The 144,179-nt window shown below is 47.6% G+C and overlaps 2 long non-coding RNA genes and 1 pseudogene across 8 annotated transcripts; 1 reads left to right on the top strand and 2 right to left on the bottom strand.

The window, feature by feature from the left end:
• Positions 1 to 29,393: 29,393 nt before the first annotated feature.
• LOC139361151 (uncharacterized) lies at positions 29,394 to 132,047 on the bottom strand. 7 transcript variants are annotated; one of them, XR_011618685.1, is made up of 5 exons: positions 131,687 to 132,047; positions 44,194 to 44,272; positions 39,157 to 39,899; positions 34,403 to 35,507; positions 29,394 to 33,416 (listed from the first exon to the last, which is right to left on the bottom strand). It is a non-coding gene; the product is annotated as an uncharacterized lncRNA (long non-coding RNA). The 7 variants fall into 7 exon arrangements; XR_011618684.1 differs by lacking the exon at positions 131,687 to 132,047 and adding an exon at positions 40,947 to 43,048 and having other exon boundaries at positions 44,194 to 46,422; XR_011618687.1 differs by lacking the exon at positions 131,687 to 132,047 and having other exon boundaries at positions 34,403 to 34,641; positions 35,413 to 35,507; positions 44,194 to 46,422.
• Positions 95,652 to 105,214, bottom strand: LOC139361152 (uncharacterized). The gene is made up of 3 exons (XR_011618690.1): positions 100,778 to 105,214; positions 100,637 to 100,692; positions 95,652 to 99,950 (listed from the first exon to the last, which is right to left on the bottom strand). It is a non-coding gene; the product is annotated as an uncharacterized lncRNA (long non-coding RNA).
• LOC139361150 (small EDRK-rich factor 2-like) lies at positions 99,999 to 100,338 on the top strand (annotated as a pseudogene).
• Positions 132,048 to 144,179: the final 12,132 nt, after the last annotated feature.

Raw genomic sequence — 144,179 nt, 5'->3', positions numbered from 1 at the left:
TTATCCAGATACTTGTTAGAGACACGGATTGAACCTACGCTATTTGGTGTTTAGTTTCTGTGATTTTTGATTCCAGCATTATTCATGCCGTTGTTGCAAGCTTGTCTTCTCAAAGGACCTGAATCACCTTACATCCCACGTTGAAGTTACGTATTACTTTAAATGACACCGTGTTTTTCCTCCAATACAAGAGAAACTTAAGGTACAATATGAATAGTTGAAAGTGTACATTTTGGGGAATATTTTTACTTTTGAAGTTTAGCTTAGTCTTGGCAAGCAGTGAGACAGAAGGACGTGCTTCAGATTAGAGCTGAGGTCAAGCGTATGTCCACATTACTCCAAGCATCTCCTGAATTTCACCTTTACGTACCTTTACAAATGAAGGCAATGGAATTTATAGGACAGAACTTACAGTGCATCATTTTGGGTTTTCGTTGCTTTTTGTTTTGAGACAAGGTCTTGCTCTGTTACCAAGGTTGGAATTCAGCATCATGATGGCAGCTCTTGGCTCACTGCAGTTGTGACCACCTAGGCTCAAGCGGCCCTCCCATTTCAGCCTCAAGCAGCTGGGACCACAGGTGCTTGCCACCACCACACCCAGCTAAGTTTTAAGTTTTTGTAGAGACAGGGTGTTCCTATGTTGTCCTTGTTTTTCATTGACACATAACGTGTTCTTCTTCTAAAGAACGCAGTGCCAGCAGGCAAGGGAGTGAATGCCGTGCTAGCAAGGTTGTTGGCAAGGGAGCCCTTTCTGCCAATGTACTCCCTTGGGCTCCTCCATTTCCTTATTTTAATATTAAGCCACAGCACATAATTAAGGGCTGGGCACGATAGCTCATGCCTATAACTCCAGTAATTTGGGAAGCCAGGGCAGGTGTATAGCTTGAGCCCAAGGGTTCAAGGCCAGCCTGGACAACATGGCAAAATGTACAGAAATGCCTTTTGTACATCTCGTCTTCACCAAAAGTACAAAAAAATCAGCTGAGCCTGGTGGTGTGCACCTGTAGTCCCAGCTACTTGGGAGGCTGAGGTGGGAGAATCACTTGAGCTCGGGAGGCAGAGGTTGCTGTCAGCTGAGATGGCACCACTGCACTCCAGCCGGGGCAACAGAACAAGACCCCAATCTCAATTAGAAAAAAAATAACGATAATACATAGAGACTCTTTAAAAATGATTAGGCCAGGCATGGTGGCTCATGCCTCTAACCTCAGCAGTTTGGGAAACCAAGGCAGGCAGATTGCTTGAGTCCTGGCATTTGAGACTAGCCTGGGCAACATTCCAAAGCCCATCCCTACAAAAAATACAGAAATCTGCTGGGCGTGGTGGTGTGTGCCTGTGGTCCCAGCTGCTCGGGAGGCTGGGGTGGGAGGATCACCTGGGCCGGGGGAGGTTGAGGCTGCAGTGAGCCATGATCATGCTACTGCATTCCAGCCTGGGCAACAGAGCTAGACCCTATCTCAAAAAATAATATGCTTAATCCTGTTTCTTTGGTTTATGGTTATAATTTGTAAAAACTTATGGTAAAAAAATTGCATTTGTATGTGTTCTTTGTGTAACTAACAACATGGACGTAAAAGGATAACCCACTTGAAATATTTTAAACCAAATTTTTGGCACTAACCAGTATGTAAGGCAACAGGCATTTTTCTTGACCACTTTTTATAAGAGAAATGACTTTGAAGTGGAAGAAGCATTGCGGTTATTTGCTTATTTCTCGTATTGAATCCAACCACTGAGAAATGTTACTGGGTCATGCATGATGAATAACTTCATTGAACAGATGTCTGCAAAATATAAAAGAATACTATTTGAAATGTTACTTTTGTGAAATATTTGGATTTATTTGACTAGCATTTTTATATAAACCATAAAGCATCCTTTGTAAATTTTCATCAGGAGTCCTCTTGATATCACATGGGGCAGTTTTGTAAAATCATAAATGTCAATATCATAAAAGTTTTTTACTCCCAGCCTATTGTGTGCTTAGCCATAGTTTGCATGTTTATTACCGTAGTTACTTGATCCAAATCTTAGCTGCATTTTCTTACCTAGTTTTCTTGGTTGCTGGTAACTGGTTAGATCTTACTCAGTTTCATTGCCCTTCAGAGACTGTTCTTGAAGTTTATCTTCTATGAAATGACTGGCTGCTGACCTCGATCATAGTTTCTGGAGCAACACTCATTAGGATTGTGGCAACACTAATATTCTATGGCTGAAATTTTCCTTTAGTTTTCAAATATAAAGATATAAGAACAATTTGCCAAAACTTGTTCTAGCCATGATGAGGGAACAGGGACTGAAATCACACATCTGCCATAAACAACTGTAAAGCTGCACAAAACGAATGAGGTGGCTGTTTTTAGTCTGTGACCACAGCTGTGCCAGCCAGAACCTGAGGGCAAGGGCAGGAGAATGAATGAGACGCACCCACAGTACACTTGTCCTCTGGAGTACACCTGCAGATCGAGGCACCGAGAGCTCAGGTGTGGGCAGAGCACGGCCATCCTACCACGTCCAGAAGGCAGAGCTCGGAGAGAGCTCTGGTGTGAGCGGAGCATGGCCACTCTACCACCTCCAGGAGGCGGAGATGGGAGAGAGCTCAGGTGTGGGCAGACCATATCACTGTACCACGTCCGGGAGGGGGAGATCGGAGAGAGCTCAGGTGTGTTCGGAGCATGGCCACCCTACCACCTCCAGGAAGGGGAGATCAGAGAGATCTCAGGTGTGGGCGGAGCATGGCCATCCTACCACGTCCAGGAGGGGGAGATTGGAGTGGGTGCAGGATGGGAGCTCTCCACAGATCCACACCAGCAGCGAATCAATGCAAGCCTGCCCATGTCACGATGACCCAGCAGTGCCTGTGCTACTGTGCTACTTGCTAAAACAAGAGCTGGAAAGCTTCAGAGGAAGGTTAGGGATCCTGAGTGTGCTCAACGTGTTACCTACAATGTGTAATACTCAGCAAATAATCACTGCATACAAAGACAAACAGGAGGTAGAATCTGTGGTCAAGAAAAAGGCAGTAAAAAGTGCACACACATGCAGGGTGGTCTCTGTCACTCACCACATGAGGCGGCTGAGCACATGAAGTGCGTCCGGTCTGAAGTGGACTTGCTGCGTGAAAGACATGCCAGTTAATATAAAAAAACAGAAAATATTGTATTTGTATTTGTATTTTTTTTTTTTTGAGCGGAGTCTCGTTCTGTTGCCCAGGCTAGAGTGCAGTGGCGCGATCTCGGCTCACTGCAATCTCCGCCTCCCAGGTTCATGCCGTTCTCCTGCCTCAGCCTCCCAAGTAGCTGCCCTCTGCCACGCCTGGCTAATTTTTTGTATTTTTAGTAGAGACGGGGTTTCACCGTGTTAGCCAGGATGGTCTCGATCTCCTGATCTCGTGATCCACCCGCCTCGGCCTCCCAAAGTGCTGGGATTACAGATGTGAGCCACCTCACCTGGCCTATTTGTATTTCTTATTGAAAGTATAGTATGAGCATTTCAAGTTAAAAATATACTAGTAAAATTAATTGTACCTGTTTATATGAGGCTACAAGGAAGGTTTCAAGTTCTATAACAGGACTCTCATAATTCTGTTGGAAAGTGCCCATCTAGATGTCTGATACAACAGAAGACCGAGTTTTTAAATCTACAATTATAAAGATTTAGGGAATCAAATTACAACGTGTCAAAGAATGAAAATATTTTAATTCTTGAGCCAGAGGAAAGGAAGACACTTTTTACTATAATGGAGTTGGGGAATTTCAGGTTCCGTACTTGATAATCTTGACAATTGTCACTCCCTCCTCACAGGTAAAAAGCTGAGCAAACTGAAAAATCAGCAGTTCTTCTTAAACCTGCACGAGACCTGAGGTCACAGGCAAGCCACTGTCCCCAGATTGGCTGGACAGGTAAAGCAGATGAATCACCATACACTGGAGCACAATGCTCCAAGGAACCCACACTGGGATTGGAAAACCTGAACTGGAATTGACAAATTGCTACAGTGAGGTGCGACCACGTCTGAGAGTTAAAACCTCCAGGAGTCCTGTGCATATGGGTCTCATGCTTTTGTAAGTTGTATCATCAGAAGCTCAACCAGGTTTGCGAAGTAAACATCACAGAAAAATCCCTTCATACGTACTACAAGGGAAAGAGAATAGGAATCGTTTTTCAATATGCAGATGCACTCTTCAGTAGGTCTACCTTCCAGAGAAGCTAGTTAACTAGAGACTCACCTGGTGGGATTTTATCAGAGCCTTCTGACCTGGGGGAAAGGGAAATACCCAATTCCAACCTCTAGAACTGAAAAGCAAAAAAGAACAGAGTATCCAAGCACTATGGGACTTCCACAGAGGCAGAAAATATGCATAACGGTAATACAAGGGGGAAGAAAGAGGAACAGAAGAAATATTTGTAACAGTAATAGCTGAATTTCCTCAGATTAATGCCAGACACCAAACCATAGATCCAGGAAGCTCAAGAAACACCAAGAAGGATAAATGTAAAAACGAGGACCACAAAAACAAAACAAAAATAAACTCTACTTGGGCATAAAATATTCAAACTATGGTGAATCAAAGATTAAAAAGCAAAGAAACTAGAGTAATCTCCTTCCCTATGGAGGATCAAAGATAAGAATTATATTCAACTTCCCCTCAAAAACCATGAAAGCAAGAAGTGGAGTGAAGTATTTAAACTATTGAGAGGAAAAAAATTCCATTAACCTAGAAGTCTATACTCTGTGAAATTATCTTTCAAAAGTGAAGAAAAAGTAAAGACCTTCTCCGGCAAAAATTGCAAAATTTGTTGCCGGTAGACCTGCCTTCAAAAAATGTTCAAAGTTCTTTAGAGAAAAGTAGTAGAGGTCAGTAACTCAGCTGTACCTAAAGAAAGGAAGAGCACAGTCTGTTTACAGGGGCTCACACCTGTCATCCTAACACTCTGGGAGGCAAAGATGGGAGAACAGCTGGAGGCCGCTTAGTTTAGACCAGCCTGGGCATCGTAGTGAGACTCTGTCTCATTAAAAAAAAGCCAAACGTAGTGGCCGACACCTATAGTGCCAGCTACTTTTGAGAGGCTGAGATGGGTCACTTCTTGAACCCAGGATCCCGTTCAAGGCTGCGGTGAGTTATAATGATGCTACTCCACTCCAGTCTGGGCAACAGAGCAAGACCTTGTCTGTTTAAAAAAATAAATAGAAAAACAAAAAGCATCAAAGAAGAAATAGTGAAGGTAGTAGAAAATCTTTCATTTTTCTTAATAGATCTAACATAACAGTTCATTCATAATAGCGACAGTATATTACATGCTTATGTATATGTCATATACACACACTTAAATATAAGTGAAATGAAGGAGAGCAGTGATGCCCAAGGGATGGAGGGATGGGAGAGAGCAATTAGGAATTAGGATTATTTTGTTATTATAGTGTGCTTGCATTATCAAGAAACCAGTGTAGTGTCGTTTGAAAGTGGACTTGGGTTACTTGTAAATGTATATTGCAAATTCCAAGGCAGCCACTTTAAAAAAAAAAAAAAAAAAAAAAAAAGAGTAACTGATATGCTAAAAAAGGAAAGAAAATAAATCATAGAAAATGCCCAATTAAGACCACAAGGGGAAAAAAAAAAGAGTGAAAGACAAAAACAAAAAACAAGGGCAACAAATAGAAAATAGTAACAAATATGGTAGATGTTAATTCAAGTGTATATCATTACTTTCATTGTCAGTCCAAATGCACCGAACTATATATTGTCTATAAGAAATCCACTTTAGATATAAAGACATACATATAGATCAACAGTAAAGGGATGGAAAAAGATACAAATGTTAACGCTAATTTTTTTGTGTGCAATGGCCTGATCTCATCTCACTGCAACCTCTGCCTCCTAGGTTCAAGTGATTCTCCCTCAGCCTCCTGAGTAGCTGGGATTACAGGCATTTGTCATCATGCCTGGGTAATTGGTTTTTGTTTTGTTTTTTTTTTTTTTTTTTTTTTTTGTATTTTTGTACAGATGGGATTTCACCATGTTGGCCAGGCCGGTGTTGAACTCCTGACCTCAGGTGATCATCCCACCTTGGCCTCCTAAAGTGCTGAGATTACAGGCATGAGCCACCGCACCCGGCCAACACTCATTTTGGATAATGGAAGTGGTGATATTAATTTCAGACAGAGTCGGCTTTACATCAAGGAAAGTTACCAGAGATGACTATTATGAAATAAAGGGATCAATTCTCCAAGAAGATATAACAATCCTGAAATGTATTTTTGCTAACAAAGCATCAGAATGCCAAAACAAAAACTGATACACTTCCAGGAGAAGTAATTAACCCACTATTATAGTTGGAGACGTTAACACCCCTTTATCAGAAATGGACCAATTTGGTAGCCAGAAAATCAGTAAGGACAAAATTGAAATCGGCATCCTCAGTCAACTGTATATAACTGACGTTTATAGACTATTTCCTCCAACAACAACAGAATACACAACATTCACCAAGACAATACCATGTTGTGGTCCATAAAACACACCTTAACAAATTTAAAAGAATAGGAATCAAACAAGTATGTTCTCAAACACAGTAAAGTAGAAATCAATAATAGATGACGAGAAAATATATTAGGATATTAAAAAATACACTTATACATAATACATTGCTCAAGGAAGAAATCTGAAGATTTCTTCGAATTTTTGAAGTAAATGAAAATGAAAGCTTGTTAAAAAATTTGTGAGCTGCAATGACAGTAATGTTTATAGGGAAATTTATAGATTTTAAATGCATACGTTAAAAAAAAAACAAGATCTAAAATCAATCAGCTTCCACCTTCGAAAACTAGAAAAAGAACATCCAATTAAATTCTGAGCAGGAGACAAATAATGAAAGAGCAGAAATCAATACATTGAAAACAGAATATCAGTAGAGAAAAATCAATGAAACCAAAAGCTGGTTCTTTGAGACAAAATCTGTAAGCCTCTAACAAGAAAAAAAAATACAGCAGATAAATTACCAATATCAGAAATGAAATGAGGGACATAACTACAGATCCCATGGACATGAAAAGGATAATAAAAATTATGAACAACTCTATGGCCACAAATTTGATAACGTGGATGAAATGAACCAATTTCTTTAAAGACAGAATCTGCCAAAATTTGAACAGGAAGAAACGATCTGTATAGGCCTTTATCTGTTAAATTGAATCAGTGGTTAATAACCTTTCAAAACAGGAAGTGCCAGGCCCAGATGGGTTCACTGGTGAATTCTACCAAATATCTAAGAAGAAATTATACCAATTATCTACAATCTCTTTCAGAACATAGAAGCTGAGGAATACTTCTTAACTTATTCTATAGAGCCAGCATCATTTTAATATCAAATACCATTTTAATAACAAAATATTACAAGAAAACTACAGAACATCTCTCATGAACATAGATGCAGTAATCTTCAATAAAATATTAGCAAATTAAATCTAACAAAAATTGTGCACTAAAACCACATGGAATGTCCCATATCCAAAGCTCGTTTAACATTGAAAAGCCAATTAACGTAATTCTTCACATTAATGGGTCAAAGACTAACAGATGCCTCATCTAAGAAGATATAGAGATGGCAAATCGACGTATGAAATCATGCTTCACATCATGTGTCATAGAGAAATGCAGATGAAAGCAACAGTAAGATATCACTACGCCAGAATCCAGAACACTATCAACACGAAAGCCTGTGAAGATGTGGAGCTGTGGGAATTCTCTCTCATTCATGGCGGGTCTTAATGGAAAATAGAACAGCCTTTAGGAAGACAGATTGGTGGTTTCTTACAAAACTAAATATACTCTTACCATATGATAAAGCAATTAGATTCCTTGGCATTTGCTCAAAGCGGTTGAAAACTTTTATGTCTACACACAAAGCCTGCACGTAGATATTTAGAGCAGCCTTATTCATAGTTGCCAAAACTTGGAAGCAACCAAAATGCCCCTCAGTAGGTGAATGTATAAGTGAGCTGTGGTACATCCAGACAATGGGATATTATTTGAGGCTGAAAATAAATGAGCTAGCCATAAAAAGACACGGAGGAAACTTAAAGGGGCATATTGCTAAGTGAAAGAAGCAATCTGAAAAGGTTGTTGTATGATTCCAGCTTTACAACATCCTGGAAAAGGCAAGACTATGGAGACTGTAAGAAGATCAGTGGTTGCCAGGGGGAGGCTGGGATGAATAGGCAGAGCAGGAGAATTTTTAGTATCATGTGATCTCTGTATGATACTGTAATGGTGGATACATGTTATGCATTTGTCCAGACCCATATATTGTACAACACGAAGAATGAACCCTGATGTGAATGATGGAGTTGGAGTGGTAATGATGTTTCGCTGTAGAAGTATCAGTTGTGACAAATGTACCAGTCTGGTAGGCAATGTCGATGATAGGAGATGGTGTACATATATAGGGTATACATGAGACATCACTGTAAAGCTGGAAAATATGACACTGAGATGAAATTGCGCTGATGGGCTTAACAGGTCGGAGAAGGAAGATGAAAAGGAATTAACCAAAGTGAAGGCCAGAGAAACAAAATGAAAGAAAAGCCAACAGAACCTCAAGCTCCTGTGATACGTCAATATACTTGTAATACAAGAAGGAAAAGAGAGAGAAGAGCAGGAACCTTTGAAAAAAGGAGTCCAAATTTTCTCAGATTGATGTCAAACCACCTGTGTCCGGCCCTGAGAAGTTCAGTGAATTCCAAGCAGAACAAGTATAACAAGAATCACGTCCACGTTCATGATAGCCAAAGTACTGAAATCCCAAAATGAAGAGGAGATTCTGAAAGGACTCAGAAGAAAAAGACACGTGACACACCAGAGAAGCATTTGAACAACGCGTGACTTCTGTGAAGACACAGTGGAGACGAGAAGACCATGGAAAGACATTTTTTAAAGCACTAAAAGCAGGAGAAAGGCCTGTCAACTCATATCCAGGGAAAATCTCCTTTATAAATAGGGGTGAAACAACACATTCCCAAACATGAAAGCTGAGAGGATGTGTTATCAGCAGAACTACACTATAACCGTGCTAAAGAATGTACTTGGCTGATTGCAAAGGATATCAGATGAAAGGTTAGCTCTATAAAAAAGAACCCTAGAAATCATAACAGTGTGCTCTAAATTTTGTAGAATATAAAATCATAGAATATTTTACTCTATGATTTTATGGCTTTTGTTTTTTAATGATCTTACAATTTTATGATATAAAATCATAAATTGTACATGCTTCTCTATGCCTCCTTTACCTGTTTTGAAGTCCTTGCTGTACCATGCATCGGTAGTTTATTCCTTATTATTTATTCGTATTCTATTTGATAGATATGATACATTCTGTTTATTCATTTACCAGTTGGTTATTCATTGTTTCCAGTATTCAGCTGCCATCGACATTTAGGTACATATCTTTGTGTATGCATATAATTTCCTTTAACTTAAGTGGATGCCAAGTAGCATGATTTAGTCTTATAGTAAGTTTAGGTTTAGCTTTTTAAAAACTGCCAAATTATTTACAAAATAACTGCACCATTTCACACTTCCACCAGCAGCATATGCGCATCCCAGTTTCTCCACATCACCACCACCAATAGTTATTGTTGATGTTTTGATTTTTGCCATTCTAATTGATGTGAAATGGTATATCATTGTGTATTTACTTTGCAACAATGAATGATGCTAAGCATTTTTAATGTGCTTATTAGCTTTTAATGTGCTAATTCCTATCCATAGCCATTTGTATATATTGGTAAAATGTTCAGGTTTTTTGCTCACGTTTTAAATGGGTTGGTTGTCGTCTTATGGGTTATAGGTGCCTTATACAATCTGAATATAAGACTTTTACAGATGTAACGTTTCTCAGTGAAAGAACAAACTATTATGTAGCAGACAGAACAAAGCTTTTCCCCCAAGATACCCAGGTCCTATTCCACGGAACTTATGAACCTGTTGCCTGAAGTGGCAAAAGGGATTTTGCAGCTGATTCATTTAAGATCTTGAGATGGGACCATTATCCTGGTTTAAGTAGGTAGACCCACTGTAATCAAGAAGGTTCTTACAAGAGAGAAGAACTGGAGACTGGAGTGATGCCCTTTAAAGATGAAGAGGGGCCAGGAGTCAGGGACACAGGTGGCCTCTAGAAGTTGGGAAAGGTAAAGAAATGGATTTTCCTTTGACGCCTCCAGAAGGAACGTAGTTCTGCTGACACTTAGATTTTACACTTCTGACTTCTCCATCAGTAGGATAATAGATTCGTGTCTTGTTATAAGCCCCTAAGATCAAGGTAATTAGTTACATTAGCTATAGGGAGATAATCATCTTTTAAAACTTAATAGTTTTCTATTTTAATGAAGTCCATTTTACTAATTTTTATGGATTGTGTTATTGGAAGTTTTAGAAGTCTCATGGTCTTACTGTTCTTTCATTGAGGTCTGTGATCCATTTGGAGTTAATTTTTGTGTGTGCAGTAGGGATCTAAGTGGGATTTTTATTTGTTTTGGTTTGGTTTGGGGGATTTTTTTCCCCACGCTTTTTCTTTTTGGTGTGTGGGTACCCAGTTGCCCCTGCAACATTTGTTGAAAAAACAAACTACCTTTCTCTTACTGAATTGTCTTGAGACCTTTGTCAAAAATAAATTAACCATAAATATAAGGCTTTATTTCTGAGTTTAATTCCGTTCCTTTGATGTACGTGTCTATTTTTGTGCTAATACCACTGCCTTGATAACCATGACTTTATGTTAAGTTTTGCAATCAGATAGTGAAGTCCTCCAACTTTGTTTTCCTTTTTCAAAATGATTTTGGCTATTGTAGGTCCTTTGTATTTCCAGATAAAATTGAGAATAAGTTTTCCATTTCACACACAGCCTTCTGGGATTTTATTAGGCAGTGCCTTGAATTAATGGAACAGTTTGGGAAGAATTGTCTTGATAATGCTGAGTTTTCCAATTCACGATCATGAATCTGCCTCCATTTATTTAGTTTCCATTTATTTGGATCTTTAATTTCTCTCAGTAATGTTTTAGAGTTGTCATTGTGCACCTTTTTGTTAGAAGTTCAGCTGAGTGTTTCATGCTTTTGATGCTATTGTGAATGGAACGATTTTCTTAATTTTATTTTCAGGTTGTTTATTGCTAGTGTATGTATATCTTTATCTTCTGTGACCTCATCAAACTTTTAGTAATGCAAACATTTTTGGTGTATTTCTTGCCATTTTCTACATCTCAAGGTCTTGTCATCTATGAATAAAGACACTTTTATTCCTTTCTAATCGGAATGTCTTTACTACTAAATTTGTTAATTTATTTCTCCAGCTAGAACCTACCAGATAATGTTGAATCATAGTGGCAAGAGGGGACATCTTTGTCTTGTTCTCCATCTTAGGGAAAATGCATTCTATTGTTTACCATTGAATACAACGTTAGCTGTGGCTTTTCACGAATGTACTTTAACAGGTTGAGGAAATTGCCTTCTATTCCTGGTTTGTTGAGTTTCATTCTCTTGAATTTGTCAGTACTTTTCTATGCCTCTTAAGGCCAACTTGCAGTTCTACTCCGTAATTCTATATTGTGTATGACATTAATTCACTTTTGAATGTTAAATCAACTTGACTTCCTGTCCCCATGCTGTGTAATTCTAGTCATCACTGGTCATGCTGCTTGCATTTCATATGCTGCTTGCTTGGTTTGCTGCTATTCTGTCGAGTGTCTATATCACATTATTCTGCAGGTTTCTTGGAAAAGGTAGGTGGGAGTGAGGAATGAAAGATTGGAAAGGGTTGTGAGAAGACGTTCTGGGGAGATGGTTGTGCGCCATATGGACACCTGGTTGTGTACCTTTCTCAAAAGTCTCAAGGCTGTGTCAGTTTTACTTTTACTTTGATATAAATTGTGTAAGTTTTCTTAAAAGGCAGGGTGGGCCAGGCGCAGTGGCTCACGCCTGTAATCCCAGCGGTTTGGGAGGCTGAGGCAGGCGGGTCACGAGGTCAGGAGATTGAGACCAGCCTGGCCAACATGGTGAAACCCTGTTTCTGCTACAAATACAAAAATGAGCCAGGCATGGTGGCACGTGCCTGTAATCTCAGTTACTTGGGAGGCTGAGGCAGGAGAATCGCTTGAGCCTGGGAGTGAGAGGTTACTGTGAGCTGAGATCATGCCACTGCACTCCACCCTGGGCAACAGAGCAAGACTCTGTCTCAAAAGAAAAAAAAGCAAGGTGATAGAGAATTTTCAGGCTCCTGATATTATTGCTTGTCTAACAAGTAAACTTTAAAAAAAAATTCCCAGACAGCATAAGTCATGTGACAGTGGTAATAAGTGTGAATATTGTTTGCTATTAGTGTCTTTTAAGAAGCAAACCTGTGTTTTAAGCCTATTTGCTGTGACTCCTTCTCTCACCCAATGATCTGGAGCTGCTCACGTGAGCCAGCACCTCCCATCACTCACCTGTAAGTAGGATTCTGAGTGTCATTCTTAGGTTGAAGTTTAACAAATACACCAGCAATGTATTCCCAAAAACCTTGGTACTGCATGAAAAGTTATTAAATGAAAAATGTTCTCCTGAATTAGAGTGAAAAAATGGATGTATTTTATCATAATCCAAGATACTCAATTTGTAGATAGAAAAATCAATAATGAGAATGTATAAGAGACGAATTCTGTAAAAGTGAGTAGATGAGAGTGTAAAATGTGACATGAGGGTTTGTCGTGTGCCTCGGAGGAAAACGGGGAGGTGGAGGGGCCGCTCCATGTGAGGCACATTCTGCTTTCTCTCCTGTTACCATCATCAGCGTCTTGATCCTTAGAGAGCTGCATTCGTATCGAACACACAGACGTAGAAAATCCATCACCCTCATGGGTATCGAACACAGTGACGCAGAAATCACTTGCATGGGTATCTAACACACTGATGTAGAAATAAATCAGCTGCATGGGCATCTAACACACCGATGTGGAAATAAATCAGCTGCATGGGCATCTAACACACGGACATACAAATAAATCAGCTGTATGGGTAACTAACACACAGACGGAGAAATCGCCTGCATGAGTATGTAACACATACACCAATGTAGAAATAAATCAGAGCCCAGAAGAGCATCTCAGGACTAACAAGGGGTAAACATAGTCACACTGAGACTCCTGAGAGCCACACAGGCCCTCCGCCTCCCCTTGCCCTCTCACTTTCTGACTGACACAAGAAAACACTTGGTTTCTTCCCAAACTACTGTGTAGAGGAAATGTGTCAGTGCACCTTTGAGATGACAGTATCAATCATCTTATAGCATGTTTGTTTAAGGTGTTTTGGAAGCAAAATTCATCATGCTAAAGTTAAATGGTTCATTGTCTGAAAAGTGGTTTAAATTCTCAACAGTGTCTACAGCAAAAAGTCATTGAACAACTGTTCAGACTTGCGTGAAGTAAATCTGTGTTTGAGGGACTGAGATTGTGGTGCATGTTTCTGCTGCAATACACAGCAAATCGTTTTTCTTCTTACACAGATACCTCTCCTGGCTCAGAAGACGAACACTCAGTGCAAGGTGGACTCCCAAGGCACCCCGACCTCCAGCCAGGGTTGCATCAACATGGAGCACTGGATCAGTCAGGCCATCCATGGCTCCACCACGTCCACCACCTCCTCCACCTCCTCCACCTCCTCCACCTCCTCGTCCTCCATGCAGAGCGGGGGCAGCAGGGCTGCCCACAGGCTGGTGGAGGTCATGGCCCAGACCCACATAAGTGAGCACGCTTCACAGTGTCTTTCTGTGCCTGTTGTCTAAATGCCTTTGTGGGTGCAGGTTTTCCTCTGTTTGTATCATGGCTGTGGAATCCCTTGGTGGAAAGAGCGCAGAGCCCCTCTGGCCCCTGGGGTGCTTTGGTTGGATTGTTTCTGGAAGCTCCTTTACTGCTTCTCATGCCCAGGTCCCTCCCACAGCTGGAATTCCAGGGGCCTTTCTACTGGGGAATCCTGCAGCCATATCCACTCCCATCTTTTCTTCTCACTTACGCTCCTTTGTGAAACCTTAACAGTCCCAGTCAACAGGACAGGGTTTTAAAGTGTGCTCCTCCTGACCACGGGAGTCATTTATGGAAACGAGGGCTTTAACCACGGCTGCTTTACGCTGCTGTCTGCCACAGGTGTTCAGATTTCTTGGGCGTGGCGCACTGTTTTGTGTAGGTTCTATGACAAGGGAGATCCTCTGTGTTAGAAAAAGAACGAAGTTAGGATCACTGCCCTACAACGTTTGAAGATGCCGTGGAAAAGGAGTGAAGTGAGAATTACTAGAGGTAGAGCCCACGTGTAGGGGAGCCATGATGAGCCTCGCGTCGCTCTGCCTTTGAATGGTTCAGGAGAAAATGTTTTCCATCAAGTATGGGACTTGGGTTGAATAGGATTTGGTGTGTGTCTCTATTAAAGCAGTAACCGGAGACGACTGTGTACCAAGTCGCCGATAACAGAGCACGAGCCACAGGCTCAGACCCTCCCGGCACCAGCTACCACAGGAAAGCCTGATCTCTGCAAAACCGTCAGTGGGAAGCAGGTGGACGTCACGTGTGATCAGACAGCCGACAGACACCCCAGAACCCCAGAATGTTCACTTCTAGATCACTGACTCCTTGACACCCAGAGGCGTTTGGGATTGACTTGGGTCCCAGCCCCTTCGGTGCTCACTGACACTGAAAGTGCCAGCTGTTTTCTGTCTGGAACAGGAGTTTGCTGTCAGGAGAGCTGAGTCTGTCTCACTTTTCCCAATAACTGCTGCTGGGATCTTGAAGTCCCTTGTCCTGCTTTAGGCTTTGAGTGAGGGAAAAAAATTGAAAAAAATAATTTTTCTCTCTCAACTGTTGTGAGTATAAAGGAGAAAACAAATACTCTCTAAAAGTTTGCAAAGTAGTACTCAAATGCACAGCAGTATTAAACTTCAGTTTGACAGTTTCAGGAACATATACACTCGTTCATGTGAATTAATAACCCTACCTGAAATCACAGTAGGCTAAACATTGAACAGAAATGTGTGACTGCTACATATTTTTCCATAATAAAGTTCCATGTGTATATTGGATCGTAGGATAGTGGCTCTGCCAGACGTGAACGGGGAGGCCAGACACCACCTCTGCCTCTTGGTGGAAGCATTTGTATCCTCGGATTTCATTCAATTTTAAGAAAATACACAGAATCTTACCAAGGAAAACACATACTTTTGAATAAATGAATCACTGCACTTGGGCCTCCCTTTGTGGGTTTACCCTTTCAATACTGGGGAAGTTTTAGTACAAAGAATTAATTTATCCAAACTATGAGGGGCTCCTAACTCATGTACGTCAGGGCTCAGTGTGACCCAAATGTAACTCTCGGGTGATCGCGTTCCGGTAATTTCTAATTGGGCACGAAGATAATCCTCCTAGACTATCTGGAAATTTTCTATAAGTTTGGGAGTCTTTTGGAAAAGCCATGACAAAATAATGAAACTTGAACAGGAGAAATATTTTGTGTGGCAAAACAAGAGAATTAAGTCAGATATGCATTTGACCTTCTGAGATAATCAGAAGCCTGTGAACGAGAACTTAGCATCTGTGATCGTGTGCGCGCGTGTGTTCTAAGGAGTCCACTCACAACATAGTCACACTGGCCACCCCCTCCCCCGGACCCTACATGGTCATAGCCATTACTGTTCCCATTTGATGAAGAAACTGAGGCACGGAGAGCTTAAGGGACATCCCCAAATCCCCAGAAGGTTCCAGAGCTGGGTTTCCAATTCCAGGCCCTGGGCTCCAAAGCGCGAGTAAAGCCCTGGGCTGTGTGGACGGTGGCCGACAGGAAACGGGACCCTTCCATGAACACACACACGGTTCCCTGTGCCCGGCCATCGCCAGTCTAACGTTAGTCTAGTTAAAACACCGCTGATGTGGCTCCTCTTAGGAAATTGAGGTTTCACCGAACTCTACTCCATTTTCGGCAACATGAGTTATGCTGGGGTCCCCCTTTGTGCCGGATGTGTGTGGCAGACGTGGCTGAGATCGGCTTTGGCTTCTCACGGCACCCCCAGACCGCGCTCCGGTCTCTTCCTGAGCTATGGCTTGCTCAACCTGCAGAACAAACGCCACAACCACCAGAAACACTCATGATGTGCTTCTTTACAGATAATCATTCTGCATCTCCTGACGTAACCACGTACACCTCAGAGCACTCGACACAGATGGAGCGACCACAGGGTTCCACGGGGTCCCGGACAGCGCCCAAGTACTGCAACGCGGAGCTCATGGAGACCGGGGATGGTACGTCCCAAAGCAGAGATGCGTTTTTTTCTGGGAAACGGTTTGTGCTGATGTCCCGTTCTGCGCCCGTGACTGGGTGTGTTTCTTCCTGGGGTACAATCTGCTGCCATTTTATCTGCTGAATAACGAACAGTGGTTCAGCAACTGAGAAATTCTTGTACAGGTGTTAAGACCGTGAACAGTCACTTAGAAGAGCAAGATGAAGTTAAATGTACAACAGAATTACTGTCAGATGGGGGGATATGTTGCTTTCGACTTCAGAGGAAAGAGGGTCTTTTTATCCATGTTGGACAGAGATGTCAGCGACTTGGTAACAGGCTGTGGCCGAGGGCTGCTTCTTCCTTCCTGTGGCCTGGTCTTGGTATGTGCTGATTACAGCGGCGGTTTGTATCACCTAGCCCCTGTTCTATTTAAGTCTTAGTCCTTCCCTGGGGTCATAAAAGTCAGTGTAGAACCTAGCAGTGAATGAAATACAATGCCCCCGTGTGAAGCCTCATCAAGCAGCCTTGGAATGGTGTAATCTTGCAGTGCACGGGCCTCGCAGGCGGACAAGGAGGCCTATCCGAGCCCCAACAGGTAGACAGGACTATCGGAGCCGCGACAGGCACAGTGGACAGGCACAGTGGCCAGGGAGGACAGCGCTGTTGTGTGGATCCACAGGACACCGTGGCGTCTAAGCACATTCTCCCAGAGGAGAGGACTCTGCGGGCACTGATAGTGGGAGCTGGCTGAGAGTCCAGCGAGTGAGACTCCCTGTGACGTGCACAGCTGCCATCTGCGCAGCAGCTCCTGACGCCAAGATGGTCATGCGATAAATGCACAAAGCGCATCTCCAGCAAAAAGCCGCCGAGTGTCCACATCCAGGATATCCATCAAGGTGGCTTTTTGGTGTTAATACGATGAATGTGAGCAGCAGGTGGTCTGCGTTCTGGGTGAGTGTGTGACTGTGCCACTGCAGTTTTGTTCTCATGTCTTGATGAGCATGAACGGTTCCTGACGAGGGTAGGTAAGGATGCTGTGACCTGAGACTCTACAGTATTGTAGCTTGAGGAACCAAGGAGTTTTTCTCTCTTGCAAACCTGTCAGGGAGGATGTTCCAGGCTGGTGACTGCTCCATGAGGTATTCAGGGATCCAGGTTTCTTCCCGACCCCTGCTCTGTGTTCCCACGGACACGGCTGTCCTTGCTGTGGTTGGGACTGAGTGATTGCCACGCTGGCGGGGGTAGGATTAAGGCGAGAGTGGCCAGGATTTACCTAATCTACATAATGACAGGGAGCCTGGGAGTAAAGTGTAGCCATGGCCTGGAGGATGGATGATGGATGTTGGTGAACGACTGGCTGCACTCACCGCAGCTGGCCCAGGGATGGGAAGGACGACTGATGATGCCGTTCAATGGTACCTGGTTCTTTCAGATTTGACTTCCTTATGGATTTTCTGCTGTAAAGAGGAGAGAGCCTGTGGTTTTAGGCCAAACATTTCACTCATCTCATAGCATCTTGTATCCCTTAGCCAACATTTTTGTCAAGTTTCAGAAGTCCTATCAAACTGGCAAGCATTTCTCAGTTTGGTTTAACCATTGGATTTGATATCTGTGCCTGCATGTCTATTTTACATCTATGTGGTTATTTGACACTCTGTAGTACATTTGTAATAGGTTCTATTTGGTGGAAGTTACTTTCAACAAACCTTGCTGCTACTTGAATTTTCAAGGTTGCAAGTAGAAAGGAGAGAATAGAAACCACATCTTCTCTAATTTTAAAATGTGTTGTTCCTCAAATCACACCAGAAGTACAAATATTACAAATTATAGAAAGCAGTCAGAATCGAGGTTAAGAGATTTCTGGGTGATTGTGGCTAATCAGCAGTATTTGCTGAGGTGTGTGCAGCAGAGCAACATGCCAAGAAGCCCGGGACGGGGGAGAGTTGGGAGGCCAGACTGTGACTTCAGAGGTGCTGTTGCCTCAGGAAGAGGAGCTAGATGCAGAGAGGATAAATGGCCACAGGCGTGACTACCGCCATCCTTGCCGCGGTACGGGGGCCTTTGTATGGGGCCCTTTGTGAGCTGAGTTATGAACCAGATGAAGGCTGTGCAGGCGTGTGAGAATCCAGGCCAGACTCGATGGGTGGAGGCTTGGCAGAGGTGAGGGGCTAGACAGCCTCGCTAAATGTGCAGTGGCTCACTGCCGACAGTGCCCATCAGTCGCCAGACAGACGGGCTTGATCTTCAGCCCCCATGGCAGCTGCCTTTACCTGTCTGCCTCCACCTTCTGAGGCTTATAGGCATCACAAATGTGTGGTTTTTAAACAGATTTGGATGAGTTGTTTTCTGCACAACACACTTTTACAGACGGAGACTGGTTCTCCACAATGGCACCAGGGACTTGGCAGGCACTGGTGGGACAGAGCCTCAGAGCACAGCACCAGCTCCCTGGGAGAAGACGGTGCCTGTGGGACGGAAGAAAGAGGAGGCACACAGTGCTGAGGCGTGAACTCTAGTTTGCTCTTAGACATGACACACATGCCTTCTGGAAGTTTGCATGAAGCACTGCTAAAGCCACCAGTGCGGATAGGTCCTTAGATCAGGAGACCCAGAACATAGTTGTATTTGAAATCCTTCACATGCTGCAATCTCTTCAAAGACGACCCCAAGTCATCTCTAATAATGTTGTAAAACTAGTTTTTTATTAAGTGCCATGGCTTTTTTTTTCTTTTTTTTCGTTGGGTAGGGCCAGTGTGTGACAGTAAAACAACAGACGCAGTGACACAGCTGGTGAGTGTTGGTTCTGGGCCCCAGCTGGGCAGGTGTATGAAAAGAAACCGAAAAGTCTCTACAGTGGTATGAACCGAAACACCTGGATTATGTGTTTTCATGTATTTGACATAAATGTACACATTTGTACACTAAACACACATTTTTCTATATGTAATAAAATTCACACCTTTAAATAGTTAACATGTATTTTATTTTAGGACCGCCCCCACGATGTGAGGACTAACAGCCACCCCCTCTCCCCCCCCGGATATTAAGAGCCACATCGCAGGGCAGTGAGGCACCCCCCGCGAGATGGGGACTAATCACCACCCCCTCTCCCCCTCTGGCTATTAGGAGTCACCTTGCAGGGGGGTGAGGCACACCCCACAAGGTGGGGACTAATAGCCACCCCTTCTCCTCCCGCTGGCTATTAGGGGCCATGGTGGACTCACAGCCTCTTTATGATATTGTGAGTAATATCATCTCCCCCTCTGGAAATTATGAACTCTTTCACAGATGGGTGTATACCCTCAGTGTGTACACCGTCAGAGGGTGTACTGGGGGCGTGTACACTTTCCGTAATATTTAAAGTAATATCATCCCCTTCCCTCCAGGATCATGGGAACAATATCCCTGGGGAGTGTACGCTTTCTGCCATATATGTCATAATATCATCCCTCCCGCCTTGAAACATGAAGGACCATCTCACACGGGGTGTATAACCCTTGGTGCGATATTGAGAATGCAATTATCCTCTTCCCCCCCCGCATATTTGGAAAAATATCAGAGTGAGTGTATCCCTCCTGCCATATGAGGATTACTATCCTCTTCTTCCTTTCTGGATATTAGAAAGAATATCATACGTGGGTTTGCACTTTCTTCGATATCTGGGATATCTCTCTTGTTTTGAATGGCAAGAACAATGCCTTGGGGGGGATGTACACACCCTGCCATATTGGGAGTAATATTACACTCTCCCATCCTTGATAATTAGGAACAACATCCCATGCTCTCTGTCCCTGGATATTAGGAACAACATCACAGGTAGGTGTACACCCCCTGCGGTATTAGGAGTAATATGATTAATTATTAAACATCTATGATCGATATTAACATTATCAATGATACTATTAATAGGATACCATTATTATGGATAATTATTTTAAAATATGATTATGCATGCTTAAAATAATTGTTAATGTTAATTCTTATTACCAGCATCACTTAGTATTGATTTAAGTAACATTAATTGCTGATATCATTATTTTATTAATAGTGATATTACTATTGATTAATGCTAATGATTAACATTTTTAACTAGTATTTTACTGTCTTTACTGTGATGATTAATGTCGATGATTCTTAATTTTTCTTATATTTATTAATATTAATAATTAATACACTTGTTCCTGATATCGGGCAGGGAGAGGATGATATCACTCCCAATATTGAAGAAAGTGTACACCCCACTATGATGTTATTCCTAACAGCCAGGGGGTAGAGGATGACATTATTGAAACCATGGCAGTGGGTGTACATCCCTTCGGTCGTCTTGTTCCTTATATCCTGGGTGGGAGAGGACAATACGACTCCCAATATCACAGGGGGCATAGACCTCCCCTGTGATATTGTCCCTAACATCCAAAGGTGGAGAGAATGACATTTCTTCTGATTTCACAGGGGGTGTACACCACCCCTATGATATGGTTCCTAATATCCAGGGGGCGAGAGGATGATATTAGTCTCCATATTGCAGGAGGTGTACACTCCCTAGTGATATTGTTCCTAATATCCAGGGAGGGAGAGGACAATATCACTCCCAATATCGCAGGGGGTGTACACCTCCTTGTGATATGGTTCCCTATATCCTGGGAGGGAGACGATGATACTAGTGGCAAAATTGCAGAGGGTGTACACACCCACTGTGATATTGTTCCGAATATCCAGAGGGAGAGAAAATAATATGACTCCCAATATCACAGAGGGTGTACATCCTCCTGTGATATTGTTTCTTATATTCAGGGGGAGAGGATGATATTACTCTCAATATCGCAGGGGTTGTACACACCTCCTGCGATATTGTTCCTAATACCCCGAAGGGGAGAGCATAATACTCTCAATATGGCCGTGGGTGTACACCTCCATTGTAATATTGTTCTTAATATCCATGATGGGAGAGGATGATATGACTCCCAATATCGCAAGAAATGTACGGCCGCCGGTGATAGAGTTCCTAACATCTAGGTGGGGAGAGGATGATATTACTGCCCATATCGCACGAGTTGTAAAACTCCTTCGATATTTTGCATACAGTCCTGAGGGGAGAGGATATTATTCCCAATAGTGAAGAAGGTATACACCCCCTGTGACACTATGCTTAATATCCGCATTGGGAGACGATGACATTACGCCCAATATCACAGGGGATGTACCCCTACCCTGGGATATTGTTCCTTATATTGAGAGGGGGAGAAGATGCTATTGCTCCCAGTAACGCAGGGGCTGTGGCTGTACACCCCTCCTGTGATATTGTTCTTAATATTCTAGGGAAGAGAGGATGATACTACACCCAATATCTCATGGGCTGTACGGTGTCCGCTCAGAGATGTGTGGGGCTCTCTTACACAGGTAACTCCTTCTCTAACTTTAGCCACATGCTGGTCATCCAGGGGCCTCCTAAAATCCAGGAGTATAAAAACCAGTGGAATTTCTGAGAACCAAAGATGGCGCATGGCTCTGGTTGGGCTGCCACAGGCAGTTTTGTGAAAAGACAGAGATGTATTTCTCATAGTCCTGGAGTCTGGAGGTCCAAGGTCAAGGTGAGTTCAGGACTGGCTCCTCCTAAGGCATCTCTCCTTGACTGTCAGATGGCATCTTCTCTTGTGTCCTCGTGCGGTTGTCCCTCTATAGATGTCTGTGTCCTGATCTCTTCTTACAAGGGCATCAGTTCTAATGACTTCGTTACCTTAATCACCTCTTTAAAAGGCCTATCTCCACATATAGACACATTCTGAGGTCCTTGGTTAGGACTACAACCTGGGAATCTTGGGGTATGCAATTAAACCTGAAGCAGATGGGGTCTTATAACCTGTGTCACCCAAGCTCATGCCAGAGCCCCATGAGGGCCCCCCCCTTTGATATGGTTTAGCTGTGTCCCCACCAAAATCCTGTCTTAAATTCTCATGTGTTGTGGGAGGATGGAAGTGATAATTTGACAGCAGAGAAGACAATTGCTGCCAGGGAGGGGAGAGGGGACTCCAGACCTCTGAAGGTTGGAGGGTCCCGAGCCCTGGGCAGAGCAGGCAGCCCCACCCCTGTGACATCCCTGCAGATGGCTCAGGAGTTGGAAAAGGTGGAATCATATGTAGAGGCTGGTTGGGGAGATAGGAAGTTGTCGAATGAGTTTTTAAATATTTCCATCAAAATTCTTACTGCATCCTTGGTGTTGGTGGGGACCAGTGGCTTCTCTATGTGCCTGGCTTCTTCCTGGCTCTGACTCTGGGAGCCTGGCCTGGCCTAGGGCTGCTGGTTGGATTCATTGCTGGCAGCAGGTAGAAGGTGGAGGAGGGAGAGGAACTGTCCTCAGTCCTCTCTTACTCATGCCTGTCCACGTTAGCAGCCCCTCCCCAGGCATCCCTTGCCCATGATCTGGGGAGTGCTATTCTCACTTCCCTTGGGCCCTGCCCACCGATCTCCAAAGAATCCCGTCAGTGACTCCTTTTAATCACCTCTTTGCCTGTGACAAAGTCTTCTGGGACCTCCTGACTGATACAAGGGGAAGCCTGGCTATCTGTGCAACTTGTAAAAGTGAAGTGAGTCATTCGCACTGGCATGTATCTACAAGTCACACAGCTTTGCAACTGGAGTGACTTTAAGCTCATCTAACCAAACCTTCCATGACAGATGAGGACACCCAGAATCATAGGATAGAAGTGAGTTGCTCCCATCTGGGTCGGCCAAGCTGAGACTCAAGTGTAGAGTCTAGCAAAGCACACTTCATCCTCCCTTAGAAGGAAGATCCTACCCGCACGGCTCACCTCCACCTACCCTAGGTCTCCCCCACCCTTCCTTAGAGGGAAGCTCCTGCCAGCATGGCTCACCTCCACCTACCCTAGGTCTCCCCCACCTTCCCGTAGCGGGAAGGTCTTGCTGGCATGGCTCACCTCCACGTACCCTAGGTCTTCCCACCCTCCCTTGGAAGGTCCTGCCAGCATGGCTCACCTCCACCTATTCTGGGTTTCCCCCACCCTCCCTTACAAGGAAGGTCTTAGAAGGCAGCATGGTTCACCTTCCCCTAACCTAGGTCTCCCCCACCCTCAGAGGGGAGTCTTTGGGTCAGTCACAAGACTACTCCAGACATCTGTAAGAACAAATGGTTTCCAGCACAGTCCTTACCTGGGGTCTGCATTTTCCCTCTGGGATGCTTGGAAGTTGAAGGGGTCAGGCAATTCAAGTTCTCCCCGGTATCTCAGGGGCCACTGACACACAGGAAAATGTGCTGCTCTGCTGGCTGTTTGACTTTGATGGATGCAAATTTGTTCTAAATGAGCCTGACAATCATTAGCATGTAAACATATGTTACTGGTGGCGGCTCGCAGGGCCACATGCTGATGGATCTTGTGGGCTGTCCCCACCGGACATCACCAGGCTGCCTGGGTCTGTGCTGCTTCTGGCTAAGGCTCCAGATGTTTTCGTGCACTGTGAAGTAGACATTTTAGCTACAGGGTTATGGTTTTTTCCACAAAAGAAACACAGACAAATATGTGAAAAGAACTTGAGTTTCTGTGCCGATCTACTGGAAGGAGACTCTTAGAATGTCAGCTGCTCAGTGTCTGCTTTGACTCCCGGGCAGTTCACTCTGTCCTGTGGCTCAGAGACTCTGTGGGGCTGAATTATACATTTGATTCCAGTTCTGCTCAATATTTCCCCACAAGTAGTGCTGTGGATGCGACTGATGCCTTTAGAGATATGTGCAGCCGGAACAGTGCAGAGAATACAACACGCCATGCTAAAATATTTTGAGCTGAAGGCAATTAAGAAGCACTCTGGCCTTCCCTCTATTTTCTGAAAAGCATACAACATAATCATATTATACAAAGACAAAGGTGCCCTTTCTCCCCTCTCTGCCAGAAAGGACGCAGGTCAATCTCTGTACATAACTTCAGACTCTTATCATTCAGGAAACAGCACCAGAGGAGTTTACACAAAAATCTATCATTTATTGGCCTTCCCACAATTTGTTGCCCCCAATGACCCAAAGTCCTTTTACTTTGTCTTGGCACTTCTATAAGCATTTATTATCCTTGTTGAAGATGTTATATAAAAGAAAGGTCTGAGCTGTCTCTTTGAGATTCCCTCATTCCCTGTGTATCTCCCATGTATATATGAAATATACATGCTAATAAACCTCCGTTTGCTTTTTTGGGGGTTCATCTGTCTTTTATTATAGGAACCCCAGCCAATGAAGCTAAGATGGGTGGAAGAAAAGATTACATTTTTCTCCCCTGTAGTAGCATTATTCTAGCAATAGCATTCTTTTTTTTTTTTTTTTTTGTAGATTTCTGTTGAACACACACACACACACACACACAAACACACACACACACAGAGCAATGTAAAAAGAAAGAAGTGTGGGGAGTCCTGATGAAATTTTAGGTCCCAGAGATACCTAAATATGTTGAGAAGTTGTCTTTCAACATTGATTTTTTTTCCCACATTTATTCTCATATTTTTGATATTTTTTTCTTCTGAGATATCATTTCTAGATTGTTTTCTCTACATTTTCTTGCAAGTCCGAGAGAGTACGCTGGTTAGTAGTGTGTCCAATGCACCACCTCTGTCCTTGTCAGTAAAGAAATGTAGAAATTGAGAGGGATGTGACAGTCACGCTACACAGAGATGGAAACACAGATAGGAGGTAAATAGAAACACGTGAAAACCCAGCATTTCTGGAACTCTCACCTACTCCTGTGCCGATATTCATCCTTCAGCTCTGCCTCCATTCTTCCCTTCTTCCCTTCTTTTCTCATGCTATGGGGTCTGCTTTGGAGATGTTATCTACTTTCATTCTTCCAAAGTCAAGCTTCTAGCTTTGGTTGGAGCTGCAGACCCATTTACTCATTCAGCAAATACTTTCTAAGCACATGGATAGTCACTGAGAATACCGTGGTTCACCAACATGACCGTGGCCCCTGCTCTCACGAACCTGTGGCCTGATGGGGAGAATGGGCAGTAATATGACAATCACTCCAATGGGTTTCTGATGAAGAATTGAGAAAAGCGCACCAAAGAAAGGGAAGCGGGATTCTCTAAATTTATGCTGTAAAAGAATCTGGCGTATCTTGGGATGAGAGGTAGAACACCGATGCATTCTGGAAAGTATGATCCCCTTGCAGTCTGGAGAGAAGTAGAGGTTGATTGTTGAGGGGGGTGGAGTGTAGGGACAGCACGGTCTAAACAGAGATGGGGGTGCGTGCAGAATGCCTCTTGCAGCAGGAAACAGGCACGTTCAAGGAAATAAACACCGGAGAAAGTGGCACAAGACAAGAATGAAGGCAGGCAGGCAGGGGCTGGGAGATGATGGTAGATGCTTTATTCTCTTAATAACAGCAATAGGATGCTGTTGAAAGCACTTGAGGGAGGTGGGGAAGTGGGTATGACATGTTTTATGTTTGTAAAATTATCACATTGTCTTACCAAACTATACTCCCTATTTTTTATTTTTAAATTTTACTTTAAGTTCTTGGATACATGTGCAGGTCTGTTACATAGGTATACATGTGCCATGGGGGTTTGCTGTACCTGTCAACCCATCATCTAGGTTTTAAGCCCTGCATGCATGAAGTATTTGTCCTAATGCTCTCCCTCCTCTTGTCCCCACCCCCCAACAGGCCCCCGTGTGTGTCGTTCCCCTCCCCGTGTCCATGTGATCTCATTGTTCAACTGCCACTTATGAGTGAGAGCATGTGGTGTTTGGTTTTCTGTTCCTCTTTTAGTTTGCTGAGAATGATGGCTTCCAGCTTCATCCATGTCCCTGTAAAGGACAGGAACCCATTCTTTTTTATGGTTGCATAGTATTCCGTGGTATATACATGCCACATTTTGTGTATCCAGTGTATCATTGATGGGCACGAGATATCCTCTTAGTATGTGATATAGCAATTGCACTCTTCGGTATTTATCCAAAGGAGTTGAAAACTTGGGTTCACAGAAAAACCTGCACATGGACATTTATAGAAGCTTTAATCATAATTGCTCATTTTATTCCAGCTTTATTCATAATTGCTCAAACTTGGAGGCAACGAAGAAACCAAAATGTTCTTCACTAGGTGAGTGGATAAATAACCTGTGATATATCCAAACAATGTAATATTCTTTAGCACTGAAAGGAAGTGAGCTGTCAAGCCATGAAAAGACACGTAGGAACTTTAAACATGCACGGCTACACAAAAGAGGCCCATCGGAAAAGACTAAATACTGTAAGCTTCCAACTAAAGGACATTCTGAAATACTGTAAGCTTCCAACTAAAGGACATTCCGAAAAAGGCCAGACTAGGAGTGAAAATATCCGTGGTTCCCAGGTGTTGGGAAGAGGGAGAGATGATGAGGTGAAACACGGAGATTTTTAGGATTTTAGTGCAACTGCTCTGTACGATGCTATCACGGTGGATACATGCCATGACATATTTGTTCAAACCCATAGAATCAGCACCAAGACGGAGCCCTCATGTAACCTGTGGACTCTGGGTGACAATATGTCAATGTAGGTCCTTCCATTATTACAAATACTCCTTCTGGGCAGGAGTGTTGTTAGTGGGGGAGGCTGTGCACGTGGGGGAAGGGAAGGCATATAGAAGGACTCTGCACCTTTCCCTCAATTTTTCTGTGAACCTGAAACTGCCTAAAAGATAAAGTGTATTTTTAAAAAATAAAGTAAAAAAAGGAAACAAAAAGTCCTCACAAAAATCAAATGAGAAAATGCTCACACTGGGTGCTTCAGGTCAAAATGGAAGAACAAGGGCTGTATTTACCATCCCACCTGATGACTTTTTTCTCACTGCTTTTCAGCATTTTTTTGGAGTCTAGTCAGTGCAATAAGGCAAGTTGCAATATATAAAATGCACCCTTATTAGAAAATAAGATTTAAAACTATCTGTATCTGCAGGTGACGTGATCACCTGTGTGGAAAAATCTCCTGAAATCACAAAAAGCCACTAAAACTAATAATAATAAATTACTAATAAGTGAGTTTGGAAAGTTTGCAAGATACAAGCTAAACACATAAGCAATATTTATTTCTTCATACACTGGCAAAGAAATAATTGGCAATGGAAATTTACAAAGCAATCTTATTTATAGCACATCAAAACATGAAATTCTTCAGACTAAATCTGACAAGCGATGTATAAGATCTATACACTGAAAAGCAGGCAGTGATGCTGAGATAAATTAAAGAACTAAATAAATGAAGTGATACACTGTGTTCATGGATCAGCAGGCTCAATATTGTTGTCAGTTCTGCCCTTGTGGATCAGAGGTTTAATGCAATTCCAATCAAAATCCCAGCATGATTTTTATTTTTTTTTTTTTTCAGTAGAAATGAACTAGCGGATTCCAAAATGTGTCCGGAAATTTAAAGAACCCAAAAGAGCTAAGACAACTTGGAAAAAAACGGTGGAGGACTTACCTGAACTATCAAGATAGTGTGGTATTGCCATAATAAGAGAAAACCGGGTTAATGAAACCTCCCAGAGGGTCTAGTAATAATCTCACAAACATGTTACACATACATAGTGGATTTTTGAATAAAGGTTCAGAGACATTAAATTAGAGAAAGGACGATAATGATGATAGAAGGATTAAATACCATAGGCCAAAAAGAGAAAAAAGAGCTCCTGCTAAATATCTTCACATCGTTGGTGTCACTCATGCAATTCAATTCACATTTTGTATATCTAAAAGTTGAGCAGACTTCTTCATTCTCTTTCCCCAATTCACTCCACCGAGATGCTGATGTCTTTCAGTGGAACTTGGAAGTTTGCTATTCTTTTTAAAATGACTCTCTTAGATCCTGTTTATGCAAGAAGTTGTGGGACTGTAACTTACAAATACTGTTCTAAACCTTGGAATCACACGTTCCCCTTTTTCTCTACTTATCGTTTCTAATCAGTTTCCCATTTCCTCTTCTTCATATTTACACTGCATTCCTTTTAGTTCAGGCTCTTGTTACCCCACTCGATCTCTTGATGTGGTCACCTGAATGTCCTTCGTGTTCCAGCCTCCTGGAATCCTTCCTTCATGACCCTGCAGAACTGCCCTCCAGACCCGCAGGTGTGACCCGGAATCAAGGATCTCAAAGCCGAGTGGGATCCGAGAGGCTATCTAGACCGATCCTCCATTACAGACGTAAACCTTTTGATGACTTCACTTCAGAGCCCAAAATATTTGCACTGCAGGCAGAATCACCTAAATCACTTAATGTGATGTTCAGTCTTCCCGTGGTATTTTCCTCTCTGCATCTCCCTACTTTCGGTCAGCCATTTCTCACTCATGACACCGAACCCTTCATTCACATCACATTATTGTTCTTCTCCACACACACTTATTTGTTTTCTGCCTGAGTTTTTTGTTACATTATTCCCTCTACTGGAAATATCATTTTCCAAGATCTGACTACAGAATTTTAACGTATTCCTCAGAATGACTCACATATCACATATTCGACCAAATGGCTGCAGATTCTGTCACCTCCTCTCTTATCCTACGGCAACCTGGAGAACGTTCTTCTCTTAGCCAATAGGATTTATCATGGTTCTTCTTTATCTCAACAATAGTTTAGCAGGACTGAGAACTGGGAGGTAGATTTTTCTCCCAGGGGTGAGAACTGTCTTAGTTTATCAGCTCTCCATTCTGGTTGTAGAAAAGCAGCCCATAGGGCACGGTGGGGAGGAGAAGAAGGGGAACTAAGCTGTGTTGCATGAAGATGGACAGTTGTGACCCTTACTCCGGGGTTGGGAGTTGAGGCCCCTAGGAAGGAGAAGCTGTAAGGATGAAGACGAGGCATAAAAAGTGATGCAGGCCGGGTGCGGTGACTCACGCCTGTAATCCTAGCACTTTGGGAAGCCAACGTGGATGGATCACGAGGTCAAGAGTTCAAGACCAGTCTGACCAATATTGTGAAACCCTGTCTCTACCAAAAATACAAAAATTAGCTGGGTGTGGTGGCACATACTTGTAGTTCAGCTACTCGGGAGGCTGAGGCAGGAGAATCACTTGAACCTGGGAGATGGAGGTTGCAGTGAGCCAAGATCATGACACTGCACTCCAGCCTGAGTGACAGAGCGAGACTTCATCTCCAAAAAAAAAAAAAAAAAAAAAAAGTGATGCATAGTAACAAGACTGCCTGAAGAGAAGAGACAATCAGCAACCTTCTCCAGGGTGGGATGGCTGAAGACCCTTTAAGAACAAAGGTGTCTACTTTCCTTCTTTAGGATGCTCTATCGTGATTTAATGAACCCTCCCAATCTACTGTATTCAGTATTTGGCATGAGTCAATCTAGGGGAATTCTAGAAAACATAGCTGGTTGTTACCATTAGGTTAATGTAGATTGGGAGGTAGGGAAAAACCCCAGGAGACACGTAGGAAGGACAACACGTGAAAACAGAAGAAACTTGGAGTCAGTTCCCCCTTCAAACAAAATCCAGTTTCCAGAAGACATTGTGAGGGCTGCTGGGTCTTCCTCACCTGAAGATGGGGGATTCCAGATAATTATTATACTTGAATCTCACAGGATGGGGGCGATCACCACCAGCTCTCAAATGGAATGAGTTACAATATCTTCTATCGGGAGGTGGTAAATAAGAGGTTAGGTACATGTCTGTAGTCATCACAATTTTGTCAAGATTGCTCTTTTTACTTCCATGTCATAGATGGAGTGCCTGATGCTTGTGGAAGTGATTGGCTCAGGGTCTCACCATCAAAAGTGGCAGAGGAAAGATTCCAACATGTTTTAAAAGCTGCAAACTGAGCTGACTCCCATCCGTGCTGTCATACCGACTTTGAGATTTCAATCCTCCTGAAGGCAGGAAACTTATTCCATTTGCTTTTATACCCTCCATAACACTAGTGAGCAAGTTTTGCTCAAAGTAACATGGAATATTTTGCTGACTCAAGGGGAAAAAGAGACTTAAATGACACCATCAGAAGTCAACATTCAAGGAACAGAGACATATGTAGCATTAGCTGTCTCAGTCAAATCAACATAAACATGCACGTTTATCCTTTACATGGGGGTAAGACAGCAAACACAATTGAAAAAATGAGCCAAGTGTAAAAAATTTGTCACAAAGGGATGGATTTAGACAGGAGAGCAGTGAAGTAGGTTATAAAATGGTCAGCATAATCCATTTTAATGAATTATTAGCTGAAACATGCAAAGCATTTAGGATTTCTGGGAGAAGTGTACAAACACACCAAATGTTTGTCCGACATTTTCTTCACTGCTTCTGTCTTTCCACAGGGCTGGAAATGATGTTGACCAACGGCCTTGGGAGGAGAGGTTGCAGCTGAGCCCACACCCTCTCAAACTCCTTCAGACTGTTTCTGTTTTTGTAGACTACTTTACCATTAACAACAAATCCTAAGATTTACTCAATCAGTACAGCAGTCGTTGGCCAGAGTTCAAATTTCTGATTCGAAGGAATCTGCACTCTGCCTGCCAGGATCGACTATTAATGGCTTCGTCCGTAGAGGAGCTGTGTCTTTGCTCACTACGGAAGAGTATTGAGGCTTCGAAGGGGGTATTTTGCTGGTCACCTCCTGGTCATCCTTCTGCTCACCAAGAACAGATACTCTTGTCAGCCCCTTACATTTACAAGGTCGTTTAATTCTCACATAGCCCTTTCAGATAGATGCGACTATTACCCCCATTTTCCAGAGGAGGAAATCGAGAGGCGGAGGACATAAGTGAATTGTCCCAGATCACAGAGCTGGCCATGGAGCTGGGACTTGCACCCAGCCAGCCTGGCTCCAGAGTTCACTGCCCTCCTCCTGTACAGCACGTGTGACCTGCAGTAATCACCACCCAAACAGGCAGGCACTGCGGATAGCCAAGTACACCTCTTCCGACTTCACCACGGAGGAAGGTTCGTTTTCATTCTGGTGTTCAGCTCAGGACAGTGTTTATCACCACAAGGACGCACAACCCACAACCCAGAAAGCTCAGTCACGTGCCGTTGCCTTCTACGGTCATGGTTTTCTACTTTTTGGCCCCATTTTCCTGCACACTTGGCCTGCTGGGACGTGAATGATGCGTTACTACTTCTACAGAATGCAGGTGAGCAGGTAGCATGGCAAGGTGGGTGATTGGACAAGATTTCCCGACAGCTGGAAGCTTGGGGGAGACCCGCGGTGGCCCCTTGTTATTCTTCCTGGACGAGCCTCCTCTGGGGTCGAGCGTGAGTCCCTCATCGCTGGTGCCAGGCGGTGTCACAGTTTTCAGCACCCAAGCGCCAGGGCAGCTTCTCTCTGTCCAGCTCGCCCCGCCCCGCCCCTCTCCTCTCCTTTAGTGAGAGAAGCTCTCTGACTCTTGGGATTTTGCAGTGAGAAGAGTGATCATTACAATTTTCATTCTGAATATTGTGGCCCTGCTGGACTGCGGTGCAACAGGCTCTTTCATGAAGATTGGCAGAGATGCTGACGGCTAGGGCATCGGGACCGAGGGGAGCGAGCAGGACTCATGGGATACAGCTCATAGAGGGAGCCATAGAAATGTGAGGCTGCTCTTCACATGGCTGCACTCTCTCCTGAGTCCTCCGTGGAACCTGTGGAGAGGGCGTTAGGCGCTGGCGCTCTCCGGGGTGTGAGCTCAGTCAGCAAGAGAACATCTGCCTTCCCACCCCCATCTCTGCAGCTGGTTCCTCTTGCAGTTTTGATTTTTAGAATGAACGCAGCAACCTGCCCCATTCTGCTGATGCTGCAAAAAGGAGCTGGAAAAGAATGTGCACAGCTTCTCCAGTCTTAGCATTTGTTACCTTGTAGTTTGGGAAACTTTGCTGCCCCAGTACAAGAGTGTGCTGAGGATTCTATTATCCTGCTAGATTCTCCCAGGAGATCAAGTTGAAAACGAGCTAGGTGCTCTCTCTGCCTGTCTGTCTGTTTCTCTTTCTCTCGTCTGTCTCGTCTGCCTGTTTCTCTGTTCCCCTTTTCCTCTCTTCCTCTCCCTCCCTTCCTCCCTGGCTATTGCTGCAAAGAATATTCTTGAATTTGTTTCTCCATATCTTCTGCCTTTCCTTGGAATACATTCCTAAGGGTCTAGTCATTGTGAAAAGCAAACGGCCTTTAGATGTTTTCCAAATCTAACAGATGGGGGTCCTTTCAGACAGAGCTTCATTTTACACTTTTATCAAGAAGCCCGGGGCTCCCTGCTCGCCACGCTGCAGTCGCCCTCAGGAGGTTCATGGAGAGCAGAGGACTTGGGGCTACATCAAGGGCTGTCTTTTTTCCAATGTCCGGAAGGTATACTTTGTGGGGGGGGGGGGCAGTTGAAGTACGAAAGTGACATCAGCACTTCATGTATGGGATGGGTCGATCAAGTACAGTGTGCACCAGACCCCCAGACTGGCGCTGGGTGGGGACAAAGGACTCCAGTTATTACAGGGTGGGTTGGGCAGGCAGCTGCCCAGCTGTGGGGACAGATGCTTCGGCTCTCAAAGCCCAGGTATCACCTGTCTGAGGCTGCACAGCCCTCCTCACCCCTTCAGTTCCTGAAGGGAAAGGCCCCAGGAGACTTTGAGGTGAAGAATGCTCTTCCATTTTCAACTCACCCACCGTTAGGGTTCTGCCCCCTCTACCCCTCCAGCCCCCCAACTGTGAAGTTCCTGGGGTCCCTGGGCAGTGACTTGCTGAAGCCTCTCTCTCCAGGACCTCTGTAGAGAGGCACCCTACTCGAATGCATGCTTCTCCAGGAATATTTGCTCTGGTAACAGCTGAGAAGAAAAGCCCATCTCTAACAGTTTGATTGCAGGTGGGTGGCCCCGGGGCAAGTGATTTTGGGAAGGTGGGGCTGGCTGGCGCCCTGTGTCCTGACTTTTCTTCTGAGCCTTTGCAAAACCACTTTTGAGAAAAGTAATCGGGGCGGGTACTCTGGGAGGCATTTTCTTCTAAGTGAAAATCTGTAGAATTCCTGCAGTTGCGGGAGCTGTGGTTTTCTGTCAAGACCCTGTGGGGACCGAGGCTGCCCTTCTGTGTCCTGGCAGTGTGGGGCCTGTTTCTTATCCAGACTCTTCTTATCCAGAAGAGTCAGGTGCCTGGCAAGTGAACTGGCCAACTCCAATTTGTATGTCACTCGTATCGACCTAAAATGAAATACAAATAAAACGTCTCATTTCTGGCATGAAAGAGACCTAGGAAGGGAAGGCTTAGGGCCGGCTTCTTCACAATCCAACTGGAAGTAGGGTAGCCAGATCCTGGCATCCATATCCCCTGCTGGGTGAGGGTCACAGGATCTCAGCGCCCAGGTGAGGCAACGATGTTGAAAGAGGCTTCAGAAGAACTGGGCCAGAACAGTGGAATCAAACGGAAAAGACTGTAAATTCAGCCAGCTTGGGGAATGACCAGAAAGCGTCTGTTGCCCCAGCAAGGATTGAAAACAAAGATTCCCAGCAACAGGGCCACAGCAAAGCTGTCTCAGCACACCTGTCCCGGACAATCAGCTGATGAGAGCTTGTGATTGTGCCATCCAAGGAGACGTAGCTATTTGGTCTTCAGCTGGTTCTGGGCACAGAGGGTCTAAGACCCTCGGAATCTTTAGAGTGTTAGAGTGCCTTTGTGTGCTCAGGACAGGCCTGGGAGCTGGGGACCCTTAGGCAGCCTCAGGGTAGGTCTGGGGTTCAGAAAGACCAAGGCGGGACTAGAGGGCTGGAGCTGTCAGTCTCCAACCCAATCTCCCACCTGGAGGGAGAGGGCTGGAGCCGAGTCAATCCCCAATAGCCAAAGATGTCTTCAACCATGTCTATAGTGACCCCTCTAGAAAACCCTAAATGGTGGGGGTTGGAGAGCTTGCAGGTTGGGGAAAACCTTGACGTTCTGGGAGGGCAGTATTCCCACTCCCCAGGGACAGAAGCACTTGCACTTGCAACCCGCCCCCGCCCACCAGGCCTGGAGCAATGCACCTCTTCATCTGGCTGTTCACAGGTCCTTCATAGTGAACTGGTGACAATAGGTAAAAGTGTTGCCCTGGGTGCCATGAGCCCGTCTGGCAAGTTATTGACCTTAAGTAGGAGGACATGGCAAGCCTGATTTTTAGGTGGTCGGTCAGAAGCAAGGGAGACCCGAAACTTACCATTGGTGAAGCGGGGGCCGTCTCATGGGTCTGAGACCTTGACCTGTGCGGTCTGCCCTAATTTCAGACCTCAATTCAGTTGTAGAATACACAGTTGGTGTCCAGAGAGGGTGAGAGAAACCGCACACTTGGTGTTAGAGGTGGAACAGGTCATAGGGCCTTCCGTGTCACAGAGGGCGGCCTCATTTGTTTCGCCTGCTGTAGTTTATTAATGTGTGAGTACTTTATTCTTTGAAAGGCTTAGAATTAAGAATAGAGAGAATAAAAGAAATCAGCTTCATGGAATCCACACTTCTTGGTTTTTAGAAACAATTTGTTTCTAGTTTGCATTTTAAGTAATTGTAATATTTAATATCACAAATGTACTATTGTAATAACTATTTTAAATATTACATATTACAATTACAATATTAATATTTAAGAGAATCTAGGTGTTTGAGCTTCCTGGATCTATGGTTTGGTGTCTGGCATTAATCTGAGGAAATTCAGCTATTACTGTTACAAATATTTCTTCTGTTCCTCTTTCTTCCCCCTTGTATTACCGTTATGCATATTTTCTGCCTCTGTGGAAGTCCCATAGTGCTTGGATACTCTGTTCTTTTTTGCTTTTCAGTTCTGGAGGTTGGAGTTGGGTATTTCCCTTTCCTCCAGGTCAGAAGGCTCTGATAAAATCCCACCAGGTGAGTCTCTCGTTAACTAGCTTCTCTGGAAGGTAGACCTAGTGAAGAGTGCACCCACATATTGAAAAATGATTCCTATTCTCTTTTCCCTGTAGTAAGTATGAGGGGATTTTTCTCTGATATTTACACTTCGAGAACCTGGTTGAGCTTCTGATGATACAACTCACAAAAGCATGAGACCCATATGCACAGGCCTCCTGGAGGTTTTAACTCTCAGACGTGGCCACACCTCACTGCAGCAATTTGTCAATTCCAGTTCAGGCTTTCCAATCCCAGTGTGGGTTCCTTGGAGCATTGTGCTCCAGTGTATTGGTGATTCATCTGCTTTACCTGTCCAGCCAATCTGGGGACAGTGGCTTGCCGGTGACCTCACGTCTCTTGCAGGTTTAAGAACTGCTGATTTTTCAGTTTGCTCAGATTTTTACCTGTGAGGAAGGAGTGACAATTCTCAAGATTATCATGTACGGAACCTGAAATTCCCCAACTCCATTATAGTGAAAAGTGTTTGCCCTTCCTCTGGCTCAAGAATTAAAACGTTTTCATTCTCTGACACGTTGTACTTTGATTCCCTAAATATTTATAGATTTAAAAACTCAGTTTTCTGCTGTATCAGACATCTAGACTGGCACTTTCCAACAGAATTGAGAGTCCTGTTATAGAATTTGAAACCTACCTTGTAGCCTCATATAAATATATAAACTAGTATATTTTAACTCAAAATGCTCATAACTATACTTTCGATAAGAAATACAAATAGGCCGGATGCGGTGGCTCAAGTCTGTAATCCCAGCACTTTGGGAGGCCGAGGCGGGTGGATCACGAGATCAGGAGATCGAGACCATCCTGGCTAACACGGTGAAACCCCGTCTCTACTAAAAATACAAAAAGTTAGCCAGGCGTTGTGGCGGGTGCCTGTAGTCCCAGCTACTTGGGAAGCTGAGGCAGGAGAATGACATGAACGCGGGAGGCGGAGCTTGCAGTGAGCCAAGATCACGCCACTGCACTCCAGCCTGGGTGACAGAGCAAGACTCCGTCTCAAAAAAAAAAAAAAAAAAAATATATATATATATATATATATAAATATACATATATACACAAATACAGTATTTTCTACTTTTTATAGTAACTGGCATGTCTTTCACACAGCAAATCCACTTCAGACCGGGCGCACTTCATGTGCTCAGCCGCCGCATGTGGTGAGTGACAGAGACCACCTTGCATGTGTGTGCGCTATTTTACTGCCTTTTTCTTGACCACAGATTCTACCTCCTGTTTCTCTGTGTATGCAGTGATGATTTGCTGAATATTACACATTGTGGGTAACTTGTTGAGCACACTCAGGATCCCTAACCTTCCTCTGAAGCTTTGCAGCTCCTGTTTTAGCAGCTAGCACAGGCACTGCTGGGTCATCGTGACATGGGCAGGCTTGGTTGGATTCGCTGTTGGTGTGAATCTGTGGAGAGCTCCAATCCTGCACCCACTCCAATCTCCCCCCCTCCTGGACCTGGTAGGATGGCCATGCTCCGCCCACACCTGAGCTCTCGGTGCCTCGATCTGCAGGTGTACTCCAGAGGACAAGTGTACTGTGGGTGCGTCTCATTCATTCTCCTGCCCTTGCCCTCAGGTTCTGGCTGGCACAGCTGTGGTCACAGACTAAAAACAGCCACCTCATTCGTTTTGTGCAGCTTTACAGTTGTTTATGGCAGATGTGTGACTTCGGACCCTGTTCCCTCATCATGGCTAGAACAAGTTTTGGCAAATTATTCCTATATCTTTACATTTGAAAACTAAAGGAAAGTTTCACCCATAGAATATTAGTGTTGCCACAATCCTAATGAGTGTTTCTCCAGAAACTATGATCGAGGTCAGCAGCCAGTCATTTCATAGAAGATAAACTTCAAGAACAGTCTCTGAAGGGCAATGAAACTGAGTAAGATCTAACCACTGTTACCAGCAACCAAGAAAACTAGGTAAGAAAATGCAGCTAAGATTTGGACCCAGTAACTACGGTAATAAACATGCAAACTATGGCTAAGCACACAATAGGCTGGGAGTAAAAAACTTTTATGATATTGACATTTATGATTTTACAAAACTGCCCCATGTGATATCAAGAGGACTCCTGATGAAAATGTACAAAGGATGCTTTATGGTTTATATAAAAATGTTAGTCAAATAAATCCAAACATTTCACAAAAATAACATTTCAAATATTCTTTTATATTTTGCAGACAATTAAGTTATTCATCATGCATGACCCAGTAACATTTCTCAGCGGTTGGCTTCAATACGAGAAATAAGCAAATAACCGCAATGCTTCTTTCATTTCAAAGTCATTTCTCTTATAAAAAGTGGTCAAGAAAAATGCCTGTTGCCTTACATACTGGTTAGTGCCAAAAATTTGGTTTAAAATATTTCAAGTGGGTTATCCTTTTACGTCCATGTTGTTAGTTACACAAAGAACACATACAAATGCAATTTTTTTCCATAAGTTTTTGCAAATTATACACTAAAGAAACAGGATTAAGCTTTTTATTTTTTGAGATAGGGTCTAGCTCTGTTGCCCAGGCTGGAGTGCAATGGCACGATCATGGCTCCCTGCAGCCTCAACCTCCCCCAGCCCAGGTGATTCTCCCATCCCAGCCTCCCGAGCAGCTGGGACCACAGGCACACACCACCATGCCTGGCTGATTTCTGTATGTTTTGTAGGGATGGGCTTTGGAATGTTGCCCAGGCTAGTCTCAAATGCCGGGACACAAGCAATCTGCCTGCCTTGGCTTCCCAAACTGCTGAGGTTAGAGGCATGAGCCACCATGCCTGGCCTAATCATTTCTAAAGAGTCTGTATTTATTATCGTTATTTTTTTCTAATCGAGATGGGGGTCTTGCTCTGTTGCCCCGGCTGGAGTGCAGTGGTGCCATCTCAGCTGACAGCAACCTCTGCCTCCCGAGCTCAAGTGATTCTCCCACCTCAGCCTCCCAAGTAGCTGGGACTACAGGTGCACACCACCAGGCTCAGCTGATTTTTTGTACTTTTGGTGAAGACAAGATGTACAAAAGGCATTTCTGTACATTTTGCCATGTTGTCCAGGCTGGCCTTGAACCCTTGGGCTCAAGCCATACACCTGCCCTGGACTCCCAAATTACTGGAGCTATAGGCATGAGCTATCGTGCCCAGCCCTTAATTATGTGCTGTGGCTTAATATTAAAATAAGGAAATGGAGGAGCCCAAGGGAGCACGTTGGCAGAAAGGGCTCCCTTGTCAACAACTTGCTAGCACGGCACTCACTCCCTTGCCTGGCTGGCACTGCGTTCTTTAGAAGAAGAACACGTTATGTGTCAATGAAAAACAAAAACAACATAGGAACACCCTGTCTCTACAAACACTTAAAAATTAGCTGGGTGTGGGTGGCGAGCACCTGTGGTCCCAGCTGCCTGAGGTTGAAGTGGAAGGACCGCATGAGCCCAGGTGGCCGCAGCTGCAGTGAGCCAAGAACTGCCATCATGATGCTGAATTCCAACCTTGGTGACAGAGAAAGACCTTGTCTCAAAACAAAAAGCAACGATAAACCCAAAGTGATGCACTCTAAGTTATGTCCTTTAAATTCCAGTACCTTCATTTGTAAAGGTATGTAAAGGTGAAACTCAGGAGCTGCTTGCAGTCATGTGGACATACACTTGACCTCAGCTCTGATCTGAAGCACGTCCTTCTGTCTCACTGCTTGCCAAGACTAAGCTAAACTTCAGAAGTAAAAATACTCCCCCAAATGTTGTATATGTAGCTTCAACGTGAGATGTAAGGTGATTCAGGTCCTTTGAAAGACAAGCTTGCAACAACGGCATGAATAATGTTGGAATCAAAATCACAGAAACTAAACACCAAATAGCGTAGGTTCAATCCGTGTCTCTAACAAGTATCTGGATAACTAAACTTTCTGCTTTACTTGGGTGTGAAGATCATGAAATGTAGTTTACAATTATTTGGGCAGAGAAAAGAGAGAATTGGGGTAGTTATGTAAAATTCAAGATTAAAGAAAAGCAGTATTATATAGCAGAAATATAAATTGGCTATTACCTTCAGTAATTTAGATCAGGGGTTGGCAGGTCCGTGCACCAAATCTGGTCCGTTGTTCTTGTAAATAAAGTTCTCTGGGTACACAGCCATACGCATTTGCTATCACCCATGGCTGAGGGCACAGTTGAGTGGTTGTGAGAGACCTTATGGCCTGCAGGAACTAAAATACTAGCTGGCACCTTGCAGGCAAAGTTTATGACCTGATTCGGGTAGCTGCCTAAACTGTCCAATTCACTTGTTCTAAAACAATCCAACAATATAGCACACTTATCTGAAGATATGAGAACACGCATGCACCAGCCTAATCAGAAGAAAAGTCCAATTCCACCCAGAGGGTTACGAACTCTTCCCTTTTCCCTACAAGGAATTAAATGAATAAAACTGTGTGAGATTTTACTGGTATGTATCGTATGTATGAAACTTGATGAAAACTTAAAAATGTGTATTTATACAGATACATAAAGTTACTTTTCATACACTGTTTTCGGACTTCTGGTTCACAAAATCTGCATTTCTGCACCATGACTTTGAAGGCAGAAACCCGACTACTGGGCTAGTGGTCAATTCTGAGGCACCCAGCATGTTCAGGAGGCAGCGTCGGGGAGCGTGTCCCTTACCTGGAGGGGTGTAGGCGTCCATGGAGGTCTGCACGACCAGGGACCTGCGTTTGGAAGGCATAGGCACCGCCATCTTCTGCTCTTTGTGTCTGGCCAGAGCCACCTGGACAGCTTCCGTGTGGACGTCTGAAACGGAGAGAGCTCACTCAGTGCTCAGCTGAGGTCCCAGAGGCCAAGCTGCACCCTCCTCTCTGTCCCCGCAGTACGGTTCATCCACCTTCTGAAACTCACCAACAGATGGGTGGGTGAGGGAAAAAAATCAGTGTTTACAGTTCCAGTAAAGACATTAAAATTTATTCACAGACTTTTTTCATTTTAGTACTTTAGAATCCATATCTGCAAGCAAACACTGGGTGTAAACTGCACTGAGATTTTTCTTTTTAGGGTGAATGCACCTTGATCTTTGGAGATTCTTTGTAGGTCACACGTTTGAGCCTCCAAATCCTTTCACTGTACCGCTGAGAGGCGTGTGCACGCCTCACACCCCAACTCACACAGCCACGGTCGCAGCTCAGCTCAACACCGGCCATGGGCCAGGACTGTGTTGGCTATGGATATGGTTTGGCTGTGTCCCCACCCAAATCTCAACTTGAATTCTACATCCCAGAATCCCCATGTGTTGTGGGAGGGACTTAGGGACAGGTAACTGAATCATTGGGTCCCGTCTTTCCTGTGCTATTCTCCTGATAGTGAATAAGTCTTATGAGATCTGATGGCTTATCGGGGTTTCTGCTTTTGCTTCTACCTCGTTTTCTCTTGCTGCTGACATGTAAGAAGTGCCTTTTGCCTCCCACCATGATTCTGAGGCCTCCCCAGCCATGCGGAACTGCAAGGCCAACTAAATCTTTTTCTTCCCAGTTTCGGGTATGTCTTTATCAGCAGCATGGAAATGGATTAAAACAACCATTAAGACATTTTGTGGCTATTAACCCATTACATTAATTCCACACATTCACTGAATGCCTTCTCTGTTAGTCCCTATGGGCTGGGGTCGCAGCAGTGATAAGGCAGACAGTCTCATGGCATCTCACGCAGGCCACTTCTTAAGGGATGAGACAAGTGATAGATGGGCTAGAGCATTAAAGCAGAGACAGATGCAGCAGCAACTCCAAACTGTGAAGCCAGGGAAGAACCCTCTTAACACAGAATCAGAACAACAGGAATGAAGCATACCGGCTGTCAAGACGAGAATCTTCGAGACACAGGCAAAAATCCGCTCAAAGGCCCTAAACTGTCAGTGAGAACGGTGTTAGCAGAATAAAACCACCACCACCAAAAATGGCCAGCGTGAGTGAAGACGGGTTGGGGCAGTTTTCTCTGAAGCTGCGAGAATGATCCCACTGAAAGGGAATCGGACGTGGCTTTCTGGCTTAAACCCCCCAAGCTGCCACCTGAGACAGGACCCAGACCCTCAGCATCACGCCCACAAGCAGCTCATCACACTGCTTTGTCTTGGTCAGCCTTTGTGCACACTGCTCTCCCTAACTAGATAAAGAGCCTGGTCATCTGGCCACTATTTCTAATTCCCAGGTCAAAAACCACTATGTGACTGACTTGGCTCATGGCCGAAAACTGAAGGGATCAATGAGGTGACAGTCCACTCACTTCCACAAATCGCTTTTTGTTTTGCATATTCTCCGTTTTAAACTTTTTGGATGTAATTTCAAAGACACAGAAAATCTGCAAGACCAGCGTAGTGAATTCCCACATAACTTACCAGGCTCAACTTAGGCCCAACTGCTCCTATCTTACATCACGGCTTTCCCCCCTCCCCCATGAATTTTCTAAGTCAAATGAAAATAAATTTCAGATACTATGTCATTCCATACCTAAATGTTTCAATGTATTTCCTAAACACAAGGATATGCTCTCACATTCATTTTCCTCAAGATCGGGAAATTTAACTGTCATATACGAAGTTCACTTTCAAATGCTGTCAACTGTCTCCATAATTTTCTTACTTTGTCTCCCTCTTTTACGATCCAATCCAGGATCATGATTTGTCATGTGATTTTTACCAGTCCAGCATCCAAGTTTCTCAGGTTTTGTGTTTCTTGACATTGGAAATGTGAAAGAATACAGGTCAGTTATTTTACAGTTTGTCCTTTATTTTGGTATCTTCCGGACTAGACTCAAGAGTATGCATTTTAGCAGGGACACCGCAGAAGTCTGTCCTGTGTGACAATGTTAACATCGGCAACTCAGTGAAGGTGGTGCTTAAGTGCCTCCAAAGCAAAGATGCTACTTCTCGCGTTGAAACTAAGATTTGGGAGGAGACACCCTGACACTATGTGCATATTCTGTTGTCCATGAATTCTTCACTACTAGTTTTAGCAGCCACTGATTTCCTGTCATTCCTTCTAAATCATTATATCTTCCATATTCACTGAAAAATAATTTTATCTTTCAGCATTCATTTACATATGTCCATATGTACTCACGGAGTCTGGCTTGGTGGGTTATGATTCATAGTTACAATGGTTTGTTCTGTTGCTCAACTGGTCCCAGATTTGACACCAGATTCCCCAGCCCTTAGGCCAGGGCTCCTTCTAGTGAAGAACGGTGTTTGGAAGCTAAGAGTGGGCACCGGGTGCTGCTGGACATTGCCGGCAAGTAGAACACACACACGCATGTACACGCATGTGCACCCACACCCATCCACAGGCACTTCTATCCCTGTCTACATCTGTCGGGAGCCACCAGCTTATACTTGTACCTCCTGCTGCAACCGAATCCCACGTGATCCATTCCAGGCTTTGGCCTTTTCTTATTTCTACCTCTCTGGCACCTGTAGCACTCAATATATTCACTGATTTATTAAGCTTATTTGCTTAAGCCTGGAGATAAAGAAATGCTTTCAGAATTGCTATCTAATACGACTGTGAAAAATCTATCGACTTCAGTGCTCATTTGTAATTATTTTTTTCATTTTTTTTTGGAAGGTAGGGAGTACAAAGTATACACAGTGAAATGTTCAGATCTTGAGTACACTTGGCACATTTCGATAAATGGAAATCTATTACCCTAATCAAATCTTTTGCATCAAAGTTCCCACAAGTCCCCTCCCAGTCAATCCCAGCCCTCAAGAGACAGCCACTGTTCATTCTCGAGGAGTGTTCTTGGAGCTCTTCCGTCACCCGAGACTCGCATAGATTCTCCATCGTCACATGGACTCCACGGCGTGGTGTTCACTCTCTGCTCAATTCAAGGCTCCTGGAACTCATCCCCGTTGTCTGTTTTGGTTTCAGTATTTTGTACGTTTTTCCTGCTGAGAACTAGGACAATGTATGAACATATCAGAATTTGCTCATGTTTCTCCAGATGAGAGAGATTTATGTTGTTTCCAGTTCTTGGCTATGACAATTTACTCTGGAGATAATGTGCATTCTTTTACAAGGACACACATTTTCAGCTCGCCTTGGTGAACGTCTACAGCATACCTGCTGAGCCATATGGTAAGTGTACACATTTTAAAGAAACTGCCACAGTTTGCTGAAGTGGCTGTGCCATTTTAAGTCTCCCTCAATCTGAGATCCAGTCTGTCATATCTTCACCAGCACCTGCTACTGTCCTCCCTTCTCCACTCTTGTGAAGGGGAACCTCATGGGTTTAAGTTGTACTTACCCAATGACTCCCTGGTGAGCACCTCTCATGGGCCACTGGGCATCTGTATACATCTGTTGCGAAGAGTCCATCTTGCATGCTTGCAAAATTCACACCATTTCTGGTTGTTTGTACATTTCCTAAAATGTTCTAAATAAGGCCCTGTGTCTTCTGTACATCAAGCATCTCCCTGCTTCCAAGTCTTTATGCCTCTTAGTTCTCCTGACTCACTTCACAGACGAGGGCCCCAGTGCACACCATGCGAACCTGAAGCACGGAGAATGGCCATGCTCCCGACACCCCTGACTGTGGGCAGAGCTCCCCGGCTGCCACCACCGAGGAGGGGGGTCAGCTCTTGTTTCTCAGGAGTGGCCTTTATCAAACCGAGAAAGTTCCCTTCTCTTCCTGATGTGATAGGAAATTCGTATAAGGACTATTAAATTTCAACAGATGTTTTCCAGTGTCTACCGAGAGGATAAAATGGGTTTTCTGCTTTATTTTTTGTTAATGTGGTGAATTACATTGATTTTTGAATGATGAGCCAAATGTGCAATGCAAAACTACAGATCATGAGAACAAACTCTAAGTGTTCATGGTATTCTTATCCCTTTTACATATTTCTGGGTTTGATTTAGTAAGAATTTGTTCAAAGCTTTGGCATCTGTATGTCAACAAGAGTGAAAGGCGTGAGATTTTGCCTCGCATGCAAACTAACAAAGGGAGCCAGCACCAGCCCAATGCACTGAAAGAGCCGGGACATTTCCGGGCCAGAAACAAAGGGCTTGTCACACACAGTGGGGCAGCAGGACCCACTCACCCCTGTCGATATTCAGGATCACACAGTGGGGCAGCAGGACCCACTCGCCCCCGTCAATACTCAGCAACGTCCTGTATCCCTGTACAAAGACAAGATGTTATTTAGGCAAAACAAAATTAACATGTAAAGAACTGCTCACACTTTTCTCTTCTGAGAAAATTTGTTTTTAGCAACCATGGCTCTCAAGGCACTCACTTGCACATTATACATAATACTGCTTGTGGCCAAAGTCATGGTACCTTCCTATTCTTATTTACCAAGAGTTCTGAAAGGTGAGTATTTTAAAGAGAAAAGAGGTATGTGGCTTACCCCAGGCTAAGGAGTGAGTTAGCTGGACTATTCTTGTGAAATATGTGCTTTTTCTAATTAGAAAATCTGAGAACAAGGTATCAGTGTGAGTCTGTTGTTTCCATGAAGGAATGAAATGGATGCTGGGAAATTGAAGGAGCTTCAGAACGGGAATCTCACAACCTCAAATGGGGAGACCGGCAATTGGGAAAGCAGTCGTTCTGATTCATGGAGTTTTCGGAGATTCACGTCCACTCCGTGCTGCATTTGAGCGACTTTTCTTCTTGTGATGTGGACCCGATAGAAGAGAGGTCCCACATAGACATTCGGCATTTGTGAGGGTCTGGCACGGTGACTCACTTCTACAGATTTAACATGTTTACGTATAAATTACAATGGCTCAACTCTATAAAAACTGATAGCAGTTATGGATGAATTCCCTCATTTCTCACTTGGGCCACACTTCCTGTTTCTGCAAGAACATATCGCTTGGCTAGAAGACACGATGTTGACATTGACAGGAAAAAGGACCTTGTATAAAAATGATGCAGAGAATTCTTCTCAAAGGCAACTGGGACACACACTTTGTTAGTGACCAGTTGTCTACCGGCGCGGCAGCGAGACAGACAGAGCTCCACGCGTGAGCAGTCACAGCTCCCGTGATCCACACCAAGACCCCCAGGGTGATGACAGGCCAACCAGCAGCCTTGGAACGTACACTTCCTTCCTGAAATAGCTTCCTGAGAGACAACAAACAGTGATAATTGCAGGCATTTCTATGACTGGGAAGCAAGAAACCCTCCCAGTCCTGTTCCTTCTGCACCACATCCAGAACAGGCGTACACCCGGTGTAGAAAGCTCCCAAGGCCTGAACAGATCATTCGATTCTAATTCAGACTGACCTAATCTCTGCAGTGCAGTCCTACAAACAGACTTTCCAAAAGTTACCAAACCACTACCTCAAACCTCATGCTTTCTCTGCTTCGAAAGAGGACATGCGGCTCGGTTTATACAGCCACCAGCACACACACAGGGAATTATCTTATTGCCCTTGAGTGCCAAGAAGAATCCTGTGGTCTCTCATGGTAAAAACAAAACCACAACCACCACAACCCAGCTTTTCAAGTTGCAGGGAGTTTTACAGCCTCTTTCTATGTCGTCTTCCTTTTTGCCCCAAACTGGATATTCTTTTTACTTTCTCCTTATTTCCTGAATATAATTTGATTAATATAATCAAAGTGCTTGTGTTAGAAGCAACTTTACTTAAGAAGAATTGAAAGAACTACATCAAAATATTAAGAGTAGCCATTTCAGGATGACAAGAGAACAATGTATTGTTTTTGTTCATTCTTTTCAACATTTGCGAAGTTTTTTGCCTTGAGTGTAGTCACTTTTGCAATCAGAGGTTACAGTGCTTGATGGAATGAGGCCATGAAGCGCACACACCACCGAGTTTCTAACACAGAGCGATCTATGGGGAAGGATGGAGACACAGGAAAGGTTCATTTTAAAGCAATGCAGCTGTTTTTTCCATAAAGGCAAAAGACATTCTTAAAAGTGTTTGCACCATACCCAAGTCTGCTAAATTTCATCAAAAAACAGAGAAAACAGTAACAGAAGAACACTTTAGCCCACAAGGAGACCAGCACACCCAGCTCGAGGCCACTCCAGATGAGGAGTGGAGAGTGGTTTCCTCACAGCTGACCCACAGGATCGGGTAACATAAGCAGAAGGGAAACATGGGGACCACAGAGACATCAGACTGTGGACTGCACAGCAAGAGACAGCAACACAAACTAGCGGAGTAATTAAAAACTATGGTAAAAAGAGGTCCACATTCTATTTTAACCTGAAATCAGTGGCACGGTGACCACACCACCCTGCAGTTGCCTCCTCCCTCCCCCACACACAGCAGCCTCCTGGGACAACATCCTACTTCCAACTTGCAGCTGCCTCCTGTCCCACCCCCCACCACAGTGCCCCCCTACAACTTCATCCTACTTCCACCCTGCAGCTGCCTCCCATCCCCAACACACAGCATCCTCCTGGGACAACCTCCTACTTGCCGGCCACAGCCTGGAGCCCCCAAAGCATGGAGGGGCTTAGCGAGCCACACAGCATTCCCCCTTCACACCTGGGAAGTCAGCCCCTCACTGAAGTGGGTCCTGCGCCCGCCAGCTGTGCACAATCAGAGGTGTGAGGTTATGAACCTGGTCACCCACTGTGCAGAGAGGCGTGAGGTCATGGACCTGGTCACCCATTGTGCACGATCAGAGGTGTGCAAGGTTCTAGACCTGGTCACCTGCTATGCACAATCAGAGGTGTGAGGTGATGGACCAGGTCACCCGCTGTGTACGAATAGAGGTGTGTGTGGTTAGTGACCTGGTCACCAGCTCTGCACAATCAGAGCCATGCGAGGTTACAGACCTAGTCACCAGCTGCACCCAATCAAAAGCTTTTGAGATTGGAGACCTGTTCACCTGCTGTGCACAGAAATGTGAGGTTATGGACCTGGTCACCCCGCTGTGCATGATCAGAGGTGTGCGAGGTTAGGGACCAGGTTACCTGCTGTTGTCCAATCAGAGCCAAGAAAGATTACAGACCTAGTCACCAGCTGCGCCTCATCAGAAGCTTTTGAGGTTACGGACCTGGTCACCCACTGTGTGGGATCAGAGGTGTGCCAGGTTAGGGACCAAGTGCGTGGTGATGGACCTGATCAGCAGCCAAGACACCTGACGTTTCCAGTGTCATCCCGGCTTCTTTCAAAACTGGAAAAGTCTTCAGCTATTTCCCAAAGGCTCGTCCATCTTTGAAAACGATATGCGTGTGCACAGGTGATACCGATGACTGAAGATTGAAGGTTAGAGCATTCCAGCCCCATGCCCATGTCCCATCCCAACTGCGAAAACTTGAGCACAAACATCTCCCTCTCTGAAGCTCCCTGAACCCGGTGGCGGGCCTGGGACTCAGGTCCAGTGTCCTGTCAGTTACACTGAACAAAATGTCATTCAACACTGGCCATGGGCCCTATGCTTTAAACGTCAAAAAACCACATAGAAACCTCCCAAAGAACTACAATCTATAAAAGCTTTCATGACTAGTATTTTAGGAAGACTGACCAATCTTGACCTAAATCAAAGCCGACACTGCCCAAATTAACTCTGACCCCAGCTTCGTGCAAAGGCAGCCATCGCCTGGCCATCGGTGTGACCAACAGCCTGGGCACAGACAGGACCAGCGCCGGTCCATCCCTGCACCTTAAGCGGGCTTCTGAGCTGCTGTCCATGATCAGTGATGGTGACGCCCAGAGCAGCTTTCCAGGAAAGCAGTAAACCTTTCAGGTCCTCACCTCCCGAGGATGGCCATGTATAAATCAACTACCTTTGTTACTGCCCTGCCATTCCCAAAGAGGGGATGGGTTAAACTTCTTCCTCCTCCACATGCCCAACACAAGGCACAAGGAGACGGCAAGACCAGATTGGCTGGAGCTGGGAAGTTGTGCACTACAGATCAGTGCTGTGTGACCCAGGGAAGGCATCACTCGAAACACGTCCTGGAGGGCGACCAATCCGACCCGACCGTCCACCTCCAGGGTCAGCCAAGGGGCTCCTCTTGATGTGTCATCCTGATCACCCCTCACAGAGCAAATGAGCCTTTGACTTCAGCCTGTCCTAGGTACAACACCGACTCCCACCTGCCACATCCTGAACCAGCCTGTTCCGGGGATTGCTGTGGAGGTAGAGGAGCAGGCCCAAGACATCTAGTGGCATTTCCTGGCAAGGACACTCACCATGCTCGACCATAAAACTCGGGTCAACTGGTTTTCGGAGGGACTGTAATTTACTTGTGGCACGCATGGATACTGATTGACCCAGGGAGGGGCACGGAGGAGGCTGAAGGAAAACCCATGGTGACTGCGCCAGGCATTCCCGCACACACCGACATCTTCAGACTAGGGCGGCGTCCTAGTCTTACAATCAAACCGAAAGCCCAGAGAAACTAGGGAGCTTGTCCAAGACCAGCAACAAGTATGTGGGCAGCTGGGATTCAACTAAGTCCTTCCCTGGATCCATCTGCGCTGCTCCCTGCCCCCACTCCCACCACCCCGCCATGGCCCCCGATAGACACAGCAGGTCTGAACATCAGGCACCCCGCACGCAGAGTACGGAGCAGAGCCGGCTTCCGCAGTGGGATCTCACACACATCCCACTCCCCTTCTTGCCGAATGCCTCGGGACTCTGTGCGGTCAAGTCTGCAGATGTGGCCTCACTCTGCGCTAGGAGATCTGGGTGGCCGGCAGCGTTTTGCAGAGTGCTCCTCCAGACGGGGCTCGTCGGCTGATCCATGAGACACAGGACACCTGAGAGAAGGGCCGACAAACCCCACAAAGTCGCTCCCAACCTGTAAAGGACAGGGCCAAGGCGGGGCTCCTGGCAGTCCACGCTTCGGACAGGTCTTGCTGCAAACTGTGGTGCTTGTCAGGTGCGAGGAAGTTTCCCAGGGCAGGAGCTCTCCTTGCACAGCAAAAGCGGCACAGGCAATGCAGCAGGGCGTACTTTAGCTCAGGGCTCAGGAACCACGGGGTGCAGCGCGGCCTGCAGCAAACCAGACACATCAGAAGCCAAGCTCCCACCTTTTACATTCAGTGACATTGAAGGGAGGGAGTTGTCTGTAGCAATGGTCCTCCTGGGGGACCCGTACAGCACGCATGACCACCGACACTGACCACGAGTCCTTCCTAGGTCCTGGGGGCTACCCCACTTTACACGCACGGTTCCATGCACAAATCTATGCAGGGCAGTTGTTAGCCCCAGCTCAGAGATGAGGAAAACGCTGCTGGAAAAGCTAAGTGAGAAAATCAGACTTCAGCACACCTGCCATCTCCAAGACCACTATTACTCTATGTGCTAGGGTCTCAAGGGTTGGGTGTGTGGCATTTTAAGTGACTAATCATAGGTGGTTTTCTTCTCTCCACCTGTTTAGCCTGAACGTGCACGTACACGCTCTGCTGCAGGTGCACTGCCGTATGGGGACCAGCAACGCTCTTTCCTGCCTCGGGGTCTAGTCACTGCCTTCCGGAAAGCTCTCGCCTGCTTTACAGCCAAGCCAGGTAGGCCTGGTCAGCTGCACAGTGAAATTCCTGCAGTGTCAGAGCTAAGTGCCGGCTGAGACTTTAACAGCGAAGACAGCGGAGTAATGGGGATAAACTGAGCAAAACTGTATTGTAACGCAGATGAACGTCTAGAAGCAAAAGAAGCTGACACCCCTAAGAGAGCAGGCGATTGCCTCTCACTATGATGTTAATAGCAGCTTGCTGTTTCCAGTGCCTCCGTGTGCCAGGGTTTCCAGTCAGCGTTTGTGTTTAACTGCTCCTGGGCTACCTTATCAAACCTCTGCAGAGATCAGGGATATCTAAATTGACCCAGTATCTGCAGGCTGGCTGCTCAGAGGTCATGGTGTGGAACGGCCAGGACATCGCTTAGTCATACAGGGCACAAGCACGTCACTTGCCACTCCTGTCTATTTCATCAAACCTTCTTTTCTCCTGAATATTGACCATAGCAAAGTCATTAGCCTTCGAGATGCATTTGAAACATCAACTTGCGTTCTTCAAGAGGTTTAAGACACACTTAAGTCTTTCTTGCCATGCTCAACACACACAGCCGGCCCTTTCTGAAGTCAGTGTTTCTGGAACAAAAGCCTTGGCCTGCCCCAGTGAACATTCACAATGAGCACACTGTCGCGAGGCTGCTTGGCCAACCAGCAGGGGGCAGGAGAGAGCTGCAGGGGCCACGTGGGGTCCCTGCAAACCCGCCTCACTCCCTCAATCAAGGGCGGTGCCTCCTGCCAATCCAGCGGCTTCCTCCATGGGGAAGAGGCTTCTTCAGCTGCCATGGCACTGATTTCAGGCGGCTCAGCCAATGGGGCAACAGATTCAACAGAGTCCCATGTTGTTAAAGGAAAACTTCTGTTACCAGGCAACCTTAAGGTCAGATTCAACGGAAAATAACCAACAATATTGCTTCCAAACCAACAGGCTACTAGTGCCTTATCCTTCAATGCTGCTTAAACACGGAAAAGTATGAGGAAAAAAGAGCATGGCACTTACTTCTTAAAAAATAACCCCTCTTCCAGGTTCATTTTACCCATATCATAAAGACTTAGAACTGTGGATTCCCTACAGGAACGTGGAGTGGGGGTGGATCCCCACGCTGACCCAGCCTCACCCCAGGTCAGTCATCCCCCCCACCACGGGGTTCACACCTCTCCAGGCCCTGTCACCTCATCAAGGAAAGGCGGCGTCTCTGAGCTCTCTTCGCAGGAAGTACCCGAACGGGAGCTAGAGACACAGACACACCCACAACTGCTTTGAAATCCTGAACATATTTAAGGACTTCATTATTAGCTTTTTAAAACTGTAAGAACAAAGTGAGCCTGGTTTTAACCTCTCTGCCACAATAACACCGTGTACATCTGTCTTTTACTGTTTGTTCCTTCTCCAGCAGCTGCTGCCTGGCTGGCCGACTGCAGAAGAACAGCCTCTGGTACTCCCGGGAAGCCCTCGGTAAAAGCGTGAACACCACGATCACGTCTCAGGACGCCGCACATGTTAGGGTCGCCCACAGACCGCCATTCCCACTGCCTAGAAGGCACTGAAGCGGCCTCCTGCTCTTTGTCAATGTCAACTTTCCTAAGTTGTGTTGAAAATTTTTAACTGCAGTCCACACGTACTTCTTTGTGTCTTGTTTTTATCCTAGAGGAATATTTTTACGGAAAATTAAGCTTGCAAGGTTGAAGGATTTTCTGAAAGTCGACTCCAAATCCAGGAAGAAAAAAAAAAATGGGCCAAATGTGGTGCTCACGCCTGTAATCCCAGCAGTTTCGGAGGTTGAGGCCAGCAGATTGCTTCAGCCCAGGAGCTCCAGACCAGCCTGGAAAACATGGCAAAACCCTGTCTCTACTAAAAATACCAATAATAATAATAATAATAATAATAAAGCTGGGCGTGGTGACGTGCGTCTAGTCCCAGCTACTCAGGAAGCTGAGGTGGGAGGATCACCTGAGCCCAGGAGGTGAAGGCTGCAGTCAGCCAAGATTTGCATCACTGCACTCCAGCTTGGGCGACAGAGTGAGACACCGTCTCAAAAAAACAAAGCAAAAACAACTGTATAAATCATTATAGAAGGGAGCTGGCCAGGCGCAGTGGCTCACGCCTGTAATGCCAGCACTTTGGGTGGTCAAGGTGGCCAGGTCACCTGAGGTCATGAGTTTGAGACAAGCCTGGACACTGTGGTAAAACCCCATCTCTAATAAAAATACAAAAATTAGCGGGGCATGGTGGTGGGTGCCTGTAATCTCAACTACCGGGGAGGCTGAGGCAGGAGAATCACTTCAACCCGGGAGGCGGAAGTTGCAGTGGGCCGAGATTGCGTCACTGTACTCCAGCCTGGGCAACAAGAGCGAGAGTCCACTTCAAGAAATAAAAATAAAAATGAAGGGAGCTAATGTTTTTCATTTAAGGGAAGGGAGAAGAACATTCAGTATTTATACCTCTCAAGCACACATCTGCAGTGGTACCCTAAAGTATTCAAGATACACATTCCTACAAATATAGCTCAAAACTACTCACCAAGTTACCTGCTAAAAGCACATGCATTGTAAGAATGCTACATTATATTTTTTGAGCATCTGTATCCAATATTTTAGCATACTGGCAGTTTTCCCTTCAGGTGCTGTATGCCTAAATTATTACATGTTTAGTCATTCATTTCAGAATTTATGACTTGCTTTAGGCAATAAACATAAGCTACTAAATTAATGACTTAGGGGAAAAGTTACTAAGTTAACTTGGAAGTTAAACTTTGCAAACTGAATTTGTTGGACCTCATGCAAGCTAGACGATCAGTTTTTTAAATTGTTTCTTGTGTGTTTCCCTCGAGGATGGAAATAGCTTCTCTCATCCACTGTGCACACTGCAGCCCGCGCCTCTCGTCCACCGCGCCACACTGCAGCCTGCAATTCACCCTGTACCAGGCTTTCCACACCTTACCTGAAAGACACTAAGTATAACCAAGAAGGAAATGAAAAGCAGATAAATGACCTCCACCCCCACATCCAGCATGCAAATGTTAAACATTCATCAAAGTAAAACCAAAAACCCATGTTAGCTCACGATTGTAACTGGTAGAGTTATGTGCATGGCAACTTTAAAAGTCTAGTTAAGTAAAAACCTAATGGAGACTCTCAAGAAAGACATGTGCAAAGATTGACAGTGAGGAGAGGACTTCACTCTGCATCCAGCCTGTCCTGGAAGCCACGGCCAAATGCCAGGTTGTATGGATCTGAAAAGCAGGAAAAAACAAGTGTTGAAAGGTGTACAGTCTCAGCAATGTACAAATTTGATGTAGGATGCTCAGAAACCTTGAATTTCCATCAGAAAACAGCAACATGAGCAAGTTTCCCAGCAGTGCCCACTTTCTACCTACGGCATGTGTAACAGTTACGCTGGCCACCTCCGGGGGGACAGAGGCTTCCTGGTCACATTCGCTCTGGCAGCCGCACAGCTGGCCCCGCCACAAACACCTGTCTAATACTGAGGAACCACTCTCTCCCTGGGCTTTGCTCGCTCTAGCCAGGAGAGCGTATTTACAGAGTACTTTACTGACTGAGTCCTCGTTCAATGCGTCAAGCTTGTTGAAGGCAGGGCAACCCCATTCCTGGCCCAATTAAGTGAACTGAGCAGAGCAAATGCCTCCATTTGGACAGCACTCAGTCACGACAGCAGTGGCCACTGTTCACAGGGCGCTGGCTTCGTGCCGAGAACAGTTCCAAGCGTCTTCTCTCTGTCCGAGGAATGTGCACTGCAACCCTGTGGGGCCGTTTGCAACGTCCACCAGAGTTCTGACGCAGCCAAGTCCAGGCTGTCTGTGGACCTCACCACGTGGCCGTCCACATCCCCTGCAGATCAGATCTCACTGCAGGGACCGCGGGTTCCAGGGCTGCCTTGAGGCACATGCTCCCTTCGCCGCCACCTCCTAGCCCCTGACATCAACCCTCACCACTGCTGCCAACACTTGATTTTCTCATGGCTCCTGAGGGGCCTGTTCTGCCCTTCCCTGCTCCCTGCGTCTGGCTTGGAGGGTGCCCACATCAACGCCAACGCTCACGTAATCACCAACCCTTCCATGGGGCTTGATGCCTAGGAGTCTCAATATCAGAAAGTCAGATTCCTGTGCTTGTTGGAGAATTTCTTCCCATTGTACAAGTGAAGGAGATAAAATTCTAGGTGCCTGCAATAACCTCATTTCCACAACGAAGCAACGTCAGTAGTAGCACAAAACAAACAAACAAAAAAAGCTTTTTTTTTTTAAACTTCTTTTAAACAAGCTAAATACAATTTAAGTTTTACATCCATGTTCTCATCAGCTCCCACCTGGTGAGCAGGCAAATAGTAATTTTCAAAGAAACAAATTGTTGCATAATTTTAACACTTAGCATTATCACTATTAAGCAAGAATTATCCCAAAAATACATGATGATCTTGTTCTCACGTTCAAAAATTGATTGTCATACAGTGAAATAACACTTAATGCAAAGGAAAGTTTCTTTTCAGGTATCTGTTCTGGAAAAGAAAAAAAAAAGATTTCTGGCAAAGAGATAAACATTAATTATGTAACAATCCAAAATGCCTCTGGGAAAAATGATGTCATCCAATTAGTTCTTTGAAGTGTTACAAATGCAGCTGAGTTTTAATAGTAATTTGTCCATGATTATCAAAAGAATCTTTAAAAATCTTAGTACTGAAATAACTATAAATGGATATAATACGCAAAGCAGAAGAGTTAACATTTGGGGTAGATTTTGGCCCATCTTTTTAACATATACATAGTTATTTACCTAGTTGAAGCTTATCCCTCTCCTCCTAGGCTCTTCAAGACTGATTTTCAAACATAGGACTGGATTTTGGTACATGAAGGCAGCTTTAAAATGTGTTAGGATCAGGCCGGGCACAGTGGCTCAAGCCTGTAATCCCAGTATTTTAGGAGGGCAAGGTGGGTCGATCATTTGAGGCAAGGAGTTCAAGACCAGCCTGACCAATATGGCAAAACCCGGCCTATATTAAACATTTTTGTAATTAGCCAAGTGTGGTGGCACACACCTATAATCCCAGCTACTTGGGAGGCTGAGGCAGGGAGAACTGCTTGAAGCCAGGAGGCGGAGGTTGCAGTGAGCCAAGATCGCACCACTGCACTCCAGCTTGGGCGACAAAGAGAGACGGTCTCAAACTAGAACTTAGCCTCAGGAAAAGCATTGAGCACCCCCCACCCAAACCAACCCAAGGAATCACATGGCAATGGTTATCATCTGATTTCGACACAATAAAGTTCTATTCTCCTCTCTAAACACAATGGTAAACACCTGCTATCAGCCCACAGAAACTCCCAGGACCCAGTAACACTGGACTAGCAAGATTAATGGGCCACGTATGCAGGGTTCAGCTGCAGAAAGTGATGACACCAAGAATGGTGTGTGCTCAAACCAGATTCCTTGCTTTCGGGGTGGAGGGGCTTCCCGGGAAAATCTAGTCCAGTGGGATGGTTTCCACTTCCACCATAAGGAGGAAACGGGGGGTTTCCTGAGGGCACTGACAGGACCTGGGTCTCTGCCCCTTTGTCCTCTGTCCTGTTTTGGGATGAGGGTGGGCTGAAGGCAGGTTTTCCCTACATCTTCCGGGCAGGAGAGATGGAGCTGACAAGTGGACGACGGTTTTTCCAAATCGTTGCCATGTTTATAACCTGTTATCAACCTGTTTTCCCTGGAGATCAGTGAAGCAGCATCATTGATTCTCTTCCATTAGGGACAACCCGGTGTTACGGGAGGCAGGAGACAGCATGCAAGCTGGGTCAGCCTCTGTGCGAGTCTGAGTCAGTCACTTGTGTCTGGTCCCCAGCATGCTCGTCTATCAAATGGGCGGCCCCAAAGACCAGTGACTTTGAACCAGAGTTCCATGTAGGTTGCCCAAGGACTGGGGGGGAAGGGGGGGAAGAGGAGGGAGGAGGAAGAGGAGGGAGGAGGAAAGGAGGAAGGAAGAAGGGGAGGAAGGAAGGAAGAAGGGAAGGGGAAGGAAGAAGGGGAGGGGGCGGAAGAGGAGTGTGGAGGGAGGAGTGTGGAGGGAGGAGTGTGGAGGGAGGAGTGTGGAGGGAGGAGTGTGGAGGGAGGAGTGTGGAGGGAGGAGTGTGGAGGGAGGAGTGTGGAGGGAGCAGTGTGGAAGGAGGAGCAGAAGCGGGGTTCTCTGAGGAGGAGGACCAAGTTTCTGAGGTGTCTTGGAGTCAGAGTTGGCAGTGGTTTGGGCTCTAGGCCCTCTCTTGCATAGTTTTAGGCTTTAACTATTTATACTTGTGGACTCTTTAAAGGATTTAATTTGAAGAAAACCGGAGTTGGGGATACCTTGCTTCTAAAACACAATTTCTCAAGCCTGAGACTAAGTGCTAGGCATTGCTCATTCTGTTACCGTCATTTCCTCCTATTTAAAATCAGCCGCACACCCCCAATCTCCCTTCAGTGCAACACCTTTTCCGAGGATCTCAAACAGCAGAGCGAGCGGCCCATGACCCCAGCCGTGGGCACGAGGAGCGAAGAGCAGACGTGTGGAGAGGGCTGCGGACGACATGAGAGGCAGAGGCCCGGCACCTCCCTGCAGGGGCTGTGCTCCTCCAGGCCTAAAGGACATCCTCGCCTCTGGGGTGAACAAGCAGCACAAACTATCAACACTTATTCCAAAAGAACAGGAAGAAAATTCAAACGAAGGTAACACAGTTATCCCAACACAACACTGCAGCAGCCCAGAAACAGGAGGGCCAGTGAGCCTGAGGTGAGCGGTTCCAACAGCGGGACAGCGACATTGGCATTAGGGCTTTTCGGCAAAAAAAAAAAAAAAAAAAAAGACACAAAAGGTAACATGGGCCACCCATTATTTCCTGCCAGTGGAAAGACACCCACAGGCCCCCAGATGCCAACAGCCCCTTGGGAACGAGCTCACGCAGCGCTTCAGGTCTTCGCACGAGCAGGCACGTGGTGTCCTCAGTATCCCCGCCCGTGACACATACACCACACTTGACTCCCATACCTGCGGGTCCAGGGGAATGGCGGGAAGTTCTCGGAGGACCGGGCATCCTGTGAGGGCACTGCATGATTATGTACCTCAGAGGATTCCCCGGGCAGGTGCTCTCTCTCCAAAGGATGAACTGGATCCTGACCACACCCAGATCGCGCTGACCTGCAAGCCAAGCGCCAACATCTCATATCCAAAGGGATGCACAGGTGCCTGCTGCACGTGGAGCCCAAGCCCCTCGCAGAGCTCAGGACGAACCCAGTGTCCAGGCCTGGGGCCGTCACCAGCCAGGAGAGGTGTCCGGGGCACTTCCCAGCGATGGCCACAAGAAGAAGCAACTCAGGACAAAGCCAGTGTCCAGGCCCAGGGCCGTCACCAGCCAGGAGAGGCGTCCGGGGCATTTCCCAGTGATGGCCATGGGAAGTAACAACTCAGGCCCATCAGGGGCTTCCTCATTATGCGGGTGTTAGAAGTAGAGACAGAGGTTCAGGTCTAGTGGCACAAACAGCGACGGACCCCATGGAAATGCGGGCGTGGCCCCTCCATCCCAACAGCCTGCATGGCTACTCCATTCTGCTCCCATCACACACATCCCCACACAGCCAAGCCCCTTCTCCTTTCCCCCACTGGATTCATCAAATCAAACCTCGCTGTCCTTGGCAAATGTACCATTAATTTACTTACTGCCCAGTAAAAAAAATCACACTTCCAGTTAACATGACAGCCCCGCTATGATAGAACAGCCTTAATTCAGACATGACGCAGAGGAACAGAGGGAGGAGGGGTCGAGGGCCGTCCTGGAATCGGCAGCTCTTTTCTGGGGAAAGTCTCCCTCCCACCCGAGCCCGACACTCATGCCACACTATCCCCATGGTGTCTGAAAGCTTCATGAAGACAGGGTCACTCTGACCCCTTCACACCCACAATGCCAAAGAGGAGCAGATGTTCAGGAAAAGTCTCCTGCTAGTGCTGAAGACAAGAATAATTCCTCGTGGTGCCCAGAATGTCAGGAGAAAACAAGGCACCACATGAACACTTCCAGGTGAATTTTGGAATGACTCTGCCGAATGCCAGTCATCCTTTTTCAGAACAAAACCAATACCGGGAAACATGTGTCGCCAGCAGAGAGATGGTCCTTTAGACGGCTTACAAACACACCTACGTTACACTGAATTTATCTCAAGCCACCCTTCTCTGTGCTAATGTAAAAAGTCTCCTTTATTAACCAGTAGCCTTTTTCATCTGGTGCTTTTTAACAAGCAAGACGGTCCTGTAACACTCAGGCATTGTTGAAAACGTCAAATGGAAGCCTAGAAACCTCTTCCGTGCAGCTTCACTGCAAAGTATTTTGACATGAGCCAAATCGTGCTATTCCTACATCTCCACAGGAAACTCAAGGCTTCATCAAGGAAACGCAGCATGATTTCTGCTAGGCACAGAAATTGGTGGGGTGGGCATGGAGTTGAGGGAACATTACATAGAAAGAACACCGCGATAATCACCTGTATGAGCGCCACAGTGGCCGGCAAGCCCCGGTCGGCTCGGTCTCTGCACAGTCACAGACGTGAGGCCTGGAGGGCAGACACCTGACACTGCTGACCACCCCAAGGTCGTGGCCTCTGCCCCTTCTCTGCTGCTCATCAGTTCCAAGCTTCTGGCAACACCTCCTGCTGCCCCCACTGCCTGATCGACTCTTCGTGAAAAGCAAATGTTGCCAGGATAGCTTATGAGTACATTTGCTGGGAAAGCAGCTCCGATTGACGCTGAAACCCCGTTCTCACACCCCTGGCAGCTCCCTTGCCCCCGATGTGCACATGCTTGCAGCTCTGACCTTGCTCAGTGTCCACACAGGCTCTGTCTCCTGGAGAGCCGAACACAGACTCAATGTTGAGTCACAAATACACAAAGAGGGTGACGGTTACGAACTGCCTGCCCCCCAGAACACAGGTTGAAATCCTCACCCTCAATGTGATGCTGTCAGGAGGTCTTTGGGAGGTGATGAGTTCCCGAGGCTGGAGACCCTTGAATGGGATTTGTGCCTCAGAAAGGGGCCCAGCAACTCCCTCGCCCTCCCACTGTGTCAGGGCCAGAGAGAAGGTGTGTGCCAACCAGGAAGGAGCCCATACCAGAATCCACCCGTGCGGCACCCTGATCCTGCCTTCCAGCCGCTAGAACTGTGAGAAACAAATTCCTGTTGTTCATAAGCCACTCAGTCAATGGTGTTTCGTTAGAGCAGCCTGAGCTGCCTGAGATGACGATTCTCACCGCCCTACAGAAACGGCTACTCCCCTCTCCCAGAAAGAGGGGTTTAATTAAAATCCCTGTCTCTCCTCGTGGCCACCACAGATCTCACTCCCCCACCCTGTAAGCCAGCAATTGCTAGGATTAAAGGAAAATGAGAATCGTTTTAGGCCAGCTCCTCCATATCGGTCTGAAGACTGTAACTTTGCCCACTTCCACGGTGGCCGTGTCACTGCATTGCCCATGTCAGCTCTGTGTCTGCACTGGGTCCCAGGCTCTGCATAGACTCCTCTAGCTGCCCATCCAGCACAGCCATTTCCCCTTCTGCTTTGCAGGTGTCCTTCAATATCCAACCCCCACCCCTCTGCAACCCAAGGCCTTCCGATTCAGGCATTCGGGGTTAGCTCATCCATGTACTGCAGTTCTTGACTCAAGTAAACCAGGCCCAAGGCATTGGCACCAACTGTCTACTGGCTGTGTGGTCTGCACAGCCACTAGCTGCCCCAGCCACACCAGGGCCCGGGAGGGGAGGCAGAGGAACCTGTGAAGCTGCCAACAGCCATATGGGAACACGGGGCCCTGGGATGAGGAGGATGCCATGGAAGGAAATTCAGAGAAAGAAAGAGCCCCAAAGGCTGGACGGGTCATGCCCAAAGCCTACACTGCTGAATTTTCCAGGTTTCTGAACTCAATCGCTGACCCACACAGCACGTGTTTCCCGAGTGCTGACCCCGCGTGGCATTGGATACGGCAATAAAGTAGGACCCCCACCTCCCCCTTCCCCGACACATACACAGGGCCTCCGTCGTGGCGGGAAATCAGGCCTGGGGGCCCAGTTGGCACCGCGAGCCAGGGAAGGGGGCCATTTCAGACGGACAGTGGGTGCAGCCTTGCCAAAGCCCAGCAGTCACCTGCACTGCCACAGCCAGGCTGAGTCCAGATCAGCCGCACAGAAACCTGACCCTCTCAAGGGCACGCCTGAGCTCATTAGGGACAGACACCGTCTCCTGCTTATCTCCAACACTTTCTCTGTATGTCTAGTTACAAACGGACGACGCAGTCTCGGAAGCACAGCTGTGACTCTGGAGACAGATCCCAGGCCTCCCCCTGCTCCTCTCCGTGGTGCCACTGATGGGGAGGGGCCGGTATGGCCGCGAGGCCGCACACCCACAGCCACCCTGCCACGGAGACACGGGCCTTCGATGGTTACTTCTGCCAAAGAACCCTGCTGCGTCTTGGAGCACACCATGGTGGGCGGGAAGCTCCACCCGGAGAAACAGCGATGCTTCTCCCCAGAGCCAACGGAGGGCACCCCCACCCTGCATTCAGCAGATTACTTACTTTCTGGAAAACATCTGAGTTAATGGGGAACACTAAAATGAAAAGGTCACGCTAGAAAGTTTAGAAGGTTGTGTGGAGTCTCAGGAGGTCCAAAGATTTCTGAACCAAGACTGCTGCGGTCAACGAGCTTACAGGGTAAGTTTCCACACGGGCCTTCAACAAGCAACGCTCAGCAGGGAGGAGCCACGTTCTGGGCAGAACCTCAGAACCAGAACATCGGACACCACAAAGTCACATCAGAGCCAACAGCAACTGAAATACAGCGCTCTCCTAAGATGTGTGCGTCACCTGCAGAAAGTCACCACACATTAAGATGGGGGAAGAAAAGGATAAGGTTAGAAACAAATTTGAAATAATTTCTGCATACGTAAAATTTCTATATCCACTGGCTTTCTTTCTGGGAGTAACAACTTTTACGTGAGACGCACATCCCCGTTGGAAGGAGTTTGGGTTTTCCGTGGGCAGAGACAAGGGCTCTCTCCAAGAAATGTGAACCTTTTCTCACTCACTGAGCCGCGTGCCCTGAGGCCGTCCTGGCCTGTCTGAGCACCTCCCTGCTCTGCCTCCAGCCAGCTCCTTCCAGCACTCACCCCGCTGCTCCCAGAGCCTGCACTGGCCCAGGATCTCCTCTTCTGCTGCTATCAATCTTCCACTTTAGGGTAAATAAGTTGGAAACTAGACAGTTATAAGACCCCTTGGCTTTTTAAAAATTTGTCTTCTCAGAAAACAAAGAATACGAATTCTACTTCCATGGTTTAATATGTTGCCCCCATCTGCCTGTTCGTGGATATGTGTTTTTATATATATTTTAATCAGTACTTATAAAAGCATGCACTGTTGGCTACATTCAGTTCAATTACATTTGATGTAAGAAGTTTTAATTTCAGTGAATTCAGGCACTCAAAATTTAAGCCCTCTGACATCTATTAATCAAATGGAAAAATTACAGGTAGATATTACAAAAATCAAGAGAAGTGTTTAATATAAATCCTGGACTTTTAGATATTTCCACAAATGTAATGTATACATTAGTACACGACCTTGAGCATTTTCACAACTCTTTGAGCCAAAATTCTATTCTTAACTTTTATTGATAAATCGACATCCATATGTGATTTTAAGCAGCTCAAACATCAGCTCTTAAAAACAACCAGAAATGCTGCGGGCAAATCCCACCAAGCAGCAAATAACGGAACTGCAGCCAACAACCCAGGTACCTCCCCTGAGGCATCTGGAACTTGAGGATTACGAGCAGCCTTTGGTGTCTGAGGCACCCGAGAGTGGAGACTCCAACTCCCCAAGTCTAAGATGGCCTCAGTGATAAGGAAAACTGATCAAAAAGTCATCCCTGCCGGCCCCCTGCCATGGGCTCCCCCCTGACGGCCCTCAGTCACGTGCTTACAGATCTCACTTCCTCTCTGTCCTGCAAAGTCTGACTCCTGATTCCAGCCCTGCTGCTTACTGGGATGTGGCCATGGACGTCAACTGCACCTCTAAGGGGAGAAGCTGGTCAGGATACAGGATCCTGGCCATCCTGGCAGCGCTCAAGCTGATACTGTAACTTTGTAGTAAGTTACTTAATGCAAAGGTTTAACTTTGAAAAATTTAGATGTGTGTATTCTAACGGAAATTCTGAATGTAGAACACAGGCCACACCCTCACACAGATGTTGTCTGGCCAGCACTCTTTTGTTTATCTTTTCAATAGACATTTTTAAAAGCAGTTTTTGGTTCATAGCAAAACCAAGAGGAAAGTACAGAGAGTCCTCACATATCTCCTTTCCCAGCACAGGTACAGCCTCCATTATTCTCCTGCCCTCACCTGACCAGCATGTCTGTACAACCGACAGACCCGCATCAACAGGGCACCACCCCCCACAGTCCACAGCTCACACGAGGACTCGGCCTGCTGCTGCTCACCCTGTGCGTTTCAGACGTGGAACGGCATGGATCCCCCATGAAAGCCCCACCTGGAGTTGTTTCCCACCTTACATATTCCCTATGCTCCTCCTATTCATCTCTCCTTTCCCCAACCCCTGGCAGCCGCTGACCATTTGACTGTCTCCACAGCTTTGCCTTTTCCAGACTGTGCTGTGGTTGGACTCAGACAGCAGGCAGCCTTTCCAGATTGGAGTCTCACTTAGCAACATGCGTTTAAGATCGTTCCTTGTCTTCATGGCTTAGGGGTCCAGTTCTTTTTAGTGCTGAATAATATCCCAGTATCTGACATGCCACAGTTTATCCATTCACCTACTGAAGGGCATCTTGGTTGCTTTCTAGTTTTGGCAACTATAAAAGCTGCTGTCAACGTCTGTGTGCACATTTCCGCATGGAAGTAAACTTTCAGCTCCTCCGAGTAAACGTCCAGGACTGTGATTGCTCCTGTGGTCGGAGAGCTTAGTTCCACGGAAAACCGCCACGCTGCCTCCCACAGGAGCTGCCCCACTTCCCCCAGCGATGAGTGAGGGTCCTGATGCCCACACACCCACCAGCACGCGGCAGTGTCGGAGTTCGGGTTTTGGCCAGGCTGATGGGTGCACAGCTACGCCTCGCCCTATGACATCAGACACGGGCCATGTTTCCAAGTGTAGATTTGCCATCTGTGTATCTTCTTTGTTAGGGTATCTGTCCAGGTCTTTGGACCATTTTTAATCAGGTTGTTCATTTTCTTGTTGAGTTTTCAGAGTTCCTTGCACGGTTTGGATAACAGCCTTTATCAGATGAGTCTTTTACAGATGCGTTCTCCCCGTCTGTGGCCTGCCCTCTCATGCTCCTGAGACACTATGTTTTTTAGTTTGAAAAACACTTTAGACAGAAGATGGACCTCCCAAGCCCACCACGGTTCTCAGTTTGGCCGTGGTCACCACCCTCCCAGCCCCGGTTCCCACCTTTCCACGATCTGCTGCTCCTATGGGCGTCAACACATACTAAGCCTAGACCTAAAAATTTGCAGCTCAGGAAACCTTAATCATTTTAGGAACCTGAGGGGTGGGCCAGGGGGATCTCACAGAGTGTGGTGCTGTCTATGGGGTCAGCAAAATGCAGCTGGGGCTTCCCGCAAGCACTTCAGGGAGGCCGTGCACTGGCCCGAGGCTGCTTCCGCCTCCTATCCTCGGTTCTCATGCCCAGCTGTGAGCAGAGCCCCCCGCTTCGGGAGCGGTCCCTGGCTCCAGGCCCTAACGTTCATGTCCAGGCCCCTGATAGGGCAGCTTCTACCCCAGGGAGGCTGGGACTGGAGACAGCCCGGAGCTCCAGGCAATCCTGGCAACCACGTGCTTCCCGAAGTGGCTGCAGACAAACTCCTGCTTCCAAAACCTGGCACGGGCTGTGTGAGGCCTGGAACGCGGGAGGCACGTTTCGCAGGGTCCCTGCTCACATACAAAAGCAAGGCTAAGAGCACGTAAATTATTTAATTACCCTCTCATGGTTATCAAGTAAAGTCGTAGTCTCTTAGACCTATGTGTGACTAGAAGTATACACATTATGGAAGTGTATATAAATGTGAATACAGACACGCTTATTTTCCTTTTATATACCTTACATATATGTGTATACGTGCATATGTATAAAACATGGAAGAAAAAGCCATACTTAAGATTTCAAATCTCAGTCACAAAGATCTCAGAAGCAAATTATTATTCTTAAATTCCAAAGATGTAACATTTTACATTCTTACAAACATTCTCTATTAGCATTTTATTTTAAAAACTAAGAATGCGTTGCACTCTCTCAATTTCGATTTTTAACTCAGCTCACAAAGGCCCCTCTACAAAGGCCCCTGTACAAAGGCCTCCGTACCGCAGCAAGGACGGCGGTGGTCACACCTGTGGCCATTTATCCTCTCTACATCTAGCTTCTCTCCCTGAAGCAACAGCACCTCCGAAGTCACAGCCTGGCCTCCCAAGTCTCCCCCGTCCCGGGCTTCTTGGCATGTTGCTCTGCTGCACACACCTCAGCAAATACTGCTGATTAGCCACAATCACCCAGAAATCTCTTAAACTTGATTCTGGCTGCTTTTGTAATTTGTAATATCTGTACTTCTGGTGTGATTTGAGAAACAACAAATTTTAAAATTAGAGAAGATGTGGTTTTTATTCTCTCCTTTCTACTTTGCAACCTTGAAAATTCAAGTAGCAGCAAGGGTTTGTTGAAAGTAACTTCCACCAAATAGAACCTATTACAAAGGTACTACAGAGTGTCAAATAACCACATAGATGTAAAATAGACATGCACACACAGATATAAAATCCAATGGTTAAACCAAATTGAGAAATGCTTGCCAGTTTGATAGGACTTCTGAAACTTGACATAAATGTTGGCAAAGGGATACAAGATGTTAAGAGATGAGTGAGATGCTTGGCCTAGAACCACAGGCTCTCTCCTCTTTACAGCAGAAAATCCGTAAGGAAGTCAAATCTGAAAGAACCAGGTACCGTTGAACGGCATACTCAGCCATCCTTCCCCATTCCTGGGCCAGCTGCGGTGAGTGCAGCCAGTCGTTCACCAATATCCATCATCCATCCTCCATGCCATGGCTACACTTTACTCCCAAGCTCCCTGCTATTATGTAGATTAGGTAAATCACGGCCACTCTCACCTTAAGCCTCCCACGCCAGCGTGGTAATCACCCATTCCTAACCACGGCAAGGACAGCCGTGTCCCTGGGAAAGCAGAGCAGGGGTCGGGAAGAAACCTGGATCCCTGAATACCTCATGGAGCAGTCACCAGCCTGGAATATCCTCCTTGATGGGTTTGCAAAAGAGAAAAACTCCTTGGTTCCTCAAGCTACAATACTGTAGAGTCTCAGGTCACAGCATCCTTACCTACCCTCGTCAGGAACCGTTCATGCTCATCAAGACATGAGAACAAAACTGCAGTGGCACAGTCACACACTCACCCAGAACGCAGACCACCTGCTGCTCACATTCATCGTATTAACACCAAAAAGGCACCGTGATGGATATCCTGGATGTGGACACTCGGCGGCTTTTTGCTGGAGACGCGCTTTGTGCATTTATCGCACGACCATCTTGGCCTCAGGAGGGGCTGTGCAGATGGCAGCTGTGCACGTCACAGGGAGTCTCACTCGCTGGACTCTCAGCCAGCTCCCACTATCAATGCCCACAGAGTCCTCTCCTCCGGGAGCACGTGCTCGGACGCCACAGTGGCCTGTGGATCCACACAACAGCGCTGTGTGTCCCAGGAGCTTAGAAAGTACCACTGCATCAAGGCCTCCACAGGTGAGGCCGGGGGCAGAAGCCAACCTCAAGGAGTTACGGTCCTCCGTGGGGCTGGCGTCCAGGCAGGAAGGCGCCTCAGCGGCTCTCCTCTCACTATGAAACTTCCTAGGTCCCCACATGAACAGAACCTAAATAACACGCAACAAACAACAGGAGCGAGAACACGACCAGCAGCTTCTGAGATGAGCAAGCTGGACTGATCATGAGACACCTGACGGGGACGGTGCCAGAGCCCCTCCCGGTAACCTGTGAGGACAGCGCTGCCACCATCTCCCTAAAACCAGCCCAAGTCAAGTTAGACTTGAGGCTTTCCAGGAGTGGGTAGATCCATTCAATCCCACAGTCTGAACCTTCCAGGCCGTGTCTCATGGCCCTCATCTCACATATGGGAACCCGGACACTGCACCATAGATGCGGCCCCAAGCCCTCCTTCCTTCTTCAACACCACACACCAGTACAGTGAACACGTAGGATCTAGGCATTCACATAAAATACTGCTTAACTAAAACTTCTGATTCAGAACATGTTTAATTCCTACTCACAGAGCTCAAAGTGTTCTGTCCTAGGAGGCGGTAGCTGTAACTAAGCATGAGAGAAGAAGGGATCAGCGTGGTGCTAAGTATTAAATATTCCTCTAAATCTATTCACCAGGTCGCCATGCTATTGTCACCGGCTTCATTTTCTGTCCTTAAAAGACATAATAGTTACTTTTCAAAATAGACAACCTGTTTTACTGATGCTTAGCTATAAAGTAGCGAGCTACGTATCCAAAAGGGAGATATGGGAAAACAGAAAATGTCCACAAGCGATCGGGTGGGGAGGGGGGCAGTTGCAGCAGCACCTGGCTCTGTTGCATTGTGAGCCAGCCACGTGGGCTGGACAGCTCACTTAGCAACTGAAATTATATCATCTAAGATTTTGTTGCAGTTACTTTGACAAATTCTCCCTCCTGCTATGAAGAGTAAGGTTTGGGGGGGTTTTTTGTGTTTTTTTTTTTTTTTTTTTTTTTTTTGAGTCAGAGTCTCGCTATGTCACCCAGGCCGGAGTGCAGTATTACAATCATGGCTCATCGTGGCCTTGACCTTCTGGCTCAAGCAATCCTTCCACCTCTGCCTTCCAAGCAGCTGGGACCCACAGGCGAGTTTGATTTCTTTGCTAACGAATTCCTAATTCACCTCGCAGTGGGCCTATCAAGGCCATATGCCCGGACGTCCACCTTACCGACCATCCGTGTGGTCTCTAAAGTGGATACACTCTGGTTGCCCGGGCTCTGCACGCGATGCTGAGTCTCCAAGTCTGCCGCTGTAAAAGGGACTGACAGCCCCGAGCATCTCGACCTGCCACCGTGAACTGGGCTTTATTCCACAGGGCGACTCTGCTTCCCGTGACGAGATGCAGCACGTGAGCACAGATCAAAGAGTATCAGTGACTAACCCATTCCCCTGGTACTAAGCAGAGGACCAAGAGTTTACTTCCTTACTTATTTGCTACGGGCTTGATTCAAAGCAGCTTTCTGGGATCCTGGGGACAAACATCTCTAACTAGTGAGAATTCTGGCTTTAGTAACAGAAGAATCACCTAATGCCCATTTTGTAACTGCTGTTCTCATCAGATCTTGAGGCCAAAGCGAAAAATAAAAGGGGGGGGCTAAGATCGTGACACCCCAGTTTGCACAAGGCCAACCAGCCTGCTTGAGGGGGTGAAAGGAGTAGGATTATTAAAGTGCTGAGTTTTAAAAACATGGCTGTAGGCTGGGCGCACTGGCTCACGTCTATAAGCCCAGCACTTTGAGAGGCCGAGGTGGGAGGATTGCTTGAGGCCAGGAGTTCAAGATTGGCTTGAGTAACACAGCAATACCCTATCTCTTTAAAAAGAAAAAAAAAGATTATTAATATCGTAATAAAAAGTTTAATACAATAAATTACTATGTCAACATGGCACCCCCTGCTGTCAGACGAGGTACAATCTCTGTGGCTATGATGAGGTCTGGAGAGAAATGTAACAGGCATCACAGGGAAGGTCGACCCCAAAGCCGCACGGCACTACTCCTATACAGTTTGTTAACCAGCATGAAGTCTCCTCCACAATCAGAAGCCTGGTTTAGAGAAATGCTGCCCACGGGACCTGGGTGGACTCCAGACGCTGGCTGACCAGACAGCCCCACCCTGGGACCCTGCCGGCAGCCCCGACTGGACAGAATGGCCTCGTGAGTGTCCTTTCCCACCACAAACTGCAGACCCTGAGCCAGTCCTGGCTGTGACTGAGGCTGCGCATAAACGTCTGCGCCCAACAGCTCACCTTTGTACATGACACGCCCAGTCCACCTCATTTCAAATGTTACGCTCGCCCCAAGGCGAACATGGATGTTACAGGTTAACTCACTGCATGTGTGCTAGACTTTCCCTGTAAGTGTTCAGACATTGCACGAATCGGATGAACAAACCCCACTTTCCCTGTAAAGGTTCAGACATTCCTTGAGCCTGATGAACACACACAACCAACAAACCCCGGAACGTGTAACGCCGCGGCCTCCTTTCCTCCTGAGGGGCGTATGCTTACAGCTCCCCCAAGACCACATTTCCCAAAGCACAAAGTGTTACTCTGAAAATAAAACCTCCTTTTTCCTTCCTCTGTACATCTCGTGGTCATGTTAACAACTATTGCTAAAAATACAGAGAAACGGGATGTCATCCGTGCTGGTCACTGAATTCCTATTACCAAAGCTTCAAGGCCCCCCAGTCTGAAGGAAGCTTCTATCACGCTAAAGCCAACTCTGGAGACGAAGGCCGAGCTGGGGAAGGGCTGTGTCTCTGCAAATCCACACCACGGGGCCCTCTGCAGTTGTGTGTAAGGAACTCTTGGCCTGTCCTGGGGTTTGGGGAGATCAGGATGAAGCAGATACCATACACTCTGCCACGGGACCGCGAAGTCTGCGGAACCTCAGAGTCACACGGAGACAAACGGCTGCATGGGTCCCACAGGCCAAGCCTCGATGGGCTCCCGTGTCAAGAACACAGACACGCCAGGAGGGACAGCCGATGCAGTCAACGCCTGCAGCCCCAGCACGCGGCAGCGTCCAAGTGTGGGAGTCTCTGGCCAGGCTCCACCACAATTGCCATATTCTGTGGCAAAATTTTAAAAATAGGTTTTAACTAGTTATAACTCTAACTGGTTTTACACATAAACAGAACACAGGGTACCAACAGGCTCCAAAATACTTCGCCTAGAACCAAGTCTAGAATGCAGATGGCTGCAGCTCCGAGTGTGACGAGTCCCCTTGTAGTGTCTTGAATCCTAGATCTAGGTGACTCAGTGCTCTTCCTAAACCAGACGGCACCCTGAGGCTCTGAGGGCACCCTCTGTGCCCAGGCCAGTCCATCAGCCCTGGCAGAAGCTTCTAGAGTAAGAGCCTGTGGATTTGTATTGGACGGATGTAAACCAGGCAAAGTCACAGGGGCTCCTTCTGGAAGCCCATCCGTTTACCCACTCATGCCATGGAGAGCCTTGCCCCCAACTCCACACCCGCAGTCATGCTGAACCACAACAACTGGCTTTTAGGCCTTCAAGCCACTCCTTCTCGCCGCTGGACAGACTCTTCTCACACCGTGAGGCCCAGAGTAGCCTTAACAGGTGGTCCCAGCAGAACTGGCCACTGCATGAATTGATACCTTTTGTGTGTGGGGGGGGGGGTGGTTGTTCTTCTGTCACTGAGGAACAGTGCACCATAAGTACAGTGGTGCTATCATGGTTCACTGCAGCCTCAACCTGCCAGGCTTGGGTGATCCTCCAGCCTCAGCTTCCCGAGTAGCTGGGCCCACAGGTATACATCACCACTCCTATTTAATTTTTTTGTAGAGTCAGGGTCTTGCTATGTTGCCCAAGCTGGTCTCAAATTCCTGGGCTCAAAAGTGAACTGCCCACCTCAGCCTCCCAAGGTGCTGGGATGACAGGTGTGAGTCACTATGCCCAGCCTAGAATTGGTTTTTCTTAAACCTGAGTTTGACACATGAACCCCACTTACATAGATATCAGCACACTCTCACAGCTCGAGAGTTTTTCTGAATCTCGATTCTGTCCGTTCAAGGTCAATATCTAAGAAAGGGTCAGAACTGACCCTCCCTCAGTGAAGCCTAAGAGCAAATGCAGCAGCATCTCAGTGTATGAGGAGACAAAGTAAGAAGGTGGAAAATACACACTGAAATTCTAGTGCTAGAATCATAATCACCAACACTAAGAGGCAATCTGCTTTCCAAAACATGTAGCTGCTGGATTAACTTCAAAGTCACCAGATTCCACAGGCAGGAGCTCAGAGGGGCACAGCTTTCTAAGGCCGCACAGCCCGGGGCAGCATAACAGCCTCAGGGCAAAGCAAACTAAACAAAGGCTTGGTTCTCTCAAGGACGAAGGTGCTCAAGTCTTTCCAAATAGATTCTTCTTCTAAGTAAGTTAGATGCCTCCTACAACACTGTTTAGAGTGCCAGTGTGTTCAGAAACATGAAGTTGAAAATACATCTCAGGACCCCAAAATCACTACGCTAAAGGGATGTCAAGGTGAGGAAGAGCTTGGAGCAAACCTGCCTCCCATGCTCTTCCGAACAGAGACAGCTACTGGGGGGAGGGGAAAAAAAAGCCACGTACCTCCCTCACAACCGATCCACAAGGAAATTCCCCATGGACAGAGGAGAGAATTCAAAGTCCCCATCTGCACACGGAGATAAATGCGGATCTGGCTGCTTCCTCTGGAAAGGTGCACCAGAAACGCATTTGTCTGATCTACCTGTGACCTGGAAACCCCTCCCCGCTTCGAGCCGTCCCTCCCTTCCTGGACCAAACCAACGTCCATCTCAAATATATTGATGTCTCACGTCTCCCTAAAATGTGCAAGACCAAGTTGTGCCCCAAACACCTTGGGCACATGTCCAGGACCTCCTGAGGCTGCCGCAGTGTGTCCTCAATCCCTCCTGAGGCTGTGTCTTTAACCTTGGGAAAATGAACTCTCTATGGGCCGAGAACCGTCTCAGAGATCCTTCTGGTTTACAGGAAGCATTCTCTCCTGCGAGTATATCAATGAAATCATGTGGAATTACAAAACGCCACTTTAGTAAAGGCCAAAGGAATTAGGATTCGATGTGCTTAAAAAACAACACAAAAATAACGTTCTATTTGTCAATGGACCATGAATCCCACACCCCCTTTTGCACTGAAGATGTCAAATGGGATGAGAGGCCCCTCCTGCGGATGCTACCCTCTGACCCCACTTCCCAGAGTCCAGTTTCCTGCTGCTCAGGGAACAGCAACCCCAGCTTCACGGGGCTCAGGCCTCCAAACCCAACTCCCACCCATGCTGGAGAATCACCCCAGGGACTAGAGAACTGGCAGGTGCAACTCTCACCTCATCCCCTTAAAGGGGAAAAGGCACCTTCCCGCTCCTCTTCCTGCTGGTGGGAACAGGGGCAGGAGCTGGAGGGTCAGGAGTCAGGCGGCAGAATGGAAGCAGCCTGGGTCCCTGCTAGTCACAGATGGCAAATGCCAACCATCCCCGACCTTCACTTTGCAAAGAAATCCTTTTTTGTCAGGTCCCTGGTTAAAAGTTTGCACCCATTCCTTAAAAGGGGGGGGGGGACCTCAGATACAAATAAAAAATGGGTGTTTTGCTGACAACATTTCAATTATCTGGGGACCTTGGGTAAAATGATGGCAAAACAGGAAACTGAACGCTGTTATTCAGGAAACTACCTTCCAGCCCCCTCTACCCTCCCAGGCTGTCACCTTATGGTGTTTGTCTGCTAGATGATTAACAATAATTGCTCTGAAAAACTAGGTGTACAGAACAGACAAGAAGTCAGCTCGGGTTGAGGGGAAGCAGGATAAGACCCCCTTCCCCGCAGGATGGTGGAAGAGGAGGAACCTTCAGCACCTGGGTTTTCAGGATGCTGGATCTCTGAGAGCATCTCTCACAGCTCAAGTACGGCCAGACCCTCCTCTGACACAGCCTGTTCAGGCGAAGGTGGCACCTGCCCTAGAGATCCACAGCCCTGTGCGGGGCTCAACTGGAGCTGAACTTTCCTCCCTTGGTAAGAGTCAGGGCCAGGGGTGGGGAGAGGAGAGAAGTAGCAGGCCTGAGGGGCACTGTGGAAACTCCATGCCACGCTAACTCTCGTCTGATGTGCTCCGGCCAAAGCCACGCTTCTCGGAGGGCGTTTCCCTTCACACATCCGGAAATCATCAACGTCTAGTCTCCCCACAGAACAGATCCTTCCCCAGGAGGCAGAAACTTGGCTGTAACACGGGGTAATGAGGGGCGCGCCTTCGTGCCCATTGTGTAATGTTTCCCATTACCTATTTTACCTTAAGCGACAAATGATTCCCGTTTACACGGGACACAGTGACACAGACAGCAAGACACATGAGATTCAGTGTGATCCCACACCCGTCACTGCTGACCTCAAGTTCTTTGTTCGTTTTGCTTCTAGAGTTTGTACTCTCTCCCGGGGTTCCAGGCCTGTGGATTCAACCAATCATAGATCAAGAATATTTTTTAATGTGTTTGTACTAAGCATTCAGAATTTATTATTCATTAAACAACTACTCCCATGGCATGTCCATGGTATAGCTGTTACGAGCAACCCTGACATGACTGTCTGCAGGAGGATGTGCGTATGTCATATGCAAACACGATGCCATTTTAGAGCAGGGACCTCAACACCCACAGACCTCGGATTCCATAGGCAGTCCTGCAGCCTACTCCCATGGGCACTGTGGAATGCCTATAATAGAAAATGTGGAGGTTTTAAATAGTTGTGCACTAAATCTAATCTTTTATTAAGAAATTACTATGTATCATGTGTATTATTTGGAAGTCCTTCATGGCCCAGAGACTTGACATGTTCTTATCTTTTTGTCCACGGATCTAGCCATTCCAGTAAGCTTATTGAACACAAATCAATTTTACAATTAAATTCTTACAGGAATCACACTCAATCTGTAAGTTGCTTTGGTTTTAAAAGGGAAATAACCAATAGTTTTGCAAACCAGCTATATCATAGAATAACAGGACAAAGTAGCCCCATGACATGCAAAAACATGGGGTTTCAAAGCTAACCAGTATAAAACACGTTACAAACCCCTAAATATGAAAACGTTTTACACCACAACAGATATTCCAGAAAAAAACAAGATATTCAAAAAGGCCTTTGCAGAAAAGCACTTTCCCCTTCATTTTTCACACGGTTTCCAGAAGCTTGTGTTTGGCAATGACCATGAACCAGAAGTAGCGTCCGCTGCAACTACTGCTACCGCAACACAGAATATTAAGGCAAAAAAAGAGAACACATTGATGAGAACAGGTAGAGTGTTATACAAATAAGTGTGTTCTAAAGTCAACAATGTTCAAATTCTAGGTTTCCCACAGACACTAGATGGTAACCGCCAAAGCTTATGTACTTGGCAACGTTCAAGGAGACCAAGTTCAGAGCTGTCACAAGGCAGCACCATCCTCAGGAGATTATCTCAGGCGGGTTTGAGGGCAAGTGCCCCCGTCACAGCGGGAAAGCTGCCCAGCCCAGCACTTCCTGAGATCACAGACCTTCGCCCTCCCATGTCTTCAATAGTTCCTTTACACCGGGGACCAGACAGCAAAACCTAAAACACTTCCTCAAATCTCAAGACAGTCTTTAGAGCTCTTTTCCTTCCCCTTCTCTTACTGAAAAAGCCTATTTTGTAAGCAACCTGTAGTGCTTCCCAGAGCTGGGGCGGGAGGAGAGCTGGTGTTGGGTAGACCGAGTTTCAAGCGTGGGGAGACCAGAAAGTTCTGGAGATGGATGGCGGTGATCGCGGCACGACAGTGTGAACACACTTAACACCACCAAACCATACACTTAAAAATAGAGTTCTATGTAATTTTACCACAATCAAAAGACTAACTGAGAAAAGCCATCTATAATTACTGTCACTTCTAATATCTTACATCCTGTAAGTTTCATTTGCTTTCGGAAATCCTCAGAGCAAGCATGAAAAACTAGTACCCTGTCGTCTCTGAAACGCAGGCAAAGTCGTTCAAGGGGTTTTTTTTGTTTGTTTTTTTTTTTGTTTGTTTTTTTTTTTGAGACGGAGTCTCGCTCTGACGCCCAGGCTGGAGTGCAGTGGCCAGATCTCAGCTCACTGCAAGCTCCGCCTCCCGGGTTCCCGCCATTCTCCTGCCTCAGCCTTCCGGGTAGCTGGGACCACAGGCGCCGCCACCTCGCCCGGCTATTTTTTTGTGTTTTTAGTAGAGACGGGGTTTCGCCGTGTTAGCCAGGATGGTCTCGATCTCCTGACCTTGTGATCCGCCCGTCTCGGCCTCCCAAAGTGCTGGGATTACAGGCGAGCCACCGCGCCCGGCCTCAAGGGTTTTGATTATAGGAAAGTAGCTGGAAAGCAAAGCGCCCGTTAGACACGGCAGCCATGGTAGGACAAACACATGGTAGGAAGGTGGTGGTCATGCTACACACAGATGGGAAGGGTTTGGGGAGCCAGAGCACCCGATGCTCGGGAGGCACCTGGGCAGGAGCTGAGAATGAACCAAACACGTTCGATCACGCAACATTCACAGACCCTGAGTCCAGCCACCGCCGCTGACATCCACTGTGGCTGGGGTGTCCTCTGCCACAGAGACACACACCCTGCCAAGGATACTGTACAGATTTAATGTCAAAGCACAGACACGCTCAGGTCCAGCTGTTCAGATAGAAGCAAACACAACACATTTCCCAGACACCAGCAGCAAGACTCTCCACCTGACTGCGTTCGGAATAACGATCTTCTTTGCCAGGGCTGAGCCATGCTTCCCTCTCGCCTGTCCTCTGCCTTCACCAGCTTCGTGAGCGTTTCCGGGCAAGTGTTTGTGCAGGTGCTATCACTTATTTCCACAGCGAGAATATACACAGACACCACACAGAAATGGGTAACCCCGTTAGGAGCTGTGCAGGGACATCTAACTCATCCGATGTGCCAAATTCCTGTTGCCATGGAAATTAAACTAGCTAAACTAACGTTGCTATGACCTCATCTCTTACTGCACCACTAAAGATCATCCGGGTAAGAGGAATGTGTCTCTGCATAGCATTCAGCTCACGTTTACATGTCGTTTTTCCCTGAATATGGTTATGTGAGATAGAAATCAGTAAGATGGGGCGTAACATCTAGTATAGGATCATTGTGTCTCCTAGGCTCAAACACTTCCTTTAAGATCCTCAGAAAATGAAGTTTAACTCTGGGGACGTGAGTTACATAGTAACTTGTTTTGGATACTGTCTCTTTCACAATCCAAATATCAACACCAAAGAAGTTCTTGAGTTCCTTTTGAAATTGAAAGGAATTTACAAACCATAAAAGCCCCAATATTAAAGGATACAATTCAGTCTTTTTAGCATATTCTCAAAGCTGTACATCAACCACTAGTATGTAATTCCGGGACTTTTTCACCACGGGTCGAAGAAACCTTGAACCCATTAAGAGTCAGCACCTGCTCCTTCCTTCCACCAGCCCCTGGCAATCGCCAGCCGACTTCCGTTTCTCTGGATTTGCCCATTCTGGACACCTGTTGTGAGGAGAATCGTACAGTGCGTGACCTTCGGTGCTGACATCTTTCACGTCCAGGGAGAGTGGAATCTCACAGTGAGTGACCTGTTGACAGATACCTGGACTGTTTCTACTACTACGAATAATGCTGCTATGAAGACTCTTGCATAAGATTTTTTTGGCAAAAATATTTTCAATTTTCTTGGGCGTATGCCTAGGAGTGAAATTGCTGGGTTGTACGGTGATTTCATGTTTAACTTTTCTGAGAAACTGCCAGACTTTTCCAAATCAACTGTACCATTTTACTTCCCCTCCCGCTAGCAATATATCAAGATTTCAGTTTTCCCAAATTCACCACCATGTCCCTGTCCAATACTGGGGTTTTACCCATCCCGGTGGTTGTGAAGTGGTATCTCACGGTACTTTTGATTTCCATTTCTAAGATGATGAATTCTGCTCAACATCTCATGTGCTTTTTAAGGCATTTATATGTCTTTCTTTAGAGAATGTCTATTCAAATCCCTTGTCCATTTTTAAATTGGATTTTTACTAAGAGCTTTTAAATATATTCATGATATCAGGTCCTTATCATGATAATGTATTCCGTTCTGTGGGTTGTCTTTTTACTTTTAAGAGTATCCTCTGAAATGAACATTTTTAATTTTGATCCCGTCTTTTTCCCTTCAGTTGCTTGTTACAGCTTTAGACGTCTCAGCCAAGGAAACATTGCCTAATCCAACGTAGCAGTTTCACCAGGATTCTTCCCTAAAGGTGTCATGGGCTGAACTATCCCCCCTCTCAAGATTCACATGTTAAAGTCACAACCCCGGAAACTCAAAATGTCACTGTACCTAAGTGTACAGGGCCTTTAACTTGGAAATTTAGGTCACATAAGATCTTAAGAGTAGGCCCTGATCCAGTATGACTGGTATTCTTTTGAGAGAATTTAGACACAGTCCTCAGTGCTGCATGCACATAAGACAAACCTCTGAGGACACAGAGAGGACGCCGTCTACACAGCACGGGGTGAGGCCCCAGAGAATCCAACACTGGCCGCACCTTGATCCCAGGCTTCCAGTCTCCAGAAAAAAGGAAATAAGATGCTGTTGTTTAAGCCGCACGGTCTGTGGTGTCCGTTATGGTACCCAGCAGACTGACAGAATGGGTCTCACAGTCGACTCCTTACGCTGGATCCATTTTGAGCTTTGCGTGTAGGGTGAGGAAGGGTCCAGTCCATCCTTTTCCATGTGGATACCCTAGTTGTCCCAGCACCATTGAGTTGTGAAAGGAAAAAAGTAAAGCAACCCTTACCGTCCTTTCTCCATCAACAGATTAGAAGATACACTGAAAAATCGTGGACAATTTTCTCAGTTTAAGCCAGTGGTTTTCAAATTTTGGGGTCTCAGGAACCCTTTGCACTTTATTCAAGATCACAAAAAAGCTTTCTTATCAGGCCGGGAGTGGTGGCTGCTCATGCCTGTAATCCCAGCACTTTGGGAGGCAGAGGCAGGTGGATCACTTGAGGTCAGGAGTTCAAAACTGCGCTGACCAACATGGCGAAACCCCATCTCTACTAAAATACAAAAATTAGCCTGGCATGGTGGCGAACACCTGTAGTACCAGCTACTAGGGAGGCTGAGGCACAAGAATCACTTGAACTCAGGAGGCAGAGGTTGAAGTGAGCTAAGGTCACACCACTACACTCCAGCCTGGGTGGCAGAGTAAGAATCTGTCTCAAAAAAAAAAAAAAAAACAATTTAGTTTATTTTACAACGATAAAGTCATTACATCTTAACACAGTCTTCAAGAAGAAACCATTTTCCAAAATAAGCAGCAGCGTGGCAACAGTTTGTGCTGCTGTGAAAACACCTAACATCTCTGTACCTCAGACAGCAGGATTCTCATGCCTGCATCTGCGTTCAGTGGGCTACAGAGCCGTGGCTGAAGTTTATGAAAGATGTCCGACCCCACGCTGATATACAAGTAGGAAGCAGTATTTTCATTGTGTTTTCAGATCATTTTAGGTATTCTCTGCTGCCAAATGTAACAAGTGGCACTTCCGCACAGGCTGTCTGCAACGCAGAGACTGCGCTCTGGTCGACGGGCCTTTCTGCCCCAATTCCTTCTGAGTCAACTGGTCCGTCCTGCACTTGAATGGCTTTTACCAGCACACGATTTTGTAATCACACATTGGTTAGAAAACACTGGTTCATAATTATGAGCAACTTCCACATTTCGTTCTATATCAAAAAACAAACAAAAACACATCAATATCACCATTGATCACATGAGAAAGTGGTGGACACAAGATTTTTATATTTTAATACTCATTGGAAAGCTCAAATGTCTATCATTGGGAATAATGTAAGGTACTTTCCTTGAGATGAAAGTCATTTTGTTCATTTTTCAGGCCACACCTGCAAATACCTCCATCTGAAGTGGCATCGTTTGTAAGTCATTCTTTCTATAAAGGCGGCCGTTAGTGGAAGAAGTGGTTCTGCAGGTTCATAGCTCAGAGGCACCAGTGCTCTCCCAAGATAACCATAAAATCCGCAGAAGACGCACCTGTGCACACTTCCTGTTTCTCACTCAAAACATTCCAGAAGGAACCCTGAATCCCGATGCCGCAGTGGGACTGAAGTTTGCTCTCACCCACACAATAAACCCAGCGAGCTCCAACAGCCCCCACCCCGAGGCCACAGCCTTGGTCCTCTGTCTGGTCTAGGAGGGCTCCTGCAGCTCCAGCCTAACAGGGAAAAGCAGGCACCCACATGTCAGAAAGCCCTCCCAAAGCCCGGCGAGCACTTCCGCTTATGTGCCAGCTAAGTGCGTTTGAGAAGGATACAACCAGCTGTACGGCAGGCAGCGAGGTACCAGCAAATACTCAGGGTTCATGTTACTGAGGAAGGAAGGTGAACAGCGAGATACCCAGCAAGTACTCAGGGCTCACGTTATGGATGAGGAAGCCAGGCAGATAATGAGGTACCCAGCAGGGTTCACGTTTCCGAGGAGGAAAGGAGGGTGAAGACAAGGGGGATGGAACAGCCTGTCATAAGCTTTAGCATTTACAAGGCTCACTGAAGATTATCCGATTTGATCTTAACAGCTCACAAGATAGGCAGAGGCACGGCTCCTTCACTTCATAAAGAGATCCCCAGAACTGATGGTGACCACGTGCTCTTCCCACAGGCTCCCAGAAATCATTCTCAAATCATCTCTCAGTTGTATACATGTGATAGTATCTCAGTCACGTCCCCTCTCTGCAGGGGAATTTTAATGCCGCCCTGCTGTTGCTTCGCACCCCTGCCCTCTCCTGCATTTCAGCCATGCCCACCATCCATGGGGAGTCTGCACCACCCCACCCCCGCTGCTGCTGAGGGTTTGGATCACCCTTATCTTTCATTTCCACCTACAGGGACCTGTTCTTCCTTCAAATGCAGCTCAAACTCTCTCATTGTGTGAAGGCTTTTCCAGCCATCACAACTGTCATGTGTAAAATCAGTCTGTGGAATGCTTCATTCAGGAGGTGCTTATGTTGACTCATCGGCTGTGATCAGGACCAACTTCTGAGCAAACCAGGTGGTCCCCGCTCCCCAGCTCTGCTCCAGTGCACTTAAAACAAGGATTCCTGGAAGCACCTTTTTAGCCCAATTCACGCATGAGTCTGCCCCACACCCTACAGAAAAGCCCTGGTGGTCGGCGGTCAGGGCTCGGGGCCCCCAGGTGGGTAAGGAGAGCTTAGTGCCCTCTCTGGACTTGTCGCTTAGAGACCCGTGGCTGGAAGGGAAGAAACTTGCATCCTGTGAAACATCCAGGCCCCGAGACCCACTCAGGAGCAGAAAATGGGGAAAGAGCCTCGAACACACCCACGGGAGGGCAGACAGCAGGAGCCACGGAGGCCACCAGGAGGGAGGGAGGGAGGCAGGCAGTGAGGCCAGAGGTGATGTGGCCAGGAGGGAGTTGATGTCGCCAGAGGTGACGTGCTGTGGGGATGACACGGTGTGGTGCGGGGAGGAGATGTGGCCAGAGGCAACGTGGCCAGGGAAGGAGACATAGCTGGAAGTGACAAGAGGGGTCTCCAGGCCTCAGATTGTGCCTGATTTTTAGATGACATTTTAATTAAGATGTTATATCTAACTTTAACGAAAAATAGCAATTTAGAACCATTGTGTACATTTAAAGCATGATACAAATAGACCACATTTCCCAAACCAAAGAACAGTGCATTAAAGGAAAAAATAGCAGCTCACCTAAAAAAAAAAAAAAAAAAAAAAGTGAGTAAAGAAAAAATTCATTTAAGATCAGAAAAAAAGATATCCTACAGCTCTTCTAGTCCAATCCCCACCCTAACGTGAATGGGGGGAAAAAGAAAGTAGATCCTAGTCAGTCAGAATTAAAGACAAAACCGATCCAATTTACCTTCCACTTGACAGAAAACAAGAAGCTCATCAAGGAATCCCTACAAACAGTAGCTTTAGTAGTTCCCAAAATGCAAAATTCACCTACAAATTAAATCCACTGCTAAGTGTGTATATAGTAATTTTTTTCATTATTGCCTTCCTCATCCCCAGGGGCTTTTTTAGACCTTTTTTCCCCAATTGCCTCCAACACCCAGGAAATTTAAACCCCACAAGTAAACTGTGTCTCGATTCATCCACAGCGTCCTTTAGAGCAGACAGTCCATTGCTCTAAGACGTTCTTGTCACCTAAGCACCGATTACAGCCTAAGAACGCACAACACGTACTCACACGAACTCTGACAGACAATAGGTGAGATATGGCACATGAGGAGGAAGACAAGATAATTGAGCTTCACCGACACCCCAGATCTGAGAAGTGAAACAGGCAGCCTGCTCGGGTGCAGGTGACTCCTGGAAAACAGCCAAGGGCAGCATTTGGAGAAGCAGCACCAAAGGGCCAGGAGGGTCTGGGGGCTTTAGAAGGGAGGGGCGCCCCGACCAGGTACTGGGGGATTCAGAAGGGAGGGGCGCCCCGACCAGGTACTGGGGGATTCAGAAGGGGGGGCGCCCCGACCAGGTTCTGGGGCCTCAGAGGGGAGTGATGCCCCGATCACTTGCTGGGGGCTTCAGAGGGGAAGGCCACCCTGACCTCGTGCTGGGACTTCAGATGAGAAGGCGCCCCGATCGGGGCCTTGGGGCGGCAAGACAAGCCCAGGGTTCCGTCGTCACTTTTCACTCCCTACTTCCGAATCTCGTCCTGAAGTTGCAGCCAGTCCAGGTATTCATTTACCCATAAAATTATGTATCGGTGAGTAACACAAGTCACTAATCCACACAGATCTGAGTCCACAGATACCTCCCAGAGATGCCACCATCCCTTCTGGTAGAAGAGCAGCCCAGGGGCCCACGCTGCTAGGAAGGGAGACTATCTCCAGCCTGACGCTGCAGAGTCCTCAACACAAAGTCTACCTTTGGGAACATGCCGTCTCCTACAGAAGCAACTAGGGGCATGTAGGGTTTTTTAAAATCTTTTTTTTCTTAAGACAGAGTCTCCCTTTGTCACCTAGGCTGAAGTGCAGTGGCTCAATCTCGGCTTGTTGCAACCTCTGCCTCTCGAGTTCAAGTGATTCTTCTGCCTCGGCCTCCCGAGTAGCTGGGATTACAGGCACCTGTCACCACGCCCGACTAATTTTTTATATTTTTAAGTACAGATGGGATTTCACCTTGTTGGTCAGGCTAGTCTTGAACACCTCACCTGACCAGCAGTGAGGGTGGAAGGGGCGCCATGTGAGTGCCCCTGAAAACACACACAAGCCTGGCTGCTTAAAAGGAATGAATATAGCTCAACACTCCTATGTGAACATTGATGTGTCTGCTGCCTTACAGAATCCTCCTAGATGAGCTTCTTCCTTGGAGCCTTTTCTCACCTACACTGCCTACAGGTGTCCACTGGGCTCCCTGGGCAGTATCGTGTCTTTGTTTAGAATATCACAGTATTTGGAGGCCTGTTTAATCCCAAGTCAGAGCCTTATCATAACTCAGACACCATCCCTCAGGGCTTGTGGGCCAACTTCGGCTAATGCAGGCTGCTCCACAGTGCCCTGCAGATGGGCTTGGTGCATCCACACGATTTTAAGATTTGGGGCTGCCGTTTTCTGCAGTCACAGATGCGGACTTACAGATTCATCATGACTGAAGGCAGCACGTGTTTTTATGTTCCTTCTGTAATGGTAATAATCATGGCAACATTTCCTCGATCCTTAAAAAAGCCTCCTAACAGCAGTTGTATTCCACCCCCTTCCTTAAAATTAATAGAATTTACCAAACTAGGTGAAATCAGTCTTCATGAGAAAGTGACAAATCAGTGTTCACACAATGGCATAGTAGCTGGGCACAGAGTGTACGTCAACATCCCAAACTAAGCACCCATCACAGTTATTCCCAACTCGCAGGAAAGCTAGAAAAATTAGAAGGCTTAAAACATACTTATAAATGAAAATAACAAGAAACCAATGTTTCTGAGGAGCATTTGTCAGCCCAGCAAGGAAAGCCATTAACCAGTGCTGATTATATTGCATTTGATTACAGCAGCCAAAGACGTGTCCAGAGGAAGAGAGTTTTAAAGATTAGTCTTTCGGTAAGAATGGTTGCTTAACAAGTTCACACTACCGGGCTACACCAATCGTCAATTATAAAGCAAGGCAAACGAGTGTGAGTCATTTTCCTTAATCCTTAATGCGTCAAAAATTACCACATTGGCCAAGCTGGTCTCCAACTCCTGATCTCAGGTGATCCGCCCGCCCCGGCCTCCCAAAGCGCTGGGATTACAGGCATGAGCCGCCTGGCTGAGAAGTGTTTGACAGAGGCTGAGGGGAGGCTCCTGTCCCTTTCTGGGACATCCACATCCCACCCAGTTTCCCATATCGACTATGACACTTGAAGCATCACAGCAAGGGCAGCTGCATCCCCGCAGTTCTCTGCACTAATGCCACAGTTGCGTGAGCAGCCACAGCCCTGGAGCTGCCACTCAGCCTTATCGTGCTGGAACAAGCACAGCAGAAACTACCAAACCCCCAAAAGAGGGAGGAGTGGGGACCCAGGGGAGTGAACCAGGAAGGAGGAATGCGGCTCAGGAGAGTAGGGAGGCATGGGGGCCCAGGGCAGTGAACCAGGAGGGAGGCATGGGGGCCCAGGGCAGTCAACCAGGAGGGAGGCGTGGGGACACAGGGCAGTGAACCAGGAGGGAGGAGGGTGGAGTTCGACCCAGGGAGTGAACCAGGAGGGAGGAATGTGGTCCAGGAAGTGAACCAGGAGGGAGGAGTGTGGTCCGGGGAGTGAACCAGGAGGGAGGAGTGTGGTCCAGGGAGTGAACCAGGAGGGAGGTGTGTGGTCCAGGGAGTGAACCAGGAGGGAGGTGTGTGGTCCAGGGGAGTGAGCCAGGAAGGAGGAGGGAGCAATGAGGTCTGGGGAATGAACCACGAGGGAGGAGTACAGTCTATGGGAGTGGGGAGGAGTATGATCCAGGGGAGTGAACAAGGAGCCTCTAGGGGTAGCAAGTTCACACACCACAAATACCTCCCAATCCATCCGCGTGCAGGGAGGGACGGAAACCAGGCAGGACCTGCAGCGCTTTCTCCTCGCAGAAGAGGAGTGAGGATACCAGCTTATGCATGAAATCAGAGCTAAAGTTATACCACGGTGGGGAGACGATTCACAGCCCAAATGGGTGCAAAAAGAAACCAATCATACAAGATCAGTGGATGGAACGGGATCAGAAGTTTAAGCCTGTAACAAGCTTTCAGAAAAAACTTCACTTGATCTGCAAGATGACTGCAGCTCTGCTTGATCATTTCTGGAAGTGTCTAACTCGCGATGAGCCATCTCAGAGCCGTTCAAGAGGAGTAACAAAATCAAAACGCCAAGGCATGCTCCGTATTTTACATAGCCTGCAACAGTATGGAAATGAGCAGCGGTGCCAGAGCTTTCAAGTTTGTTTGAAGTAAATTCCAGCATGAGGGCAGCATCTTCCTGGCTGAAGCAATGAGGTGGGCTCCTGCTCACCGCATGGGAGACCAGATTTCAGCTAAGCTGCTGTCAAGGGTCTCCAAACCACGATCCCCGACCGAGCCTTGGCCAGGGAACCAGAAGTGGTTTTTACACTTTGAAGTTTTCACAAAAGAAATATATGCAGAGACTTCTGTGGCCCTCAAAGCATAACACGTTGCCTACCCTGCCCTTTACAGGAGCTTCTAGTTTTGGAGTCAGTTACAAAGTGTTTCTATAAAATAATGTCACTGATTTTCAAGCATGCCAGGAAAAGTCACACTTCTCAACAACCCTCAATGGAGATGCACCATCCTGTGTTTCACACAGATTTTAGATTTTTAAAAGCCAAAATAAGGAAGGTAATTCAGCTAAGTATTATAGTAACACAATTTGAGCTACTTAATGATGTGTGACAACAGAATACTTGGCATTCCTGTGAGGCAATAAACTAGCTCAAACACAAAATAACAAATCAAAGCATATTTTGGCCTCTCAAAGTGATCAGTGAAATTGGAAAAAACATTCACTTAAATGACATTTTAAAAAAAAAAGCAAAAACAAAACAAATACTACTACACCATCACTCCTTAAATTTATTTAACTACTGCTGCCAAATAAAATGGAGAGACTTCTTACTGCAGGGTAATAATCGGCCATCGTCACCATGAAATAGACCGCTGTGCAGGCTCAGGCCCTCCAGCCCACAAAGGCAGGGGGAGGGAGGAGAAACGATGGCCAGAAAGAAAGGGACAGGGCAACCATGACCTACTCAGCAATTGTACCCTCCCACCTTTCTTCTGGACTTACAATTTTGGAGCCATCTGGGTTTACCTTCCTATGTCCATAAGTCAGCAAGTTCTCGAAGCCAGAAATCTACAATGTTTCTGGCAGCCAAGTCCTCACGGCCTTCCCCCATGTTTTAGGGCCCCATCAGCTCACCCCTGGATAGTATCAATGGCCTCAAATCTCCAGTCAACCTTGCACTCCACAGACTGAAGTATGCCAAGAGCCACTCGAGACTGCCACTGCCCTGATCAAAGGCTTTCAGAGACAGTTTCCAGCACCGCACAAATCCATGTGGCTTCACCAGGCGCAAAGCGGCTCCAGCATTCCATCCAGTCTGTCGCTGCTACCATAGCTGTGAGTCTAGGATGTGTCAGGAAGGGAAGGAAGACACCATGTACATCATCTCATTTAAGTTTCAGTGTCACAAGGTGGATTTTGTCGTGCCCATTTTATGGATCACGAAAGTTTTAAGGAGGGCAAGCACAGGGCCCTGCTGACACAAGAGCAAGACCCGCAGAGGCCTGGGCATGACCCCCGCCCCACGCTCCCTGGGTCCTGATGTCCACCTCTCCCCCGTGGGAGCCTGATCCTGGGTCTGTCTGAATTGCTACCATTCCTAAGACACGACTCACGTCTGTCCACCTCCTCCTTTATCTGTTTCCCGCAGCCCAGAGACGTGTGTGCTCTTCCATCCAGACAGACATCACACTTCAGCACCTGCACCTGACACCACTCAGCCAAAAGCTTCTCTCAAACCTCCCCCCACACCTGCCGGTCACATAGGTCTGCACCCATCACCTTTCTCACACAAATTCTCATGTATTCCTGTGTAGCACCATCCAACTGATTATAGTCTGAGAGGAGGAAGCTTTGTAGATAAGTCCACATTCTACTTTGCTCCCAGCCCTCCGTCTTGCATGAGGCAACCGATTAACAGCAAATTCATTTCAGCACAACGTTTCCATTTGAAGGAACGCAGAGCATAGAGTTCTGGTCATAATTAAAAGCTTGTTTCATTCGTCATTTGAAATTCCATGTACTGCTGCAACAGCAGCACCCCCTCCCTCCTCGCCAGGCTCTGCCCTAAGGACATCTTTCTTCCAGCGCACGACTCCCATCAGAACCCCGGCAGCGAGAACCCCGCAGGTTTCCCAGCGCCTCGGGCTGCGGCTTCCACGCTGGGCCGGCACTGAAAGGACGGGAATGGTGCCCCCAACAACTACAGGATCCAAAGCTGGCCGACTGCTCTGTAGAATGGAGACATGTTAGTAATCCCTAATATTTCCACTGACAGGCTGCTCAGGTAAACTGGGAAAAATCCACAAAATAGAAAGAACCCATGGGGAGGAGCATTTCTCTCTCCAACCTGGCAGCAAACGGTGACTATGCACACCTTTTCGGGATAACCATCGACTGCATCTCAGGTCAGCAACAGCCCCGCTGAGGGCCAAAAAACCAGCTCCCCCTGGCCCTCACTTCCTAAGGGTCAGCCCTCCCAGGCCGCCTCTCCTGGAAGATCAGCTCTGACGCACCCACGACGGTCAGGAACCGGCTCTGGGACTCATTTCCCAGGCTCCTGCCCACCGCCCTCTCTCTTCTTCCTCCTCCATCTCCGTCTTCGCTCCCATCCTCCCTCCCCCTTTCACTTCCCTTCTCTCCTCTCCTCTCCCTCCCTCATTTCCTTTCAGCCCTCACCTTCCTCACTGCACTTCCCCATCCAACTCTTCCTCACTGCACTTCCCCATCCAACTCAGCTGACGCATTCTCAGGTCAGTAGAGGGTTTTCTTTCACTCTGTTTTTATTGCAATGATCATTCTTAATGAACAGAAACCTATTTCGGACCATGTGGATGCCACCTCATGACCAACCGCTCCCCCGCGGCTCCGTGTCCACTCCAGTGTCCTCACGGCGCAGGTGCCCAGGAGTATGGCTGTGACCAGGGGTAGCAACATGGGACATGAGAGAGGTATCCCAGCCAAGAGGCCCTGCCAAGCCTCCCCAGCAAACCGGAGCAAGGCCCAGGGCGGTAGGGAGAGCGCCGTGCTCATGCTGTAGGCAGTTCAGCTTCCGCAAACTGTCCGTCGACTGCAAATTACTTTGTTTCCATGGTTACAAAAGAACCATAAGCATCCTGAAATGTGTTCTTGGTTTCATGTTTGCGAAATCTAAGCAACATTATAAGAAAAATCACTGAATTCTGCCCGAGGCTCTAGGGGTGTTTTCCTCTCTGAAAGGAGCCCCTTCCGGGACTTGGGATTGAGTGACAGCCTTCAAAATCACGGTTCTCCTGGTGGTAACAGGGAAATCCTCAGCCCGCCAGCAGCTGGGGCCCTCGAAGCCCTACGGCTCCACACACCAGTGTTCTGAGGATCGCACGTGTGCAGATAGCAAAGCTTGCTGCACACACGCCAGGTGCTAACAAGCCCCAAACGTCTCATTCATACTTGCTGACCACATCTCTTCTCTCAGCCTCCACGGCGTTTCACACTCTGCCTTTATATAGAGATGAACCATGCGTCCTGAGCGCCACAAAGATTCAACTCCCGGGCAGAGGGGTGCATCTTTCCACCACGGGATCCTCACTCGAGCCGGCACAGGATTTCTAGAGTGGGCGAGTCTAATGTTGATGACACTTTCTCAATATTCCCTTCACACCCCTCCAAAAACAAGAGTGTTGCCAGCTTCTTACCGAGGTTGTAATGAAGAAAATCTCTCTCTCTTATTTGTCACTTTTCAACGTAATACCTGTGAAGAATGTGACTCTACATGTACACTGTAAGCACCCACACCGTGAACATTCTGCTCTCCCGTGACTGTATTCACAGGTCACAAGGACAAAACTTCTTCATAGTAGCCTATATATATATATATTTTTAACATGACTTCCACATCTGAAAGTCACAGATGTGGCTTTTGTTTCTTAAAAAGATTCAAATGATACACAAACCAGGTTTAAGAAACACGTTGGTCCAGGTGGGAAAATGACCCCTCAGTCTCCCTCCCCTCAAAGACCAGGGCAGCCAGGAAACTGCGCTCTCCGGTCAATGACAGCCAGCAGGATTCCCTAAATAAGCAGCCGGAAGATTCCCATCTCACAGAGCACGCCTTTCAAGACTCAAGATGTCCCCGCTCCCTAAATGTCCTACAAAGAACAGACTACCCAACTGAGGACTGAGGCAATAAAGAAACATGTTTTTGGCCAGGTGCGGCGGCTCACGCTTGTAATCTCAGCATTTTGGGAGGGCGAGGCAGGTGGATCACAAGGTCAGGAGATCGAGACCATCCTGGCTAACATGGTGAACCCCCCCGTCTCTACCAAAAATAAAAAAATTAGCCAGGCGTGGTCACGGGCACCTGTAGTCCCCAGCTGCTCAGGAGGCTGAGGCAGGAGAATGGCGTGAAACTGGGAGGCAGAGTTTGCAGTGAGCCGAGATCGTGCCACTGCACTCCAGCCTGGGCGACAGAGCAAGACTCTGTCTCAAAAAATTAGAATAAATAAAATTTTAAATGTTTTCAGCAAATAGCATCATCGACCCCCAAATGAGAGGTACCGTTTTCATTCTAGGAGGAAAACACTACAAAGCACGTACGTTTTAGCCCCGTAAGTGAATTCTTCGGGCGTTCCTGTGTCCGCTATCAAATGCAGCACATCACCTCAAAAGGCAAAGTTCTATAAGTCACATCCAAGGAGGGGAAAAATCATTCTAAGTTTTAGTAATCCAGTAAGAACCTGATCCAGAGAAGTCTACTTGTTCCAGACTCTAAGCAGCAATATATTGCTACAGTGTAATGAAAACAAAGGGATGATTAAGAAGATTTCAATGCTAATAAAAGACAAAAACGTAATTGGATTTATTCTACTCTAGACAGAGCAGCCGGGCAGTTCACCCATACGTTATTATCGTTGGTGTTTTTCAGGCAGCGTCCAAACTGTCAACAAGGCTTGACAGCAAGGGCGTGATCTCCACTCACTGCAAGGTCCGCCTCCCAGGCTCAAGCCATTCTCTTCAGCCTCTGGAGTAGCCGGGACAACAGGTGTGCAGTCATCACGCCCAGCTAATTTGTGTGTTTTCAGTAGAAGTGGGATTTCACCAGGTTGCCCAGGCTTGTTTCCTGGGTCTCAAGCTCCCAGGCTCAAGCAATCCACCCACCTCGGCCTCCCAAAGCGCTGGGATTACAGGCGTGAGCCATCACGCCTGGCCCTTTTTTTTTCTTTTCTTTTTAAGTGATTAATGTGCTTCAGAGTCTTGTCGGCATTTTTTTTTTTTTTTAAAGAAGTAGTAAATTCTGTAAGGGAAAGAAACCATTAACACGTTTTACACTTCTCAAAACTGAAATGCTAAGAATAAATGTATTTTATTCACAGAAGTAGCATTCTTAAAGTTCTGTAAAAGTGATACCATGGACACCACCACATCACAGACGAGCGTGGCAGGACTGCTCAGATTCAGAACACATTCTCAACAGTCCTCCTGCCCCTTTCCGCAATGGGAACACTTTATTCGGTCTTTTATTCAAATTAAGTATCTTGCAAGGGAGTTGAAGAAAACTGCATGGCAGATTTTAAAACTTCAATGCTTTTCTCAATGTTCACCACATTCTGATGCATTTTACTGACTACACGGCCAATAAGCCTAAAGCTTTTTGCATCGATAAAGACAATGCTCCTTGTAGCAATAGGCTTTTTCTTTTCTATACAAAGATCTATAACTTAAGCTAGTAAACTGGGCATTTCACAAAGATTTTGCACAATTCCTAGCACAGATTTTAGCAAAAGAAAACCGTTATCTTTCTGCAATTAAATAATCAAGCATAGGAAACTGCACAGTTAAAATAACCATTCCATTATTTTATATAAACACAAATGAGAAAGTAGAGTATGCTTTGAAAAACAGCATTTCCATATGCCAACGATGAAGCAGAAAACAGTTCCTCAGCCTCATATGACATTTGACAACCAAATATTCTGGCCCAAGCCCAGCCTGGCTAACGGAAATGAAGTAAACATGTGAGTGACCGTGGTGGGGCACTCTGATAGCCACAGTCCAGGAAAGAACAGCTAACATCTTTCTTCTTCATGGGAAAACCGAAACATGCTCTAGAGACCTTAATTCTTTAAAACACAGTCTGCCCCAGTACTAACCTTAAGCTCCCATTGATCAAGATTGCTATAACCACAGAGGTGTTTTTCCAGGCCCTCCAAAATCACGGACATGGCACATACACGACGTTTTCAAACACTCAATGCTGCCAATTTGTTAAATGTGCTGTGATACCGGAGGTCTTGTGCAGGACCAGAAGCGTCGCAGCCTGGTTACCTGTCCTGGTGTTCAATGCTTTGTATGTGCAAAACCCGCTGTTACAATTTACCGGGCTTAATGTGATTCAGTTCGTCACAGAAGAGAGCTATGACATTTACTTAATTCCACGCACAGATTCTCAGATTCACCTTCCATGAATGACTGCTCTGTCCACGAGACGAGACAGCGGAGGGAAGACCCAGGAAAGGCCCGGGAGATGCCAGGTGCTCACAAACTGGTATCCGTCTGCTGGTTTTGGCTTAAAGGAAAACAGACATAGAAGAAACTAAAAGGGCTCACTACACCTAATATCACAATGTTCTCAACTTTACCTTAGCCAAAAATAAAAGCAGAAAAGCAAAACTATTCCAGGGCATGATTCCAGTGCTAATCTGAAACATGAAATATTTAGAAAGCAGAGCTTATTGTGAGTGCAATTAATATACACATAAAACACTGGTTTCACGAAACCCAGTCTTTGCGATTGCTTTTATAGAAAGTAAAATTCTCATGAGGACCGCATACATTAACTGATTTTCAAATGAAGGGACTGGTAAACTTCAGGGCATATGATTTCTGCCACACACGAGGGGAGCAGTGAGAGAGAAGAGCTAGGATCAAGTGTGCTGAAGCTGTCCTAGGACTGAAATTCAGTTTCTGCCAAAACAAAAACACAGGAGGCTGTCAACTTCGATAGCAAGCTCTGCTTGAGAGCGTCAAGATGTTAAAGTGGCAAAGGGGCTTCTCCCTCTATGGGCACGTGTGACCCTTGCAAAAACATTGCTCAGCATCATCAAAAACCAGGAAAGAACACAAGCCTTCCACACACAAAATCCAAGGGCAGAAGGGAGCAGAGTCCAAGCTTGCTCGGCAGGACTGTTCCCGGAGGAGAACAGCACAGAGGACGTCACAGGGAGGGCAGAGCAAGCAACAGCAGCTTCTGTCTCACCGCAAGCAGGGCCTGAGCCAGGGGAGCAGTCTCCTCCAACCTGACAAGGAGGCGCGAGGAGCCACAGAGAAGTCAATTCAGGGTCCTTTACAGAAAGGGGCAACAATGAGAAAATCTGGTCTTACCCAACCCCCCCCCACCTCCCACGGTAATAGCTGAACCCACACGTGCGTCTGTCACGTTCCCCAACCCCTCTTGCAGATGCTCTTCCTTCACCCGGGTGCCTGTCTCCGTGCTGCTCCTGAGGCCACACCTGCTGCCATCCAGTAGCGACCAGGAATTCACCTTTGTCCGGGAGAAGCAAATGCAGAGTTCACACACTCCTGTACAGGTTTGCTGGACGAGAATCTAACTGCACTGTCCGATTCCAGATGTGCTGGTACCAAGGAGAACGTTCGATGTCCGGCATTTATAAACGGTATCAGTGGGTTCTCCTGGGACTCCCAGGCAGCCATACGAGGGAGGGAGCTGTTGCCCTGTTACCCCCAGCCAAAGCAAGGCTGAGAGACAAACACCACAGGCCATATCACACTCGAGCACCGACTCTTGACAGTTGCTCGTTCGTGTGTTAAGAAGAGTTCGGGGTACAGGAGTCAGACAGGCCTGATCTCCAGCAGTGATCAGCAATGACTGTCCAGAAGTCTCGTATCTAAGCCCCGACTTGCCCATCTGGCCTTCCTTCAGGAACAATGCCCACCTCACCGTGCTGTCATGAACGCTAAGTCAGCACGTACATACACAACCAGATTCATTGCAATTGTGCTTTCTACAACAAGTTAATACAACCAGGTGCTATCATTCAGACTGAATAACCAATATTAGAACAGAAGATCAGGCCAGGGATGGTGGCTCAGACCTGTAATCCCAGCACTTTGGGAAGCTGAGGTGGGTGGATCACTTGAGGTCAGGAGTTGGAGACCCGCTTGGCCAACATGGCAAAACCCCATCTCTACTAAAAATAAATTATCCAGACATGGTGGCACACACCCTGTAACCCCAGCTACTAGGGAGGCTGAGGCATAAGAATCGCTTGAACCTGGGAAGTAGAGGTTGTAGTGAACGGACATCGTACTACTGAGCTCCACCCTTCCAGCCTGGGTGACAGACCAAGATTCTAGTAAAAAAATAAAAGGTCAAGATGAAAACTGATTGCCTAGGTCCATGTTCCATATACTTCAAACATAAAGTTCATTAGCTGGTACTTGATCAAGTTGTTGATTTCTTCATTACAATCTTGTATATCCTTCTCACATGGCTCAAAATGTTTACATTTGAGCACACCTCGAGTATAAGAAAAAATAAAGTGCCTATATTTCATAAATGGGCAAGTTCCAGTAAGGCTGCATCCTGCTCTAGTTAATCCTTTGACAACGTAAAACTGAGCCATCCTGACATAGCACTGACACATGGTACAAGAATAATGACCTCCAATTAAATCGTTAGATTTAGAGAAAGAAAAAGTATCGGGACTGTAACTAGGAATAAAGGCAAAAAGAAACACGAGAAATTAGTCACGTTTAAATCAATACCCTTTCTGTGGGGCCGTAATAAAGTATACACAAGTGTGCAAGCTGTCATGCTAAGCTGTCACCAAGCTCTCTATGAAGGTGGTAAGAGCGTCCCAAGTCGCAGAGCCTCGTATTCCTATTTAAACCCTAAACAGCCAACACCACACTCAGCACGCAGTGAGAACTCTGAGAGCTTAGAGGAACGCATGATGGGATGAAGGGCCCCAGTCCTGCCATCACCCTGCTGCTTATTAAAAATATAAAACAAAGCCCTGCCTTCAAGGTGCTCAGATCTAACTAGTACAAGGTTTTGCTTTTAACAAGTTAACTACGACTGATGAAGACTCTCAACAGCTGTGCGAAATGTAAGGCAACCTAGTAAGAGGAACTTGGCTGAGACTAAACCCAGAGATGGTTTTTTAACCACAGAAGAGGAAAGAACTGAAGAACCTTACAGAAAGTTGACAGCAATTTCTATTTCTCTATGGTAGAACCTGGAATTTACCTTTGAGACAGACTGCCCTTCTGTTCTGAAAAATCAGATTATTCTTGCAATCCTCCATCAGAAGTGGAATTCCTAAAGGCATGGAAAACCAAGTACTAATTTTAACCCCCCCCCCAAAAAAAACTACTTGTGATCTTAGATGTGAGATTTAGTATTCTCAAATTCCAAATTTGGAAATATTTTGCACAAAGTCCTTATTTTCCCTGTTTACTTCAAAGCTCTCTATTCTTTTGTCCTAAATATCTTCTTTCTCATCCTTCCAAACAGTATCTGAAGATGAACTTACATATCGTTTTCAATGTTAACAAAGAAGATACTACATTTGTCATGAACTGTTTAGATTCACAACTCTAGGAGGGACTTTGCTACATCGTGAGGAATAACACGAGTCAGTAAATACGCCACGAATAAGGAACAGTAGAAAGTGGACACATTTCCTGATGAGTGGCGATTTCTCATTGAGCTGCTGACAAAGTTATCATATGGAAAACTAGACAGTTACTATGTTAGTTCTACTTCACTTAAGTGACCGAGTCATTGTTGTTTCGGTTCCCTCTCTCGTCTGGGGATGAGACACACCTCACAAAGCTGTTTATGATTTCAGGAACACACACATCAATGAAGTGACTGTCCCTAAATCGTTGCAGAGGGTACAGTAACCTGCCAAATTTCAACTAGGTTGCAACCAACAACTGTTTTCATCCTACACTCTCCGGTGCCAGCGAGATGGTGCATTCTTGGATCCCTGCGGGAGCCCTATTCCTGGTGCCACAGAACACAGACACATTTACATTCGCATAGTGTACATATATGAGGGTACACTGTAACATGTGTACCTGCATAGAGCGTACACACATCCGAATACCTAGAGTGTACATAAGTGCACTACATGCGTAGAGTGCACACACATCCAGATCCATGTAGCGTACACGCATAGAGTGTACACACATCCAAATATGTAGTGTACAAACAAGTTCACTACGTGCGTACATAGAGCATACATACATCCACATAGCAAATGTACATAGGTACGCTAACATGTATGCACATACATAACATGTACAGCCACCTATATGCAAACAGTGTACACAGGTATACTATAACCTGTATGTACATGCATATGGCGTACACATGCACATTGGTGTGTACACAGGTATGCTATTTGCTATATGTATACACATGCATATAGCATACATTCTTATCCAGTGCACGTAGGTGCACGACAGCATGCATACACATGCGCAGTGTACACATATGCACATGTATACAATGTACATCAATATACTAACGTATAAAGCGTATACACATATACAATTGTGTACATACATATGCAGCATGTGTATGTATTAGTGTGTACATATCCAGAAGTTTCTTCAGTGTGCATAGTATACATGCATGCTTGTGCGCACATATGTATATATACATCTGCAGAAATACTGTGCACATAACCACATGGTGTACGTACACAGGTATGTATATGGCATTAAATACGTGCATGTATGTACACACGCAGAACAGATAGGTGTCCAAGTAGTGTGCATATAACCATAGTGCCCATATGCCCATACACACATATACACATGTACATGCATGCCTACAGCATGCACGTGTGTAAGACACATATGTAGTGTACATACCTATACATTGCACATACATGCACAGTGGAAATACAAGTAGTATGGGTACACCACATACACACACGTACATTTATACAATACACATATACCGAGAGCCAGAATGTGTCATGAGTATTAACACTGCGGAAACGCTTCCGGTTCTACCTAAGTGAATTTTTTTTCAAACTATAATAGAACTCATACAAAAAGGGTTTTAAGGAAATGAATAAAGCTAGTGACAAAAACAGTGAGAAGGGCACAACCACTTTCCCTCAGAGTTCTGGGCCTGACCGTGGAAGTTCAGAGGTCTCCTAATGCAGTACACATCAGAACTGACTCACGATGAAGTGCTCCTTAAAAATTAAAAATGTGTCCTCATGTTTTGGCCTTTGAGACAAAGCCTCTTAGTTAATCGAGTTCTGACTGAATGTGACTCACAGTACTCTGGCAGATTCTTCATTTTCTGGTGAGACAGACGAATGTCCCAGGGTGAGGTCAGTGCCAGACTTTTCGGGGTCAGCTTTTCAAGGAGCGATGTCTGGCACAACATAATCCAACACCATAGTAGGATCCCCCACCCAGCCACTTAGACGCTTTCGGGTACTTACTCTGCTTGTTTCCCTTTCTTGAATTCAGCTGGGGGGAAAAAAAAAAAACAAAAAATCAAAACCAAAAACAAACAGCCCATGTATTTGTGTGTCTGAAAAGTTAATACATCCACATCCAACTTTCTAAATGAGACACGGCAGGTATGATGGTCACCGAACAGTGGCCACTATTGACAAAATATAAAGTCTTCTGCAAACAGGAATACAAAAGTCAAGGGAATTTACTTCACATATTAAAGCTGTCAAGGGTGCTCATGAAAAATGTACTTAGAGGTTTTCCTTTAAAGTTATTTTAGAGGATTTTTAAGTTGCAATACTTAAAAGCCTCTGGGAAAAGAAAGGATACAGGTATCTGGAAGATTTATACTAAATGATTTTCATGTCTTTTTGACAAAGTTAAATAAGGTCAGCCTTGAAGAAATGAGTTCCACTACTCTGAGGCTGTGGATGGAATCCACAACACCAGACAATTGAATAAACAGCAAGGCTGCACACACAGGACACAGGCAGTGAGCCAGCCTGACTAGTTGTCAGGTTCTGGGTCAGTTCTACCCACTTCTGCCCAGGCCCCACTGGAGATGAAAACCTGCCCTTTAGAAGCCTTCAATCCCCACCTTCCAAAATCTAATCCTCTTCAACTGAGGCCCGAGTCCAAAAATCTACTGACATCTTAGCACCTGTTAGGCCAGCTGTCCCCCAGTCTTTTTGGCACCAGGGATGGGTTTCATGGAAGACAATTTTTCTGGGGGCTGGTTTTGAATTGCAACTGTTCCACCTCAGGTCAGGAATCGGATCCTCATAAGGAGCACCTCCGAGATCCCTCACATGCAGTTTATGATAGGGTCCCAGGGCCGAAGGAGAACATGCGGCTTATGATAGGGCCCCGCACCTAGGAAAACATGTGGCTTAGGAGAGGGTTCCAGCGCCTAGGAGAACAGGCGGCTTAGGAGAGGGTCCCAGCGCCTAGGAGAACAGGTATTAAATGAGTTGACAAGCCAAAATCCACCCGATCTACCACTCCAAAACAAACATACACCACTGCCCAATATTAATGTGAGCCAAAAACATGGAAGTCCTGAGGGCCCACACTGACCACAGCCAGACACCACTTCTGCAAGACCAAGCATGTGCCTAGAGATCACCCGTGATGACCCAGGAGAGCAGCTTTGAGCAGAGACAAAAGTTAAGGAGAGGCACATGGGCCAGGGTGCTGGGCGTGCCCGTCTTTGTGACCTCACTGAGATTGTTGACCTCTGACCCTTGGTGTCCGTCCTATGGAGGAGGTAGCCCCCAAATCCCTGCCTCCCTTCAGCACTGACTGAGGTGGCCCTGAAATCTCCCCAGGGCTGAGACTGCTTCTAAATCCTGTGAACTGTACACCCACATAAATGAACAAAAAACAATATATCAAATATGCAGACAGGAAAAGGGAAATATGTGAATCCTTCCTTATTCAACAGGCATTTAAAAAGTAACAGGAAAATTGTGATAGTCTTTAAACAACCACCAGCTATCACGCCCTGTTGACATGTTTTAGCTAATCAGGAACATCTTTACCAAGCACATGTGCGTTCAGGAAATCAGTTGACAGGTCCCAAATAACCTCGGAGCTTGTGACCTGACCCCCACTCACGTACATCACCTCTCCAGAGGAACGTGTCCTGGACACCTTTCAAATGGTGAGGAACAGGAACAAGGGTAGCTTTCCCTCAACACCACAAAACAAGCTCGATCCCGAGGAGCCCGGAGAACAGCGATGTTTGTTTAGATGCTTTCCCACTGACCTTGTCAGAGGGAACGTTCCCATCCCACAACACCCAGTGTTTTACTCTCCCTGGGATACCAGCAGCCGTCAACCCTCAACAAGCTGGAAACACAGGCCAAGATGACAGGAGGCTTCTCTCCATTCCCTACTGAATTCGCTCAGGACACGGATGTTCCCAAACACACACGGCCCCGAGTATTCCACACCTGGAGAACATTCAAACAACAGACGCTGCAAAGACATTCCCCTAAAGAGAAACTCAGTTTCTAACTTCCCTTAGGGAAAAATATGAGACCCAGAACTTTCCAGAAAATCAAGTGTGGGAGGAAGCCACTCACCTCTGGCACTTCCTAAACCTGCCTTCCCATGCAGGGATGTCCCCGCGACAGCCCCGTCCACCCAGGACGGCAGCAGGGCTCAGGCAGCCAGCACCTGGGCAGCTGGCAAAGCAACCCCAGGGTGAAAACGCCATCCCAGGCACCACTTCCCGGAGCCCCTCAGCAAGAAAAACAGAGGTGGGACAGAACCGAGGGCTGACTCGAGGCTGGGGAGCCACAGACCCACACAGCTCAATCATCAGACATGCTCTTCTGTGGACAGAGCCCAGCCCAGGGAGAGGCCAGCACAGAGACCCTCGTGCCGGCTCCACGGGCCAGCGTCCTCCAGGGCTGCAAGTTTGTGATCACAGCTTCAGAATTTGGTTCCAGAATCTTCCGGAATCAAAGACGCACCAAACTGTAAAGCTGCCAGGACAGCAGGGCCCAGGAGCAGGCTCAGGGGAGGACCACGTAGAAACCCCACACACAGCACACACATATGCATGCTTACTCCACACATGCCACCCCTTCACCCAATACTATACACGCAAACGCATGTATGCACTCCATACACACCCTCAAATACACTCACCAAATGATGCGTGTACACACTCCACACACACCCTCAAATACATGCAACACACATGAACATGCTCACTCCACCCACACCTGCTAAATACACTCACTACACACGCACAAACGTGACACACCTGCACACTCATTCCAGACATCACACCCCTCACCAAGTACACAGGTGCACACAACCCCAAGTCCAGAACCTGCAGACTCCACAAGTTTTGGTTTCCCCCACTGTATCTCTCATCACATGAGATCCACACACAGCTGTCATTTACTGACATCTAACACCCGGGGAGGCCCTTAGACAGAACTGCAGTCACAAGTCGGCTTCATTCAGGCATTCATCACCAGCCTCCTGAAGCCACCTCCTGTCCCCACGGGGAGGGAGGCCGAGACCGGAGACGTCACTGGGCTTACAGATCCCCAGGCTGGCAACCCAGCGAAATGAGGAGGGCTCGGCCACGGCCCTGGAGGGAGACGGGTACTGGCTCAGGTATGCGGAACATGAGTCCTCATTTCCAGACAGTGTCACCTACGACAGCGTCAGGTGAAAGCCAATGGTTTCACATTCCTGGGATAGACAGTCCTGGAATTCCAAGGGAAGCTTTTTACTCCTCCCCTCTGAACACATGAGGTCCATGGTCCTCTCACATCTAACACTGGGAATCCGAATCGGTGACTCGTTGTCCACCTGAGGACCACCCAAGAGGATCCACACATCTGCTACAATAGCAGCACTGCGCCTGGTCTGCAGGGGAGCAAAGAAAATCCAACCTTTATGACTAAAACTGCATTACCCCAACACTGGAAGCCTGCAGTGTGTATATCGTCAAGCCCCCACATCTGCACCACCTGCAAGAGGAACACAAGCACTTAGTCCCGGGTTCTCAGGACGGCCTGCGAGGTGGATGCCGGCACCCTTCTCATCTCCCAGTGGAGAGGAGAGAAGGCCAGGGTCAGGACTGGTGTATCAGGAGGGTCGGGGTTCAAACCCCATCTGCCTCACAAAGCAGCCCTTCCCGTTCAAGTGACTTCGATCATCATCCTTAAAATGTACCACAGTCACCAGCAATTCTGAGTGCGGCTCCTTGGGACGTCATAAGCAAGCATTTTGTTAGAAAGATTTTGCCAAATCTGCTTTCAAAATACTATGTTATGAAATGACTAATGAAAATTTGAGCTATGAAATATAGCATATAGTTAAATGAATCCCAAAATGACTACCGCGAAGGAAGTTTTAACTTGAAGTGAAAAATATCCTCTAAAGGACATCAGCCAGAATTATCTTCAATCATTACTGATCCCATATGCTTCATGAATTATACAGCATCATCTCAGATATGAACTTAAAATCATTAGCTGAAAGCACATTTCAGCACAACCAAAGTTCTGCTATAATAAGCAGCACAGGCGTCTCTGGAGAGGATTTTAATTGGGACTACAAACAATGCGCACGATCGTGGTAAGAGGTTTCATGCTGGCTGTTCTCCAAGGTCCGACACAGAGAAACACCACTAACCTCAAAGAAACCTGCTGCTCTGTAATGAGATGAGAGATGATGTGGACGGACTACTGTAAATATTTGAAAAGGAGAAACAATCATATCAGTTTCCCTTTACATTCTTAGAAAAAACCGATTTTTCTTTTGGGATGATTTAAAAAGAAAATGATATTTCTGGATTTTTTTTTAATTATTATTATTTTTTTACTTTTCTTTCTGAGACTGGGTCTTGGCTCTGTTGCCAAGATTGGAGTACAGTGGAGCAATCGCAGCTCACTGTAGCCTTAAGTGATCTTCCCGCCTCAGCCTCCAGAGTAGCAGGAACCACAGGCACGCACCACCACACTCAGCTAATTTTTCTGTTATACAGATGGGGTCTTGCTATGTTGTCCAGGCTGGACTTCAACTCCTTGGCCTCAAGTGATCCTCCTGCCTTGACCTCCCAAAGATTTAGCCTAAGCGACCATGTCTTATCGGAAAATAGACATTAGAACAAATGCATTTCTGTACGATTTTTTACCTCTTTTCACTGGGGAAAAAGGTAACTTGCCACCAAGGGTCGGACACAAAGACGTTACTGCAGGCAAGAGCGCTGTGCATCCCGGGAACCACTACACCACGAGGTATGGCCGTGCACCCTGGACGCAGGAGTAACACACGAGGCTAGCACAGGCCGATGCTGGCCCTCTCCAGAAGTAGGCCTATCCTTCCTCCTCTCCTCAGCCCCCTCTCCCTTCAGGCCTCAGTGGCTGCTGACAGGGGAGAGGCCACAACTAGAGGAGTTTCTCAACTCCACCAGGGACAGGAGCCCCGGATGCTGGGGACTCAACTGCTGCCCTCCATGCCCACCTCCTTCTGGTCCAGACTTCTCAGGAGTCAGACGTGGCCACTTTGACCCTCTTTCCCTTCTGTGGCTCCTACAAAAACTAGTCCAGCAAGCCCAGGCTGCCTCACACTCCAGGGACACCCGGCACAGGCCCCCTCCATGTCCTTATCCAAGCTCCTGGGGCCAGAAGGGTCTTGCAATATTTCAATTTCCACTTGAGCATCCCCCGCTTGAAATTCAAAGTGCTCCGAAAAGCATTTCCTTCCAGTGTCATGAGGAAGCTCGGAATGTTTCAGATTTCGGAGCATTTTGGAGTAGGGACTCTCAGCCTTAATTTGAACCTCTTCAAGGAAGCCACACACTGAAGCCCCCGATGTCCACCCTACACAATCCCAGCACACCCTCTGAAGTCCTCAGCAACAGATTTTCTTTCTTCAAAAATAACCACAAGTCACAAACTCACACGCAATCACAGAAGGGGGTTGTGGACACCCGCACAGACGATGAAATTTAACTGTCACATTTTTACCTGGGTAATTTAAAGTCATTCCTCGAAACACACCTGTTTTCCTGAGTTGCATTTTAAGGTGAACACACACAAATCATTTCAGGGAAACAAACGTCTCTTTGGGCTGCGTGTGGTTTCTTGACTCCCGTGAATAACTCAGCGTTCACCCTCACTTCTGGATAAGGGAGACGATGCAAAGAAATCTGTTAAAACAAAGACATGAAAACAAGTTTAAGAAGGGTCTGAAAGGGAGCCGCTGCCGTCGCCATGACCCGCGGTAACCAGCGTGAGCTCGCCCACCAGAAGAATATGAAAAAGCAGAGCGACTCAGTTAAGGGAAAGCGCCGAGATGACGGGTTTCTGCTGCCGCCCGCAAGCAGAGGGACTCGGAGATCATGCAGCAGAAGCAGAAAAAGGCAAACGAGAAGGAGGAGGAACCCAAGTAGCTTTGTGGCTTCGTGTCCAACCCTCTTGCCCTTCGCCTGTGTGCCTGGAGCCAGTCCCACCACGCTCGCGTTTCCTCCTGTAGTGCTCACAGGTCCCAGCACCGATGGCATTCCCTTTGCCCTGAGTCTGCAGCGGGTCCCTTTTGTGCTTCCTTCCCCTCAGGTAGCCTCTCTCCCCCTGGGCCACTCCCGGGGGTGAGGGGGTTACCCCTTCCCAGTGTTTTTTATTCCTGTGGGCCTCACCCCAAAGTATTAAAAAGTAGCTTTGTAATTCAAAAAAAAAAAAAAAAAAAAAAAAAAGAAGGGTTTGAAAAGTTCCTCCTGTCCCCCTGGAGGGGAGACGAGGACGCCTGGAAAGCTCACGGGGGACAGGAGCACAGCCTCCTCAGTGTGCCATGGACGACGCCTCACCAAGGGGAGAGCATGATGCCTGGAAGACTCACAGGGGTGGGAGCACAGCCTCCTCAGTGCTTTCTACACTCAGCAGCTTCAGAAATTCCTGCAGAAGCAGAACACATGAGAACTGAGACTGGAACACCCCAAAGAAAGGGGACGAGGGGTCTAAAAAAGCATTCGATCATTACCAAGGAGCGCGGGCATGAAGCCGCTTCAAAGACCGTGTGAGAAGTCACTCATAGGCGTTTCAGAAAATAAGGGTAGCGCGAGATTGCTCCATCAGCTCAAACAGGCTGCCGTCCCTCAGGCCATGAAGTCCCTGACATGAGACTCTCACTGAGCAGAAGTCACTCGCATCTCTGCCAGAGAAAGTACTACAAGCTGACACATAACCTCATGAAACCTGGGCTTCAGCCGGTCAACAGTGAGTCTGACATGGTACATCCCTCCAGATGGTTAAAGACCCCAGGGGTTCATCGGACAACCTCGAAGGGCTGTGTCTGTCCAGCCCCTTTTCCAAGTTCTGGATGATTTTTCCTAATGTACTATAAGCAGCATGTTCCAGTAGAGACGTCATTAACTGACTCTGGGTCCTCTTAACTTTGAAATTAGAAACACACTTGGCCAGGCACGGTGGCTCATGCCTGTGATCTCAGTACATTGGGAGGCTGAGGCAGCTGAACTGCTTAAGTCCAGGAGTTTGAGTCCAGCCTGGGCAACATTGCAAAACTCCATCTCTACAAAAAATACAAAACTAAGTCAGGCATGGGGACACGTGGAACATGTGCCTGTGGGTCCTGGCTACTCAGGAGACTGAGGCAGGAGGATCGCTTGAGCCTGGGAGGTTGAGGCTGTAGTAAGCCGTGCTCACACCACTGCCTGGGCAACAAAAAGGTTTTTTTTTTTTTGTTTTTTGTTTTTTTTTTTGTTTTTTTTTGTTTTTTGCCTGTCTCAAAAAAACCAAAGAGAATAAGAATTATATACCTGACTAGCCCAAAATAAAAGAGGCCTTGTGGAACAACCTGAAACACAGCTGCAAATTCTGGCAGGGCCTCCCCTGGCTTGATTTGTGGTGAGTGCAGGACCGCTCTGAAGGATAGGACCCCAGGCACCTTCCGATACTAGACCTTACGGTACAACTTCCCTTCGCTGGACGGAACACTGGCCTTGGAGCCTGGGACACCCTAGGGCAGTGCCACCATCCCGAGGCCACCATGGCACAAGCAGGCCCTACCATCAGGAAGCCCGGGACATCCTGGGGCAGTGCCACCAACCCGAGGCCGCTGTGACACAAGGGGGCCCTGGTGCCACTGAGAGGTTACACAGCAGGTCCAAGCCCAGGCCAGGAGTGAAGAGGCTCCACATCCTTTCCATCCCTCCATGTGAGTCCACAGATGTCTTGGAGCAGAAATGCATCACCCTCAATGTCCACGGGTAAGTTTTTGGACACAGAATCTGGAAGCATAAAAGATGGTTCTGGGCTGGTTGGTTGCCGGCTCGGATCTGTCCTCTTTCCACACAAAACCTGGCTCACACCAAGCAGCGTCTAAGTCCTGGAAGACCTGCTAAACACAAGTGCAGTTACAAAGCAGAGAAACTGGAGGGGGCCGGGCTGTGCTCCAGTGGCACCAGCGTTTCTCAGGAAGACCCCAGGCATTACAGAGTCCAGGACAAGGGCTTCCTGGGATCCAGGACATGGAACAAGAACCCATTTCCCAGTCCTGTTGAATATGAATCGGCTAAGGGCCGTTTCCATCAGAGGACTGAGCACCGCCCCACAACATCTTGGTATGGGTATGTTATTACATACGTTGGTATGGGTACGTTATTACATACATTGGTATGGGTATGTTATTATCCATACCAAGGTAATAACAAGCCCGTTACCAGCAGGAGGCTGGTGATGAAGACAGGAGGACCAGATGAGCACGAGGGATCCTGACAGATCATCCCTGGCACCGAGCAAGGGGCGGACAGTACCCCCTGTTCCTGACGCATCAGCCCTGGCACTGAGCGAGGGGTGGCAGCACGGCCTGTGCCCCTGCAAATGCAGAGGGATGTGAGGGGGCCGCAGGCTGGGCTTGGAGGCTAACTCAACCACCTGCGCTTGCACTTCCGTTCCTCATGGCAGGAAAGTGAGGCACAGGCAGCATTAGGGCTCACCTTGCCCCCGGGCTGCACTTTTTTCTGCTTATGAGTCGTGCTTGCTTTACATGGACAGGCATAGCTATAATAACGGTTCCCTGATTATTTCGCTGCCTACATAAAGGGCTTTCAGAATTCACTTCCATCCTTAGGAAAGGCGGCCAACACCAGGCTGTCTCTCTTAAGATGCCATGTCTCATATGGGGAAAAAAAAATCAAGAGAAATCACATAAAGGCCATAAAATACATCAGTTTCAACACTAAAATTTGATAGTACGCTTTAAATTGAAGATGAGTTAAGTCACATTTCCAAACCTCTGAAAGCACGGTTACTGGGAGGAAGTGGTTTGCAACACACAAAGGCAGCTCTGTAGAAGGGCTCAGGCTGGATGAAGGCTCAAACGTCAGTGCAAGGAGAAAGACTGAACAAACTCTCTCTTGCCCTGCTGCTGTCCTCTTCCAAAACACACTGTTTATCTGTCAGTTTAGAACAAGGCCTAGGGAGGTGGGAGACAGGCCTGGGAGGGTCACCTAGCATCCAAGCTCCTCACCCACACAACGGCACCAGGCTGAGCTGAGCAGTACACACAAACACGACTAATTCTCCCCAAAAAGAAGACGGAAGGCAGCACACTGCCACGCCAGGCACCCTGCAGATGAGAAGATTGAGGGGAGCCAGAGGTACCTTTAATCTTGCTTGCATGGTGGAGGGAGAGGAATAATGCCACTCACTTGAGTGTTGCACAATTCTTTCTAGCTCTGAGTGGCAGAAAACAAAAATGATAGATGCTTCCTCAGATAAATGTTTCTGAAGAACTGAACATAAATTACGTTCAGGAAATAGCATTACGAATGCCTCAAGTGCTTCTGTTTTCAATAATCCCAGAGTAATTCTATAAACCCGGGAATCAGTCTCACCCAACTCCAGGATCACGGCCCAGGTGACGTGGGCACATATATCCCGAAGCTCCAATGCTCAACTGAAGTGGGGCGAGTGAAAATGATCCTGGGTATAATTTACACGGACACAGGAAGGTGGCTGAGCCCCAAACCCCTAAACCAGGAAGACCAGTGTCCTTCAGGGACCTCACCTCTGTCCTTTCCCAGCCTCTGGGAACCACCACTCTGCTGTCTACTGACACAAATGCCCCTCCAAGGTACAACACCAGGAAGATCATCATTCAAAACTGAGGAACGTGGCAGAACAAAGCTGTCAGGAGATTTTAATCACCAACACCACTTGTTACATGATCCAAAGATGATTAAAATCCCAGGCCCTTCAAGACTGAATGTTATCTATACTTAAATGCATTTAGTCACCGTATTGGGGGGTTATTCCTTTGTTTTGCTGCAAATATATCCAACTGCTGTAAAAGCAAAAGGCAATTTGTTAACGAAGCTTCTTGGAGTGTCTCAACAGGCCTCGAGGTAGGATAAAAGGCAGGACTTCCTGGCAGAAACGCTCAGCTCTGAGGTCAGGTGGAGTTCTTGAGCACCAACCAAGGCGAAATAAGGTCGAAGACCACGCCACACTTTCCTCAATCACATCTTCATTCCATGTTTCCTTCTATTTCTCACGACTTCACTGGGAGAAATTGTGCCGAAAGAAAATGGAAACACACACATACATAGGAGACCCTACAGATGCTGAGAATGGGTGCAGCTGTCACAGTCCGAATGTCCTTTCAGGGCCATCTGACCTGGCTGGGATCCAAGTATCCAAGTGCAGGATTGTATGTCAGACCCATGAAGCCAGGATTACAGCCACTGAACGGCAGGTTTCCATCCCACAGAAACCGGCCTTGCTTGGGGCTTCCTCGGGGACCACCGACCTCAAGCCACCACCCGTCAACTACTTCAACTAACCTACATCATGGCAGAGGCCTCCCTAGGCAGACCAGTCCTGCCCAGGTCCTGCTTCATGGCAAACCCTCCAGACAAACGTCCTTGGCCTCTTCCGGGAGGCTGTGCTCGGAAGGTACCCTCATTTACTTCTGTGGCTCTGAGACATTTAACTAGAGCCCAACACATTTCTTCCTGTTCACATAGTATTGAGTTAAAAGATTTTTATGAGTCAATTTTCACTGGTAAAAATTCCATTTCAGGAGCCCCAGTGACCACAATGAAAATGTTTTTACCTTCCCTTACATGGCATCGGCAACGCCAGGTCCAGGAAACGTTCTGGATCTCAGATGATGGCATATCCACTCACAGTAACTCTTGGTCTTGTTTCACAAGCTATCAAATGCTGCCCAGAGACAGAAAAAAACCCACAACGTGGCAGGGAGGGACGAGCAGCATGAGTTCTAAGGCCACCCGGGTCTGCTGACAGAGTGGTGAGGGGCAAACAGTGCAGGGTCTAAGGCCAGACCGCCCGGGTCCCGCTGACAATGTGGCTTCAGGAGTTTCCTAAACCCTCTGGCTCTCCAAGTTTCATGTCAGAAAAATGCAATGATAACCGTGTCCACCTCGTTTAAAAAAAAAAAATATATATATATACACACACACACACACACACACACATATATATATACACACAGATACACACACACACGCGCACATATATATACCCCAAAGCTACAGCCCTATAAAGGTCATTAATCCTAGTTATCCTCAAGGCATTGAGCGATCAATAATGAGCCATCCCCCTGCTGCTGACCTGCCTCAGCCCCATCCTCCGGAAACCCCGCATCCACACCAGCCACACAGGATGAGGCCAGGGAAGGAGCAGGACTGTGTCTTGGGAACTTAAACTCTGGAAGCTGAGTTAAATCAGTGCCACTCATATCTTGTCACCAACTATCTTGTTAAATTGGGGGATTCCATCTCTGGGGATCTTGAAGGAACCTGAGGCTCTACATTGAGTGAGATGAGCAGTCGTGCTGGAATGAGACGGCAGGGAAAGCAACTGAATCTGGGGTCGCAGCTGCCTGAGACTTGGGTCCCACCGGGAAAGTGGCACCAGGGCCCTCAGGACAGTGGCGGAGGTCCCAGGAGGCAAGTCCCGGCGCAGAGACTCATGGACCCAAAGATTGCTCCAGGGACAGGAGGGGCTGCTGTGCTGACAGCCAAGAGGCAGGCAGCCTTCGAGCTCCTCCAGCTGCCATCCTGCAGGCAGGGAGGACAGTGCCCAGACCACCCCGGGGCTCCCCCAGCCTGCCAGGCTGCTACTCTTACTCCAGCCACTGACAAGAGTCCCCATGTTCCAAGCTAGGTTGAAACAGTGCCTCAGGCCTCGGGGCACATGCACCCCCCTGCAGGGCCACTCCTACCCAACACCTGGGGATGGCTATTCCCACACATCCCCAACTCACAGCAAAACTTAAAAATGAAAGTCGGAAGATACAGCCAGGAAAGCAATGCTCAAGAAGCAACTCCAGGGTGACTCTTCCTAGAGCTATTGCTATTGAACATCTTTAAAAACATTTCCAGGGTGACTTCCTAGAGCTATTGCTGTTGAAAATCTGTAAAATTCTTCATTTCAAAATTAGCTTTTATTACACTGTCTTCCCTATTCTACCAAGACTCTAGAAAACAAAACCATTACAATTTCCAATTCTATCTTATAGCAAGTTAGAAATACACGTTTCCTCAAAGGATTCTACGTGTTTGCTTGGCAATATCCTTTCCATGCCCCGTACTACTGCCCACAACAGGGAAGGCTTTTCCAACCCAACCCAACCCAACCCAACCCAACCCAACCCAACCCAACCCAAGGGCCCTGAGACAGGCCCCTAACGAATCGTCTACAAACTCTTGAGACAGGCTTGCCCTGACAAATCATCTGCAAACTCCATCTTCCATTAAAAACAGTACCGAAAATGAGCATATTACCACTTTTTAAAAATTACTGTGAAGTGGACAGTGTTCAGTTCTGTGAATTTCGGCACACATATTCCCATAATCATCATCACACAAGCAGAACAGTGCAACAGCCCCAAACCCACTCACGGGGCCTCATAAGCATACCCTCCCATTCTCAGCAACCACCCTCTCTGTGTTCTCCTATCCCTCGGGTCTGTCTTTTGCGAGCGTTGTGGCAAAACACTCACAAAATCACGATTTCCTGGGCATCGTGCTTGGAGGTGCACCCAGGGTGTCCTGCGATCGACAGCCAGGCCTCGGGGCTGCTGGATATTTATTATTCCACGTATGGCTGTGGCACATTGTAACCTGTTTTGGGCAACTATAGACAGCGCTATTAACATCTGGGCACAGTTTTTCTTAAACATCAGCTTCTGTTTCTCTAGGGTAAATACCCAGGATTGGGGTCACCGGGCCCGACGTTTGTGTGAGTTCAGTTTTGTAAGAAACCCAAGCTGTCTGCACCGTGCTGAACCCCAGCATCGCACAGGAGTCCCGACTGCCTGTCCTCACCAGCACCTGGGGCTGTCGGAAGACCTTAGTCAGGCGCTGCAGCAGGGGTGTGAACAAATTCACTGCGGCTTCGGTGCACATCTCAGTGCAACCAGTCATGCTGAAGGTCGTTTCAGATGCTTTCGGGCCATCCTCCCGTCCTTCTCAGTGAAGCATCTGTTCAGGTCTCTTCCGCTTTTAAGTCAGGTGGTTTGTTCTCTGTCAGGAGCCGTGGGAGTCCTGTGCATTCTGGATACGAGTCCTTTGCCGGCTGCATGGTTCATACACATCTTCTCCCCATCTATCGAAAATGTCTCTCTTCAATTCCCTAGGGGTGTCTTTTATACTAGAAGTTTAATTTTAATGAGTCTTACCTACTTGTTTTCTTCCTTGATTATGGATCATGGTATGGCTAAGAGCTCTCACCCTAGGTCTCGACAATTTCCCTTTCTTCTACAGGTTTTGTAGTTTGGTATTTTACATTCAGGGCTATGGCCCACCTTAGTTTTCATACAGGAATTTCTCCCTGTTTTCACTCTTTTGCATACGGCTGTCCCATAATTCCAGCACCATTTGTTGAAAAGACTCAAAATTCCACTGAACTGCTTTTGCGTCTTTGGATCGGTTCTGGACTCCACTCTGTCAGCTGACCCGTGCGTCCATCTTGAGCATAATTTATGACTTTAGTGGCTGTCTCTGTGAAAAAAGTAATTCTGTCTGGAAGCAAAAGCCACATTAGAAATGCTCTAAATAAGATTCTTCCTCTTGTCAGGAGAGCAAAGCCACTGCCCTAAGCAGAGGTGAGGCCTCAACAGCTCCCAGGCACAACCTTAACACACAATGGGGAAGGGAATTCATTTCAAGGGCCACAACGTGAGACCAGCATAGCCTTGAAAACTGCAATCATTTCACAACAGAATGAAATTCATAAAGAACTGCTGAGAAGCGTATGATAAGTTACATAAATCACTGTTCCTTAAATTCTGATGGTTGACTAGGACAGAAATAGCTTCACGGTACAGTTCAAACAGGAGAAAGGTAGGTAGGGGTGGTTTCCACACCACACAGGACCTGCAGGAAAGGGACACTCTTCCTCTAAACGGGAGATCCCGGGAGTGATGTGATAAACCATGGTGAGAGGCACAGAACGGTGCAAGCCGGAGTCGCCGGAGTCGCGGCCTTCGCCCCACCACAGAGTCTGTGTCCGTGAACGACGAGGCTCAAATGTCAGGCCGGGGCAACCGAGGCAGTTATCAGGGGACAAGAAAACGAGCGCACGGTGGAGGCAAAGGTCTGAAATCGCGCGGCAACTTCGAGTCAAGTGGGACAACCTGACTCAAAATACAGGTTCCAAAAACCATCACAGAGAGCTGTTCCTTGGCCCTGGAAAGGCTAAGTGACCAATGCCCACACTGAGCATCTGCTCCCAGAGACGACCCTGGTGACCTAAGGCCCAGCTCCTCCGAACCCTCGCTGAACCTCAGTGAGGAACTTTGTTGGTATCTTACAGCACATTGACATATTCCCTTAAAATCTGGTATTTCATCAACACTGCAGGCGCCAGCTTTGACTCATACACATTTCGATTAAACAAGATAATTTACACCCTGACCATGCCAGGTAAGAGGTTTACTACAATCTTTAAACAGAGCCAGAGGCTACAGTCTGCTCCTACACAACATCATGTCTCTACAAGTTCGATGGGTTTTTACTTTCCATGTCTTCACTTGCCTAGTGCTAGAAAGCAGATTAAAAACAGAAGGAACCCAGAAACACTATTGAATGAGACTCAAATATCTTGCAGTCATCATCGTGATGAGATGTTTATTAAACAGAAATGTTCTCCCCTGTAGAAAGCAACACACATCAACACACACCGATAACTGTCGACAGCATTCCAGATCATCTTCCCTTCCATGGCCACAGTGCAGGGCAATGGACCACGCACACCTACAGACCCACGGAAAGCGGGGTGACACGGCCGATTCTTGTAGTGAGCAGGCCAGGGTACACTCAAAGTGCATCTCTTTCCAGAGGACCGCCACGGAAAGTTACACATTTATTCCACGAGTTAATGGCACTGCACCCAACATTTCTGTAAGATTCTCTTAGCAAGCTTTTCCTTCTGCCTAAAATGTCCTGACACAAACTGAAAAAGCTCTTGGAGCTGCCAAAGACTTCAGTATCCCCTTAACTATTGTCATGCACGCCCGTGTGAAGAGACCACCAAACAGGCTTTGTGAGCGCAACATGGCTGTTTATTTCACCTGGGTGCAGGCGGGCTGAGTCCGAAAAGAGTCAGGGAAGGGAGGTAAGTGTGGGGCCGTTTTATAGGATTTGGATAGGTAAAGGAAAATTACAGTCAAAGGGGGCTTGTTCTCTGGCGGGCAGGAGTGGGGGTCACAAGGTGCTCAGTGGGGGAGCTTTTTGAGCCACGATGAGCCAGGAAAAGGAATTTCAAAAAAAAAAAAAAAATCATCGCTTAAGGCAAGGACCGGCCATTTTCACTTATTTCTGGTAGAATATTATCAGTTAAGTTCAGGCAGGGCATTTGAAATTTTGTGATTCTTCAGTTACTTCAGGCCATCTGGGCGTATATACGTGCAAGTCACAGGGGAAGCGATGGCTTGGCTTGGGCTCAGAGGCCTGACAACTATAGTCTTTACTTTTAAGGTGTGGGGTCAGATCATATAATCCCCAACTAAGCTCCTGATGCTGTGTGTGGCATCTAGTAACAGTAAGTTCCATTCCTGGATTACATTTGACTCAAGAGTCCACAGTGAGAACGATTTCTGGTGAATGAAACCCCAGGCAGGAGGGTGATTCCACTGGGCAGCTCTTCACACACAACCCAGGAGCTGAGGGGAGAGGAAGAGGCCCACGCGCGTCCACCGTGTTCACGCCCCCTTGGAATGCGCCCCACTCCTAGAGACCCGGACCCAAGGGAAATCTGACCTGAAAATGGGCAAACCCTCACTTTGGCAGAGGGACAGGGACTCGGGGCCACAACTTGACCTCAGAGCAACACAAGTGCAGACACAGCACCCCAGGACACCCTCCTCACCCAAATTCAAGGAGGAAAACCAACCCCCCGCCCCCTTGCGGAAACCCCCGGCGGCTGGAGCAGACGCCTGCCGGCGTGTGCAGCCTCTGCCGTCTCACATTCCGGGCTCAGCACCTGTGCCTCAGCCCTGGCACTGCTCGCCACACCCACAGGTGTGCCAGGAGGGGCAGGTCCTAAGGTCTCCACTGCACCAAAGCCTGCAAGCCGCCCCTAAAAGTGGCCTTCAGAGTTTCTTTCTAGCCCTAAGATCCCAGCGCCCCTCCTACAATTCTAGGCGGAAAGGTGAACGGAGACCAATGGACAGAGGTGTGTGCGAGGACACGCCAGGCAGCAGAACTGGGCAGGAGGGCACTAACGCTCACTAAGCAAAGAATCAATGTTGCTTGCCACAAAAATGAGAGCAGTAAAGATTTCTTCAAACAGAAATGAGTTTGTTTCATGATTTGCTCTTAATACATAAGAAAGCATAAAAGTAGGCCTATTAACAATTACGTAAGTCTTTAGAGGCCCTTGAACTACTTCTGCCCCGAGTCCTTCCCTTGCTATTTATGGAAATATGGGAGAAACCAGGAGGTCTGAGCGTGGACCTGGCCATGCTCCCAGGGGCCGAGGAAAGTACCCATCTGTCCAGTCTTCCCTCCACCCCACGGTTCCCTCCTACCCAGACTCTTGGGCTGACGCGGCTCATGCCCTCAACAGCACCATCATTAAACGTTTAGCTTCGCATCACGACGGCTTCCTCTGGCCTCCTCTGACCACTCCTGAACCTGAACCTGCAGTCAGCACTAGTCTGCAGGACACGCGTTGACAAAGTTGATGGATCACGGCCTCCAACGAGGGAGGTGCCAGGCAAGGAGTCGGAGAGCCGAGGATGGAGCAGCCCTCACCCACGGAGGCGAAGGCCAACAGCGGCCACCACCGAGGACCTCCCTTCCCACCCTGAGGGCAACAGACACGCAATCATACACATTTCCCTGTGGGAAAATCAGTCAGTCCCTGGGGCCTCGCGCCCGGGGTGGGGGAGCATCATGGGGAGATGCCCCAGCCCCAGCCTGGCTCTTCTCTCTACAGCTCCTTTTCCCTCCTCTTCCCCCCGCCCCTTCCCACCCCCTCCTAGCCTCAGAGGCTCCTTCCTCAAATTCTTTCCCCTTGAGGAAGTCATTCATGCCCAAAATACAAGGCAAAGTCAGGGGGGCTCAAGAGAAAATCCATACCGTGGCTCGCGTTTTAGATTCTCATAAGCTTGAGAATAACCAAGCAAGAATCTTTGGCATCTGAATGTGATCTGAATGCATCTGAGCACAATGCCTGGCACTGGCCCGGAGTGGATCATGGGTGTCTCGGACATCTTGGCAACTCTACACCAATTATTTTGAAACACACCAGCAGAATAGAATCATGTGAATAGCTGCTTCTCAGTTAAAAGTAGGAAAAGACTCCAAAAGCTGCCCTCAAGGATCATCCTTCCCACGAGGAATTTCTGCATCGGGCCCTTCAGGCACAGGCAAGACCCCCGGGCCCAACTCCCTCATCCCTGCGTCATAAAGCAGCAAAGACCGTGGGGAATAAAGCAAGTGAAGGAGTCAGTCCCGCACAAAACGGGCTCCAGAAGCCACAGCCACTCTCCCAGTGTGGGAGCCAAGTTCAGAGACCTGGAAACACCAGCGTTCCCAGGGAGGAAGGCAGAACAATGCCATTTCCCCCTAGTTTAGGGAGACACCACCCCACGTCCTCTGGCCTTAATAGAAGAGAGACTTCACATAAATGATTTCAATGACTCCACCACACACAGAAAGTGGGCTGAGGGCTAACACACCCATATAAATGCCTGGCAAAAACACATTAAATGAACACACAGATAAGCAAGGTTCTCTGTTATCCACCAAATATTCAGAAACAAATCCAGTAAGCAATCTCTTTGCAATCAAAAGACCAATTCAGAGGTGCAGATTAAAAAGAAACATACAACTGAACCCTTAATACACCAAGAAGCAAATTCCACGGAAGTGTTATCACATCACCACCTCCCAGCTGAAGGAAGCAGCACTGGCCACTGACCAGCTGTTCACTCGTGGGTCAGTGAACGAATGGCAGTGCTGCCCAGGACAACGATGAGATGTTAACCTGAAAAGGGCAAAACTGCAGAGGCTGGAGGGACCTTCCAGGTAACCCGGCCCCCTCAGTGGACAGAGGACCCCCGTGGGGCCACAGAGCCCAGAGCTCCAGTGTGTTCGCGGCAAGGATTCAACTGCAACCCTGATGATGTCCGAACGCCTTCTGCCCTTCTGTGTCTCTGCCCCACTAACGGGGAATCCGTGAATGCTAAGGAAATGTAACGCATTTTACAATACATGTAGATTTTTAGCAAATTAAAGATAAACAGTGACAAACTTTGAGAATTAACCAAAATATAGTTCAGTGAATGCCCAAACTCAAAGCCAGTCTCCAAGAGGTGATAATCTGTGTGTGGTGGTTAACGCCTGTGAATCCCAGCAGTTGGGGAGGCTGAGGCAGGAGAATCACTTGAGCCTAGAAGGTTGGGGTTGCAGTGAGCTGTCATTGTACTACTGCACCCAGCCTGAGAAACAGAGTGAGCCTGTCAAAAACAAACAAACAAAAACAAATTAAAGGAGTTCAAATGAACTCGCCCATACCCTTTAAATTTTCATTAGGGTACATGGGGTGATCTAGTTCCTTTTTCCCTTGCAATACATGAATAATCTAATAATTAAATATAATCTAACAATTACATGGGAAAATTTAATTATTTTCCCATTTCATTATTCCCTATCTCAGGGAAAAAGTTGAAAGTATTCCCTATTTCAGGGAAAAACCTAAAAATCATTTTAAACCTTCCTTCTACAAAACAGTATACTCAGTCATCTCTATCTGCTTGATCATGTGGAATTCAGCTTCACATGTCTACAACACAGTTTTTGTGAAACAGCGTTTATGTAGACAGGCAAGAGAAAGAAACACTTGGTCTATGTAGAAGCAGCAGAAGACACGTTTTAACAGAAAAGGGAGAAGATACCACCGTGTGAATCTGGAAATTCTGTCCTCACCTTGTCCACACACAGAAAACACCCAAGCACGTGCCTAGTGTCCAACAGGAGCACAGAAAGGACAGGGATCCCTCCAGTTGTTTAATGACCAGCCCCACTTGTCACCGCCACATAACAAAATCCGCACGACAACTTCAGCACGTTTCATTCACGATTCCATGGAAATCAGGCTGAAGAACATACAGATGTTTTGCCCACATTTAAAAATCCAAGTGTGGGACTCATAGAAATAAAACACATTATGGGTTCACTTAACTTTTCCAAATTTTTACTTGGAGAAACCTATCAAGTTCTTGTCAGTTACATCCTTAAGTTTTTCAATAATTTTTCAATGCAAAGGTCGGGCAAGACTTGTAAAAAGGTACACACATACGGCCCGGCGCGGTGGCTCACACCTATAATCCCAGCACTTTGGGAGGCCGAGGTGGACAGATCACGAGGTCAGGAAACCGAGACCATCCTGGCTAACACGGTGAAACCCCGTCTCTACTAAAACTACAAACAATTAGCCAGGCGTGGTGGCGGGTGCCTGTAGTCCCAGCTACTTGGGAGGCTGAGGCTGGAGAATTGCATGAACCCGGGAGGCAGACCTTGCAGTGAGCTGAGATCGCACCACCGCACTCCAGCCTGGGTGACAGAGGGAAACTGTCTCCAAAAAAAAAACAAAGGAGGTACACACATACATGCCACGTTCTTCTCTCAAAGAGACAGGCCCTTTTTTAAGATTCCAGAAGTAAATGTGGTTGTCACCCTGCTTTTGAGAGGATGGGCTGTGTTTTAAGCATGAACACACTTTCCTCCATGCACCAAGGATGCACCATGGGGGCAGTGCTGCCGCCGCCTCCCCAGTCTCTGCTCAGGGTGGGGCAAGGGGAGCTCCGTTGTCTCCGGTATACACCGTCAACGGGCCAGGTGCTCAGGAGGCGGCTTCCAGGACTCGCTGTAGGCATTTGTCAGCAGGGCAGGCAGTGCCTCGTGCTGGTGGGCATCCAGCAGTAAGGGAGTCTTGCACTTCACTCCCTGGGCCCAGCCCCAGACAGAGGGGAAAGAGACACCTGTATCGTAACTCATGTGTATTTATAGATACACAGAGACTCTGCAGTGCAAGGTGCAGAACTAGAAGGAATCATGGAAATAAGAGGGAAGACATTTGGTGACGACTGGAAGAGCCACCTCAAGCCTCAGCACTTCCTGCCGGAGCCCTCACTGACCAGACTCCTCCAGGGTCACTGCCACTGCCTTGCCCAGCTCATGACAGGGCAGACAGTGACAGAGCCTCAGAACAACCGCCCACTCCTTTGTCACCAGCCCAGGGGACGAGCTATTCATGAGTGTCCCAAAGCCTGAATGTGGGAACACAGAGGTGACTGAGCAGAAAGGGGGACAGCCACAATGGCCGCGGGTGTGCAGATATTGCGGGGCACCCCAGCAGCCCTTTCCGTCTTAAAGAGGACGGCCACGGGTGTGCGGATGCTCCCGCGTGACCCAGCCGTCCTTTCCACCTTATAGGGGAATGGCCACGGGTGTGCGGATATTCCCGGGTGCCCCAGAGCCCTTTTCACCTTAAGGAGATTTTCACAGTCTCATATCAGTCTCCAAACTATTCAGTGAGGTTGAAGGAGTATCATTGTGGACCAACACTGATTGGCACCAAGTAAGGGCAATTTTATAACCATGTCTCAACCGTGAAACAATCAGGTCTTTGGCCATCTGGTCTAAGCTTTTTCTGTAACAAAGTTGGATAATTAGGTTGAACTTTGGTTTTCCAAAACTTGTTACAGAAACCACATCTTCCTAGATGTGGCTCTGTGGTGTCACGTGCACACATCAGTAGCCAGGCTTGCCAAGACTCATGGCACGTTCCACGTTCACCTGAGAAGGCTGCTCAATCACTGAGGGCTCTGGCATGCTCTGAAATGAATTTGCCACTTCAGCCTACACTCTACTCCCTTGTTTGGTTAAAGAAACCCAAAAAGCAGAATTTGTTTTGGCCAATCGCCTGCTGACCCAACTGCAGACGTTTTAATTAGAGTACTTTCATTGCATCCTAGAAAGCAAAGTCATATAGATCAACTCATTATTACCACTCCGAAGGTTTAGTAAATCTCCAGATAATCAGGCAAACATTTTAAGAAGCTACATTAAGGTTTACAATACTCAAAATTTAAAACTACATCCATGCTTCAAAAAACCACCATTCCCATTTTAGATGGCCAAATGCACATGAGAAAGAAAGAAACGTGCTGAGCGCATTTTTTGGGTAATCTTATGGAGAAACTGCCACTTTAAAAATGGCTCTAGTTCCTGGCTCCAGATGGGTGTGGTGGGTTGCCTCACTCAATTTCAACTCCACCTGAAGCTGGGACACTAGAAATCCATTCCCAGACTCCAGGACACCAGAATTCCCACTTCTGGAAACAGCCTGGAATGCAGACCTGTAGCAGAGAATTCTTTCCTGCCCACCCTAACCATCCTCTGTGGAAGGCGACAGTCAAAGACAAGTCCACCCCCCTAGGCGCAACTGCACCACGAAGAACCATTTCAAGGTGGGAGGTGATTGATTAGTGGGAACAGGCAGTTTAGCTAATCACTTATAAGGCAGAGAAGGGGGCTTTGAAGGCCTGTATCTGGCCTTGACCTCGGTAAATGGTCATCAGCCAGTCAGCCTAAGCCACATGGGAAGGGGCTTCTTGCAGTAAAAGTGGGGGCGCAGTTGTGGGGAGGGGGAATGTCTTAACCACCACTGTTTTACAGGATCACAGGGCTCAGGCAATGTTCAGTATTATCACACACCAAGGTTTTTACAGTCTGAAGAAAACTACAGTCCGAAGGTGTCAGTTCTCAAAGCCCCTACGTTCCTCCTGCTAAGATTCCCAGAGGGTCTCCACTTCTTGCACCGAACCCCAACTTGCACAGGCACCTGCGTCTTCCTCCTGCAGCAAATGCAGATAAGAAGCTGTGGTTCTGCTGCGGTAATGATGCCATGCAGCCCTAACACCACAGCAGAGCAATGGCTCTGGCCTGAATGTCCCCAAAACCTCATGCTGAAACCATCTCCGACGGGATACATTAAGAGGTGGGGCCTTTGGGAGGTCCTGCTCTCAGGACTGGGCTTGGTGTCCTTGTTGGGAGGCCTGGAGGAGCCCTCCTGCTCCTCCACAACGTGAGTTCTGACGAGACAACCGCTGCCACGCAAGACCCGGCGAGATGCTGCCGTCTGTGAGCCACAGGCCCTGGGGCACCAGATCTGCAGGTGCCTTGACCTTGGACTGCCTTGACCTTGGACTTTCCAGCTTCCAGAGCTGTGAGCAATAAATGTCTCTTTACAAATCACCCAATCGACAGCAGCCGGACAGAGGCAGGAATGTCACAACATGAGTCACTTTCTCAGTGGGCCAGAGGACTCCCCATGAGCCACCACCGTAAAGCAAGAACTCCCTGGAGGATGGAAAGGGGGTCACAAGGAATTCTACCCAGCACCAGGGTGTCTGTCCTTTCTTGCAGGAAGATAGCTGAGCCATGGCAGGAAACTACAGGGTGGGTGGGGCTGGACAGTAATGTGTCACCTGCTCATCTAAGCCTCAGTCTCCTGCCTCTCATCACGACAGTGGGGGTAACAGCCCCCTCACCTGAGCTGTTGGGGGAGGTAAGAGTGCTGGGTGACTAACAATTGTTAGCTCCACAGAAATTAGGCAAGGAATCCGCCCCATGTCTTATAAAACCAAACCAGCCCAGGAATTCCACATCACTACTAATTTGCATGGGAAAATGCCGGATTCTCCTGAGTTCTGGCATGTCACTTGTATTAATAAAGTTTGCACAGTTTTCACATAGTAAGTATATAAAACAGGAAAATAAATCATGCAATTTGGAGGCTGAAGCAGGAGAATCACTTGAGCACAGGCAGTGGAGGTTGCAGTGAGCCAAGGCCTCGCCACTGTACTCCAGTCTGGGTGACAGAACGAGACTCCATCTCAAAAAATAAAAAGAAAGATTTTGCTGCTTCATACTAGTAAAGTGGGCACATTCTACATGCCAACTCTTATTCAAAGGTCGCCTAACACTGACTCAGGAACTCTGGCCCTGATGTGCTTGGAGTTTTAATGCTAACAGTGTTAAAGACCACTCCCCCAGGAGCTCTGAACAAGTACTCCAGGTATACGCTGAACAAGACCACACACTCTCTGACCGAAATCTAACTTCACAGACCCAAACCACAGAAACACAGAAGACACTGCTTCTGTCCAACTTTTTGTTCTGCCATCGTTTGTGTCCATTATTTCCTACAAACCATCTCATTAGAATTTAAGGCACACAAAAGGCCAATACAACAGGGTTACTTTTCAAAGGTTTGGAGGTGAAGAACAGATACAATGCGTTCGCTTCCTATTGCTGCTGCAACAAATTACCACAAATGCAAACCTCCTCTGAGCCCTGGAAGTCAGGAGTCCCAGGGCTGAAGTCAAGGGGTCAGTAGCTTGTATTCCTGTCTGGAGTCTCCCAATTCATAGAGGCCACCACGCAGCTTGACTCACAGCCCCACACCCCTCCTACCACTGCCCCGGCCTCAGCCCTGCACCCCTCCGGCCCCTGCCCCTGCCCCACCCCCGCCCTCAGCCCCACAGCCCTCTGGCCTCTATCTCGTCCTCAGGTCTCCTCCTCTGAGGCAGACCCTCGTACTGCCTTCTCAAAAGGCACATGTGAAGACACTGGACCCACCTGGACAACCCAGGGTCCTCCCCCATCTCACTGTCCATTACACTCACATCTGCAAAGCCTCTTTTGCCATGGAAACTTCATTAGACTAACAATCATTTAACAAGTCCATTCTAATGATGTGAAAATTGGCATTGTTTTCCTCCTAATGAACAGATCAGTCACCCAAGTAACCTATAAATATTTGACTATTAAATATACAATACTGTAGGAGACAGAGATGAGGAAGACGGTTCCTCCCTGAAAGACGACTGGACCCTAGACGGAGGGATGAACATTCTGAACAGAATCAACATAACTCAACATTGGAGTCGGAGAGGCCAAGCAATAAGACGTTCAAAAAAGCAACCAGAAAGTATGTACTGTGCCTGTAGTTCGCATCTGCCCCTGGCGTCATGAGCACGAGCGTGCGGACACGCACACAGGGCCCAAGTTTAAGATCAAATATAAGGAAGCTTTCCACTGTAGTATTTAACTAGATCTTATTACAAAATAACCTCCTGATTGCAGTTTTTATCCAAAAAGTTCTCTGTAATTAAGGAAATTAATTTTCCCCTGAAAGACATTTCTCTATTTATCATCCCATATAAACTAAATGGGCATATTAAAGAAAAAAGACAAATGTTTGACTTCGGGGGTTTGCCTATGACTTGGATAAGCAGGATTTTCTTCTGGCCATGCAGGGAGCAGCTGGACCAGACTGGAGGGAAGGAAGAACAAATTTCCACTCTGACCTCAGTTGGGCACCAGCGTCTTCCCTGTCAGAATGTGGGTGTGGTGCTTCCCATACACCAGCCTCTGACGAAACTCAGCCCAAGGGTGTGGGAAAATGCTGTCTACTTCTGAAAAATCTATAAGGTGCAGACACATCAAAAGCTTCAGAAAACTGTAAAGGACCAAGGAGACCGCTACACCCTTGGAGTTTACAGAAAATGGTCAGCATCACACGTGCCTGAGGTCCAGGGTCAGCTCCCAGCTGCCGCGACGCCGTGAGCGCAGCCCTGGCTTCCCCTCTGATGCAGAGAGCTGCTCACTCTGCCGGCAGCACTCAGAGCTCAGAACATTCTAGATGAAAGCAACGTGTTCCTTTTAAAATGGGGAACCGGGGCAGCACAACCGAAGCTCTACGACTGTCTCAACTACTGGGTTTCGGGGTAGCATTAGGAAATCGTGAGAATCCAAATCTCAATTTCATACAGATTCCAGATTCACTGCAGGTTCCAGAATTTCCTGAAACCTTCTTCCAATTTATCACTCAGGATTCCCTTGCCAAAGCTAATAAAGTCTACATTCCTTACGGAAAACCCACCATAAGCACCACCACAAATAAGATCAACTGACGCCCGCCCTTCGCACCAAACCTATAAACTGTTACTCACACAAGACTGTGCTGGAGGCAGCTCTCAGCTGAAGCCGAATCCGTGAGACTTCATTATCCCCATTTTGGATCGAGTGTGAAGACTGTCAGCAAACCAGGGCCCCAGTGTGAAGCAGAGAACAGATCCTCTGATGCCTGCCTGAACATTTCCTTCCCACCTCTGGCTTGCATATTGAACACCCTCAGAGCTACTGACCCACCCACATTTGCAGGTCATTTATCCAGCCACCAGGATAACACAATTATGCGATAAAAATGCCTTCTCAGGGCTTTGTCATACTCAATAAGGAAGCTCAGAAGGCTAGGTAAGCGCAAGAAAGGGGGAAGCGTCCTCCAAACAGACAAAAACCAAGGAAAACCATGCAGAGACTTGAGAGAGAGAGCAGAAACAGAGCCCGCTGTAGCCTTTCAGGTCCTGCTGGCCGCAGCCCTGCGTTAGGAGGCACCATTTCCACGGATGCATCCTGCTGGGCCCATTTGAAAGGTCCCGCTTGTGAGACATTCACCCCCACTTCCAGCTCCTGCAAGACCCGCTGCAGCCCCACTCCATCCTGGGGGCCGACTGTGCAAGTCTTCCCGGCGAGACCCCTCAGAGCCTGCTCAGTCTGAGACTGGGAAGCACCAACGATCCACAAAGGCACAATCCCGTTCTCCTCGTGCTGCTTTCTGGGTTCCAAGTTGTCTAACGAGTCCTGCATAAACCCCGGGCTGGGGAGCCAGCCAGGGCCCAGCAGCACCCAGCTCATGCGCTCCACTCACCCCACAGAGGACCACGGAGGCCCCAGCATGCTCTGTCCGTGGGGCAAGACACCAGAAACAGCCACAGTTCAGGGTTCTGCCACCCGCCCTCTGCCGTCATTACCTGCTGTGATCTGAATTCTCATTGGTGGGAAAAGTGATCCCACAGCTCCGCTGCCTTAATTACCTGCTGGGATCTGAAATTGCATTGCTTGGAAAGGGCATCTCACTGGTCAAGCACTCCTTGCTGCCTCCTTGCAAACAACATTAAAAATCCAAAACCCCTCTTAAAGAACGTTTACTATAACCTCAAAACAAGACCCATCCCGAGACCAAGGAAGATACACACGCACATCTGACACCTGGTGGACATCCTTTACCGAAGTCACAGCTTCCATGTGGCGTGTGAAGCAGGAGGCCTGTCACGGTGACTCAGGCTGAGGTCTGAAGAGGGGTCTTCCAAGCAACTAGGCAACCAGGACGCACACCCCAAAACCCAAGTCCCCGCACTCATGTACCTGGCAGAAATGCTGCGTGGCCATCGACACCAGTTGTGAACCAAGACCGATCTGTGTCCTGTGGCCCTCACAACGTCCGTACATGCCTGGGCCCAACACAGGCCCGCACAGCACCCTGCTTGCCTCCAGTGGGGCTCTCTCCTGCCAAGGGGGATGGCCCTGAAGTCCGTTGAGATTTTCAAAGCTCTACAACGTCGTCCTTCCTCCTGCTTGTTCAGAAGGCCTAAAGCCCTGAAGACACCAGTGAGAATTGACCTAGCCTCTTAAGGCAGCTCAAACGCCTAAACACAGGAACGCTGGACCTCTCTGCCCTCGAGAGCAGCCGATAACACACTGGGCTAAGCAGAAGGCACAGATGTCACATCCAGAAGCCAGTGGCGCTCAGGATTGCATTCCAGGAGCCGCCCATGTGAGTCCCTCCAAGGCTTCCAAGTCGCACTTGATTGTTTTCATCGCATCTCTATAACATCAGAGACATTATATCTCGTGGTATCTATGAGATCGTCTCTACTTTTATGAGCACATATGCTCCCTGACTTACCATGGGATGAAACTGTTCCAATAAACCCAGCGTAAGCTGAAAATATCCTAAATAGAAAGTACATTTGACATAATAGTTTCAACTTACAACGGGTTCATCCAGAGGCAGCCCATCTTGGGCCAAACAATGCACTGAGTGTGACTAATTCACACTATCACAAGGTTGGAAAAAAAAAAAAAACACAAATGTAACCATTGGGAGCCAGGGACCATCTGTATTGGGGCTCCTGTCTTCAGAGACAACAGAAACCTCTTCTTAGGCAAGAATCACAATTTATAATCCTCAAAATGTTAAACTTAGTTTAACAATCTAGAGGTTCAAACAAAGCCAAAGTAGGCCCACAAGGCCGTTTGTGCCATTCGCTAAGACACACGACTCTGTAATAACCCTCACCACAGCCCCTCAGGGTGGGTCCCAGAGGCGGCTGAGGCTTGTGGCTACGGACACTAACGAAACCAAAATCAGAGTACGCAGGTGCAGTCAAGTCATATGACTTCTCCACTAGCATATGCACAAATGTTCATCAGCAAATCTCATCTTCGCTTTACCTCCCTCCCATGACCTAAAAAGGAGTCCACCACACACACCCACAAACACACACACCACTTCAAAAACATAATTAGTACTTGCATTCAATTCTGGGCATTCAGAATAGACCTAATGGGTGATAAAATCTCTCCTCCAACCCATTGCTTAGCCTTCTTAGAGGATGAAGGATTTTGCATAACACAAGTCAACAGATAAAAGATCTGCTATAGAAACAGACTTTCAAGTGGTCCTCATTATAGTGATTCAACTAATATACAAAGGCCCAACACACAGCACAGTGTATGTTAGAAGAATGATTAATTTGTTCCCCTAAAAATCCTAATATCTACACAGAAAAAAATACCCAATACACATTTTATCATTCTTTACCAGTATAGTCATACAAAGGAGTATCACAAAAGCAAAAGAACACATTTGGTTTGATTCACAGTTCTAAGTTTAATATAAAATTGCTAAAACCACCAAGACAAACATGACTATGAAATATTTAATGAACTTCACCTAAATTCAAGTCACCATTCAACCACCACTACCTCTACTGTCCTTACGGGAACTTTCCAAAAGTAAATTCTGGAATTAACAGGACAAAATTTTCTGGTGATAGAAATTAGGAAGAAATTGGTTGAAGGCCGTTCCTTGGCTGTCAAACTTTTTCTCAATAATATTTTGTAAAATAAAAGCATCAAACAGATCTTTACATTAACTTACAATCTATCAAGCAATACTGGAGCAAGCTTTAAATATTAGCCACATACTGTCAGGGCTGACTAACATTAAATCAGTATCAGTCTCATGTCTTGCAGCAACCACAGCTCATCTTCTTAAAACCACTTAAGATTTCATAATTAACTCAAACAATGTAAGTCATCTCCTTGATCTTTGACATTAAGGGGTCATTTTCCCCCAAAATAGTACCTCTTTCCTTGACATGATTTAATCTGTGGTTAGAGTATTTAACAGGATTTCTTTCCTTCTAATAAAATATACACCTTTCCAATATGAAAAACTCTAACTGATAATGCTATAGCTTAACCAGGTCAAAAGCATTTTTTTTTTTAAGTTAAAAAAAGAACCTAACTGCATCTTTGGACCTTATGTGAGGTAGTGTCCAGGGTCACTGGGACCCCTGCTTGGCCAGTGTAGCTGGGTACCAATTAAAGACAGAAACCCAAGCATTCACTCAAAGCCCCTTCCCAGCTGTTCATCCTAGTGGAAGAAGCCATGGGTACAAACGAATGCGGCATTCTACGGAGGGCTTTGGGGATAGGCTGCTTGAGAACATCAAAGTGGCTCACGTCCCCTGAGTATAAAGCCAGTGACTGCTCTCAGCTTCCATCCACAGTAGCCAAGGTCTAGAATCACCTGAGTGCCCGTCAACAGGGGATGAAGGGAACGTGGCACAAATATACACAGGAGCAATACTCCACCACACAGCGGAGAGCCCTGTCATCCGCGGCAGCATGGATGGAGTTGGAGGACATTACGTTAAGCAAACGAGCCAAGCAAGGAAACGGCACATGTTCTCACTCATAAGCAGGAGCTGAGAGCAGATCTCGTGGAGGCCAAGAGTAGGTGGTCAACAGGGCCCAGCAGAGCCCACTCATAAGCAGGATGGGCAGAGGCTGGTAACGGGCACAAACACACAGCCTAAGGGGAACACGACACCTACTATTGATAAATCAGCAGGGGCATGGCAGTGGGTCATCTACTGTGGATTTCAAAACAGCTAGGAGACAATAACTTCACATAACCAGCACAAGGAAAAGAAACTATTTAAAGTGAAAGACATCCCAAGTACACAGATTTCATCAATATAGGGGTGAATCAAGGTATTACATGCACTCTCGAAATATGTACATATATTATGTATCAACAGAAACAAAAACCAATGACAGAACCATTTGCGAAGCGCGTGCAGGAGAATGGGAAGCCTGACATGGTGTGGCTGTGTGTCCCCACCCAAATCTCATGCTGAACTCTAACCCTGTGTTGGAGGAGAGCCCTGGTGGGAAGTGATTGACTCATGGGGGTGGTTTCTAATGGTTTAGCACGATCCCCCAAGTGCTGTCCTCATGATAGTTCTCCTGAGATCTGGTTGTTTGGAGGTGCATGGCACCTTCCCCTTCACTCTCTCTCCCCTTCCAGCCATGTGAAGACATGCCGGCCTCCCCTTCACCTTCCACTCTGATTGTAAGTTTCCCCAGATGTAGGAGCCTGTACAACCCACAGAACTGTATGCCGATTAAACCTTTTTTCCTTATTACCCAGCCTCAGATAGTTCTTTATAGCAGTGGAAGAACAGTACAGTCCTCAGGACCAGCAATGTTTTCCTTCTACCCAGCGGCCAACAAGGTCCCACACCCTAGTTGGTTTTCCAAAGCTTTGCCAGAATGCTGAAGCTGTTTTGGGGATACTGACTTTCCCCATCTCTGGCAAACCAGATGGGGCATCCTATTTGCCTCTTACCACCTTTCTCAGAGAAACCCCACCTCTGAAACAGCCTCCACCAGGGGCCTCCTTCAGCAGCAACAAAGCTGAGTGTTCCTTGCACTTCCCTTCTTCTGAACAAGTAAACATCTTGAGCTTGTTTTTCCATCTTCCCAGCTCATTGAAAAAAATATCTTATGCTTTCTATTTTCCTAACACACACACATGGAAGAGAAGCGCCTTGAGGACAGGGGCTCTTGTTTTCCCGGATCTGAGCCTGGCCCTCAAACACTAGCCAAATACTAACACGATATCCAGAGGCAGAAATGCAAATATCCACATGACTTCAAATACCCTAAGGATCTAACAGGCCGAGTGGCCCATGTAACTATGGTGTGCTGGGCCATTCAACTGGTGTCCAAATCCCTGTCCAAGTGAACTCTTTAATTTCGAGACTTTTCAGACAGCTGTTTTTTTTCTTGTGGTTGTTCTGTTTTGTTTTTATTAAACGGATATGTTACAGTTATGATCAAGAATATCCCAGGCCGAGTGTGGTGGCTCGTGCCTGTAATCCCAGCACTTTGGGAGGCCAAGGTGAGCGAATCACCTGAGGTCAGGAGTTCAAGACCAGCCTGGCCAACATGTTGAAACCCCGTCTCTACTAATACAAAAATGAACCAGCCATGGTGGCAGGCACTTATCCCAGCTACTCAGGAGGTTCAGGCAGGAGAATGGCGTGAACCAAGAGGTGAGGCTGCAGTGAGCCAAGATCGTGCCACTGCATTCCAGCCTGGGCAACACAGCAAGACTCTCTCAAAAAAATAAAAATAAACCAATACTCCCAGTTAGTTCTTCACCAATGTCAGATACATCAGTTTAAAGAAAAATATGAAAGCATGTTTTTAAATTTCAGTGTTGAATTTAACCATATCTTTTAAGAAGATATGAAGATAGAAGTTCCCCAAGGATCGGGAGAGAAAAAAGCAGTTAAGAAAATGTTAAAACCTCAGGAGAAAAACAAGTATGGGTTAAGACCTCAAGGCAAAACTTTTTCTTTGCACTTTGATTTCAAAAGAACAGAGATGCCCAAATTATGAACTCTCCCATCTGCATTTTATATTCGTCTGTGTCCTTTGAAAGGCTGGAGATGGGATCCCAGGTTCCAAAGTGCCTGGCCATGGCTCACATCAGGCGGCAGCTTTCACAGCCGTTTACTCCCCTGACTGTGCCTAGAGAGCTCTGTGGCCCAATTTACAAAAAAAAAGGTCCTAATTTACTCACGTTCATCACTTATGAGCAGAGTCTCAAGAAATGAGACAAATATTGACACTCCACAGAAGCAAGTACTCTCTTCCAAAAGGTCAAGTGCCAGGTTCCCATGAGCCAGGCAGCTTGCTTACAGAAAGCACTGGCTGACTTGCTGGTTTAATGTTAAATGCATTTAAAATATTAAGTGATCAAACCCCCCTCCCAGTGGGTGTGCGCATTGAGCTGGCTGCAGTAGTGATGCAGACCACGTTCTTTCCTTTGGTTTTGCTTCAAGCAGAGCACCCCACACCCAGGAAGAGGCCAAAGGACGGCATCGAGGTCTAGGACAGATCTAATGAGAGCTGCAGGCTGACTGCCTCATCTGCAAATAGTCTCTCATTTCAGAGGCAATCATGGAACAGAGTTCATAACACGTGAATTTTTAAAATTCATATTTCTAATTTCATCCCATTAGAACTTTTGAACCTCCACCTCCCACCTAGAGAACGTCAGCTCAAGCCGATCACAGCGCAGTGCGATTTTCTATAAATAATGTGCACGCCTGCATCTGAGCTGAGATGTGAATGTCTGGAATGTGCCTGCCAGGCCCAGGAGGAACTGCAGCAAGTGTGGGGACACAAGCCGCTAAGGAATCTGATTTGGAGGGAGCTGGAGGCAACTAAAACTAGGTCCACTGGTTTTTCTTGGTAAGGTTTGACCAGGCAAACTGTTATCACTGTTGCTAATTTATGGTAATTGGGATGGGGACTTAACAGTAAGTAATTAGAGCAATTACAGAATTTTCTACTCAATTACAATGGCACAGATTCCTGAGGATGGAAGAACTGTTGCCCAGGAATAGAGTTCAAGAGGTCCTCCACTTGCTCCGAGGAACATGGCATTTCCACGCACCCCTGCTTTGGTCCCTGGCCACCACCATCCTGATCTCGGCCATCTGATGGCATCAGTCCCCAAAGCTGGAAACACCTGATACCTCTTGTCACCCTCCCATCTGCCCTGCCTTCCTCCAGTCCGGGATATTCAGGGATGCCCACATACAGGTCAGGAAACCAGGGTTATCACAAACCAGTGCCTGCATTCAAAGTCCTCCACGGCAGCACAATCACCAATGGCCAATACTCCCAGAACATTCCACCTCAAAACGGGAGCACATCTGGATTCAAGCTGACAATGCTGCATTCTCTTTGCCATGTACCCATGGAGGCATGTCAGGTTCCACCTAAAGGTATCAGGTTCCACGCTGGCCAGGAGCCCAAACCTAGTCACTCTGCATGATCTCATTTCACCATCCACAGAGAAGCCTGCAGTTTTCCTCCGGTGCACGGTGTGGATGGTGGATGCATTTCCCCTGAAGACTCGGAGACAGGAGCCTGGCCAAGGAGGCCAGTCACCCCAGCCCCTGCAAGGCCCAGACGTGCCCCTCTGCTGTCTGCACACAGTACCCAAGTCTAGCAGCGCTGGCTCTGTGGTGGGATCCATCTGGGCCTGCAGAGGACCCGGGGCACAGGAACCGTGCAGCCTGGCTGCAGCCAGAGGCCTAAGGGATCCCCACGAAGCTCTCCAGCCTAGGTGCCCTCACCACAGGCAGAGCCATGCAAGAGAGTTGCCTGCTGAACTGGAAACGCCCCAATCTGCTCAGCTAAAACAGAAAGACAACAGCCACCTACAGCTGCTGAGCCCCGAAACGTGGCCACTGGGCCTGAAGGGTTGAATCGGGAATTTAATCTGTGAAGTTCTTTTCAAATGTGTTTAGCTATGTAATCAAATCTTTATTCTAATTCAATTTAAAGGAGCCTCTGGCTATGGGCTCCCTTGTCGGGCATCACAGCTCCAGGGAGTAAGAATGGGAGAGAGGGGCCCAGAGCCTTTCTGCATTCTCCACGCTAATTCAACACGTCATCATAAGGAAAGGCACTCCAGCAGGAGAGGTGTACACGGGAAGAACTGGGTTGGCCCTGACAAGCATGACCCCCATGACATCACAGCTGCCTCAGCCAACAGGCAAAAAGACAATGATGCCCACCTGGACAGGCCACCGGATGTGATGATGCACCCCCAAGCCCTAGTCCCACAGCAGCCAGAGACCACCCGCTGCTCATCCCGGGTGAAACAGGCAGAGCTACCCGAGCCATCAAAAGCAGGAATAATTAAGGAGGCGATTCCCACGACACACGTGACACTCCTTGGAGACAGACACAGGCTTCGCTGTGAAAGTGCAGAGGCCGGTGCAGTCCCTAGGCGGGCTGCTTCTTCCCACGATCGGGAAGAAACCAGATCCATTTCCTTGTAGGAGAATCATTTGTACCGTGATTAGACAGAAGACAGAAGGTGGCTGATGTTATCAAATCATCAAGCACCTCACGGCTGCTTCTCCAAGGAAGGCCTGGAAATTTGCAGCCACCCGCGTAGGGGCCGCAGTGTTTACAATGGAGATATGGGTGACTGAGGTCTGGCTTCCTCAGGGAAGCTAAATTTGAACTTTCACCACTGAGGAATCGGTCATTTACAGTCACTCACCCTCAATGCAGAAGAGGGCTCAAGACACTGCACCAGACTTCAACACTCAGGGTTAGGGTTAGGGTCAAATTCACAAGTTTTACAAGATGTATTTCCTTGGGATGCCAGAAGAGATGCAGCTTCACACCCCCCCCACCCCCCACCTGCATGGTTTGCTTAGCCCCTTCACCAGTGGATCTCACCTACAGATGACACATCCATGCCTCATCCATGGCAGCACAGAAAACCACTTGGAAGACAGCCACTCCCACCAAGCTTCCTGACTTTGGTGTTTAAAATCTGCATCATTTAAAATCTGCATCTCATACGTGAGATTACACTCCTCCGAACAACGACATTGCCACTGTCATTTCACCCAAAAGGGCTTTAGGAAATGACACGCGGTCCAGACGCCAGAGGTCGCCGGCCGCCTTACTCTAGCCTAATTCCTTTGTGTCTGTATGGAGGCTTCACAGATACAGCCCATTAATGACCCTATGAGAAGCTCAGGGCATAGACGAACTCAGTGCTGAATTTTTTCCATTTATCACCCTTTTGTTTTGTCCAGAAGACAGCTGAGAAAGGTGGGGGCAGATCATGTCCTCAAGTGTAATGACTCTAGCCACTTCTCTTCACCCTAGGTCACCCCTTAGTCAACACGCTCTTGAGAAACCAGAGCAATTCTGTTCCCTTCACTCTGGGTTCCAAGCACTAAATTCCTCCATTTTATCAATGAGATTATCAAGCAGCCATTTGTAATCTGGACTGCAATCTGATACAAAATTTAAAGCTAATTTAAGTTGCGGTAATAGCTCCTATTTACATTATAGATAAGGCATGAATGAAAACTTTAATCTGTTCATAGGACCAACTTTGTAAACAAACCAATTATTCGAGCAATGATTGTTTTCAGTTAGATGCAAATTACTTTGCTCATAAAAGATTTACCAGTAGGAATTTTTAAATCCATGGTCTGTCTTTTCTGAGCCTGTCTCTACACCTTCCCCTGAGTGCACAGCAGGACTTCTCAGGACATCCCATCAGCAGGCCCACTGAAGAGAATAAGCCCGCAGCCCCCAGCCCAGGAATCAAGTCCGAGCCCCAGCAGCCCCTCGTCCAGCCGGGGCTTCCTCACCAGCACAGCACCCAGAGGTCTTCCAGGTTTAACGCCACGTGTGCGTGGAAAGTAGAGTGCTGGAAGGAACACAATAGACATTCAACAATGCAAATTCCCCCCTGGAACAGCTCAGCAGCCCTCTGTACCTTCCCCAAAGTACCCATGCCAGGCAGGCATAGTGTCCAATGGGGGTGCCTAGGAATCAGCATTTAACACTATTCTGATGAATAAAAGAGTTTGAGAGGTCGGTCAGCGAGAGGCTGCCGTGGCCTCCACTCATTTGCAGGCTCTGAAGACACACAGATTCAGGTAACAGGCCAGACAGGACAGGACAAGGATGGGGAGGTGGAGGACAAATTCCATGGACCACCAACCACCCCGCCATCCCCACTGAGACTCCGTGATTTAAGGAGAGGCAAAGCCAGGGAGAAAAGATGCCCGCACCACACGAGCGACTGAGATTTCACCTAAAGCACGCAGCACGTGGCTGAGGGCCAAGGTTGGGCAAGCCAGGAGCACAGAACGGGATTCACAGGCCCAGAGGTGCCCCCCACACCCAGACCCCATGCAGACCTCCCAAGCACTGCCTGTGTCTCCTGCCTGGTTTATTTCCTCCCCCCCTTCTACTGTGTTGGTTTCTCAGCCACCACCCACCACCACACAACCCTCTCTACAAGCTTGGTGGACTGAAAAGAGCGGGGGCAGGTAAGATCTGGGCTCTGGGGCCAACGTCCTGCCTGAGACATTAGTTCCAACCCACCCAGCTGTGATGTGAGCCACCGAGATTTCTCAAATGTGAGATGGGAAGGTAACTGAACCCACTCACCAGGACGGCTGTGCAGACTCAGATTACATATAGCCACACCTCGGCGTCCAGCACACGTGGGACCCCAGTCGTGTTGCCCCTGATGGGAATCCCTCTATCTATGCCCCTTCTGCTACCAGAGCCAACTGCCAGCAGTAGCTGTGGAGGGTGCATCCTCTATTCCCACTCCACTCCCCTCCCATCGCTCCACGCAGTGACCTGCCACGCAGCGGCCACCAGCAAATCCGGCCCCACTGGATAACCGACCACCAGCCACCCCTCACTTTGGGGCGTCTTCCACTTGCAGTTCCGAAACAGGCCGAGAAACCGCCCTCAAAGGCAGTCACCTGTTCCTTAGTGCATGTAATGACCTGCCACGCAGGACCACCAGCAAACCCAGCTCCACCATGCAGGCTCCTGTGGATAACCGAACCCCCACCCCCCACATTGGAGCATCTTCCACTTGCAGTTCTGGAGGGGGCCGAGAAACCGCTCTCAAGGGCACTCACCTGTTTCCTATTGCACGTAATGACCTGCCAAGCAGGGCCACCAGCAAACCCAGCTCCACCGTCCAGGTTCTGGTGGGTAACTGCCCCCGTCCCCCGCTTCCTCCTGGGGTGTCTGGGAGGCTCAGAAACTGCCCTCCAAGGGCACTCATCTGTTCCTTATTCCACTAATACCTCATTTACAGAAATCCACTTTGACTTTCCAGCACTGCAGTTGTGACAATTTAGCAATCCTGCTTGCAAGCTACAAGAGCTTGAGGTCAGGTCCACCTCACCAGTATCCCAGAGACCCAGCACTATCCCACTGTGTTTAAAATTCCAAAATACTCCTTCGAAATGCTACTGGCATTTGCTTTGCACATAAAATGCTAAAAACCTTCCAGTGAAACAAATATCTTCAACAGTTTGATACAATGACACATCTGCCAAGTTGTAAAGCCTCATGCATTTATAACATTTTATTTATGGTCAAATGGTTCATTAATATAAATTATGAGAATCTCTAAGAAACAGGTTTCTTCTGGCATTAGATGACCAAAGGAAAACTGGGTTCGGGCTGGCTTGCGGGCCTGTAGAGGCAGACATATCTGCTGACACAACCAAGCTCCTTCCCACTGACGTGGCCTCATCTCAGGCCCCTCACCCGGATGCCCGCAGGCCCCTGGAGGAGCAAGCTGACCTGTCCACATTTCTCAAATGCACAGCTGTTGCTCACACTGCAGATAGCGTTCAAGGCACGAGCAGGCCGCCACGCTAAAAATACCACGCAGCGTCCACGCCAGGTGACGGTGGTTTTCACTCCATCCCAAAGCCCCAGGTATGAGTTTACAGCCATGATTACCACATGGATTTTTAGACCCTCAGGACATACTTTGTTTACTTTTATGCAACAAAGTTAAAAGACTATCACTCAGATATAGGCTCTGAAACTGTGGAACAATTATTTGGGAACAGAGCCTCTGCCGGATCAGGATTAGCACTTGGGACAACATTCCATGACCTCGGTCCACACAAACCCATCCAGACCAGAAGCCTCCCGCACTGTCATTTCTGTGGATTTCTGTAAACGAGGTATTACTGCAATAAGGAATAGATGAGGGCCCTTGGAAGGCAGTTTCTGAGCCTCCCAACCACACGGCCATGTTCAGGCTGAAGCCGCACCACCTCCAGAAACACTGTCCCTCGCCGAGGTGTGCCTGGCCTCTCCCTTTTTCCAAAACTTAACAAAACCTGAAAAAGACAGGTCTGTGTAGAAAAACACAAACTACTTGCCATTCCTCTTCCCAGTTGAGGCTGTAGGAAGCTCGTCTCGGCCCTCACCGTGTTCTGACTGTGGCTTGGTTCCCATAAGAAATAAAGTCAGAATTCTAGTCCCTGTCTCCTGGGCAGTGTGGCAGGCATACATACCTTCAGTTACATGAGGAAAGGCGTGGCGAGCCCCCTTCCTTCAGTAAAACTGCACAGTTCCCAGAACCCCGATGCCATCCCCCTCACACCACTGTGAACACCTGGACAGAGCACATTTCAATGCGTGCACCTTTGTGGGCTAGTTTTCTATTTCTCCACTAAATCACCCCAAATTTAGCACCCTAAACACTGACTTATTTTCTCCCATTTCTGGAAGCTGGAGTCTAAAACAGGTCCCACCAGCTAACGTCGAAATGTCGGCAGGGCTGGCTCTGGGGAAGCGACCGTCTCCTTGCCTCCCGCAGCCTCTAGAGGCTTCCGCATCCCTGGTCCATATGGCACCCACTGTCTTCAGGACCCACAGCGGCTCTGATGGCCCCTCAACTGGAAGACGCAGAAATGTCAGGAGCCCGGGATCTAGTGCTAGGGCCAAACCGCCCCACCCTCCCAGCTCCTCACACACTCCCGTGTGAGCTAATATAGATTCCACTTTAACTAGAGTCACCTGTGTAAGGGGTAAGTGCCCAGCTGTGAACTGCTTAACCTCGCCCACACAAACCCCGAGAAATAACTCACAGGCCATGGACCACGCCACAAGCAATAAGTGACCACCTGCTCAGGGACCTCCACGCCCCAGCAGAGCCCTCCGGTGACTCCTTGTGAGCTCAGACTGGCGGCAGGGGTCTGCAGCGCCAGAGGGCCCTGGATAAAAAAGACAGCTTCCATGTCGGGAGGCAGCCGCCCGCGGTTGGGTTCCCAGTACTTTAATAGCCCAGGTGGACAAGCCGCGCCGCATGCAACCCCATCACCAGAATAACGGCTACACGTGGCGAGTGCACGGGTGGCCACCACTCAGCCCAGCTGGCCGCGCTAAGCACATCACCACCGTGACGCCCAATCAGACTCAACTGCTGGAACAGTCCCGGCATCGGCCCCCAAGAACATTCTGGATCACAATTCAGAGTAGCGATTGCGATCAGGACCACACGTGGCTGAATGTTTTCACAGGAGGACGCCACAGCTGGACTGACGCCACAGCTGGATCTGGGTGGACTGAGAGCATTTCCCACTGTACATTCTTACAACACCATTTTATTTGCGCTTTATTAAACTCCTATGGCTTTTTTCTGCTTATCTACTTTATGGGAGTGTTTCTTGTTCTTATGACTGCGGTGATACTTCACGCTACAACTATCAATGTGTAAAATTAATTTGGAAGTCGCCCTATCATTAAACATTTCACAAGCAAGCAGTCAGAGGCACCTAACCCGGAGGCCTCTTTTCTTCTCTGAGCCAAACCTACCTTGGACTCAAAGAAAACGGCACACGGAGAGGGGCTGGATCTCCAGTGTCCATTCCCAGGGGGCCTCCTGGGGAGCAGATATGGAGGGAGAAGCCCTGGGCTATGGCACTGTCGTACTAAAGAAAACTCTATTTGGGTAATATAAGCACCAGACTTAAGAGATCAAGCAAACCATGAAAAGAAACCACTAACCACAGCTTCTCCAAAACAGAACTAAACACCCTTTAGTTTGAATTGGAAAAGCAGAAGTGATGATCAGGATACAAAAAAAAAAAAAAAAAAGACACAGTATCTGAACACAGGAGAATAATCAAGGGCCACTGTCTCTTCCTGTGTCAGTGGGAGCCTCGCATCTAAGCTGGATTTACAAGGTTGCTACTTTGGACTGAAAGGTATCCCCAACCCTAGTTTGTAAGCAAGTGGAGCAGAATGCTTCAATTATTTCAAGGTTTAGCGGTAAAGCTCTGCAACTCTCACAACCATTTTAATTGGTGTAATTTTAAAGTGACTCAATCTGTTGGCTGGAGTATCTAACGGCTTAACCACGGGGTCACGTTGGAAAATTTTTCCAATTGCTTTTGTTTTTCCTACTGAAGATGCATTTGAACGTTCTTGTAGCTTGCAGTTGGCTGGTTCTGATGTTTGGTCCTGAGGAGGCCCGAGTATCCGTAGAGGAAGAATCTGAAACCTCAAGCCACTCGAGTGCTGTCTGGACAGATGGAGACCCCAACCCGAGGGCCCCTGACGGACTCAGCATGGGCGCAGGGCCCCCCGACGCAACGGGCCACGTATTTGCCGGTTACAAAACAACATAAGCACACACCCCCAGGTGTGCACACACGCTCTGTACACATCTGTCCCTGTCAACACCAGCACACACCCCCAGGTGTGCACACACGCTCTGTACACGCTCACGTCTGTCCGTGCCAACACCAACCCACAACCCCGAGGTGTGCACACACACTCTGTACACATGTGTCCCTGCCAATGCCAGCACACATTCTGTACGCACTCACATCTGTCCCTGCCATTGCCAGCACATATCCCCAAGGTGTGCACACACGCTCTGTACACACTCACATCCCTCCCTGCCAATATGAGCACACATTCCCAGGGGTGCACACAGGCTCTGCACATACTCATGTCTGTCCCTGCAGCCTGAGTCAAACAGTCACAGAGAGGCAGAGGAGGAGGAAGAAGGATGGGATGGACACTAAGGTCCTGGGCCGGGTTCCCCTCGCTACCTCGGGAGAGACCCCTCATGTGATCCTGCCATCACTCACCCTTCCGCCTCCATCCTCCATCCTCCCACAGGGATCAGGAGGATGCCCACTGCACAGAGCTGTGATGAGCATGAACAGAAGATGGCAGGAGCTCACGCCAAGGTGCTGAGCACGGGGCCTACGGAGTGCTTCTTTCTGCTGTGGCTGACATCATCAAACAAGAGACTGACACAGCTTCTGCAGAGAATGTCACTTGCTGAGAAACTGAAACGTGTGACCTAGGAGCCTGTGAAGGTCTAAGAACAAACCAACAAACCAAACGGTTTTGTTTGTTTTTCAAACACCATAGCCTGTTTTTTCTTTTTTTTCACGCTCTACCTTCGGTATCATGTAGTTCAATTTCAAAGTAAGTCCAAAAATTACACAAAATCACAGGACTGAGCATGGAGCATTGTTTCACTTCGTGTCCTCCAGCCTTTAGGACACATTAAGGAAAGACATGATTCCAGGATTCCCATTAGAAAGGCTGCCCTGAGGCACCTGCTGGGGCAGCCAAATTGCAGCTGTTGATGCTGCCCCCAAGCTGCTTGGATGAAAGAGAAGATTCCGGAGGTCTCCTCTCTTCTGCCCCTTGTCCAGGAGAGAAGGTGGGGGGGAGAAAGGTGAGAGAAGATAGGAAGAAGGAGGGGGGAAGGAGGGAGAGAGGAGGAGAGAGGGAGAGAGAGAGGAGGGGGGAGGGAGGGATGGGGGAGGGAGGGAGGAGGGGCATGTTCCATCCACCAAGGCAGCTACACTGCAGAGAGAATGGAGGGTGTGTTGCCTCTCAGGACAGCAAGTTCAAGCTGTTTATAATTGTTAGCGTAAACAGTGACCAGCTGAGGACAGGGCTGTCATTGGAGTTGACGTTTTATTTTCATAGTTGATATTGGGGACCTGGACCTAAAGCACCGTGCCTTGCCCTTTTGCCAGGTGGGCCTATGCTTCTCTATACTTGAGTCTATTTGACTAAATGCCCGATATTGACTAGGAATTATGACGTGTAGGATACCCCTTACCACAGTAACGTCAAACTCATGTTCTAAATGCAATTTATTCAGGGACTGGCTTCTAACTCTGGGTGGGAATGTTAAGCTCAGTCCAGTTCAATTCAGTAAGCATTTATCAAGAAACTCCTAGACCAAGAGCTCTGTTAGACACTGGGTATGGGGTGATGGGGATACGAAGATGTGGAATTAGAACTCGAGAAGCTCAAATGCTTCCATTTAATTCCCTAATGCAATTACTAAGCTTCAACCTGATGGCTGTAATGTCTAAATTCACTTTTTCTTTATTCCAGTTCTACATAACAAAGCATAAATAATCACAGAGGAATGATTCTGTGTTGGACTATTCAGTGGACAGAGAAGAGCATTCTGACCGGCGTGAGACACTGTCTCCGTTCCCAGGGAGCCCGTGAGGTGGCTGCACAGAGCACACGCGTGAAGATTCAGGAACATGAGCGTCAGGTGATGGGAGGGGCACGGAGGCAGCACCAGAAAGATGCCTGCCGAGAGGCCGCTGCAGCCAGGCCGGCCGGGAAGGTCACGGGAGTGGGCGCAGGCATCTCCCTCCAGCCGCACTTGGTTTTCATGAGGACGCGTGCACGGAAGGGGATGACACCGAAATGCTGTGGCGCTGAGGGGAGGAGGGGAGGGACACAGGGCCGACGGCTGGCCCCCACCCCTTCCGTCCCTGCCCCTATGAACGCTGCCAAAATCAGCCCCAACGAGGAGAAATGAGGTGGGTGAAAGAGGTGGACAGACTTGGCTTCCATGGAATTCACAGATTCCAGTCATTAAAAATCCCTTCTGAGTTTTCATCTGGAAAACTTTGCCAGTGTACTTAGGGACAAGAGGCAGAAGACGAAGCCAACACAACTGGGCTCAAACTGCCACCCTTCTCCTTCTCTCTTCATCCACCACCCTCCCTGGGCCCCTGAGAGTGAGAACCAGGAGTTGCACAGCCCAAGGGTGCAGCCCCTGACCAGAGGAGGGAGCCGCACGGCGGGGCCCCCAGCACGTGGATGGCAGGATCTGTGCTATGTCAGTCCCAGGGCCCCAAGCAGAGAAGGCCTGGGGCTCCCAGCTGAAGTTTTGCTGTCTCCTCTCTCACCAAAGTCGAGAAGGACTGAGTGGGACCAACGCCGCACCTGGTGGCTCCTCGGTGGCTGTCGATGTGGTCCTCAGGCTGCGGGTGAGACCCTCTAGGGAAGCCCAGACAGTGGAGAGAATCACAGCCACGAGTGCTCCAGTTGCCCCACAACTCAAGCATAGCCTGAGGAAGGCAGCGCCCGCTCAGATCCCCGTGCAGGCTTGTGTGGCACACTGGTGAGGCACACGGCACCAGAACATGGCACTTTAAGTGGCTTTGTGGGGTGTAGGAACACAAAGTGTGGTCTGGAGTGGCTCAGAAGTCACTCCCACCAGCCTGCGGGACCCGGACGGCCCCTTTGGACGTGGCTGGAGTCTCTCCAGGGCGGGCTCCCAAGGATGAGGTGAGCGTCGGTCTTGCTCTGAGGAAGGCCCCTGACAAGTATCCTGAACATGCAGGTACACAGCTGGCTGACTCATCTGAAGGGACCTGCTGGGCTACGAGCCAGGGACGGCTAGAGAGAACTCGACTAACACACGAACCCTGCCCAGGCGCCCACCTGGGGTGCCCCCGAGAAAACTACAGAAGCTGTGAAGACGGAGGTGTGCACGGGGCTGGGAGAATCCTGGGAGGAGCCGCACTGGGGACCAGGAGGGACGGAGGGCTGGGCCCCACAAGCAATCGAGGGAGGCACTCGGTGCCCTGTACACCCCTCTGCACCCACAGCTGCAGGCCTGGCTGGCAACACGACCTTGTCTGCAGGGGCCCAGGAGCACGTGTGTTTGGCAGGAGCTGCCCTCCTGGAGCCGCACTACCGGTACCGTCATTTTAGAGGCAGGTACCTGCTATCAACGATGACAATCAACCATGCCACCCTGAATTGCAGCCATGTCCTCAGCCGGTCACTCTTTATGCTGAGAATCACAAAGAGCTTGAACTCGCCATCCCAAGAGGCAACAAGCCCTTCATTATCACGGCAGCAAGCCTCTGTGCAGCCCTCCACCCACGCCGTTTCCTGTCGGGGCAACATGAAGTCCCATGACGGTGACTCAGAGCCAGCCCAGTAGTTTCAGTGCAGGAAAAATCACAAACACTCAAACACATCCTAAACATGGGCAGTTGGTAGGAGCCGATTCCTAAATTCAGCCTGTTCAGAGGCTTTCGGGGCTAGCACAGCTCTGATAACAGGCTTGCGCTTTCTGCTCCCGGTAAAGGGCGGCGAGGAGGCCAGGCTCTGCCATTCTGCAGGCTCCCCTACGTGGAGCCTGCCCTGTGGCCTCGGTGGCCTGTGCCAGACAGCGTGACCGTTGCCCGCAGTGAACACTCGGCACAGCGCAGCAGGCTTGGGGAACAGAAAGTGACCTCTCAGCCCGCGGAAGATGCTAAGCCACGCACGGCCTCACGTGTACTGCGTGTCAATCGCCGCTGAAGCAGGAACGAGCTCTTAATAGTTCCAGTAAATGCAAAGGCCGCCCTGGAAAACTGCGTGAACCTTTGTGACTACTCACAGGTAGGTAGCTACTGCCTGAGACACAAAGGTAAAGAATTAACCTGAAACTGCATATTATAAAACTTATTTTTAAATGATGGCGCTTAATTGAAAAGACTCCCAAAGAATACTGCATTAGAAAGTGACAGAGTGAAACCGTGAGGCTGACCGCAGGAGTCCCTGGAAATTTCACCAAATGTTGTGTCAAAACCGGGAAACAGAAGAACTGCACCTGATGAAACATTCGATTAATCCCTCGAGTCCTCCCCACATACGAAGCTATGTAAAAAGTGTTCCCAGAAGGTCAAGTGAGCAGGAGGGCTGTGAACACACAAAGAGAGAGCCACTTCGTCTACGGACCACAACAAAAGAAACGCTAATGAGTGCCGACGACACGCTGGAGTCCAGGGCTCTGGGCGCAGCTGGGATGGGGACACTCAGGGTCCCACTGTCCAGATGGGAAACCAGGGTGGAAACACCAGGGAGCCTGTCCCAGGGTGCAGAGCTAGTGAACAGTGGTTCATACTGCGACAATCCCAGCTGCCAGGCTCTGGGGCTCCTCGGGACAGAATCCTGTTGACTTCACTCTGGGGTGCGAGAAGCGGCAGCATCCCCCAAAGGCACCTGGAGAAGTGGTGTTACCCTCCATCCACTGTCCCCGGCGTTACCCTCCATGCCCCTGTACCCGGCGTTACCCTCCGTCCCCCTGTCCCTGGTGTTACCCTACGTCCTCTGTCCCCAGTGTTGCTCACCATCCTCCTCACCTTCAGTCCCCTCTCCCTGTCCTCCCTCATTTTCCTGTTCAGCCAGAGCACATCACATGTCTCTTCCCTTTTCAAGAGGCTCAGCTGCACCCAGAGGCATTCCAGCCTATTCGGGATGGGACACACACCCTGGGGAAATGCCAGCACAGGGCCGGAAGAGCCTGAGACCGTCTCACTGTCGCCCAGGAAGGATGGAACAGTCCACGGTCACGCTGATTGTCAGGCAGGATGAAAACTTCTGTGTCCGAAATGTTCTTTTCACTGGAACTCTTCGGACCATTCGTGAACGAATCAGTTAAATACCAGCAAGGGCCATTCCCACTTATTCTCTGGCTACGGTTTTCCACCCACCAGCAACCACACTCCTAGGAATTATCCCTAACGCAGAATCAGCGTCTTGTGCCTTTAGGAAAACCTCTTTCTCTCCAGCTTTGTCCTCCTTCCCCAAAAGGTGCCTCTGACTGCCTCACTCGCCGTACCAGGATTTCACTCGGCTATGGAGGAAAATCTGTGTGAGGCTCAGAGGTGGCTGGTCCCTGCATGGGCAGCAGGTCTGTGACATCCTCCGAGGAGCCTGGCCCAGGCCTGCCTCACACGCCAGGACTCTGCCTTCTGGCCCTCAGGCCCCCGAAGCTGCTTTCCCTCCAGGTGTCATGCCCCAGGCAAGAAGGCCGGACCAGGGCCCACGGCTGCTGTGGGTCGGAAAAGCCTCCTGACACCTCCCACTCCAGGACCCCCCATCAGCATCCCAGCATCTGGACCTGTGTCACCAGCCGCTCCGCCGTACAAGAGAATTGGATTTTCAGCTGGGTGTGCTGCTTCCCTAAACAAAGTAGGGTGTTGTTACTCAGGAAAAAGGAAAAATTGACATCTTCTTGGCAACCCCGCGACATCCAGCCACCGGTTCTCACCACCCCAGAGATGTCCATCCAGGGCAGATAGTGTCTTCAACCAAGCGCCACTGACCCAGAAGTGCAGTAATTAGTACACTTTCACCAGAATCACCCACTCCTTCACCTTTACACCCAAGAAAAACATGCTTGCCAGGTAAATTAGATGTCCAGGAGGTGTAAGGAAACCCCAAGCCTGCTTTAAGCCTCAGACTTTTGAGACCGCTGAGGGCTGTGCGCACAAGAACAAGGCTGCACCCGAAAGCTCTGCTCCTGCCGGACGTCGTGGACAGACCGCACGGCTCAGCCACATGGACCCTTCCAGGACTTCACGAGAGGGACCTCCGTGGTACATGCAATGATGTGCACTTCGTTCAGCCTCGAACAGACCACACCCTCGTTACAGGGTCGGTGGTCCACCTCCTGCCATCAGCCCCCCACCTCACCGAAGGTCTGTGTCTTCATCTGAAATAACTTTGCTGTTTTACCTGGGTACCAAAATGCAGCATCGCGATGTTTAAAGGGCTTTAAATATCAACACTCCGGGTGCAGTCCTTGTCACTTTAATGCGGTCACTCGATGCAGGCCTCACTCACAACTCTGAGGTAGCTCATACCTTCCCTACCTAACCAAGGAAGAAACGAAGGCACGGAAGGTGCAGCTCCTAAGGAGCAGATTAGGATTCAAACCAGTGATCTTCGTCACATGCTGACCTACCTCTCAGGCTGAGATAACGTTGAAAATTAACCAGGTAGAACAGCGTTCCATAAATCAGCTGGAAATGGTCCTCGTGGATGGGCCTGTGGTTACTCCCTGAAGAACAAGGCCATTAGCCCAAAAATCCACCTGTGTCACACTCAAATGTTTACATATACAATTATTTTTAAAATAACCCAATCAAGCATGTTCACAGCCATTTAGAGCCATAGAGATCGTCTGCTTCGCTGACAATCAACCCAAGACCTCTGTCGGCAAAGGGCACGGTGCCAGATCCAGAGAAGGCGGGACAGAGACACAAGCAGGAACCTCTCCATCCCTGGGAGCCTCGCTCTGATGTGTCCGTGAGGACACGGTACAGACCGCGGGGCACAGGCAGACGGCAGGCCAGGAGAAGGGGCTGCATTGCCGGGAGGCAGTGCTTTGAGCTCGAATGGATGGAACACTGCTAACCAGTGAAGGTGGAGAGACGCCACCCGTCTGAGAGCATGTAGAGGCAGCAAAGCACAGCCAGCCTCGGGGAACCAGAAGCCACAGGGACATCAGGTTGGGTGCTGCTGTCTGCCGGCCACCGGCTGGGGGACTGTACTGGGCCTGGAGGGACATCCCTGACACTCCCCACCAGATGCCAGGGGCACCCCCGACCCCAGGTGAGAACCACGGATCCCATGGCGAATGAGGCCAGCCTGTGGGAAGTGGGGCTGGGACAGCTCTGTACAGCTTAATAGGAAGTTGGGTTCTATTTTGTGGGGTTTTGGTCACGCCGATGGCTAGTCACGGCTGTCCGTCAGGAAGTGATTTGAGGACAGACTAGAGAAGGGGCTGCCAAGACCAGCGGAGCATTCGCTGCCTGGGTCCAAGGAAAAGGAAATAAAGGCTGGCGATGTGACAGTGGGGGGAAGCACAGAGCGAAGGAACTGGTGGAGACACAGGGCTGGCCCCGCACAGGGCTCTGAGCAGCTACCCGGGGGTCGTCCTATGAATTTTCCTCATGGCCCCAAGAGGCGGCTGTGAGGATCCATCTCCTGAGGACAGAACTGCTCCAGAGCCACACAGCGAGGATCCACAGAACCAAGATCCGGGCCAGCTCCAAAGCGGGTGAACTTGACCCCTCAGTCATGGTCCTAAGACAGGGATCGGAGCCCCCTGGACACACAGACTCAGGAACTGCAGGAAGGGGAAACGGATGCCCCGGACCAGTGGCGGGACCCAGGGTTTCAGCCCTCCAGGGCCACTGGGAGGAGCCACTGCACAGGTGGACACACGGTGCTTTAACCCACGCTGGGGGGAGGAGCCCTCACTCTCAGGGTGGAGACCGCAGCTCGATCGGGCCAGCCTCCCTGCTGGGCACAGCCTGCGCCACACAGGATGCTGAGGTGCCCCAACGTTGGGGTGCTCAGAGCCACTCAGCTGAGATCGTGGTGCTTTCTGTAACCACTCTCGTTTCTTTATGCTATAGATCTGGACTCCACCCTTTGCAATGTGTGGGCTTCTAGGAAGAGGCTGGCCAGCCGGGGAAGTGTCCTGGGCTCTGTCCCAGTGATGACGAACTTGGCTCCCCACAAGGGCGGCCTCTTCACCACAGTGACCCCCGGGGACCACGCCTGCACCCACCTTGTTGAAGATAATTCACTTCTCATCCGTGAAAGAATAAAGCTAGACTAACTCAATTTCACACTCACTTCCAACTTTAACAACTTGTGTTAGGAAATCAAAGGCAAGGACTCTGACCACGTCACAAACCCAGGAAGCAAAATCCAAGACTAACGGAACGATGCCACCTTCGCAGTTCCGAGCTTTACTAGTTGTTTTTCTTTTCTGGTCTGTTTTTCTCTTTTGGTTTAAATAATTAAAGACCCTCGTTGAGAAGAAAAAAAAATTCTCTATGAACCTAAAAAAAGTGGTTCTAATTAAACATTTACATATTCTTCCATATGCTTCATAAACAGTTGAAATTACAGCTCTAGGCCGGGTGCGGTGGCTCAAGCCTGTAATCCCAGCACTTTGGGAGGCCGAGACGGGCGGATCACGAGGTCAGGAGATCGAGACCATCCTGGTTGACACGGTGAAACCCTGTCTCTACTAAAAAATACAGAAAAAAACTAGCCGGGCGAGGTGGCGGGCGCCTGTAGTCCCAGCTACTCGGGAGGCTGAGGCAGGAGAATGGCGTAAACCCGGGAGGCGGAGCTTGCAGTGAGCCAAGATCACGCCACTGCACTCCAGCCTGGGCGGCAGAGCGAGACACTGTCTCAAAAAAAAAAAAAAAAAAAAGAAAAAAGAAATTACAGCTCTACTTACTGTTAAGTACTTTAACCAAATGAAAGGTTAATTATACAGACTGGCAATTATAAAAAATAAGGCTACATATTCGTGGCATCACGAATAATTAATAAGAACCGTTTGATTTCATTCAGACCAGGGATTCTGTGCTAATAGGCTCTCAACTGCCTTGAAATAATGGTGAAATTTTAAAATTACTTTTGTACTTAAATATGTCCCCAAAGTGAAGCACAGCGGCTAACATCCATCATGGTCCCCGGAAGAGCGACCCGCCCTACTATGGCCGACACCCTGATTCCCGAGGGCTGCATCCCGGGGCTGTACTGGTGCAGAGAACGTTCAGGAAACAGACCAGGTGGCAGGAGGGGGTCTTGTCCTCAAGAAACCTCATGAGTCTTGCTAGGGGGACAAACAGCGAGAGAATGAAACCGGCAGCCACGGAATCCGGACAGCGATGCCCAGGCCTCGCCATGTGTACCCCCTGGCTGGCACCTCCCTGAGACCCATCTGGCACAGGCAGCGGCAGGGTCCGGCCCTTGGAGCTCAGGGATGGCAGAGCAGAGCCATCAAAGCGGGTGGCATGCTGACAGCGGCTTCTCCTCAAGAGCTCCTGGCTCTCAGGGAGCTGAGGGCTCCTCAATGGGAAATTCTGGCTGAGCTCCAGGGGAAAGTGGGTGGGAGGCCCGTCTCCTCTGCCCCCATCTCCTCTGCCCCAACCCTGGAAGAGGGTCAGATATCAATGCTAACTCTTGTGCTGACTCAATTAATTCCAACAATTCGGAAAACAAACTTGCTTTAAGTATTAATTTCCTAAAAAGAACGAACACGAATTCAAATAATTCACATAATTAAAATGATTTTAATTGTTAATTTAATTAAAACATCTCCGTTTTCACAGCATCATGTACCTTGGTACTTTCTCCTTATTGCATTTCCCATCTTCCAGGGCAGGTTTCCTTCCACCCAGGGCAGCAGCGACTCTGGTGTCTCGGGTATTCCCAGGCTTCCGTCAGCCCCTGGGGGGCTCACAGTTCTGCAGTGGTCTCCATCCTCATTAATCTGCATAAGAACATCCGTCCGCAGGGATGTCCTGTGGCCCCGTGGCCACATCTGACGTGCAGCTAAACGCTGGGCGTGTCGCCTGGTGACAGCAGATGACACAGCTGTGGGCAAGGTAGCACCTCTGGGCGCCGACACTCTCGATGAGTTTTTTACAAGACCATTCTTTAATGGATGAACCCCGACAGGAAACACTAAAGATTGTTTTTAACTATTTTTATATCAAGACATATCTTTATCAAACGTTCACTCAATGCTAAATGTCACTTCTCCAGCCAACCCCTTTAAGAATACCTAAAACTTAAGACTGGAATGACGCTTTCAAACACATACTCTACTCATGCATTCCTGGGAGCAGAGAGCAGCTTAATGTTTTCACGCTACACAGGCATGAAGTTTGGCGAAGGCATTTTAATATTTTTACCTGAATATTTGAATAAAATCAAAAGATCATTTTCACTCTAATATTCTACTTAGAATGTAATTTTCCATTAAATAAACAGTCAGTGTTCAGTAACCCACATGCTGATAAACTTTTGAAAACTTTAGAAAGTATTAAGTATAATCAAAGATTACTTTTAATTTTCGAGCTGGTAAGAGCCTGTGTCAGGGAACAGTGTTGAGATTGAAGAGATAAA

This window comes from Macaca nemestrina (assembly GCF_043159975.1).
Source record: "Macaca nemestrina isolate mMacNem1 chromosome 11 unlocalized genomic scaffold, mMacNem.hap1 SUPER_11_unloc_2, whole genome shotgun sequence".
NCBI lineage: Eukaryota > Metazoa > Chordata > Mammalia > Primates > Cercopithecidae > Macaca > Macaca nemestrina.
This window is presented reverse-complemented; position numbering and strand designations above follow the sequence as displayed.